The sequence below is a fragment of the Ursus arctos genome, unplaced genomic scaffold (assembly GCF_023065955.2).
Source record: "Ursus arctos isolate Adak ecotype North America unplaced genomic scaffold, UrsArc2.0 scaffold_1, whole genome shotgun sequence".
Taxonomy (NCBI): domain Eukaryota; kingdom Metazoa; phylum Chordata; class Mammalia; order Carnivora; family Ursidae; genus Ursus; species Ursus arctos.
The window spans coordinates 42,206,747-42,350,925 of NW_026622763.1; the positions used below are offsets into that span (position 1 = coordinate 42,206,747).

Consider the following 144,179-nt stretch of genomic DNA (forward strand, 5'->3'; position numbering starts at 1 on the left):
ATTTACTTATGGTTGTTTATAATACCCCTATTCTGACAACATGTCATTTTAGTTAACAAAGACCTGCCCCTCACCCCTCATACCATCTACAATATAAATACACAGAAATCTCTAATTAAATATAAGAAAAATGTTTCTTGAATACATAACTGTGCTTGAAAGAAAAAAGCAATAATAAATGTGGCATGAAAGATATACAAAATGCTAACAATTAGTGTATAGAACTGAGTCTTCATAGCTTAAAAAAAAGAAAGAACTGTAATATAATATTTGTATATAATATAATATTTCTTCTTAGCAATCAGTGAAGGACGGGGAGAGATAGAAGCATCCCTTAAACTTAAGTACCAGTAACTAGAAATGGATTTGATGTGAGGATAAATACGAGAATTTATTATAGGACAGGGCAACATTGCAAGTCAGTAGGATAAAGACAAATTACTTAATAAACAGAGGAACAATTAGATAGTAATCTTGAGAAATATGATTTTGGAGACCCACCTTACTTCTTACAGAAAAATAAAATCCAGATAGAGCAAAGATTTATTTATTTATTTATTTATGATTTCATTTATTTATTTGAGAGAGAGAGCACAAGAGGGGTAGAGGGAGAGAATCTTCAAGCAGACTCCGCACTGAGCATGGAGCCCAATGTGGGGTTCGATCTCACAACCCACGAGATCATGACCTGCACCAAAACCAAGAGTTGGGTGCTCAACTGACTGAGCCACCCAGGTGCCCCCAGATAGATCAAGGATTTAAATGTAAAGTCTTCCTTAAAGAAGGAAAATATGATTGTTTACAGATATTTATGCTGTGAAACCTTTTTTTTTTTTAAGATTTTATTTGTTTATTTGACAGAGACAGAGACAGCCAGCGAGAGAGGGAACACAAGCAGGGGGAGTGGGAGAGGAAGAAGCAGGCTCCCAGCGGAGGAGCCTGATGTGGGGCTCGATCCCACAATGCCGGGATCACACCCTGAGCTGAAGGCAGACGCCCAACCACTGTGCCACCCAGGCGCCCCTATGCTGTGAAATCTTCTGATTGTGTACAACCCAGAAGGAAAAGCAAAGTCATCAAACTTTTTTTGAAACTTTTATACGGCAGAAAATAGCGTAAACCAATCTGCAGAGAGCTCCAGGTGTTCCCCTCCACCACCTGCACAGAGCAGTTCTGCGTGTATGTGTTTTATGTACTGGTGTTCCATGGTAAGATTCCATTTAACAAAATGCTCTATTGCTAGAATAAGAAAAAGAAGAGAAAGAGGAAGAAGTTGAAAAACACTCTCTCCTCATGCACGCTGAGGCCCAGAGCCATTAATTGATCCAAAGTCACAGAGTTAGCGACGCAGTCTGGTCCAAACTTGGGCTATTTTGTTTTGTTTTTTTCTTTTCACTAACCCTTTGTTAAGATTAAGTGAAACACTATAGAGCCCTTGAAATAAATCCTCTTTTGAGGATTTGAATAAATAGCCTGTTGACTTTTTCTGTTTCTTTAGTTCTCAGTAGTTTTGATGATTTTAAATCTTTTTCACATGTCCCATTATTGATTATTTAATTTCTTATTATAGCACTACAGAGTCTAAAAATGTGCAGGTCAGAAAAAAATAGAATAGACTTTTTAAAGAAATATACAGTGTGTGTGTGTGGTTTTGGGTTTAAAAATTACTCCAAACAATAAACAATTCATTAGAAACGTTTTATAACCCAATCCAAAATATCTTATTATAAGGAGGTGTCACCTTTGAGGTAATTCTGTAGCACAGATACTATGGTTATTATTACAACTCCAGAAAGCCTTTTTGCATGCTCACCTTAGGAAGTTACTTCATGAAAAAAAACCTACTTATATATAAAAAATGTATAAAAAAGGTTATACATGGGGCACCTGGGTGGCACAGTTGTTAAGCGCCTGCCTTCTGCTCAGGGCGTGATCCCTGCGTTCTGGGATGGAGCCCCACATCAGGCTCCTCCGCTGGGAGCCTGCTTCTTCCTCTCCCACTCCCCCTGCATGTGTTCCCTCTCTCGCTGGCTGTCTTTGTCAAATAAATAAATAAAATCTTTAAAAAAAAAAGGTTATACATATACATTCATATGGGTATATAAATATATGATTTGACGTTTTGTATGTGAATATTATTTTTTTTAAGATTCTTATTTCTTTATTTGAGAAAGAGACAGAGAGTGAGTGAGAGCATGAGTTGGGGGGTGGAGGGGAGGCAGAGGGAGAGGGAGAAGCAGGACCCCAGGATCATGACCTGAGCTGAAGGCAGACTCTTAGCAGACTGAACCACCTAGGCGCCCTGTAAATATTATTTTAAAATGTTTTTTGGTCAGAACGATTAATAGTTTAATTGCTCTTGTTAAGCATTAATAGCCCGATTATATTTTGAAAAATAAAATAAAAAATTACCTCCTGGTAAGGAAAAATAATCTGGTCTTTATTTAATCCTTAATCAAGTTATTTCTAGTCTCAGATTACCACTTTCAAACTTTTCACTCAATGACTGAGATTTATTTAAAATGCTACCACCTATGGGGCGCCTGGGTGGCACAGCGGTTAAGCATCTGCCTTCGGCTCAGGGCGTGATCCCGGTGTTATGGGATCGAGCCCCACATCAGGCTCCTCTGCTATGAGCCTGCTTCTTCCTCTCCCACTCCCCCTGCTTGTGTTCCCTCTCTCGCTGGCTGTCTCTATCTCTGTCGAATAAATAAATAAAATCTTTAAAAAAAAAATGCTACCACCTATCTGTAAAGAATTCTTGTCATTTTGTGGGTGAATATAAAATCCTCTCCATGAATGAGCTTACTTTCACCCAAATTGTTAGGAAATTCATCTATTACACTAACATTTTAAAGCATTAAGGTTATTGCTTAATTTATCATGCACAATAATTATAGAAAGAAATCACAAAGTGCCAGGAAAACTAATACAAAGATTAAAGGAGTTTTATAGTGAACTAATCTACAAATCGAATAAGTTTATTATAAAAATAGTTATACTCTAATAATAGAACTCTTTATAGACCCAATTAATAACAACCAACAAGGATGATCCTGTTTAAACTACCTCATTAGAGGCTAAGAAGGCTTTTGAAGTTTAACTAGAGCAACATTTTCTGATACTTCACACATTTTGATTTAATTCTCATATTTGTAAGAGGGTCGGTTTTATTTTATAAAATGTTCAGAGCTTTACATTAAGTCCTAATCAATGAGTCACTAGTATTTTTACTTTAAAAATAGAAGGGGCACCCAGGTGGCTCTGTTGGTTAAGCATCTGCCTTTGGGTCATGATCCTGGAGTCCTGGGATCGAATCCTGGGATTGAGCCCTGCATCAGGCCCCTGCTCAGTAGGGAGCCTCTTTCTCCCTATCCCTCTCCCTCTGTGTGCACTCTCTCCCTTTCTCTCAAATAAATACATAAAATCGGGGCACCTGGGTGGCTCAGTAGTTGGGTATCTGCCTTCGGCTCAGGTCATGATCCCAGCGTTCTGGGATGGAGCCCCACATCGGGCTCCCTGCTTGGCGGGAGGCCTGCTTCTCCCTCTCCTACTCCCCCTGCTTGTGTTCCCTCTCTCGCTGCCTCTCTCTTTGTCAAATAAATAAAATCTTTAAAAAAATAAATAAATAAATAAAATCTTTAAAAAAAATAGAAGCTACATGTCAGTTTGAAGATTTTATGAAATTAAGAAAAATGTCTTACTCTAATTCTTAAGAGGAGAGTAAAATTTTATCCAAACAGTATTCTACGTATTGAAATAAATAGTAAATGACAGTACTATACTTTTCTGAATCCTGGAATAAAAAAAATTTAGGAATTTTCAATAGTGATCTGATATAGGCAATTTCCTTAAGCCAGAATACACCCAGCGTCTCTAAATGATCACTTAAGCTAGTTCAAAAAAAAAAAAAAGGAAATCAGTGTTGAGTCACTATATTGTACACCTGAAAATAATATAACACTGTATATTAACTATACTGGAATTAAAACTTTTAGAAAAGGAAAAAAATTATAGTGTAGAAATACTGAGCCACTAGGTCTTCACTCTTCTACTTTTTTTGGCTAGTCTGCACCCTAACAATTTTAGGGGAGGTACTTCAGCTTCTTTTATCTACAAACTCTCCAAGTAGTAAATGAAAGATAGGACATTATCACTCAAAAAAGTGGGTACTTCCCTGTACCTCTTATTTTAAAGCTATTAAGAACAGAAATGCTTTATACTATCCTTACAGTTGATAAAGTCTTCTTTATTTATTGTTAATAAAGCTCTTCAAAATTGTCATTCAGTGTCTTACATGGAATAGAGGAGATTCAGTATTTTTCCTGAAATAATTTAGCATTTGTTTGAATTCATCCCTTAGTTTTTTTTTCTAGGTTAAAAAAAAACCAAATTATTCTCATCTCTATTCATGTTTTCTATTATTAAAACAATTATTAGTTTTGCCTTTTCTTTTTCTTAAAATGTGGTGATAAGTGTTAGATGTTGGATTCCAAAAGGGGCCTTGTCAATGCCAAAAATAGGAAGAGATTACTTTCTTGCACGTGCTTATTAGAACAAGAATGGGAGGGTTTTAGGAATTATCCAAATGGAAAAGGTGGAGATTTTGGTGAGACACAATGATCGTTAGGTGTAAGTGGAGGAAAATACATCCTGAACACCAAATCTAACCATGAAAATGGCCAGAAGTAGGACATTGTATGGAAAGGGGCAACTCTTTGGAATGAGCAGAGAAAATATGATGGAGATTAAATGGAAATTGGACTTTCTTTAAAGATTAAAATTAAATTTATTGTTTATCAACCATTATTCGTAACAAGTCAGTCTCTAACTGTGGATCACCACAGTCATTTTTCTCCGTACACCAAGAGAATGATACTACGTGCTAGTTTCAACGTCATTGGGAAAAAAAGTCAGAATTTGGGAATAGTTCTGCAAAATTAATAATATGAAACAGAACATGCATATTTTGAAGTAAAAAAATAGTGGGGAGATTTAAAAAATTGACCCGAGTCAATTGACCCCTAAAAAGGGGTCAAAAGGCTTTGGTAGTGGTTTTAAGGGTTTGTGCTGGAATTTAAAGGATGATAAGCAGAATTCTTTTTTTTTTTTTTTTAAATAAGCTCTATGCCCAACATGGGGCTTGAACTCACCACCCTGAAATTAAGAGTCTCATTCCCTACCAACTGAGCCAGCCTGATGCCCTACAGTTTCAATTTTCTTTTTTCTTTTCTTTTCTTTTTTTTTTTACTGCAAAGTGAAAGGGGTAGATTCTGGAGATGTTATGAAATACTAGTTGTCAGACATTCTAATCTGAAATTCTTATAAACAAAATTTTATGCAAGATGACCCAATATCATGCTAAGTTTTAAAACAATAGCATTTGCTTACGCATTTTTTTGTTTTTGTTTTTGTTTTTAAGGGAGGATAGGGAGGAAGGGATGGGGGAGAGGGAAAGAGGGAGAGAGAGAATCTTAAGCAGAGCCCTACATGGACTCAATGTCACAACCCTGAGATCATGACCTTGAGCCCAAATCAAGAGTCTGACGCTTAACCACTGAGCCACGCAGGCGCCCCTGCTTACACTTTTATATTCAGCTTTATAGGCCACCGGGGTAATTCAAAATATATTATTCTGAAATTAAAGATTTGTCTTATAATTAATACTCTCTATGCCTTGAACTTGGAGTTACTAGAAGTAAAGCTTATTTATTTTTAAAAATTTTATTTATTTACTTGACAGAAAGAGAGAGCACAAGTGGGGGGAGCAGCAGAGGGAGAGGGAGAAACAGGCTTCCTGCTTGATCCAGGGACCCTAAAATCATAACCGGAGACACAGGCAGCTGCTCAACCTACTGAACCACCCGGGGGCCCTAGAAGTAAAGTTTAAATCTTTGGATAAATTCTATCCATCACACTATACTTTTTATTTTTTAGTATTTTAAAATATTTTCATTTCATATTTTTCATGCTGAATATGCTTTAATACTATCCTAGGCAAAATTATACAGATCCGTGTTAAGATTTTCCATAAATAAACATTAAACTGGGGTGCCTGGGTGGCTCAGTCAGTTGAGTGTCTGCCTTCAGCTCAGGTCATAATCTCTGGGTCCTCAAATTGAGCCCCGTATGGGGCTCCCTGCTCATCGGGGAGTCTGTTTTTTTCTCTCTCTCCCTCTACCCTTCCCTTTACTTGTTCTCTCTCTCTCTTTCTCTCTTAACTAAATAAATAGATAAAATCTTTTTTTTCAATTTAAGTATTCCTAAGCCAAAGTGTTTGAGAATAAGAGAGAAAGTTGTGAATCACTAGAAAACAATGAACTGGGCTTGAGACCTGAGTTTTCTAAGGCACTAAGGATACAGGAATAATCAAGACAGATACAGTTCCTACCTGTGCAGTGGAGCCTGGGGTTGAATGGGTGAGAAAAGGTGACGTTCTTTATACAGGTCCAGTACTGTGCTAAGTGCATTATATACACTATTTCATTTAGTCACATAATTCTATGAGGTTGTTAATTTTATTATTTTGATTTAACTGATGCTTAAAAAAAAAAAAAAGAAAACTGATGCTTACAGAGATGAGGTGACTTGCCCAATATAAGTAAGAGATGGAACTGGGATTTGATTCTAGAACTGTCAAATACCATTATCTGGATTATTACAGTTGTATACTAAGACTTGAAGTCAGGTGATATAAGTTCTTCAGCTTTGTTCCTCTTTTTCAGAGTTATTTTGGTTATTCTAAGTCCTTTGCATTTCCATATGAGTTTTAGAATTAGCTTGGAGAGAATCGATATCTTAATATTGAATCTGGTTCAGTTATGTAGAAACACTTTGATCCTTTGGGGTTTTGCTTTTAAGCTTTTTAAGCAGGACCAGACCTGCAATTAGTCTAGGGCTAATTATTCCCCACGAAGAAGCATACCCTTCTTGGGGCTCTAACTGATGCTGTTTGAATTATGAAGTTTTTTACTGTGTCTAGCTGTTGGGATAGGTATTATTCCTAGTGCCTACAAACCAGTCGCTGTTCTCTCTAATCCTTTCACATGATTTTTTACCCAGCCACACACATATACCGATTAACACTCAACTGATTACTGAAGGCCAGCTCTCTGCAGATCTCTGGTGTTCTCACTGTGATCTCTCCTCTCTGGTACACAGCCCGGTGAACTCTAGCAACCTGGGTTCCTCACACTCCTGTCTCTATCTCCTTAACTCAGGTAGACACTTGGGTTCTGACTAAGTTCTTCCTTCCTGTACTGAGGCTTGGAAACTTTCTCCAGAGAGTAAGCTGGAACAACTGGGGGGACTAGAGAGCTCCACTCCTTTGTTTTCCATCTCTCAAGGTTCATTCTCCTTTGTTGCTTAACATCCCATGTCTTAAATTCCATTGTGTCCTTCCATCCCACTAGAGATGATAGTCTCTTTTGTAGTTTGTTATTAGAATGTAAACAAAAGTGATATGTGTAAATTCTAGTTCATGCTCCTAATAAAAAGCTGTTCGCCCCATACTTTCTCTTTTCCCCTTCCCACATTGTTGTAGTGTGGGGGTGATGGAGCAGCTGGGGGGAAGGACCCCAGGCTTCCAGACAACTTCATGGAGCAGTGCCACCCTGACTCCCATACCACCTTGAACTTTCATGTGAGATAGAAAAAAATGATATAACTTGTTTAAGCCATTACTATTTTGGTCTTTGCTAGAGTAACTATATATACGAACCAATATAGCCAAGGAAAGTAAATAACTTTCCAAGTTCATGCAAATAGAAAGTGATGGAGACTATTTATATTTTTAAAGATTTATTTATTTGATGGGGCGCCTGGGTGGCTCAGTCGTTAAGCGTCTGCCTTCGGCTCAGGGCGTGATCCCAGAGTTCTGGGATTGAGCCCCACATCAGGCTCCTCAGCTGGGAACCTGCTTCTCCCTCTCCCACTCCCCTTGCTTGTGTTCCCTCTCTCGCTGGCTGTCTCTCTCTCTGTCGAATAAATAAATAAAATCTTTAAATTAAAAAAAAGATATATTTACTTGAGAGAGAGAGATGCAGACTCCCCATGGAGTGTGGAGAACGATGAGGGGCTCAATGTGGCACTCGACCCCACAACCCTGAGATCATGACCTGAGCTGAGTCAAGAGTTGGATGCTTAACCAACTGAGCCACCCAGGCACCCCTGGAGTCAATTTATAAACTCAGATTTACCTATGACCAAGATCACTGTCCAGTGTTTTGGAATTTTTGTCATTTATTCACTATTTCACAATTTTTCCCACCCATGTCCTATTTGTGTTATTGTTTACTTAATATTTTTCTTTAATAGATGACTTTAAAAGAAATTGAGTGTCATTTTAAGCAATAACCATTAAATCACAGATCCAATATCTTTTATATATTTTTCTAGTATGCATCAAGGTAAATACATATCTATTAATGTGAAAAATGTCCACGGACTATCTAAAATTATCTTGTGTACTACCTGTGGAACTCATGATAAACAAGAAGAAATACACTGCATTTTGATTTTGCCTCTCAATCACTTTAGATAATGAGTAGATAGATCACAATGAATAGAAAGATCAGACTCCTCAGTGGGTCTTTACCGCACAACATATTTCCCTCACTCCATCTGCCAAATTTGAGTTTCCAGGACAGCTGTTATTGAATTTCCTGTGTTATTTACAAATATAATGGACAAACCTATGACTGTTACTGTTTACTATTGGGTGTAGTGTCCCTGGAGCAGCATTCTAATCTCAGTGGACTGCTAAGTCCATATACCTGCCTGGTTCATAAAGGAGGTGATCAAATGCAATCTATAGTTTAGAATGCAATCTAAATTGTCATGGAAATTTAATATTATATTTCTTTCCACTTAAGAAAAATAAATTATAACTTAGAAGGAAATGACATTAGTTGTGCATGAGTTGTTATTCCACCAAAAAAAAAAAAAATCAGTGGTTACTGTGAATTTTGACTCTGCTACTAACAACATGACCTTTCCCATGTGATGTGTTCTCCTTGGGCTTCATTTTACTGACATGCAAAATTAAGAGTTTGAAAGTATGCAAAAAGGACACATAACACCTTAGTAAAGAATGTGCCAAAGTCATGAATTGACATTTCAGAAAAGAGAAAATGTAAATGGCCAACAAACATATGATAGATGTTAGCGATCAGGAACATGCAAATTAAAGCAAAACAATATATTGCTTTTTCCCATTAGATTGGTAAAAATTAAGAAGCCTAACAAAATTATATGTTGGTGGTAATGTAAAGCAATGAGAAAGTTTGAAGATTATATTGGAATACAATTTGGTATTATTCATTGAAACTGACAACATGCATGCCTTAGAACCCAGCCATTTTACTTCTAGGTATATATCGTTGAGAACCTTTTGGTCAAATAGGCATGGAAAACATAGAATATTTATAGCAGCATTGTTTGTAATAACAAAAAAACTGGAAACAAACCAAATGTCCCTCAACTAGAGAATGGATAAATAGTAATATAGCCATACAACCATGAAAAACCTGGAGAAGAGATAGGCACAGATATTAGAAATTTGCAAGTCTTCAGAATGGACAAAGTAATTAAAACTTTATATTTTAAAAAGGGTTATTTATTTTAGAGGGGGGAAGGGCAGGAGGAAAGGGAGAGAGAGTGAGAGAGAGAGAGAGAGAGAGAGAAGGAAGCAGACTCCTTGCTGAGCATGGAGCCTGATGTGGCTCAATCCTATAACCCCAAGACCAGGATCTGAGCCGAAATCAAGAGTTGGATGCCTAACTGACTGAGCCATTCAGGCGCTCCAATAATTCAAACTTTAAGCCTGAATAAAATCATACATAAAGCCCTGTAGAGTGAAAAGAGAAATGGGTGGAAAATGGCAAGTAAGAGGGACCAAGAAATTCCCTTTTCAAAAAAAGAGAGGAAACAAAGGTATACAAACCTTTAATAATCATCTAGTATCAATTTCCTTTTTCCATTAGAGACTGAATCTATTTTTGGTCTTCTGTAAAGTGTCTTTCATTAGAAACCCTTTTGTAATGTGCAAAATTATTTTGTAATATAAATAATCATCATCTTTTTTTCCTGTAAGATTATATTGGGTTTCTAAATTGAGAGCACATCAACTTGGAAACATTTGATTTATTCTTTTTATTTTATTTATTTTGCTTGAATACAGTAAATTAAATATTAGAGGTTTCTTGAAAACAAAGGTTATGCTTTTTACCCAGTAGTAACCTGAGTATAAACTCTGGATTCTGATTTATCCCCTTTATGGTGTCCTTTCTTCATAGATGCTAAGAAAATTCTTTGTTGAATTATTCACTCAAACAGTCAAAGAGAAATATGGAAATTACTTGAGAAGATTAAATTTTATTGACACCAAGGATACTTAGGCCACATCACCAAAAAAATTTATGGCAACATCAGTAGTGCCTTTTAAATTAAATGACAAATTGGAAGTGTTTAACAACATATGGTCGCTTTTCCTTGACATATATGATTAAGAATATATCTTTTTATCAAAATGTAAAATACCATCTGGCAGAAGTAACAATTATTTTATTGGCCTTATACATTAAATTAATTCACTGTACTTTAAAGAGTAAATATTTTCCTATTTTTCCTTTTTCTTGTGCTAGATCTATATTTATTTATAATACTCAAAAGCTGCATAATTCAAAAACTATAATTAGGTTTAACAATTAAAACGGATCTTAAATTTTGAACAGAAAACAATGTGTTTCTTAAATTCTTTCCAAATATTTCTTTGAAATTCAGATGGCAACAGCCCTTTTCGGATATTCATAATTGCAAAGCTGGGTTATCTGAAAATTTACTGTTACAATTCCTTATTAGACACATGGTCAGACTTTGTATATGAAAGGAGTTATATGTATATGTACATAGTGCTCTTTACAAATAGGAAGAAATTTTTATAATAAGGATGATGCATTTTGAACAGTTATGTAGTACCACTACTAGCCAGAGTTATTCATTCATTTATCAAACCTTTCAGGTTCAGGAGATACCAAATGAGCAGGAAAGTTTCTCTCTGACACAATGTACATTAAATATTTAATAATGTGAACTTTTGGCAATTTATCATTTTAGGAAACATATCAAACATTTAACAATTCTATGCACTGTAGTGTTCTCCAAAGCCACACTGGGACTAACACAAACAATGAATGCTTTAAACATTAGCATGTAGTGTTTGTATCAGATATGTGGCTATTTAAATTCCGTAGATTTGGTTGCTAATTTTTAAAGAATTCATTATTTCAAGAGGAGCTGTATCTGGATTTAAAATGTTTCTGATCCTTTTGAGTATAGTCAGGAAGCAAAGTACTTGGACAAGTAATACTTCAATAGTTAACAATAATTTTTAGTACCAATTTATGGCCAGACCATGTTCTCTGCTCTGAAGAAGTTTAAAGTTTAGATGAGAAGGCAGACAAGTAAAAAAAAGAGATTGTAGAGTAGGATTGTAGGGTAAGATACATAACTAGTATTAACCAACCACTCTCCAAAAAGATGGGGTGGACTGTGGGTATAGGAGATGGGACAAAGGACATTTCAGATAGGAGAAACAATACGTTTGAAAATTCTGAGGCATAAAACAACACGATTCAGCTACAAAATACCTTGTTATAACCAAGAAAGGGATACAATAACAAATTGAGATTTTTTTCTTCTTTTAAATCAACTTCATGGTAGTATAAATAATATACAATAAAATGTATCCATTTTAAGTGTACTATTTGATGAGTTTTGACAAACCACCATCACACACAAAAAATAGAACATTTCTAACAACCTAGAAAGTTCTTTTGCTCCATACAATCAGTTCTTCCACCTAACTCCACCGCATGCCCCCAAGATAACCACTGATCTGCTTTCTGTCACTATATATTTGATGTCATTTGTTTAGAGTTTCATTAAAATGATGTTACACAGCATGTACACTTTTGTGTCTCACTTCTTTTCCTCAGCATGATGTTTTTGAAGGTAACCAATGTTGTTGCACATATCATTAGTTTCCTTTTTATTGCTGAGTGTTATTGCACTATAAGGACATATCACACTTTATCCATTTACCAGTTGGGAAACATTTGGATTATTTCCAGTTTAGGGCTATGATTAATAAAACTGCTATAAACTCTCACATTCAAATCTTGGTGTGGACATATGTTTTGATTTATTTTTGGTAAATATATACAGTGTAGTTGCTAGGTCAAATGGTAGTTGTATTTTTTACATTATTTAACAAATAGAAGAACAAAAAAAAATAAAAAATAAAAAATAGAACAATGTCCAAAGTGGTTGTACCATTTTAGTTACTGTTTGCATAACATATATGTTTTTCATCTTTTTAGTTTCAATATTTTTTGTGTCTTTGAGTCTAAAGTGTGTCTCTTGTGGGAGGTGCTTGGGTGGCTCAGTTGGTTAAGTGGCTGCCTTTGGCTCGGGTCGTGATCCCAGGGTCCTGAGATAGAGCCCCACATCAGGCTCCTTGATCAGCGGGGAGCCTGCTTCTCCCCTGCCTGCCTCTCCCCTTGCTTGTGCTTGCTGTCTCCCTCTCTCTCTGTCAAATAAATAAGAAATCTTTAAAGTGTGTCTCTGTGAACTGTAGATAGTTGTATTTTTTAACCCATTCTGCAGATCTTTGTCTTTTAATCAGAATGTTTAATCCATTTATATTTAATGTAATTACTGATAAGGTAGTATTTACACCTGACATTTTGCTCTTTGTTTTCTTTATGTCATATGTTGTGGCTTGCTGTTGTTGTTCTATTCCTTTATTACTGTTGCCTTTTAAGTTAAATACATATTTTCTAGTGTACCATTTTAATTCCCTTGTCATTTCTTTTATTATATATCTTTTGATTATTTTCTTAGTAGTTTCTCCAGGGATTACAATTACTAAATTATAACACTATAGTTCAGATTAATACCAACTTAACTTTAGTAGTGTACAAAAACTTTCTCTGTAGCTTCATTCCCTCCCCTCTCCCTTGTGCTGTTATTGTGATACAAATTACATCTTTACACATAATATGCCAACACAGAATTATTATTACTGCTTTATGAATTGTCTTTTAAGTTAAATAGAAAAAAAATGAATTACAAATAAAAATACATTTATACTATCTTTTATATTTACTTATGCAGTTATTTCTACAAGTGTCCTCTATTTCTTCATGTGGATTTGCCTTATGGTCTAGTGTCTTTTTATTTCAACCTGAAGGACTCCCTTTAGTATCTCTTGCAGGGCATATTTCCTCTGATGAATTTTCTCTATTTTTTGTTTATACATATATTTTGGAAATATATTAATTTTTCCTTCATTTTTGAAGGATAGTTTCCCTGGATATAGAATTCTTGGTTGATGGTTTTTTCCTTCAGTATTTTGAATATGTCATGCTACTGCTTTCTGCTTCCATAGCCTTGGTTGTAAATTTTATTGAGAATTATGTAATGAGTGGCTTTTCTCTTGACACCTTCAAGATTCTCTCTTTGCTTTTGGCTTTCAACAGGTTGATTATAATGTGTCCAGGTGTGGATTTCTTTGAGTTTATTCAATTTGGAATTTATTAATATTCTTGGATGTGTAGATTAATGTTTTTCATCAAATTTGGAAGTTTTTGACCATTATTTCCTCAAATATTTCTTCCCTTTTCTCTTTCTCCTCCCTTTCTGAGACTCCCATTACACATATGTTGCTATGCCTGATTGTATTCCACAGACTTCCGTGACTCTATACATGTTTCTTTATTTTCTTTTGTATTTGTTCCCCAAACTTGATCATCTCAACTAATCTGTATTTAAATTTGCTGATTCTTTCTTCCATCTGCTCAAATCTGCTATTGAGCCCCTCTAATGAATTTTTCACTTCAGTTATACTTTTCTACTCTAGAATTTTTGTTGTTTTTTAAATAATTTCTATCTATTTATTGATTTTATCTATTTGGTGAAACATTCATACTTTCCTCTAGTTGTTTAGACATGGTTTCCTTTGTGAATATATGTAAAATATATAAAGTCTTTATGTAGTAAGTTCAACATACGGGCTTCCCCAGGGAGAGTTTCTATTAATTGCTTTTTCCGCTATATATGGGCCATACATTGTTATTTCTTTGCATGTATTGTGCTTTTAAAAAACTTTTTTATTTGTAAAACTGGACATTTCAAATAATACAATGTGGCAACTCTGGAAATCAGACTCTACTCCCTCCCCAGGGTTTTTATTATTTCCGTTTGTTATAGTGGATGTTGGTTTAGTGACTTTTTGAATCATTCCTCAAAGTCTATATTTTTTGTTGAGTGACCAGTGAAGTCTTTACTCAGTTAGCTTAGCAGTCATCTGATGACTAGACAGAGATTTCCTTAAATGTCTTCAACCAGTGATTCTCCTACTCTTTGCTGAGAGGCTTAGCATGTGTATTGGGGCATGCCTTCAACACTCAGGCAGCAAGTTTACACCTCTATATTAGTTTTCACTTCTTGCTTGTGTAGAGCCTTAAGGTCAGACAGAGGTGAGAGCTTAGGGCCTTCTCAGGTCTTTCCTGAGCATTCACACAGCCCTAGGTATGCATCTGCCCCTAAGCATGCATATTACCTTCTAGAGTCCCAGGAATGTCTCCATTTTTCAAAGTCCCTAAGGACATCTCATTCCCTAGCTAAATAACTTTAGTGTGGCTGGTAGCAAGGGTGTTCTATACAAACTTAAGAGAGTTTTGACCTTTCTATTGATTGTTAGGAGTCACTGGTGAAATTTTTAGCAAAGAAGGAGCATGACTGTATTTGTGTAGCTGAAAAAAAATCTTTGCTAATAAAGGAGAATGGAATGGGGGACAAACTGGAGGCAGGGAGATTAAGATTATTGCAGCATTCTAGGAAAAGAAGTGAGGAAGGCTTGAGTTAAGGTTGGAGTAGAGGGAATGGAGAAAGGGGAGTAATGGGTTGGAAAAGCTCTTTTACAGATTAGACACTTCATGATTTATAGGGTGATTAATTGGGAGGTCAGTAGGAATAGGTGAATAGGAGAGGATATGTCTATTCTCAGGACTGATTAGGGACACTAGCTGTAGGATGGGGTCATTCACCGAAAAAAGCAAATAGAAGAGGCACAGGTTTGGGTGGACACATAAAGATGCTGATCCAAATATAGTATTACCTATGGTTAAAATAATCCATGTATTTTTTAAAGACAGAAATGGAGTATCTTTTAGAGGGAAATTCTGTGTAATTATGCCCACTCAAATAGCTTTGGATTCAGATGCTGTAATCCTTAATCCTTCCTTCCCCTCCATCCAGAAGATTCATCACCATTCTTTTTTTTTTTTTTTTTTTTTTAAGATTTTCTTTATTCTTATTCGACAGAGATAGAGACAGCCAGCGAGAAAGGGAACACAAGCAGGGGGGTGGGAGAGGAAGAAGCAGGCTCATAGCGGAGGAGCCTGATGTGGGGCTCGATTCCATAACCCCGGGATCACGCCCTGAGCCGAAGGCAGACGCTTAACCGCTGTGCCACCCAGGCGCCCCTCATCACCATTCTTGATTTAGGAATGCTTTAAAGATGCTTATTATTTGGAACATATTTGACAAAGTGAGAGGGACTTGTTGAACAGGCCCTAACAGGCCCTAAACAGAGCCTGTGTCTAAATATGATATAAATTTGTTGATAATCAGGTATTTCTTGGGTGGTTTTGCTCTCTGAAAACCTAGCAAAAAACAGATAATGGGTAAAATGTTGTTGATGCTAATTATTTGGAGAAACGTGAGTAATGATCTTTTTAAGCCCTGTAAATTAAATTGGGCTTAAAAATGGGTGGTTTTAACATTTGGGAAAGGTTGATTTTCCTTGAAATCCAATTCCTGGAAAGCGGAGAAGACAAGGAGGTGGGTAGACTGCGCTGTGGAAGAGAACCTCTGACCTATTTCCCCTCTTTTTACACCTCTTCCTCTTCTCTGCTTCTCAGACGACCAAGTTGAGTTCATCCGAACCTTGCAGTTTTTGAGTAGGACCGTGGTGAACACCCAAACGAACGCGCTTCTGGTTTCTGCAAGCCCGCAGTTCCATCTCCTAGCCCGTCACCTCCAGGGCCCAGCAGGCCGGCGTCCCGGATCTCGACTGCGGCCCGGATTCGCAGAGGAGGGGAGAAAAAGGTGGGGGTAGAAAAGGGAGGATGTTGGAGGGGCGGGAGCGGCCCCGGCGCTAACTTCCGTCCCGCCCTCCCAGCCTTGACTGGAGAAGCGGGGCGGCCCGTGCCGACCGTCTGGCACACTCCTCCCGGGACGCCCGCCGGACTCCCGAGCCGTCTCCAATTGGCCGTCGGGGGAACGGAAGCCGAGGCAGAGCAGTGAACCCGGAAGTGCTTCGCGGCGGAGGCCCGGGCGACTCTTTTGAATGGAATCGGGCTGATTCATCGCCGGTTCGCGGAGCCAGAGCCCCGTGGAGTCTGAGCCGCCGCCGCCGCTGCTGCCGCCTCCGCCGCCTTCGCGTCACCGCAGGTGGGAGACGAGAGCCCAGACCGCGGCTTCCCGACCCCGCCGGCCTTCAGGTAGGACAGGGAAGGCAGGCCCCGGAGGTCCGCGGAGGCAGCCGCGCTAGGCCGCCGCCAGCCCCGTGCTTTCCTGAGTCACGTTGCCCAGCCGAGTTGCCACTGGAGGCCTGGGCCCTGAGGGAGGAGCTCAGGCTCCCGCGTCCTCCTCGCCGGTTACTCGGGTCTCTTGTAAGTTAGGTCTGGATGTGGTCTCTTCCAGGCGTTTCTGCTTCGCTGAATTAAACACATCTTGGGAGCCGTCTTCTCCCTATACCGGGAAAACCCTTGTGTGTGGCCTCTGTTTGTGTCTGTTTATTGATAGTTACTCCCGTGTTGAAAAACTTCAAAGCAGGCAGAGGAGACAAGGGAGAGAGAATAAAATTAACTTTCCCATTGAAGGCATGCTTGTTTTCTCACTTGTCCTTCCTATGGGCCTTGACCCTTTTTCTCTTAGTGTTAGGATTTCAGTTCCCTTTAAAAACCAAACAAAAATCCCAGAGATGCACTGGTTTTAACCTAGAAACTCTTCAAAACAAAGTGTGGTTTTTCTGCTGTGCCTTTTAACTTACTTTCAGTTTGTTTTAATTGAGCAGTTGTTGTGAATAGATAACATTTCCTGTTTTCAATAAAGTAGTAATCTGCTACTCTGTGTTACCTCTTGGAACTTAGTTTTCCTGGGGACTTACTTTGTGTCTGTCAAAAGAAGGAAAAAATGTAAACTTTTCCGGAGAGTTTGAATATAAATCTAGTGACCGAATGAAAAATTCTTGAAATTAAAAATGGTAACTCAAAGTTGATAAAGATTCATGGGAAAGGCCGGGAAGAAGCCTTAAAAATCAGAATAGAAATGCAGTTCTAGGGTGAAAAAAATTTTTTTTATTGCTCACAAAAGTATGTTTTTGGTGCTGCTAAGTTGTTCACTATATGTAAAGCCAGAAGACAGTCACTGATAATGTTGAAAGAACGAAAAAGAACTGAGTACAGTTTTAGTGCTGATGATTAACACAGTGGTGGTTTTCTTGTTTTGTCAGGTAAAGCTAGCAAGTGGCTCATTTAAAGTTTATATGTTTTAAACAAATTTAAATTTAACGAGTTACTGTGCATTTGGAGAGATTAAGATACAGTAGTTCAGAATTAACTACAGTTGTGTTTAGTGAAATGGTGTTTAGTGAAAGGCCTGAATATTGTCTTGAATTTGTCCCAGAACAAAATTACTTCTGGCCCACAGAAGAAAGTTTTGAAATCATCTTTCAGTGAAGCCTCACCTGTTGACTTTGGGATATTATTCTTCCCCCCCATGGTGTTTGGTAAATAAATGATATTTTGCTGTTCTAATTGTAAAGCTGTATTTAACCTGTCATGGGTTTTATTGTTATGCTTGTCATGTAAACCTTGTGTTTAGTATGTACATTTAGAACACATGTTTGAATATCAGGAAAGAGAGGCAGTTGTGTTTTTGTTTTTCATTTTATAGCTGTTCATTTCATAATTCAGTGCCCACTTCTGAAAGTCTTACGTGAATATTCATGAGATTTATTACTCATGAACTTGTCATATACCCAGTTTGTTGCACTCATTCGGCATTCGTATCCTGCTTTGTGATATTTTGGCATCTCCATCTATAAAATGAGAATGAGATTAAATAATAGATTCTGGTTCTAAGATGATGATAACAATAACAGTAACAACAGTTATTGAGTACCTTATAAATGTTCCAGGCACTGTATTAGGTGCTTTGTATTTTATCTTACCACTGACTTGCAAGGTAGGTATTATTCCCATTTTATAGATGAAATCTAGATTCTAGAAGAAGGTCACTTTTTCCAGATCATACAGAGAGTAGGTTTGCCTGTTTTTTAAAGATTGTTATTTATTTGAGAGAGCTCGAACAGGGTAGGGGGGTGTAGAGGGAGAGGGAGAAGCAAACTCCCTACTGAGGAGGAGCCCAATGGAGGGCTTGATCCCAGGATCCTAAGATCATGACCTGAGCTGAAGTCAGACGCTTAACTGACTGAGCGACCCAGGCGCCCCTGGAGAGCACATTTTGAAGCTCGGATTCCAGTCGAGGTCTGATTGCCTTCACAGCCTTTCTGGCTCTACCTTGCTTCCTTTCGCTTCATGTATTTTTCATGGGTTTATATCATGCCTCTCCAAATAGATGATAAATTCTTTCAGTGGAAGTCAGTGAGTTTCTTAGTGGCTCTATTTCTGTATCACCTTATGTACAACGTAGTACAGGTTTCTCCTACTGTCTGAAAGTTAGCTTTACCCCACTTTTACAGAAGGCCTACATTATACCCGTTTTTTGCTAACAGAAAGAAATCCGAAGAGGATTTTCGCTTTTGCAAAATGTAAATTGTTTCTTTGATTTATGCCATTTCAACTTAGGAAAGTTTTAATAGGAACACTGCTTTTGGATAGAGGGGGGAAATTGTATTTAATGAATGTTTAATTGAATGTTGTAATTAGGAAACAGCACAAGAAAAGATATTGTGGTAGTTCCATATTCACTATTCTAAACTGGAAAAATCTTGCTTTCAAAATCCTATTTATATAATTAAGGTAATATCGACTCTTTCTATTTCTTCCATTGAAGAATGACCTTAAGAAAGTCAAAGAAGTTCCTAATTACTTTCCATAAATTGGAAAGCAGAGGAATTAGAAATACAGTAAGATCTGGAGGAAAGAAAGGATTTAGCATCAGTCTGAGAAGTAATATGTAACTGCAGCATGGGTTGGGGAGTACAAAATGAACTAAGAAAAACAATGATAAACTCAAACAGCTAAGAGCTTCATGATCTTGTTTGAATTTTATGAATTACTGGTATAACAGTGTCCCTTGTAAAAAGGTTGAAAAGTTAAAAAAAAAAAAAATTGCCACATTCCAAATCCAGATTAAGTTAATTTTTAAAGGATCTATTTTTTTAAGTTACAGTTCCATACATTTTCTGTAAATGTTTGAGAATTGATTTATTTTAGTGCCAGCACGAACACAATCTAAGTGTATCAGATTCTAATCAGATAATAACTAAGTAGGGAGATGAAAAAGTGGAAAATCATCAACTTTTTGATGTACAACCTTTTGAAAGTACCAATGCTTGTTTCGTACTGTTTTTTACCAGTTAGGATTCTAAAGATTATGATATGTATGACATATTAGTTACAGCTAAACACTTCATTCATATTATCTGATAATTTTTTTTTAAGATTTTATTTTCTTGAGAGAGAGAATGTGTGCCTCTGAGAGAGAGAGCACGCGCGTGTGCGCGCACAAACGGGGAAGGGCAGAGGGAGAGGCATACTCCCCGCTGAGCAGGGAGCCTGATCTGAGACCTGATCCAAAGGCAGACGCTTAATGGACTGAGCCACCCAGGTGCCTCTATCTGATAATGTTTTAAGTAAAGTTAATGATATGATAAGCTCTTGAGTCCTCTGTTTTTTGATAGGTGTAAAAACTTGCTTTAGATCTACAGGTGTTATGTATGGCTTTTATTTCTAAGAATTGAAAGTATTGTCTTTCATATTAGAGTGTAACACTTTAATTTTATGACCCCTTTTGCTGAATTCTGCAAAATCCAAGTCCCTCCTCTTCAATATATTTCATTTAGTCCTGCAAAATGTGCCTATAGTTTTGAAATTCACTAAGTGGCAAACTATGTAGGAAGACAAATCTGTGTTGTATGAGCTGTAGCCCTTCTAAGGAGGCGGTGCTGATAGCAGATAGCACTCATTGTTTGCTTACTATACAAACAGTATGTTAAATGTTGTTTATGTCTGTTGTCTTCTTTAATTTTCTAAATAACCATATAAGGCGGATGCTGTCATTATCCCCATTTTGCAGAGGAGGAAACAGGCTCAGGGAGGTAACTGACCCAAGGACACATAGTTAATAAGTATTAGAGATAGGATTTGTATCCTGGCACTTATACTGCAGAGTTACAGCTCTTAATCCGCACATAAAATGTGCATAACAAAATTTACCATTTTAACCATTTTTAGACGTACAGTTCAGTGGCTTTAAGTACACTCATATTGTGCAACCATTACCACCATCCATCTCTGGAACTTTTTCATTTCCCAGTTGCAATACTTTTGAAAACATAGATAGCTCATAATTTTCTTGAAGAGATGATGGCTATCATCTCTACTTGCAAAAGATTTTTTTTCTTTTAGATTTATAAACACCAGTTAAAGTTAGTCCACTGATTTTTTTCACTTTTACATTATCTATTTCTTTTTGCTCATCTTTGTGGACACTTTAGCATTTGTCCACATATGAACTTTATCAACATAAAAGTTAAAAGAATATGTCACGTATCTCTTTAGCAAAACAAGTTTTTGTTGTAAAATAGTGTGTAATGAAATCCTTCTTGTTGAATACCTAACTGGATGAGAACATATTTCTTTTTTAGTCTTAGAAATATATTATTCACTCACTGATCCACTTAACAAACAATTTTTGTGGTGAAATTCAGGTAACAGAATTAACCATTTTAAAGTAATAGTTCAGGGGTGCCTGGGTGGCTCAGTTGGTTAAGCATCCCACTCTTGGTTTCAGCTCAGGTCATGATCTCAGGGCCGTGAGATCAAGCTGAGAGTCAATCTCTATGCTCAGCTTAAGTCTGCTTGAGATTCTGTCTCTCCTCCTCTGCTCCTCTCCTCTCTCACACAAGCGTGTGTGTGCTTTCTCTCTCTTTCTCTCAAATAATTTTTTTAAAAAAATGAACACTTTATTGTCATTTCGTACATTCACAGTGTTTTGCAACCACCTAGTTCCAAAACATTTCCATTATTCTGAAGTAAAATCCCTTTCCCATTAAGTAGTTTCTTCATATTACTCCTTCCTGGTAACTTCTGGCAATTACTAATCTGCGTTTTTTTCTGTGGATTCAGGCATTTGGGATACTTAATATAAATGGAATCATGTAGTTTGTGACCTTTTGTGCATGTCTTCTTTTACATAGCATAATGTTTTGAGGTTCATCCACATTATCACGTGTGTCAGTACTACATTCCTTTTTATAGCTGAATGATATTCCACATGTTCCATTGTATGTATATTCATACTAGAATTTGTTTATCCTTTCACCTTCTGGTGGACATTTGGGCTGTTTCCACCTTTGGGCTGTTGTGAATAATGATGCTCTAAACATGCATGTACCTGTGTTTGTTTTGAATATCTATTTTTAATTCTTTTGGATATATACCTAGGAATGGAATTGTTGGGTCATATGGTAATTCTTTGTTGAATTTTTTGAAGAGCTTCCAAACTCTTTCCAGCACTCCTTGGTTCTTAAGTTTGAGAAAAATTAGTTTAGGGTATTGTCATCTGAAAATGTGTAGTCTGAAATTGTGTTTATACCGGTGGTTCTGAACTGGGAGTGGTTTTGCCCTTCCGGGGACATTTGGCAATGTCTGGGGACATTTTTGATTATCACGACTGGGTAGGTGCTACCAGCATCTAATGAGTAAAGACCAGGGCTTCTGCCAAACATCCCAGAATGCACAAGACAGTTCCCTAGAACAAAAAATTTGGTTCTGAATGTCAACAGTGCTGAAGAAACCCTGGCTTATACCATCAATTTTATTATTACCGTTAGAGACAAGAGTGCTGTTACCTGTTTCTTTACATTCCCCTTATGATTCTCTAATCATTGTGAAACTCTTTTTCTCTGTCAGTTCTCTGTTTGATATTTGGATATAATATGAAAAATTCTGATTTTTCAACTGTGTTTAAATGAAAGCTAAAAAAAAAAAGACTACAAAGATTGTGTCTCCCATCTTTTATATCTTTTTGAAAGATGGTGAAACGCTTTGGGCAGTACAATAAAAACTGAAGGATGAAGCAATAGCAATAATGTATTTCACTATTGCATCATTTCGAGTAATTCTTATTCTTCCATTTTCTTGTTATTTTAGTCTTTTTGGCATAGTTGGGAATAATTGATTAAGAAATGATGAACTAATTCCTATGATAATGAAATAGCAAACTTTCAAATACAGGAAAAATAACATCACTAAGGTTCCAATATATCATGGATTTGTAATAAATGGAACTGTAATTGCAAAATAGAATGTTCTGTTTAAAAATATGAGTAAGTTTTCTCTTTGTTCTTGGAAACACCTCTAGAAAGACTAAAAGTCATAAAATGTCAATTCTTACATATAATTAGAATTGCTCAAAAAAGAAACTTAAAAACAAAATTTGTATATGGGGTAATCCTCTGTTCTATAGCTCCCTGGGATGCTATTTCTTTCCATATTCTTCTGGAAATGGTGATTAAAATCAGTTTTGATTTCTATTCCGCTTTTAGGAATTTTGCTTCATTTAAAGCTTGTGGTAAATCTTCCTCCATAGTTCTCAAAGTAACTGTATCTTATTTTGTTTACTTTTTTTTAGGAGAGAGAGAAAAAAAATACTTGGGAAAAGTTATACCTGCCAGTATTAGCAAGAGCTTGAGTTGAGAAGAAATTTGTCAAACTCAACGAATTGAAGCTTAACACCTCAAGAGTTGTAGTTACTGACCAGGTGAGAATTAAGAATGTACATAACTTTCACCTATTCTTTCAGGATATGATATAAAGATGTTATGAAAATGTATCATTTTTTAAACACATACAAATTATAAATATGTGATAGATATCCAGATTTAAGAGCTCATGAAAGTCATTTAGATAACTAGCACTTTTGTTCTTATTTGCTTTCTGTAAACTTTTAAAAAAAGTAGTGTGATATAGAACATTTATTGATATATTTCATTTCCAAATGTTAGTATTTTTATTAAATCTCATTATGTTATCTAAAATCTTTTAGTTTGTTAAATATTTTTTCCTGTTTGCTGAGATATCTAATTTTACTAAAAACACAAATTTGACCTGCCAGATTTTCTTTCCCTCTGCTCCCCACATTGCTCATGTATATTCACAGCATCTGGAGTCTGTGTAAAATCATAAGAAACAACACTGAGGGAATAGATGAACTGAACACAGCTGGGAATCGACTTTGGCCTGGAATATATATATAATTTCTAAAGTATACTGTATGTTTTTAGTTTTTTTCTATTCGTTCTTTAAGTTTATAAGCTTGAAATGGTCCAAAAGAATTTTTTTTCCTTTGGTAATACATTCTAGAGAAATGTCTTCAATATTTTAAACTATTCAGGTTTTGCCCCTCTGCTTCTAGCCATTAAAAAGTGCCATGTATTGAATGGTATATTTGAGTTGAGGAATTTTAATGAGAATTTGATGGAGATTATGTTTGTAAATGCTGCTATTAGCGTGTGTGAAGGTTATAAAGTAGAAACTTTTTCTGGACTAGCAAGTTTTCTTATGTACCTTTCACATTTTAAAATGAATTTATCCATTGTGAATCTCACGGACTTGTTGATATAAAGTTGTTTATAAATTGTAGTTTATATAAAATTCAAAAATAGCAGAACTAATCTATGCCATTAAAAGTTGAAATTCTATCTTTGCACGGTGGTAGGGACCGGAAAGGGGGCATGAGAAGTGTTCTTCGGTGCCCATAGTGTTGTTTCATCTAGGTCGTGGTTATGGGAGTGTGTTCACTTTTTGAAGATTCCATGGCTGTGTCATTTGTGCATTTTTCTATTTGTGGACTTGGACAAAGGTTGCGATATTAACAGTGTTAAATATAAGAGTAAATTGTTAGCAGGATCCAACAAACATGATTAGGCTGTAATGTAATGATCATGAGTACATTATTTTTAGTTTGTGTAGCAGTTCTAACTAGTAAAACAGTATGAACAAATGACTAATTCATTAGCATTTAATTTAGAATTTATAAATTGTAGTAATACCATTTTCTAAAGCATACACGTAGAAAAGGAATTTTAAGGCACAGTAGCAATTTTCAAGTAGAAGAAATGCTTCATTGTCACTCTTATTTAGTTGTACTGATAGTAATTTTTTAGAATTTGATTACACTTTTTTGTGTAGTTGAGGTCATATTGATACCCTTGCTATTTCTTTCCTTTGATTTCTTCTGAGTTTTTCAAGCTTATAGAATGTCTTCTATAGTTATTCTAGACATAAAAACCAAATCAGATTGATACTTTAAAGTTAATCTTCTTTGTATTGATTAACTCTAAAATTATCATTGAGAAGAACAGCTGAATTTCCTTAATGAAAAAGGTGTATATCTCCATAACATCTGAAATAAGGCAAAATATCTGTGTAGGTTCTAGAACACTATCTTAATGCATTTAATGTTTACTTTATAATATTTCTTTTAGTATAATGAGTTCATTTTAAAAAAGCCTTTGATGCTAATTCAGAGATCCATAATCTGCTCACAATGTCTTTCACATGTAGTTTTGATGATAACTGACAAGCTGTAAGTTAATTAGCGCAGAACTTACTAATGAGGATGTTAAAATTTAATTTAAAAGTGAGGATTTTTATTTGTACACTCTGAACAAATTGAAGGAAATTCAATCATACATATAAGCATTTCAGGCACTTTTTCCTCATTCAGGTACTTTATTAGATAACAATGAGAAAATATAATTAACTTAATGATAGCAAAGTTTTGAAAGTATGCTGAGATTGCTTGTCTTTAAAACCGGGGATAACCCAAAACCAAAGCAGTAAAGTAAGGTCTGTTAATTAGCATGGAAGACAGCTTCTTGAATTAATATGTGGTGTTAATTAACAGGAAGTCTGATGTTGTGTTGTAATTACCACCAATATTTTTGACATACTGAGTGACTGAAGGTGAATTATATAGATAGCAATTGAGTAAACACTTTTGTGCTTAGGAACGTTTTCCTTTGTTTCTGTTTTCTAGAAATATGGACAGACTTCTTAGACTTGGAGGAGGTATGCCTGGACTGGGCCAGGTTAGTATATAGACTTTCAGTATTTCTTTGTTTGTAAACTACATGTCTTTCTCTAGTTATCCAAAGAGAAAGAAATCACTCCCAAGAAAATCATCTCACAGATAATCTTATGGTAAGAAGCTTACCTTATTGCTGGTTGTTGTATTGCAACACTAAATAACATGTGGGGAACATTTTCTATTATTTTATTTCACTTTCTCCTAGGAATAAGAATTTTCTCTATTTTTTTTTATTTAAAATTTGGGGATACGTAAGATTCTCAAACTTGCCTTTTAATTTAAAAAAAAAGGACTCAAAATATCTTATTTCTGGGTTTACAATATAGATCTTAGAAGTAACACATGAGGGGCACCTGGGTAGCACAGCGGTTAAGCACCTGCCTTCGGCTCAGGGCGTGATCCCGGCGTTCTGGGATCGAGCCCCACATCAGGCTCCTCCGCTATGAGCCTGCTTCTTCCTCTCCCACTCCCCCTGCTTGTGTTCCCTCTCTCGCTGGCTGTCTCTATCTCTGTCAAATAAATAAATAAAATCTTTAAAAAAAAAAAAAAGTAACACATGAAAAAGTAAACATGGCATATTCTTGGCAAGATCCAGAAAACTGACCCACAGAATGTTTGTATGTACAGTTTTAATACTGATGAATTCCTTCTGGTAGTTATGATACATGGCTGAAATGATATGTAATATCTCTTTTTTTCTTTAAATTTGGTTTGTATGGTTTCTTTTATATTCTTATTAAGATTAAATTTGTTTTCAGTTTTAATATTATCATCTATCTTATTTTTTGCTGTTGGGCAGATGGCTTATAGATAGATTTTTTTGATCTCAGAGTATTTATTCTGCTTTAGGTGAAGCAGAAATTTTTGCCTTTTTTGAGTTCTACACTGATTATCTTTCCGGTCCTCCATTTACGAAAGTGATATCTATGTGTTGTTCCTTTCCTGAGACTTTTATTTAACAATGTTTTATGACCAAATTTGGGAATATTTTTATAACCTACTTTTATAACCCTTTTAGCTACCAGTTTTCCCTCATTTTCATATCGTGGTCAGTTTGTTTTCCTTCATTTAAATTAGTGTATATTTTGTGAAAGAGACGGTTTTGTTGGTGATTTTATGGTATTTTCAATGTGGAGGCACTTTCATAAGGATTTCTTAAGTATGTCTGTCTCATGGCTTCTACTAATAAACCTTTTCCTTTTAGAAAGTTGGAATCATTTCGTGATTCTGTGTTGCATCCTTGTATAGACTTCAGTTATTTTTCCTTTTTTTTTTCAGTTATTTTTACTTTTGTTAGTGTTGACTATTTCTCATGTTCCTTTACTATCAGCCTATTTCTTTATGATTCTTTTTTTTTGTAAGATCTGTGTAATCCATTCTCTTAAGAAACCTAATTAGCCTTGGGGCGCCTGGGTGGCTCAGTCGGTTAAGTGTCCAGCTTTTAATTTTGGATGAGATCATGATCTCAGGGGCTTGAGACTGAGCTGTGCATCGGGCTCTGAGCTGTGTGCGGAGTTTGCTTGAGATTTTCTCTCTCCCTCTGCCCTTGCCCCACATGTGCGCATGCTGTCTCGCTCTTGCTTGCTCTCTCTATAAAAAAAATCTTAAAAAAAAAAAAAGGGGCTTAAGCCTCTCAGAACTTGACCTTTCCAAAGCTGTTTCCATACTTTCGTAAGGCTTCTAGATAGGTTCTAGAATTCCCTCATTTATTTTGAAGTTAGCAATAACAATGTTAAGGCATATCAAAACGTTAGAAGTGAGCTGAGGTGGTATGTAGGTGCTGCAAATTTACCTGCAAAATATAGGCAGTGATATTGTCTTATTGGAATTCTTAAAGAAAATTGCATCAAATTTAAAAACCAGAGTACCTTTTCTTAAGCATTAGATGCAATAAATTATATAACCATGCTAGAAATCCATGCTGGGAAATTGCTGGATGTGAAATATAGTTTTACTGACCGTAAATTGAGCTACATCATATCTCAGTGACCACAGCAAACCTTTGTAGTAAGTGAAAAACTTAAGTTTGGTTCAGTAACCTCTTCTTGGCTTCTGGTAGTTTAATCACCTCATGTATCCTCTGTATTCTTATTTGAAGTTAAAAATATGTTGTTTGAGAATCTGTTATTTCAAGTATGTGTTTCATCTTCCCAATTAGATGGCAGACTCAATGTGATAATTTGTGGGGTGCTTATTTCTGTCGTATCTCCTTTGTCAAATACTAGTGTTCAGTGATTAATTTTTTTTCTTAAAATTTTATTTTACTATTGGGGTGCCTGGGTGGCTCAGTCTGTTAAGCATCTGACTCTTGGTTTTGGCTCAGGTCATGATCTCATGGTCATGGGATCAAGCCCTGCATTGGGCTCTGCGCTCAGTGCAGAGTCTGCTTGTCCTTTTCCCTCTGCTCTTCCCCCAACTCACACTCGTGCTCTGTCTCTCCAAAAATAAATAAATGAAAATCTTTTAAAAAATTTTTATTTTTCTTTTGTTCTAGATTTAAGATGCTACTTTTGCAACAAATGTTAAATGTATTTTTTAATATACAGGAATAAAGTGTTGTGTATTGTTTATTTTTAATAAAGTAAAAAATATTTGAGTTAATAGCTACTCTTTCCATTCACTAATGCATAGCAGCCAGTAAAAGTGGAAAAGGAGACACAAGCTATTTTATCCCTCCAAAAATAAATGGATAATGTTACTATCTTACCATTTAATGGAAAAGTTAGAATGTCCTTATATATAGGGGTTAGGATACTTGCTGGTAAGTTTGCAGATGGTCCTTTGAAAGCATGAGGATACAAACAGAACAGGGGTCTTTATTCTAATAACTCTGAACTTTCTCTGAAATAAAGTGATTTCTTTCTTCTCCATGGCTAATCCTTCCACTTATTCTCTGATCCCATCCTCTCTTGAAACCTTGCTCATCTGCACTGACCCCTTTCTCTGCATACAAAAATGTTTGTCTGTATCCAAAAAACAACAAAACTTCACTGTACCCTGCCACTAAGCCTTTCTTCTATTTATTTCTAGAATTCTTGAAATAATAGCTTATACTCACGGATTACACTTCCTTATCTTTGACTCTTGTGAGGTTATATACTGGCCTCCTCTTCCATAACTTTTGCTCAAATTGCCAAATCTATTGGCTTACCTATGGTTCCCTTTTCACTGGACTTTAATATATTTCTTTGAAGATTTTATTTATTTGTCAGAGATAGAGAGCGAGCACAAGCAGGGGAAGCAGCAGGCAGAGGGAGAAGCAGACTCTCTGCTGAGCAGGTGGCCCAATGCAGGACTCGATCCCAGGACCCTGAGATCATGACCTGAGCCGAAGGCAGATGCTTAACCAACTAAACCACCCAAGTATCCTGGACTTTGATATTTTAATACTGTTCACAATGTCATGATTAAAACTTTTCTCTTCCATTAGCTTTACCGTGGTACTTTTTTCCTAGTTCTTCATTATTGTGTCTATACCTACAAAAATAATTTGAAGATTTATTTTTTTAAACATTACATTTTTAAATGTTAATTCTTGAACAGGATAGGCTAACATCATTAAATCTATCCACAATCCCATGCTTCATTATAAACTCTTTTTTTAAGATTTTATGTATTTATTCATTCATCAGAGAGAGAGAGACACCACAAGCAGGGGGAGCAGCCAGCAGAGGAAGAAGCAGGCTCTCCTCTGATCAAGGAGCCCGATGTGGGACTCAATCCCAGGGTCCTGGGATCCTGACCTGAGCCAAAGGCAGATGCTTAACTGACTGAGCCACCCGGGCATCCCCACTATAAACTTATTAGTAGTTTGAAGTAGAAACAAACAGATTTTTTAAAAAGATTTATTTATTTATTTATTTTTCTGAGAGAGAGAGAGTGCGCACAGGTGTGCACACACAGGGAGAGGGAAAAACAGACTCCCCGCTGAGCAGGAAGCCTGATATGGGGCTCAATCCCAGGATCCTGAGATCATGACCTGAGCTGAAGGCAGATGCTTAACAGACTGAGCCACCCAGGAGCCCCACAAACAGATGTTTTATTACGAGTATTAAAATTTGTTAACTAGTAGCTTTAAATTTCAAATTATTTTTTTATTTGCTAAAGTGTTTGTGAACTTGAAATTACTATAAGACATGAGATGATATATTAAAAGCATTTACTGCTGTGGTTTGGCTACTTGATTATTTTTATAACTATCCCAACTTAGGTCTTGGCAACTAAACTTTCCAAAATCTGTGAAGATAAAACCCAAGAGATGGGCATAGCCAAGACATAATGTCCAGCCTCTAGAAGTTTTAGTTTAAGTCTCTGGGTGCATTTTAGCTTTAGAAACAGCCAAGGTAAGCTTTTAAGGTAAGCTTAAAAAATAAATGAATTCTCACAGTGCCTGAGTGGCTCAATCTTCTAAGCGTCTGACTCTTGGTTTCCGCTCAGATCGTGATCTCATTGGTGGAGATCTCATGGGTCAAGAGGTGGAGCCCTGCCTCCTGCTCCATGCTCAGTGAGGAGTCGGCTTGAGATTCTCTCCCTCTGCCCTTCCCTGTGCATGTGCTCTTTCTTTCCGGAATAAATAAATCTTAAAAAAAGGAGAAGAAGAAGAAGAAGAAAAGTAAATGAATTCTTAAATGAAATGTCAGTAGCATCTGTTGGCTTGTATTGTATTTGAATTTGGTAGGCCAGTATTTTGATTTTCTAAGAACATTGTTACTTAACCTAGGTATGTTACATTCTACTCTGTATTGTTCCGATTTTAGTATATGTGCTGCAAGGGAGCACAGTATGTTATATTCTAGTAGAAACACACCAATTTTGAGTGGATACTAATGTTCATTATAAATAGTGTGATTTGAAAGTATAGTGGATGTAGGGTTTCTTTTTCCACAATAAAAGTAAATAAGACTGGATTGAGGAGATGATGTTTGAGCTAAATTTTGGAATATGTGGTAAGACATTTTCAAAAGGTTGGAGAATAGGTGATGTAAGGGAAAATAACAAAGAAAGAAGCTGGTGGATGAATTTGGAGTAGATTGTCAAAGGACTGAATGCCATTCCTAGTGATTTTTACTTTTTTTCCCCCATAGGCATTATAGTTTCATGAAGTTTTTTTTTTTAACAGTTATGAGATAATTCAATCTGTGTGCCTTTAAAAAAAAATATTTGAGAGAGAGAGAATGCATGCGTGTGCAGGGAGGGTGGCAGAGGGGGAGGGAGAGAGAATCTTGAGCAGATTCTGTACTGAGCACAGAACCCAACGTGGGCTTGATCTCATAATCTTGAGATCATGACTTGAGCCGAAACCAAGATACCCTTAACTGACTGAGCCACCCAGGCGCCCTGATTCAATCCGTATTTTTGTAAACTAATTCTAGTGGTAGTTTGCAGAATAGATAGAAGGAAAAAGATTGAAGGCAGAGTCATCAATTATATGAAATAACTTCTGATTTACAACCTTTCAGGCACATAGTAGGATTTTATTTCTCTATCATTTTTTAAGTTAGCTTGACCATGATTTTACTTTGACCAGTGGAATGTGAGTTGGAAATTAATAGGTCATTTTTATGTGAAAGCTTTAAAAATCAGTATGATATGCCTGCCCTGATAATCAAGAAAGCGTGGAGATAGAATTTTTGTTAGCTGGGTCCCTGAGAGAGAATGACATAGCTTCAAGTCAGAGATTCTGTGATTTTTGTGTGAAATGTCCTAATTGTTTTTGTCTCTGGTTTTTGTTTTAATAAACATGATGTAAACCAAACTAAGCACATATGCAGATCTGTGTTGCATATAAGTTATCAGTTTGTATCTTTCTGATACAAACATAGTAATTTCCAGGTGCAAAAAAAGGGGAAAATACTATAGATGAATGATCAGAGGAGGCTTTCTGAAAGTGGTGAGATGTAAGCTACATTTTGAGGGAGTATTTCAGGTGGCTTGATTAAAAAATAATAATAATAACTTCCTGAATTGGATGTGTTCTGTTTTATTGTTATAACTCCCAAATCCCTACAGTATGTGGATTTTGTATACATAACTAATAATCATTTTTCTGTTTCCCTGGGTCTTTGAGTAGAAATGTTCTCTCAGTTATTTGTCTTTTGGGTTTTGGTCTGATGTTTTATAGAAAGGATTCACTTAACATAGGAATGGAAAAAAAACGCCTGGAGTAAATGAGGAAATAATACCATTTTCAGAGATGAGGAGTCTTAATATCAAATGCCAGTTCTCCAATTTAATCATAAATTCAGTGGAGTTCCAGTAAAAACATCAACTGGAATTTTCACGGAATTAGAAAATTGATTCTAAAATTCATGTAAGAAAAAATAATCCAAGAATAGCAAAGAAATTCTTAGAAAGGAAAAAGAAACTTGCTCTACCAATTATCAAAATAAATTTTAATGTCATATGACTCAAGTAGTGTAATATTGGTATATAGATAGATCAGTGTAATCAAGTAGGAAGCCCAGAAATAGACTCATGCATATATGGGAACTTGATTTGTGAGATTGTATTAGAAATTAGCGAGGAAGGAGAGAGCTGAGCTGTTCATTAGATGATGCTGGAACAAGTGGCTTTCTATATGAAGGGAAAACTAATACTAGATTCCTGCCTTATTTTATATACAAAAATACATAGCACATGGATTGAAGGTGTGACTGTGAAAATCAAACTTTATAATTTTGGAAAGCACACCAATTAGGATGACTATTCAAAAAAAAAACTAGGAAATCACAGTTGATTAGGATATAGAGAAATTAGAACCCTGTGCATTGCTGGTAGGAATGTAAAATTATGTAACCTCTGTGGAAAACAGTATGGTGGTTCCTCAAAAAATTAAGCATAAAAGTACCACATGATGTAGTAATTCTATTTCTCATTGTATATATCCCCCAAAATTGAAAGCTGGGACTGAAATAGATATTTGTACACCAATGTTCATAGCAGCATTATTCACAATAGCCAAAAAGTAGAAGCAACTTGTGTTATACTGATAGATGAATGGATAAACAATGTGATATGTACATGCTATGGAATATTATTTAACCTTAAAATAGAAGGAAAAACCTGACATCTGATACAACCTGGATGAACCTTGAAGACTTGATGCTAAGTGAAATGAGCCAGTCACAAAAGGACAAATATTGAATGATTGCGCTTATATGAAGTACTAGAGTAGTCAGATTCATAGAGACAGAAAGTAGAATGGTTGTTGCCACGGGTTGGAGGAAGTAGTGGAGTGGGTTAGTGTTTAATGGTTACAGGGTTTCAATTTAGGAAGACAAAAAATTCTGGAAATGGATAATGGTATTTGTTGCACAACAATGTGAATGCGTAAATGTACTTAATGCCACAGAACTGTATACTTAAAAATGGTTCAATGATAAATTTTACGTTGTGTATATTTTACTACAATAAAAATTTCAATTACCGTATCTTTAAAATGAGATTAATACTTACCTTAGATGTTTCTTAAAAGGATTAAATAAACTAACCTGTGAATGTATCAGGCACACAGAAGATTGCCCCCCAAATTTTTTTTTTTAATTTTGTCTGTATGACCTCAAAATAGGAAAGCAAAACTAAAAAAATTGCTAATTTGACGGCTTCAGTATATTACTAACTCTTGTCCCAACAAAGACAGTAGAAACAAATTTAACAGACAAGCAATAGAAGGAGAGAAGATGTTTGTAACACAGTCATCTGCAACACATTTAGCAGAACCACAAATCAATCAGACAAAAAAAGACAACCACATAGAAGAAAGAACATGAAATGGCAGTTCGTAGAAAAACTGCCAGCAAGTGTAGGAAGAGATACTCAACCTCGATATCTGTCAGAGAAGGAAAATTAAAACAAGTATTAGATTTTTTTTCTAAAACAAAAGCCTGTTTTTTTAAGTGTTAATGAAGATTTTGGAAAGCAAAAATTTTCACATAAGCTTTTTTTCTGTAGGCTGGGTGTGGGTGTGGAAAATGGGTGTGGGAATTGGTTAAGGATTATATCTCGGTGCTTAGAACATTACCTGGCAAATAGAAGACCATAAATATATGTTGAATGAACACACTGTGTATGGAATAGAAATGATTGTAGTCACTTTGGAAATGAATTTGACAATATCTAGTAAAGTTGAAAATGCCCTAACTTCTGTGACTCAACAATTCCATTTATTCACTTTAGAGAAATTCTTACACATGTGTATCAGGACACATGTTTAAGGATACTTATTATGACATTATTTACACGATCGAAAAATTGTGGAATACTTAAATGTCTATCTGTGGCGAAAATGTGTAATGATGGAATATTATACTGCAGTTAAAATGGACCAGATTCTTAGGCTTTTAAACATATTAAGAGAAAAATTCAGGTTGTAGAGAGATATACAATATGAAAGCATTAATGTTAATTCTAAAAACATGACACTTTTTAAAGGGTATATAACTCTTGAGTAAAAGTATTAACAAGTTCTGCAGCAGCACTGTCCAATAGAACTTTCTGCAGTGATGGAAATACTCTATATTGATTCCAACACAGTAGCCGCTAGCCGTATGTGGTTGGCTAGTAAGCACTTGAAATGTGAGTAGAACAACTGAAGAATTGAATTTTAAATTTTATTTAATTTTAACTTCTATTAATTTAAATTTAAAAGCCACATGTAGCTGTTGAGTCCATGGATTGTGTCTACCTTGTGTGACTGAGGAACTGAATTTTTAATTTTATTTAAATTTATTGTTATATGTAGCTAGTGACTACCATAGGCCTAGATAAACACACACAAATTCATGAGAAGGGAGGGAGGCAAAAGGAACTTTTACTTCACATATAATGTTCTCTCTTTTTAATAAACAAATGGACAAACAACTAAGCAAAAGAACAAGTCCGTGAGTACCATTAAATAACATTTTCCTTTAGTACTTTTTAAAAAAGTCACCAAGTAAAACAAAATCAGAAATGCATTTTAATTTATTTTTCAGTACTTTTTTTTCATGCTTTAGTTAGGTATTTCATAAAACTCTAGAGAGGTTGCCAGAGGCTAAACTATGTAGGGCCTTATAGAAGATTCTCTTCCAAGTGAGTTGGGAATCATTATAGATTTTTGAGCAAAGGAGTTGTGCTTAGCAAACATTTCTAAAGAATTTCGTACTCTGGAGATGAGACGTAAGATGGAAAGAATGGAAGCAGAGACAAGAAGCTACTACAATACTGTTTTAAGATAAGTTACAGATTATAATGTTTTCTTTTTACTGTATATTTATCTGCCAGAGAGATTCTGGTGTAGCTTGAGCCAACACAGGTTAATGTGTACAATTAATCTTTACACCTGTCACATTTGAAATACGACCTTTATTTACTAAAAGGTGCAGTAGCATGAAAATGAGCAGGCATTTACAAAAGGCTTTTTATGATTATGTTCCTTGAGCACTTTAATGTGTTTGTATTGACAATTTTTATATACCGATGAATGCTTCTGGTTACCTTTTTTCTCTTTGATTCTTTGAGTTATCTATCCTTATGTGATCCTCTGAACATTTACAAAGAGCCTTTCTAAACATTGGTAGATTAATTTGGCCCTTTTTCTGCCTATTAAGAGTAGGGAAGGGTCAAGAAATTGTAATTGTTTTATTTCTTTGCTTAACTACAAATAAATAGTGATTTTGCTTTAGAAACAAAGCAAAAATACAAGATGCCTTTAATTTTTTTCATTTGCTACACTTGTCATGTAATAATTTTATTATTTTTAAAAGTATAGTTCCTAATTATTCTATTCATGTACTTGAGCTGATGTTTCTACTGTAGAAAATTAAGAAAGGTCAGGTCAATAGCAAGCTAATTAGAGCACACTCTTTCTAGTTGTCATTGTAATGTAATTCTTCTGAATAGATATTAAACTCCATGAAAAACGTGGTGCTCTGGAGAGGTCTGAAATCTACTCTTGAGAGTTCTCAAGTGAAAGGAAAACAAATTCCTGGTGGATGCATATAGTTACTCTCTGTCATTTTGTTTGAACATTCTAGTGAGTGGTCTTTCAAGGGGAAAGATCTTTGACACTTGTGAATGTTAAATTTCTATTTTGATATGAAATTACCATAAATGGTTTTGTTTGAATTCTTTAGAATATAAGGGGAGCAGTTATTTTCAATTACAGTGAGATTATCTTCCAGAATTAATCACATTCTGATGAAATAGAAGATCAAAATTATGAGGAAAAATGAAACATTAAGATTTTAAATTTGAAGTCAAGTGTATGATGGATCTATGACATTTGATACTGGTTTTGGTAGAAAAGATATATGGGATGAGAAAGAAGATACCTCTATCTAGTAAAGAAACTGAGGTATTGTAATATAATCTCAATATGCCAAATGTGTGGGATATTACAATCTTGAAAATCCAGTCTGTGTCTTTCCTTCCTTACCTTCTACATTGTATTACGAATTTGGTTTACTGGCTACATTGCTTATTTGGTACATTGATCTTTGGGTTTCCTGTCTTAAACTTTTGTAACGTAACTTATAATTTTTCATATCATATTATCATTTGGACAGTACTCTAGATATCATACTTATCTAAAATCTGAGCAGACGTGGTCAGTGTTCTCTCCCACAACACATAGTCAAGGTGGTTCTTTGTGGGATATTATCTGGGTTGAGTGCCCCGGAAGCTTGCCACCAGAACAGGGCAACGGTCTCCCCTGAGCAGCCTCCCAGTGCTGCTTTTCAAACTGTTGCTGGTGATTTCTCAGGCTCTTCCTGCCAGGACACTGCGTGCCTGTATGGAGCACCATGGGAAGGCTTAGGGACAATAAAGAATAAATTAATGATTTTGGTAGTTCTACTTTTCTCTTATTCCTATGTATATTTTCCTTCTTTTTACCCGTGTACATTCTTACCTGCCTGTGGTAGCTCTCTGTTGATTAGTTCTTTATTCTCTTAGTGTTCTAAACACCAGAGCCTAAGTAATCGAAAGCAAAATGCTTATCAGAAGTAGATGAAACAACAAAACCTGATTTTGGAAAAGCACCCCTTTCTGTTTTATAGAAAAGGTCTTCTTTTACTAAATGGGAATGGCTTATTTTATTATCTAGTAGAATACATTTTTGTTACCATTAAATAGCCATATCACTATAGGGAGATAATTTTGATTTTACTTTAGTTTGAACCTGGTTCCACAGTTTCTGGCTACTATTTCCTTCCCATTTCCCCCCCTAATTTCTGTTTTAGAGCCTAGATGAGATCTTTGAGTATTTTATAGTTCAGTCTTTCAAGAAGACTCTTCCTTAGGGGTTTCCTGGAGGGCTGTGAACATTGTAGGAGTATTGTAGCATTTTTGTAGCAGTATAGGGAGATAGTCTGAATAGGGAGTATAATTTGTTAGTGGGATCTGGGGCAAATGCCTGGGTCCATAAAGAGAACCCACATATTTTGACAGTTGTACCAGGATTCCCCTAGAATTCATAGGAGTTGGGTGGGGGAGAGGATGAGAGCCCAATGGACTAATGCTGAGTGCCTCCCATGTTTTGAGGTGTTCTATGAACTTAATCTCATTTAATCCTCACAACAATCCTATGTGAGTAGGGATAATTACTCCTGTATTGTAGGCTTGAGTCACAGAACTAAAAAGTGAAGCTATAGTTGGAACAGAGTTTTTCTGATGCCAAGGGCTATTCTACATCAACATTTTCTCAGGTAGATGATCTTACAGTGTTGTCACTGGCTACTTCATAAATTAAAAAACCTTAAATAGTCTGGAAATTTTTATCGCAAAATGTAGGTAAAGAGTAAGAAGCTTGCTTTTTATTTTTAAAAATTATTTATTAATTTTTGAGCGAGAGAGAATGCATCCGTGTTCTTGCATGTGGTGGTGGGAAGGGATGGAGGGAGAGGGAGAGAGAGAATCTCAAGCAGACTCCCCGCTGAGCGCAGAGCCCACACGGGGCTCCATCCCACCATCCTGAGATCATGACCTGAGCTGAAATCAACAGTCGGATGCTTAACTGACTGAGCCACCCAGCCACCCCAGATGCTTGCTTTTTAAATTTTTAAGAAACATAAAAATATTTGAGAGGGTTTTTCTTTGTTGTGATATATCATTCTAGTTTCATGTTTTAAGAATATTTAACGAATGAGTGAATATTTCATTTTATTCTCTATGATAACATGTAATATATACCTTGATATATTGATAAAAGTAGAGGATAGAAATAGTACAACTTTTTAAAGAAGGTTTATGTACCTTAGTCCTTCAGTTTATAAAATATTTTCCTTACTATTCAGAAATTGTAACTGCCAAAATAAATTGTTTCATTTAAAAAATTAGTTTTGGAAAGAGGCTTCTCTTATTAAGCTAATTTGAATGACCAGTCTTGTTGTACCTTGACTTGTAATAATGAAGGAAGTGGTACAGAGAGCTGTTCTATTTGAATAATAGACTTGCCAATTAGCCATCAAGTGCTTCCATCTGTGAAATTGTTGATCAGATGGGTTAGCTGGGATGTTTCCAGACTAGGGCATCATAAATGGCACTTGAAAACTGTCACTTTGATGATGAGGTTTCAAGTATTACACGGCTTGATGCTGTGGAACCTTTTTTTCCTTTTGCAGTACCATGTTTTTTTAGAACATACTGATCCCACTTATGAATTCTGTGGCATCAAGAGAACTTGGAAGACCTACCACTGATGTAAAGTTCTGCTTAATCTGCTGCTCTGGCCTGTGCTGAGATTGGTTTTAAACCAGAGTATTAACGGCTTCTTTAATGGCCTGCACGGTATCGTTGGTTGGTGATCTGACTGGCACAGACAGGCGATACTCATTGCCCATGGGCTGTGGAGCTGGCATACACTGGCAAGTTTCTTTGCACTTTCCCATTAATAATAAACTCATTTCCCATTAATATAAACTCATTGTCTCCCTCCCTTAAATAAATGCATGGTAGTCTAAGGTCACATAGATTTCTACATGTAGCAATTGTATGAAATGATTTTAACATCTGCCCTATAATTTTTTTAGGATTTAAATTACTTATTGGTAATTCTTGCATTCTAAAATTTGTTTAGTAATTTGGAGATACACATTTCTGGAAAGAAATGTCATACGTTTCGCCTCACTATGCCACATCTTCCTTGCTTGGTCTTATGTTTTGCAGGATATTTTCTTTACTAAGTTTACTTCTTTGAGTGGCGCCTCGGTGACTCAGTCAGTTAAGCGTCTGCCTTCAGTTCAGGTCATGATCCCAGGGTCCTGGAATCGAGTCCTGCCTCGGGCTCCTTGCTCAGTGGGGAGCCTGCCACTCCCCCTGCTCATGCTCTCTTTCTCTCTCTCTCTCTCTCAAATAAATAAAATCTTTAAAAAAAAAGTTGACTTCTTTGAATGCTTGTGGATATGATTAGATTATGGAGTCCCTCTCTGGTCCCCAATTTGTGTGGGGACAAATTCATGCCTTTGTCGCTTTGTGGACACCGGCATGGCTTTCCCACTGCCCTTGGTACAGATATCTAATCCAAACTCATTGAAGAAACGTGGTATATATAGGGCAACGATGACAGGCCGCATTCTGGGACTAGACTAGATCTGAATGGTGGCTGAGATCCATGGAAGAGGAAAAGAGAATGACAATGCAGTGTCAATGTGTAAGAAAGTGGATGTTTGGGATCTTGTTCCTGTTCTATTTTTCTTCCAGGGTATATTTTCATACATTAGCATTATCCCGAGGCCCTTCAACCTTCCTGAGCTATCTCCCAATGAGAAAAAAGTATCAATTCAAGTGTTTTGTTGTTTGTTATTTAGGATTACCTGATGATTGCCTTTTTTATTCTCAGGTTTGACTGTTATTCCTCTCCTAGGCAAAAATGTCCAGTAGTTAGTAATAGTAGTAGTAGTAGTTAGTAAATAACATGGATTAAGCAACAGGTTTCCATCTCACAGGTGAAAAGATTGAGGCATATAGTAATTAACTTACAGCTTTTGAAGGAAAAAAATACGATTTCAGAGTAGAACTGAAAGACTCGCTTTCAAGTGATCCTCTGTAGAGCATTAAACAGCAGTGTGAAAAAGGGAGACGAGAAATAGATGTGACAGTGTGACCTGTACCTTCCTTCCCAAAAGAATTGAGTTTTCCCCTGGGCCTTTTGACCACAGCCTCTCTTTAATGTTCTGTAATACTTTTCTTTCTGATTTTTTTTCTGTCCCTGTTTCTTTAATTCCTCTGAAATAGGAACTCTGCAGTTTTTTGGGTGGTATCCCAAATAGTATTATGAATAGACAAATGCTTAATGAAGTTAAGGTAGTGGTCAGGAGTATTTCTAGGAAATCTTGGAGAGATGTTTTCTGTCCCTTAATCTCTATAGGTTATGCCTCAGAACTTCTGAGCCTTTTATGCTTCTAATTAGCATAAATCAAGGAGTTTGAGAACAAAACAAGGTATTTTTAAATAGGTATAGTATGACATGTTAACAGAACTGTGTATATATGTTGAATAAGTGTCCTTACCATTTCTGTCTCCTTCTCTGGAAACAACCACTGTTACCAGTTTCTGTCCTTCCAGAGATATTCTGTATTGGTGCTGTCCAGTAGAACTTTCTGTGAACAAAGAAATATGTTGTATTCAGGTGCCCACTATGGTAGCCACTAGCCACATGTGGCTGTTGAGCCCTTGAAATATGGGTGGTATGACGTAAGAACTAAATTTTTAATTTAATTTTAATAATTTTAGTTTAAACAGCTGCATGTAGCCAATGGCTACCATATTGGACAGTGGAATGTACATACTTAATAGTATTTCCTGGATATCGTCCCATCCCATATTTAGTACATAAAAAGCTACCTCATTTTTCTTTAAGGATTGTTTGCTATTCCCTTTTACGGATGAACCATGACTTACTTAACCAGTCCTCTAATGATATACACTTAGGTCATTTCCTTTATTAATGTTTTCAAAAAGATATTTACTACAAATTGGCAACTTTAAATTTAGGCTTCACCAATTACCTTGATTGCCGTGGGCACAATGGTTAACTTCTTTGAGCCTCAGCTTCCTCACTTACACTGTAGGCGCAGTAGTACTTTCTTTGGAGGATTATGTGATTATTTGAAGTAATGTTAGGTAACAGACCTCCAAAATGGTGTTAGGAGTAGTAGATAATGACAGCCTTATTGTGAACTTATTATATGAGACCAAAACAAGCCCAGAGGCCTATTTTAATGTTGAATTATGGTAGAACATTCAAAAGGCTTTGCTTAGCTCAATTTAGGTTTGTAAGTACAGATAGTTTTCACCTTTTATTCACTTGACTTCTCTGAATTGTACATAGCCATCTGTAGATTACTTTTCATATGCTAATTTAGGACTTTTTTTTTTTAAGATTTTTTATTTATTTATTCGACAGAGATAGAGACAGCCAGCGAGAGAGAGAGAGAGAGAGAGAGAGAGAGAGAGAACACAAGCAGGGGGAGTGGGAGAGGAAGAAGCAGGCTCACAGCAGAAGAGCCTGATGTGGGGCTCGATCCCATAACGCCGGGATCACGCCCTGAGCCGAAGGCAGACGCCTAACCGCTGTGCCACCCAAGCGCCCCTAATTTAGGACTTTTTTATATCAGCTGGCAAAATTGTACGTTTTAAGTTCTTCCATAGTGCCTTCCTTGTCAGACAATGGTTAAATTTAAGCAGGGTCATGGCTTTTTTTTTTTTGTAGTCGACATACAACATTATATTAATTTCAGATGTACAACATAGCGATTTAACATTTCTTTACGTTATGACATGATCTAGTTACCATCTGTCACCAAAGTTGTCATGCTGTTATTAGCTGTATTCACTGTGCTGTACATTGCATCCCTACATCTTATTTTATAACTGGAAGTTTGTACCTTTTAATCTCCTTCAACTATTTTGCCCATTCTCCCTCTACCTCTCTTCCCTAGAAACCACCAGATTGTTCTCTAGGAGTCTGTTTCTGTTTTGTTTTATTTGTTTTGTTTTTAGATTCCACGTGTAAGTGAGATGTGTGGTATTTGTCTTTCTCTGACTTATTTCACTTAGCATAATACCCTCTAGCTCCATCCATGTTGTTGCAAATGGCAAGATTTGATTCTTTTTTTATGGTTGAGTAATATTCCATCGTATTTATACCACATCTTTATCCATTCATCTGTCAGTGGATGCTTAGCTTGATATCCGTATCTTGGCTATTGTAAATAATGCTGCAGTGAACATTAGGATGCATATATCTTTTTTAATTAGTGTTTTTGTTTTCTTCGGATACATACTCAAAAGTGGAATGGCTGGATCATATGGTAATTGTATTTTTAATTTTTTGAGGAACTCCATACTGTTTTTCATACTAGCCGTACCAGTTTACATTCCCACCAACAATACATAAGGGTACTCTTTCCTCCACATCCTTGCCAATGTGTTATTTATTGTCTTTTTCATCATAGCCATTCTGACACGTGTGAGATGGTTTTGATTTACATTTCCCTAATGATTAGTGATGTTGAGCATCTTTTCATGTGTCTATTGGCCATCTGTATGTTTTCTTTGGAAAAATGTCTATTCATGACCTCTGCCCATTTTTTTAAAACATATTTGTTTATTTGAGAGAGAGAGAATGCACAAGCAGCAAGGAGGGGCAGAGGGAGAAGGAGAAGCAGACTCCATGCTGAGCAGGGAGCCCTATGTGGGGTTTGATCCCAGAACCCCAGGATCATGACCTGTGCCAAAGGCAGACTTTTAACCAACTGAGCCACCCAAGTGCCCCTGCCCATTTTTTAAATTAGATTGTTTTTTGATATTGAGTTGTGTGCATTCTTTATATATTTTGGATATTAACCCCTTTTCATTTATATCATTTGTAAATATCTTCTCCCAATCAGTAGGTTGCCTTTTTGTTTTTGATGGTTTCCTTTGCGGTGCAAAAGCTTTTTATTTTGATGTAATCCCATTTGTTTATTTTTGCTTTTGTTGCCCTTGCCTGAGGAGACATCCAAAAAAAAATACTGCTTATATGGATGTTCAAAAGCTTACCGCCTGTGTTTTCTTATAGGAGCTTTACGGTTTGTGATCTTTAATCTATTTTGAGTTTATTTTTGCATATGGTGTAAAAAAAGTGGTCTTGTTTCATTCTTCTGTATGTAGTTGTCCACTTTCCCCAGTACCATTTATTGAAGAGACTGAACTTTTTCCATTGTATATTCTTGCCTTCTTTGTTGTAGATTGATTGTATAACTGTGGGTTTATTTCTGGGCTCTTTGTTCTATTCCATTGATCTTTGTGTCTCTTTTAGTGCCAGTACCATACTCTTTTGACTATTATAGCTTTGTAGTATTGTTTGCACTCAGGTTGCCTGATCCCTCCATCTTTTTTGTTCTTTCTCAAGATTGCTGTGGCTATTCAGGGTTTGTGTGGTTCCCTACAAATTTCAGGATTATGTGTTCCAGTTCTATGAAAAATACCATTGGCATTTTGATAGGGATTGCATTGAATCTGTAGATTGCTTTGGATACTATGGACTTTTTAACAGTATTAATTCTTCCAGTCCATAAACATGGAATATCTTCCCATTTCCATGTGTCATCTTCAGTTTCTTTTATCAGTGTCTTATAGTTTTTAGAGTACTGGTTTTTCATTTCCTTGGTTAAATTTATTTTTAGGCATTTTATTCTTTTGGTGCAATTGTAAGTGGGATTCTTAATTTCTCTTTCTGACAGATCATTAACGCTATATAGAAATGGAACAGGTTAATTTTGTATCTTGCAGCTTTATTGAATTTATTTATTGTAATAATTTTTTGATGGAGTCTTTAAGTTTTTACATATATAGTATCATGTCATCTGCAAATAGTGACAGCTTTACTTCTTTTCCAATTTGGGTGCCTTTTATTTTTCTTGTCTGATTGCTGCAGCTAGGACTTATAATAAATACTATGTTGAATTAAAGCAGGTCACTGTTGTTAATATAACATTGTTTGTATTTGAATATTTTATGGAATATTGGAATATTGATGAAAAACAGGAATGTAAAAAGGCTGTGATACTATTTAGAAGCAGCTGTAGGTCCTAAAATTATATGGATTATGGAAGCATATTACAAGTTTAGGTGTAATTTTTTTTCTTTAGTATTTTCAGTGACATTGCTTATTTGAAATAAAACCCTTAGAATTATAGTGAAGAAGTAAACTTCTTTGAAACTTTATTTCGTGATCACAGGTGATTTTTACATATTTAGTACGATGGAAACAATAAGCTCATTTTAAGTTTATCTTGACTTAATTTTTTATAAACATTAAGATCTGTTACCAACACTGTGTACTGTCATATGAATGATTTACTTATTCAAAGTTATTTAAAGAAAATTAGATTAGTTTTTAAAAACCAGTAGCCAGAATTTTTGCAAGTGTACAGATTCAGAACCAGTTTCAGGCATGCTGTATGTCTGTATATACTGTGAAGAAAATGTGCTGACTTTGTTGTTGTTGTTTTTTAAACTGCATACCTAACAGGCATGCTTATAAGTGAAACTCAAGGAAAGACAAAGTATTATCCTTTTTATATCTAAATTTAGTGTTTCTTTCTAAAGCATATATATATATGTATATATATATATATGTATATATTAGTGATGTTAGAATTACTGTTTTTTTGACAGACATCAAAAACTTAAATGTAAAAAGTGTATTGTTAAAAGTAGTAGGAAGAGTAGTAGCAGCTGTGTGCCAGGCACTGTACTAAGTGCAGTATCTAATGTTCTGTCATTTAAATACTCACAGTAATCAGTACCATGGATATAAGAAGCCCCAATTCACAAGAGTCTTAGCTTTGTGCAGTAAGGCAGTGATATAACCTCATATTTATTCTTCTGATTCCAGAATACCTATTGCCCTTACCAGTATTTTAATTTAGGGGAGGGGTTTTTATCAGATTGTTGATAGGCATTGTCATTTTTTTTATATACTGAATTTATAGGAATGACCAGTACAGATGGTCAATTTTTGTTCATGGTGGTGGGCTCAGGGCTGCCTGTGCAGATGACTTTGAGCAGTAAGTCATAATAATTTTCACTGCGTAGGCAGGTAGCATTTGTGATAATTGAAAAGATGCACTATAGCAGAAAGTGGATTGGACCTGAATGTGCCTCCTGACTTGTAGCTTGCACAATTATTTAAATGATCTGTGTTTATTTGCCTATCTGTTCAGTAGAAATACGATTATACCTCTCTAACTACTTCATTGTTTTAAGGTTCAATAAAAAATGAGAGGATTTAAAAGTGTTTTGTAAAATCATATAGCACTTAAGTATTTTAATCTGAAAGATTAAAACTTAGTCTCTAAATTCATAAAGTTACGGTGAGTTTTTGAGTCTTGATGAAGCATCCCTAAGCTAGATTTGTGTCCTTTGACCAGAATATTTCTCTAACAACTTTTAGAATTAATTATCTTTGAAACTGCAAATTATGAGATATGAAGTTTGCAAACTGCAGTGTGTGTGTGTGTGTGTGTGTGTGTGTGTGTGTAAACACAGGTGCTATAATGCAATCACATTGTAGGTGGAGTCAGATTTTTTTTTTTGAAAGATAGGAAAGCTGCTCTTAAAACATTTTAATTAACGTTAAAAATTTAATTTAAAACGTTTCTGAATGAATGCTGTTTTTGATTCTGATACATGAGTTTGCTGAGCTGCTACACCAAATCATATTATCTATACTATTTGTAAGCCTTTTTCTATTTTATGCTTACAATAGAGTTTTATTTTGTAGTCACTGTATTTGAAAATTATCACAAGAGACAGTACATGGTCACAGAAGGCATCAAGTAACTTTACAATATTCTTTGAGTTATAAGAATTTAGAATAGGAATATTTATAAGCTTTTTCTTTTGCTTTTATTAGCTTTATTGAGATGTAAGTGGCATGCATTAAACTATACATACATAAAATACGTAATTTGATAAGTTTTGACATGTATACGCTTGCAGAACTAGCACTACAATCATGATGGTGAACATCCATCACTTCCCAAGTTTATTTAGGCCCCTTGGTAGTCCCTCTTTTTTTTATTCTTCCCCATTCTCCAAGCAACCACTGGTGTGCTGCCATTATACATTAGTTTTTATTTTCTAGAATGTTTAATGAATGGAATCATACAGTCGTAGTCTTTTTTGTCTGGCTTTAATACTGTAAGTATTTTGAGATTCTTCTAAGTGTGTATCAATAGTTCATTCCCTTTTATTGCTCAGTAGTATTTCATTGGATCGATATACCACACTTCATTTATCTATTTGCCTGTTTACAGCTATTTTGGTGTTTTCTAGTTTGGGGCTATTATAAATAAAGCAGCAGTGAACATTATGTACATGTTTCATTTCTTTTGGGAAAACACCTAAGAGTGGAATGGCTGGATCATAGAGTAGATATATGTTTAACTTTCTAAAAAAAACTGTCAAACTGTTTTCCAAAGTGGTTGTACCATTTTACACTCCTACCAGTGTATGAGAGTTCAAGTTCCTCCACATCCCTGCCAACACTTGGTATGGTTAATCTTTTTAATTTTAGCCATTTTAATAGGTAGTAGTATCTGATTGTGGTTCTAGTTCACACACTTCCTTAGTGACTAACGATGTTAAACATCATTTCATGTGCGTATTTGCCATCCATATATCTCTTTTAGTGAGGTCTTTATTCACATCTGTTGTCCAGTTTTTTACTGGGCTGTTTTATTTAAGAGTTCTTTATATCATCTAGGTGCAACTCCTTTATCAAGTATGTAATTTGCAGATATTAATTTTTTTTACTGTTAGTGTTTTTTGAAAAGCAGAGTTTTAAATTTTGAAGTCTAATTTACAAAATTTTTGTTATAAATTATACTTTGGTGTGATATCTAAGAAATCTCTGCCAACCCAAGATCACAAAGATATTCTCTTATGTTTTCCTCTAGATTTTCTTCTTGAAGTTTTATAGTTTTAAGTTTTACATTTATGTCTGTGAACCATTTTGAATTTTTTATATATGATGTAAGGTGTGAATCCTGTTCAGATTTTAAAACATTCTTTCCATGTGGATATCCAACTCTTGCAGCAACATGTATTGAAAAGATTATTTATTCTCTACCTTTGCATTTGCACCTTTATTGAAAATCCATTGTCCTTATATATATGACTGTATTTCCAGAATCTATTCTGTTTCATCATCTATTTGTCTATCTTTCAAAGCCAATATGTTGTCTTGAATAGTGTAGCTCCATAATGTGTTGAAATTAAGGTTGTGTTAGTCCTCCAGTTGTTCTTTTTAACAACATTGTTTTGGCCAGTCTAGGTCTTTTGCATCTTCATACAGATTTTAAAATCAAGTATGTTGATTTATAGAAATAAAAACCTGTTGGTATTTTAATTGCTGGTATAAGATCTATACATCAGTTTGGGGAGAACTGATACCTTAACAGTATTGAGTCTTCCAACCCACGAATACAGCATATATCTCTTTATTAAGGTTTTAACTTGTTCTCAATGATTTTTTGTAGTTGTTCATTATGGAATTTTTACGTTCTGTCATATTTATGTCTGTTTCATATTTTTGATGCTATTATAGCAGTATTTTATTTCAGTGATTATGTTGTCTGTGAAAGAGACAGTTTTACTTCTTTTTTTCTGATCTGGATGCCTTTTATTTCTTTTTTTGCTGAATTTATAGGAACCTTCAGTAAAATGTTGAATAGATGGTAAAGTGGACTTTTCTGTCTTGTTCCTGATCTTAGGGGGAAAGCATTCATTCCTTCATCATCAAGCATATTAGTTACGTGTTTTTAAATAGATGGCCTTTATCAGGTTACAGAAGGTTTTTTTTACTTTTTTTTTTTTTTTACCATAGTTTTCATCTGGAGTGGATATTAGACTTCGTTATTCTTTTTTTTTTTTTTTTTTTTGCTTTTGTTGAGATGATCATATTGAATATAATGAGCTTCTTTAACACTTGTAATACTCTTTGCTCCGAAATTGTTTGATACTGATATAGACACTCCAGCTTTCTTTTTGACTAGTGTTAATGTGATATATATTTTCCAGTAAACTTATTTGGTTCTTTATTTAACCTACTTGTAGTACCTTTCTTGTAGGTAGCATACAGGTAGGTCTTGTTTGTCTTTAATTCAGTTGGATAATCATGGCTTTTTAATTGTGATATTTAGGTCATTTGCATTTATTGCAATTATTGATTTGATTACATTTAAATCTGTCATATTACTGTTTACCTATTTTTCTCACTTGTTCTTTTGTGGGTTTTTTTTCCTTTTCTGGCTCTTTTTAGATTGAGTTTTTAAATCTATTACATCACCTTTGTTGGATTTCTAGCTATAACTTTCTTGTTAGTTTAGTATTTGTTTTAGGATTTATAGTATAGATCTTTTTTTTTTTTTTAAGATTTATTTATTTATTTGAGAGAGAGTGTTTCTGTTCACAAGTTGGGGGAGGGGCAGAGGGAAAGAATCTTCAAGCAGACTCCCCACCAAGCACAGAGCCCAGTGTGAGGCTTGATCCCTCAACCCATGAGATCACGACCTGAGCTGAAATCAAGAGTTGGACACTCACCTGACTGAATCACCCAGGCATCCCTATAGTATATATCTTTAACTTATCAATTTGCCTTCTAGTATTGTACACTACTTATATGAATGTTAAAATAGTATACTTTGTATCTTTCCTCTTAACATTTGTATCATTGTTGTTACACATTTTAGTTTTACCCATGTTATAAACTTCATGGTATGTTTTTATTATTTTTGCCTAAGTAGTCTATTTTTTTATTGTTATAAAATATATCTAACATAAAATTTACCACTTTAGCTGTTCTTAAGGGTATAGCTCAGTGGCATTAAGTATATTCTCACTGTTATGTAACCATCCATCTCCGGAACTTCTTCATCTTCCCAGACAGAAATTCTGTACCTGTGAAACAATAATTCTTCATTCCCTTCTCCTCCCAGCCCTAGGCAATCACCATTCTATTTTTTATCTGTATGAACTGACTACTTTAGGTACCTCATATGAGTGGAATCATATTTGTCCTTTTGTGACTGACTTATTTCACTTAGCATTATATCTTCAGTATCTTCTTATCCATGTTGTAGCATGTGTCAGAATTTCCTTCCTTCTTAAGGTGAATAATATTTCACCTTGTATGATAAATTACATTTTGTTTATTCATCTCTTGATGGACATTTGTGATGTTCCACATTTAGCTATTATAAATAATGCTGCTGTGAACATTGTTGTATAAATATCTGCTCTAATCTCAGTGTTCAGTTCTTTTGGGTATATGCCCAGAGGTAGAATGCTGGGTCATATGTTAATTCTGTTTTTAAGTTTTTGAGGAACTACCATACTCTTTTACACAGCAGTCTATTGTCTTTTAAAGAAATTTATATAATAAAAAATAGTATTTACCTATGTAGTTATTATTTTCTGTGTTCTTTCCTTTGTGTAGGTCTGTATTTAGTTACAATGTGCAATGATGTGGTTTTCTTTGTGTTTCTTGTGCTTGTGGTTCTTTGAGATTCCTATATCTGTAGGTTTATTATTTTCATCAAGTTTCAGCAAATTTTTATATTCTTTAAATATTTTTCTATTCTCCTATCACCCATCCACCCTTTCAAGTATCCCAAAGATACATACTTTTTTCTCATTGTAGTTGTCCCATAGTTCATTTATGGCTCTGTTAATTTTTTTCCTATCATTTTGGCCTCTGTGTTTCATTTTCTATTCCTGTGTTTTCAGGTTAACTCATTTTTTCTCGTGCAAGATTTAATCTTCCATTAATCCCATCCAGTATATTTTTCATCTTACAATATTTTTCACCTTTCGCCACCCATGAACACGGTAGAGTTAAAGCTCTACCAAGCCTCTCTAAATTTACCCCCACTTCATCCCATTGCCACTGACTCATTGCACTTTTCACCTCAAGAACTTTGATTTGGGTCATTTTTTGTCTTCCATGTCTCCACTTTTTAGCAATTATAATAACATTTTAGTGTCTTGTCTGCTAATTTTAACATCTTTTTCAAAAGTCTTGGATTGGTTTCAGTTGATTGATTGATCTCTTCATTGTGGGTCATATTTTCTTCTTGCATGCCTGGTAATTTTTTCACCAGTGCCTGACTGAATTTTGCCTTATGCTGGCTGTTTTTTACTCTTATAAAGATTTTTGATATTTGTTATGAGATACAGTAAGTTACTTGGAATCTGTTTGATTCTTTCTAGTTTTGCTTTTAAAAATTATTAGGTGAATCTGGAGTAGTGCTTAGACCCTTCTGTCTAATCGATGCCTTTGCATTTGGAGGTTTTTCAGTTTGGTTGGTGGAACAGACACTATTTTCAGTGCTGTGTGAGAGGTAGGTATTCTTCTCTCTAATCCTTTCCCCAGCCTTTGGTAGTTTCTTTACACACATGCACTTACTAGTACTCAGCTGAATACTCAAGGAGGACCCTCAAGATCTCCAGTGTTTTCTCTCTTAACAGCTATGTTCTTAGCTATTATCAGTACTCCATCCTGATAGCTCTAGCTGCTTTAGTTTCCCAGTAATCTCAGCTCCATCACCTCAATTCAAGGAGTCCACTAGACTGCCTCATTTCCTTCCTCCTGCACTGTAGTCTGGAAACTTAAGGCAATAAGCTTGGGTGGTAGTAGGGCTTACCTCTGTGTTTCATAGTCTTCAGATATCACTGTTCTTTGTGGCCTGATCAGCCCTGTCCTACAAACTGTTGTTTTATTTAGTTTTATCCATTTTTTATTTCTTTTTGTGGGACTGTAAATTTAGTCTCTGTTACTGTATCTTGGACATCAGCAGATCTCTCTTTTATTTACTTTTAATGGGAAGAACTAGTGTTGGACTAGATATTCTAGATGAGTTTCTATTTTCTACTTGAACTTAAAATTGTACTGAAGAAAATGTGCTGAAACTGAATAGTTAATTGAAACCATGTTAATTGAAAGTGTTGTTCTTTCTTAGCATTCAGAAGTAGTAAATAAACAAGATAGATTGAGCTGTGTATTGCTTAATGGACACATAAAATTGAATGTGTAGGGTTGGATTTCTTAAGCAAGATAACACAAATACTAATGGGATAGATAAGTTAATTTACATTGAAATTTAAAATTCATTTTCCTGCAAAAAACACCACTGTAGAATAAATAGTTAGCATTTGTGGAGCACTTACCTGTGCAAGACACTGTTCTAAGTACTTTGAATATATTAACTCATGTACTCTTTACAACAACTGAATGAAGTTGCATTATAATCTTCATTTTTCAGATGCAGCTGACACATGAAGGTAAAAAGCAAAATGGTGAGCCACAGATTGGGAAGGAGATATCTAACATAGTGAACAAAGCAGTGGTTATCTAGCTAGCTAGCTAGCTTCTACAAATCAGAAAGAAAGCTGTCCATTTTTAAATGGGCAAAAGATAGAAACATTAGAAGAACCAAGAATGGTCTATAAAAGTATATAACCAACCACCTTTGAAAAATAGTTTGGTAATATCTAGTAATGATAAAGATTGGCCAACCTAGCACATCTTTTCCTAATGATGTTCCCTAGCGAAAGTCTCCCACACGGATAAGGGAACATTCATAACAGCATTGTTACTAACAGGGGTTGGTATCCTTTCCTTAAAGGGCCAGATAATAAATATTTTAGGTTTGTGGACCAAATGGTCTCTGTTGCAATTACGCCGTTCAGCTCTGCCACTGTAGTGTTAAAGCAACCATACGTTAAAAAAAAAAAAAAAAAAAGAATGGGCCTGGCTGCGTTCCAATAAAACTTCATTTTCAAAAACAGTCAGCTGGCTCACCCACAGGCTGCAGTTTGCTGATCTCTATTTTGTAATATCAAGAAATTGAAAACAACGTAATTGTCCATCAGTAGGAGAATGTGTATGTAATTTTGCTTAACAGTGGAATTTTATAAAGTAGGTGATCTTCACATGCCAACATGATTAATCCACACTAATATAATGAATAAAGCAATGGAGGAATAGTATATTATATATGAAATTTTTATATAGAATTTAAAACATGCAAATACTATAATACTTTATCTGTGTATATTTTTATAGTAAAAGTATTAAAGAAATGTATGATAATCACCAAAATTAGAGTAGTGGCTACAACTAGGAGTGGATGCAGTCAGTCAGAGAGGATGACAAAGGAACTTCAGCCCAACTGTTTTAATAATGTTCTGTTTTGTAAGCTGGGTAATGAGTATATTGCATTAATATTAGATCTTTTTGTACCTCTTAAATATATTATAAGTTTTAAAAGAAACAAAGTTTGAAAGTACAAACTGACAGTGACTAGAAAAAACATTAGTTCATGCTGTGGGTAGTTGTCACTTGGCCCTCCCTCTCTTCCTCTCAACTGCAGACGTAGATGCCTCATTGGCCTCTGGAAAGCAACTTTCTACACTTAGGCCTGAGACAGATCAGTTCTCTAAATGAATTACCCTTGTGCCCAGTCTGCTACCTACTTGGTTTACTGTCTTAGTTTCTTGTTCTCTTTCTAATATGCTTCAAGCATATTAATTTCCTTTTCTGTAGCCTCTCATTTATTCTGCCTTTTGAATATATTTATCCTTCTGGGAGAAGGGATCTAAAGTTCTTAATGGAGACCACACAAGCAAAGGATTGCCTTTGGCATTTTCATGTATGCTTGGCTCACAGAGGCATCAGAATGCCTGCTGCTGGCATGTTTGTGGGTGAGATAGTGATCAAAAATAAAAGCTAAAACTGCATTTATTTATAAAGAGATTGAAGAGTTATTTATTGAGCATCTTTTGTGTGGGTGTTGGGTAATCTTTATCTAGTGTGGAATTCTTTCAGTTATGTCCATAGCCTTCTCTTAACTTTTTGACTTTTCTATTAAGACATTCTAACAGAAAGCTGTAGTAAAATGCAGAGCACTCCTCAGACACTGTGGTGAATTACAAACAAGTGAATACTTACAGAGTATTTTACTAAGTGGAGACTTAATGACATAATAAGGAGAAGAGTTTGTAGCAGAGAAAATCTAGGGGACCTAAGGAGCACTGCTCAGGGCCTGCATGGAGAATCTACTGGCAGCTGGACTTGGAACAGAGGTTGGAGAGACAAGCAGAACGTAGTATAACGTGAACTATGAATGTTTTGTTGCCTAAAGTAAAAGACACATTTGTTGATTAATGAATGATTATTTTAGGATTTGGTAGGAGAAGACATTTCAAAGTAGATGCTGATTTCTAACAAGAATAGGAATATGTGTATATCAGTAAGATGATAATTTCATTTGTATTCTTTTTATTAGAGGGAACTGAGTGACCTTTTGGTCAGGGTGCATTAGTCTTAAAATTATTACTTATTTAAAGATAAAGAAGTAGCATTAAGTTTTTTTTTTTTTTTTTAAGATTTATTTATTTATTGGGTGGGGGGAGGATAGTGCACTCCGGAGCCTGGGGGAGGGCAGGAAGAGAGGGGGAGAGAGAATCCTCAAGCAGACTCCTGGCTGAGCGGGGAGCCCAAAGCTGGGTTCAATCTCAGGACCCCAAGATCCTGACCTGAGCCAAAATGAAGAGTCAGCTGCTTAACCGACTGAGCCACCCAGGTGCCCCAAGAAGTAGCATTAGGTTTTGAAAAAGTTACTGGTATGTATAGTAATATAAAGTTGCCTCTGGCTTAAGCTTGGCAGAATACAAATAAATAAATAATGGGAAAGAGACTTACAATACGGACAAATAAAATGGCAAAGAGACTTACAATATGGACTTAGATTAGAAAGTACTTAATAGAGCACCTGGGTGGTTCAGTTGTTTGAGAAACGACTCTTGGTTTTTGGCTTAGATCAAGCCCTGTGTTGGGCTCTGCACTGAGTGGGAAGTCTGCTTGAGATTCTCTCTCTCCCTCTCTCTGTGCCTCTCTACCCCTGTTCCCACTCGCGTGTGCACGCCTGCGTGCTCTTTCGAATCAAGCAATCAAACAGTCTTTTTTTAAAAAGTACTTAATAGTTACTTGGGAATAGGGTTGCTGTATTTAGCAAAATAAAATATGGGATGTCCAATTAAATTTGAATTCCATATGAACAATATTGCATGGAATGTACATATTAAAAATATTCGTTTATTTGAAATTCAAATTCAACTGAGAATTATGTATTTTTTTATTCATCAACTCTGCTTAGGGATAAAGAACTTCAGTGGTTTATATTGAGAAGGAATAATACTAGTCCTACTAAGAATAGATGTTACTGTGTTTAATTTTGAATGAATAACTGATTGCTATCATGGTTTTTGATAGTCTTAAATTGTTCCTCTTTAGGCAGGCCTAAACCACTATTTGCAGATATATACTAGATATAATATTATTAAAGTTGCATGAGATTAAATTTGAACTTTATAATGTCAGGTCCTGCTTAATCAAGGTAATAGGAAAGAAAGGAGATCACAGATCATTTCTAATAAGAGGAAAAACAAAATCAGGTAAAATGAGATAAAGATGGATTTCATGTCCCTGTAACAATTATGGTTATCATCAGAGAGCTGTGGTGGTAAGCAGTAAGATTCTGGTGGTAAGAAACAGATTCTGGAAATTTTGGGTATGGCTTGAAGCTATTTCCTATCTTGATTAATGGTATTAATATTTACCCAGCTTCCCCAGGAAAAACATGCAATCCCAGTGTGCTGTTCCATTTCCTTTATATAGTTAGTCCTCAAGAACTGTAGTATGGGATCTGTTTTCTAAGTTTCTTGAATGTATTTCTTCTATCATTGCCTCTGCTAAATTCACGCCTTTACATAATCTTTATCTGTGCCCTTCTTGTCACAGTATCACTTAGTAGATCTTTCTACCACCAGAAATGCAAGTCCTTTTTAAAATGCAGAACTAATTATTTTATTCATTTGTTAAACATCTTTAATAAGGTCTCAGTCATTTTCACTGTAGGATAAATATAGTCCTCAAGCCAAATTGTAGTGTTTCTTGAGGGGACAGGGAAGGGAGAGGGCCATCTCTCCTAAAAGTGGATCAGAATCAACTGGAGCTTTCTAAAATGATATGTATAATAGTATGCCATCGTTACTGGTGAAAATGGGTCTTCTCACTTAGGTGTAAGACGGCAAAAGAATATTGAGGACTAGTTTGTGAACTGTTTTGTGGAATGACTGCTTTGACCTTTTTGTCAGTTCATCTCTTGTCTAGATCTTTAGTCCTTCATGAGTTTGTCTTTTTCCAGCTTTATCTCTTGCTCCAACCTTCTCCTATCCTAAACTAGCCATATTATACTATTTTATAATTCTTCAAGTGTCCCATGTCATTCTGCTTATTCATTCATGATTTTGTATAAGGTAGTCTCTGAAAACAAATGCTCTTTGCCCCCGTTGTTTGTCTAATGAATTGTACTTATTTTTTTCTTTATTTTTTTAAGTAATTTCTTTTTTTTTTTTTTAAGATTTTATTTATTTATTGGACAGAGATAGAGACAGCCAGTGAGAGAGGGAACACAAGCAGGGGGAGTGGGAGAGAAAGAAGCAGGCTCATAGCAGGAGAGCCTGATATGGGGCTCGATCCCATAACGCCGGGATCACGCCCTGAGCCGAAGGCAGACGCTTAACCGCTGTGCCACCCAGGCGCCCCTATTTTTTAAAGTAATTTCTATACCGACTGTGGGGCTCAAACTCATGACCCTGAGATCAAGAGTCGCATGCTCTTCTCACTGAGCCAGTCAGGTGCCCCTGAATTGTACTTCTTAACTTTCCTTCTGGACTGTTTAATCTTCTTCCTCTGGAAGTCTATGGTGTGTCAGTCAGGAAGGGTGGGTCATGCTTCAAGAACAACCCCTAAATCTCAGTGGCTTAAAACTACAAAGCTTTCTTTTTTACTGCTGCTATATAGCTGGGCGCCATTCTGTATGTCATCCTTACTCTGGGACTCAGGCTGACAAAATGTTATCATTGAATTCTGATTCTTAAAAAGCCGTGACTGGAAATGACAGGTCACCTCTATATTTCATTGGCTACCAAAGCAAGTCATATGCTCATGTCTAACTTTAAGAGGTCAAGGAGGTGCACTCCTGTTATGTGCTGGAGAGAAGGACCAGAAATATTTGGTGGATAACAGTAATTACCAAACATGGTATCTTCAAACCTGATTAATCTCTTCTTCATACTTCTGCCATACTTTGTAAAACCTTTGCATTTCATTGAATTGAGATTGTAATAAAACCTTGTTGTTATGTTGAATGCGATTTGTTTGGCGATTGGCTCTAGATCTCTCAAATTCCTAGCCAGTTAATTATTGGGTAAGGCAAACTTACCCCAATAATTTCATTAACCTCAAAATAATGAAATCCTTTATATCCATGGTTTTCTACCTTGGCTGTATGTTAGAATCACTTGGAGTGTTAAAAAGGAAGAGATTCCTCAGCCTTACCCCAGAGCAATTTAAATCTGAATCTCTGAGGGTGGGCCCAGGCATCAGAATTTTTTAAGCCCTCCAGGGGATTCTGAGGAATAAGCAAGGTTAGGAATCACTGGCTTACATGTTCATTGCTTATTTGCTTTCTGGGGAAGGCTCTTTGAAAATAGGCCTTGTTTTTATTACATCTCCAAAGCTTGTTCTCTTTCCTATTATTTTGACCAAACTCAAGTTACAATTACACACTCATTTTTATATTTACTTGTGTATTATCTGTCTCCAACATACATCTTAAGGACTAGCACCACATCTAATTCATTCATCATATACCTAGGGCATGTCATTGTGTGTTGCAGACAGAGCTTGCCTGTCTTTTTATTTTCTCCTAACCATGCCTACATTCACCCATTTTTTTTGGATTCCCTCTCCTGTGTAGGATTCTTTCATATATTGTTCCTGGTTTTTCTCTTCTTTCATTAGGTGATATAAATAACATACTTGAAAAACACAAAGTAAGATGCAAATGTAACATATTTGAAAACTGTAAAGCAAGATACACCCAGACGGGCAAGGTTATTAGTATTCTGTGTTAACACCTCTAGGGCCTGGTTTTTATGGCTGTTCAGTGGCTGTAACAGCTGATCATAGTAGCATCCACTTATTCTTCCACTTCTTTGATTAGTGATCCAGCTAATCCTAGCCTTGAACTCTGTGTCTTCTTTTCCGTTGGTATCCATTGCTTGAATGTCAGGTAATCAGCTTTTTTAAATACTGTTTATTAAAAGAATATTTTATTCTGAGAACTATATGTTAAAGAGAAATAGTCCTTGGCCTCAAATATAATATTTGTACAAAATCTGTAAACCAAAAAGACACTGCTTATTACTATAAGATAACATTTTGTTTTGTTTTGTTTTGTTTTATTTTAGAGAGAGTGTGTGTGTGCGAGTGGGGGGGGTGGAGGGGTTGAGGGAGAGGGACAGAGAATCTTGAGCGGGCTTGATCTCTTGACCCTGAGATCATGACCTGAACCAAAATCAAAAGTTGGGTGCTTAACCCACTGAGCCACTTAGGTGTCCCTAAGATAACATTTTGCATGGAAAAAAACGTGTTTTCCTTTACTGTCTTATAACTGTATATATTTTTTAAAGCATGTCAGAATTCCAGACTGATATATATTCTAAAGTGCTAAATATTTTTTGTAAAGGGAAAAGTGTGGATAAGAAAAAGCACTTCTTTTAAAGATGGCCTTTTTAAAAAAGTCATGTTCTCAGAAAAACACCCATTGAAATAGAGCAATATTAACTTATATTTAATTTTAAGAACCCATGTTTTAGTCAACACATTTTATTGTTTAAAAGCTTGGAACAGTAATGTGCAGGATGATTTCTGTTTTGTGTCTCTGTGCCTTTAAATGTGTCATTTAAAAATAAATCATTTTTTTTTTCTTGGAATGCCTTTTCCCAACACTCCCCTCTCCCTTCTTTTGCTTGGAAAAATTCTGCATATTCTTTAATTCTTAGCCTATGGAAAGATTTTCTCAAATAGATTGCTCGACTTCTGTGCTCCTTATACATTGTGCCCCTTATACATGTGTCTATTTTTGTACTTAATCTACCATATTGCATTTATGGTTTTTTTCTCTTTCTTGCTTACTTTCTAGTTTATAAACCTTTAAGGGCAAGGGCCTATCTGCCTTTGTTTAGCTAGCAAGTGGGCTCTGTGGTTGTTGAGTGAATAAATAAAAACATACATTCTCTGTGTGTGTGTGTGTGTGTGTGTGTGTGTGTGTGTGTGTGTGTGTGTAACATTTCATACTTGGCATTATGTAGCATATAATTCAGAAGGTGGGCTAATGGATTATGAATTCTTCCCAAAATAACCAGATTGTAGCTGATTTATATTTTGCATGTTTTGTAATTTAAGTTCATAAATAAATGGTACTGTAGTTGAATATTGTAAAAGAAGAAAGGGGCACCCATGACTATAAACACTTTAAAGTCAAAGCTTGTTGTATTGTCTATTGTGCAACAGTTTTGATAAAACTTAATGGTCTGTTGTAGGACATCCGAAGTTTTGCTTGATTCTGGGAATTAATTTCCAGTTATAAAAGACAGCATGTTTTTAGCCACTCCTAAACATTTGTTGTTGTTGTTGTTGTTATTGTTTTAAGATTTTATTTATTTATTTGACACAGAGAGAGAGAACAAGCACAAGCAAGGGGAGCGGCAACCAGAGGGAGAGGGAGAAGCAGGCTCCCGGCTGAGCAGGGAGCCTGATGCGGGCTCGATTCCAGGATCCTGGGATCATGACCTGAACTGAAGGCAGATGCTTAACTGACTGAGCCACCCAGGCGCCCCATAAACATTTGTAGTTATCTTCTGGTTTCTGAAGTTTGACTAACTGATCTGTGAATGATTTTTCTGTATAACAAAGGAAGTCAAGCATTGTACTTGCTCCTTCCTCATTGCTACAGAGCAGAGTGAAAGTCACCCAGAGTGGGAGACAGTAGATCCCTATTCCTATGAGATGGGTTTCATAGATGTCTAAAGTGATTGGTGCTTACAGCATATGGCACACACGCACTTTTAAGTAGGTAAGAATTATTTTAAAATGAGTATCTTAAAGAGAAAGAAATGTCACACTGGGCAATATGCATTAGGCTTCCAAATCCTATATTACTTTGATCAGTTGTCTTCATAACCAGATGATGTTGTAAATGTCATCTTACCCTCTCCCTTACTATTATGTAGTCTCACCCCACTGCCTTTTCTCCCACTGAAATTTTTATATTGGTTTATAAATTTTAATTTATAAATTTATAAATTTAAATACTTGTTCCAGAGAGACTATGGACTCTGGGAAACAAACTGAGGGCTTTAGAGGGGAGGGGTGGGGGATTGGGATAGGCCGGTGATGGGTATTAAGGAGGGCACGTATTGCATGGTGCACTGGGTGTTATACGCAAGTAGTGAATCATGGAACTTTACATCAAAAACTTGGGATGTACTGTATGGTGACTAACATAATAAAAAATTATTATAATAAAAAAAATAAGTACTGATTCCAGGGCAGCTACTTAGGTTTGTTGTATTGGAGGAGGTCAGTAGGCCTAGGGAAAGAAAGTCCGTTTTCATAGAAGCAAGAACCGAGTTTGTCAAATAATTGTAAGACTTGGAAGAAGAGTGGGTGAGGTAGGAAAGGAATATAGAATTGGGTTTAGTATAATTTCTGTTTTTTGATATCCTCGAACCATTATATTGCCCATTATTGTCTAAGATCTTGCTGACCAAGTTTCTAATAAGCATATTTTTAGTTTTATTACTCAAGAGCCCAGCTATGTTACAACAGTGGATGAGATTATGTCTATATTTTCATGTTAGTAATTTTTTATTGATTTATCACAAAGTACATAGTGTAAGCTATTACACATTTTCTAATGTTTAGTTCTCACTCTGATACTATTTTCATTAAAGGAAATATTTTCAGGGTTACACAGAGATGAAAGATATAGCATAAGTATGTTAATTTTTTAATTGTAATATTTATAATTTATATAATTGAATTTTATTTAAAATGCCTGTAATGCTTAAAATATATAAGAATATTAGTATTTATAAATATGGCATTTTGAAAGCAGTGCATCATTATTTTGACATTTTCATTCTTATTTTTCTTTCCTTCTTTTTGTATTTTTTTTTCCTAAGAATTAATGTGCCATCTGGAAACCTCTGAGATCATGCCATAAAAGGAATTTAGGCTTTTTGGCAACCAGTCATTAGGATATGCTGTGACTATGCACCTTATCAGAATAATAAAACATAATTAGAAAGGTGTTTAGCTCACATATATTTCAAAACGTTTTTAAATTGAAGATTCTTGTATGGACATTATGGGAATAAAAAAATTAATATTGCCCTGTCCCAAGGTTAAGATGATTAAGTTATCATAGGATAGTTGGATCCTTAAACAGAAAGGAAATTCAAAACCCTATATGACTAAATGGTTCCAAGCTATTTCTAAACACTATATCCTATATCTTCTTTACAGTGTTAAAACAAGCAAATATAACTAGTTTCTATGTTTTTCAGAAGGGAGAGTTGCAATATTACATTGCAATTAACTCGCTCTATTCTTCTCTTCTGAATAATATAGTCATTGGAACTGTCAGCCAGAGGACCTTTTTTTGGGAACATTTTTTTTTTTTAACTCTAAAAAGTAACAAGTTTTTTAAATTAATTGAGAGAAAACAGCTGAAATCATGCATTGAAGGGGTTAAGTCGACATGAAAGAATTCATTTCCACTTTAATGACCTAGCCTTGCTGGGTTAGGACGATGGGGAGCATGCTTCTGACTTGTACTCCTATTGCCAATTAACACCTCCTATAACAGGTTGCCTCAGCTAGTCATTGAAGCTCAGGCAGTAGAAATAGTTTACATGCAGCTTGTTTTTCACACTAGTTGTTTAATACTCACAAAATTAAAGTATTAAAAGGTGGTTTCTTACCTTGCTGGATAGGAGATAAACAATACCATGGTAGTTATTTGTATATGTTTGGATTCACCTATTTTGTGTTCATTTGGTTTTTTTCAGGGTTATTTTAATTGCAGAAACTGAAGGTGGTATTTTTAAAATTTTTAAATTTTTTTACAGAATTTGTCAAATTTGGTGATATTGGATACCATAAATTAAAAATTTTGTCAACTATTCAGTACATGTTTAGGTTTTATTTTGTTTTTTAAAAATATAGTCACCTTCATTTGTTAATAAAATTTACTTTCTCTTTGTTGAAAAATACGTATTTTAAAGACCTTTAAAAATAATACTGTCATGCAGGACCGAATATATACCTTTAAAAAGCTATTATAAAAATAAAGCCTGTGTAGTATTTTAATCCTAGAACAACTTTTAACAAATTTTGAAATGTTTTATGTTGTTTCCCAAGATAACTTTATATTTTTAGGTAGTTTTAGAGTGTTGCAGTTCAGTGATACTATTTATTTTACATTTCTTTTAAGTGACACTTTGGTTCATGTTTAATCAGCAGGTATTTTAATAACATAATAAAATTGGCTAAATAATTGATACCAGTTCACACTAAGAGAAAGGTGGAGTAATATAACTAATAGTGTTAACAAATTTGTTAAAAGGCCTGAGTAGGTAACACTTAGAGGCGTTAGTTTTATCCTGTTATAATGGCAAATGCCTTTTTTTTTTTATAACACTTAGTCAACAAGGGCTGCCCAAGTAAAAGTCACAGCTTTTTATGCTGGATAAGATTTTAACCTTCTAAATGGGGGTGGGGTGCGGGGAACCATGTCTCATTTAAGTTAACCACACTTAAAATTTGTGGATCTGGATGTTAATTTCTGTTTTACCAAACATGGCAGATCAAAACTCATTGTACAGAGATAAGTTTAATGCCTTCATGGAGTCATAATAGGTATTACAACACCAGTTGGGTAGCTTTTCATGGTATGCATAAAGGTTGCTTGCACTGCTCATGCCTTGGCTCGCCAGTGTACCTTACAGTTCTATTAAGTGGCTGATTTTATACTCTTAGTTTAAAAGTGTGGATTTTTCTCCCCTTTTAAAATAAACTTATTTTTGAAGAATCAGACTTAGCTAAGTGATTTTAAAGTTGCCTGTTGAATATTGAGGAGTTATGTAGCAAATGTGATTAGTGTATTTTAGTTTCTTTTTTATAAGAGGATTATATGTAAATATTTTAGTTACATGTTTTTTACAGCAGTATATAACTAAATCATTCCAATTTTTAAATTGTAACATTAATTTAAATTTTTAACAATAGACTAAAAAGTTTAAGAACATTTAGTTTAGTTTTTTTTTTTTTTTTTTTAAGAACGCTACCACCAATATGGGGCTGACTCATGACCCCAAGATCAAGAGTCTCATGCTCTACCAACTGAGCCAGCCAGGCGCCCTATAGATGTTTCTTTCTTTCTTTTTTTTTTTTTTTTAAAGATTTTATTTATTTATTCTACAGAGATAGAGACAGCCAGCGAGAGAGGGAACACAAGCAGGGTGAGTGGGAGAGGAAGAAGCAGGCTCACAGCGGAGGAGCCTGATGTGGGGCTCGATCCCATAACACCAGGATCACTCCCTGAGCAGAAGGCAGACGCTTAACCGCTGTGCCACCCAGGCGCCCCCACCTGTAGATGTTTCTTATTTTACTTATCTGTTATCAGTGATATGTGTGTTTCTGTTTTATAGTGGCATTGTGTGAAATACAGGCCAGTTTTCTTTAGTTTTTTATTTTAGTTTTGCTTAATACCATATTAGTTATACCAGTGCTTTCAGGTACAATTAATGGTTGTTGTTTTTAAGATTTTATTCACTTATATGAAAGAGAGGGAGAGCCAGAGAGAGCACGAGGAGTGGTAAGGAGAAGTAGACTCCTCACTGAGCAGGGAGACTGACCACAGGGATTGATCCCTGGACTCTGGAATCATGACCTGAGCCAAAGGCAGCCGCTCAACCAACGAGCCACCCAGGCGCCCTCTAACAGTTGTTTTTAAAGGACCTTGAAATTTAATTTGCATCATGTTCAATTTCCAAAAAAATGACTTTCTATACTTTTTTATTATGGTGGTGGTAGAATTGTTACAAGGTCAGCAGAGAGCTTGAATAGTTCACACACTGTATAAGCTGGTAACTTTAGAACTATGCTGTTTGATTAAGCACCAGAAATAACCATTTTCTCCATTACTTACTGTTTTTTAAAGATTTTACTTATTTATTTGACAGCAGGAGAGCACAAGGAGGGGGAGCGGCAGAGGGAGAGGGAGAAGCAGGCTTCCCGCTGATCAGGGAGCCCAAAGTGGTGTTTGATCCCAGGACGCTGGGATCATGACCTAAGCTGAAGGCAGCCACTTAACCAACTGAGCCACCCGGGCGCCCCTCCATTACTTACTTTTTTATAGTAGTAATAGCCAAGTGTAAAAATTCAAAAATATTTGGGTCCAGGTTTTCATTTGATTTAATCATTGTGTAGTTTTTCACTTTCGTTTACCCAGCATTTAGCTTAGTTTCTTAAACATAATAAGTTCTCAAAAAGTGAAAGATGATTGAAGTAATTCAAATTCTGTGCATTTATTCAGATGTTTTTCATTGTACAAATGGGACACGTATAATTTGCTGTTATTTGTGATCACGACAGGTCCATTTTAGTTGAATGTAAACCTAGCCTAACAATGGTTACCTTAAGTCTAACTTAAAACCGTTTGTATCAGTATCTATTTGTGAAATCGTTTGTTTCTTATTAAAGTCATAGGATTGCATATATGAGACATGAGGGCAGGGCTAGTTAAAAGCACTTGGAAACTTTCAGTGGGTGAGGAATAAAAACCATCATGTCTGCTTTGCTGGGTAGTGCCTCACAGCCCTGGGATTCTCGTTACTACCTCATTACCCTGACCACTGCTGCTCTCCCCTTCTCGAATTTTCTGACTCATACTTCTTTTTCTTAAGTTATTTGAAATAGAGCTATACCTCGTTATCTTTGCCTACGATATAGCCATCTAGCACCTGAAGTATCTTGAGATCTCAGCATAAGGAACTTTTCTTTTTTAAAAATTTGTATTGAAGTATAATGAACATACAGTGTTATATTAGTTTCAGGTGGACAATACAATGATTCGACAATTCTTTACATTTTTCACTGGTCATCAGAATAAGTATTCTCTTCATCCCCTTTATCTATTTCACCCATCCCCCGACCCACCTCCTCTCTGGCAATCACCAGTTTGTTCTATTTAAGAGACTGTTTTGTCTCTTTTTTTTTCTTTGTTCATGTTTTGTTTCTTAAATTCCACATATTAGTGAAGTCATATGGTATTTGTCTTTCAGAGAAAGGAACATTTAACAGTATTCTTTAATTATTGGTTGTTATTTTATTCCTTGATTTATTTGCGTTATTAAAAGAAGCATCATGAACATTCTGGTTCATGCAAACATCTCTGCTTATTTACTTAAATAATTTCTAGGAGTGCAAAAGTAGGGTCAGAAAGTTTGTGCAATTGTAAGGCTCTTGATATTGCTCAGTTGCTTTTCTGGTAGATTATACCAGTTCATATTCTCACTAACAGGGCTCAGAGTGTTTCTTTTATAATACCCTTTCCAAAATTAGGCATTGTAAAGCTCGTGTGATAGAAAACAACAACAACGTCTTAATGTGTTAATTGGCATTTCTTAATTAAAGAAGGTCAACTAGTGAGGTTGAACATTTTCATATTTATTTCATCATGTATTTATGTAATTACTTGCTTTATATTCTTTGCCCATGTTTCCATTACAGTTTTAGTGTTTTGTTAATTTATATATTGACTTTTTGTCATAAATGGGGCAACTCTTTTTTTTCAGGGTTTTTAAAAAAAATTTTTTAATATTCAGAAATTTTTGATTGTCAGTTTTATATTTTATATGTGCAAATTAGAATGTGTTTCCTCATCCAGATCAGATATATATTCATATATGTAAATATACATATTATATATATTATATTTATATATGTGCAATAACTCTCCCCACTCCTCTCCCCAGCCTCTGACAATCACCATTATACTTTGTTTCTCTTTGATTTTGACTACTCTAAGTTCCTTATCATGTAAGGGGAATAATACAGTATTTGTCTTTTTATGATGGGCTTATTTCACTTAGCATGATATTTAGTTCATCCATGTTGCACTATATTGCAGGATTTCCTTCTTTTTAAAGGCTGAATAATATTCCGCTGTATGTATATACCACATTTTGCTTATCTTTTAATTTCTTGATGTATATTTGGGTTGTTTTTACAATTTAGCTATTGTAAATAACATTGCTGTGAACATTGGTGTACAAATATTTCTTTGAGAGCCTGCTTTCAATTCTTTTGGGTGTATACCTAAAAGTAGAATTGCTAGGGGCGCCTGGGTGGCACAGCAGTTAAGCGTCTGCCTTCGGCTCAGGGCGTGATCCCGGCGTTGTGGGATCGAGCCCCACATCGGGCTCTTCCACTATGAGCCTGCTGCTTCTTCTCCCACTCCCCCTGCTTGTGTTCCCTCTCTCGCTGGCTGTCTCTATCTCTGTCGAATAAATAAATAAAATCTTAAAAAAATAAATAAATAAATAAATAAAAGTAGAATTGCTAGATCTTACGGTATTCTATTTTTAATTATTTGAGGAACTGCCGTAACTATTTTCTACAGTGGCTTTACTGTTTTACATTCCTGTCAGCAGTACACAAGCATTCCAATTTCTCCACGTCCATGTTGATTCTGTTGTTGTTGTTGTTTTATAGTAGCCAGCCTAGCCATGGGTATAAGATGGTATATCATTGTTGTTTTGATTTACATTTCCCTTATGATTAGTGATGTTGAGCATCTATTCATGTGCTTATTGGCCATTTGTATATCTTTGGATAAATGTCTGTCAAGTTCTTTGTCCATTTTTGAATCATGTTTTTTAGTTGCCGCGTTTTAGTTCTCTATATATTCTGGATATTAATCCCTTGTCAGATATATAATTTGCAGATGTTTTCTCCCATTCTGTGGGTTTCTTTTAACACTGTTGATAGTATCTTTTGATGCACAGATTTCTAAAATTTTCATGAAGTCCACTGTATCTGTTTTTTCTTTTGTTACCTGTGCCTTTGGTGTCATATCCAAGAAATCATTGCCAAATCAACATTATGAAGCTTTTGTCCTTTGTTTTCTTCTCTTATTGATTAGGTCTTAAATTTAGGTCCTTGATCCATTTTGAGTTAAATTTTTAAGGTGTGCGGTAAGGTTCCAACTTCATTCATTCGCATGTCGATATCCAGTTTTTCTAGCACCATTTGTTGAAAAGGTTGTCCTTTCCCATTGAATTGTCTTGACAACCTTGTTAAAAATTATTTGACCATATATGCAAGGGTTTATTTCTGGGCAGTCTGTGCTTTTCATTGGTCTGTATGTCTGGTTTTATGCCAATACCACACTGTTTTGACTACTGTAGCTTTGTAGTTAGTTTTGAGATCAGCAAGTTTGAGGCCTCTGGTTTTGTTCTTTTTCCAGATTGTCTTGGCTATTTAGGGTCCATTGAGATTCCATATGAATTTAAGGATGGGTTTTCTGTTTATGCAGAAAGCAGCGTTAGAATTTTGATAGAGATTACATTGAATTTGTAGGTCATTTTGGGTAGTCTTGACTTTTTAATATGAAGCTTTGTGATCCATGAACATGGGATATGTTTGCCCTTTCATGTTATTTATTTATGTTCTTTAATTTCTTACAACAGTGTTTTATAGTTTTCTTTGTACAACTCTTTTACCTCCTTGGTTAAGTTAATTCTTAAGTATTTTATTCTGTTTAATGTTACTGTAAATGGAATTGCTTTTGTAATTACTTTTTATTTTTTTTTCCTTAAGTAGGCTCCATATCCAGTGTGGGGCTTGAACTCACAACCTGAGATCAAGAGTCCCACGCTCTGCTGACTGAGCCAGACAGGCACCCTGCTTTTGTGATTTCTTTTTCAGATTGTTCATTGTTCACAATAGAAATGCAACTGATTTTTCTGTTGACTTTGTAACCTGCTATTTTGCTAAATTTGTTTATTAATTCTAATAGTTTGTGTGTAATCTTTAGAGTTTTCTACATGTAAGAGCATATTGTCTGCAAACAGAGACAATTTTACTTCTTCCTTTCCAGTTTGGATGCATTTTACTTCTTTTTCTTGTCTAATTGCTTTGGCTAGAACTTCTAGTACTGTGTTGAATAGAAGTAGTAAAAACAGGCATACTTGCCTAGTTCCTGATTTTAGAGGAAGCACTTTTTGTCTTCACTGTGGGCTTTCAGATATGGTTTTTATTTTATTATTATTTTTTAAGATTTATTTATTTATTTTAGTGGGAGGGAGAGAATGTGAGCTGGGGAAAGGATAGAGGGAGAGAGAGAATCTCAAGTAGACTCCCTTCTGAGCATAGAGCCTGCAGTGGGGCTTGATTTCACGACCCTGAGACATGACCTGAACCAAAATCAAGATTTGACATTAACTGACTGAGCCACCCATGTGCGGCCAGATATGGCTTTATTATGTTGAGGTAGTTTCCTTCTACCCCTACTTTGTTCAGTGTTTTTATTATGAAAGGGTGTTGAATTTGGTTAGATGCTTTTTCTTCATCAGTTGAAATGATCATGTGGGGTTTTTTCCCTTCATGCTGTTCATGAGGTGTATTACATTGGTCAGTTTTCATATGTTGAGCCATCCTTGCTGTTGAGTTTTGTTTTGCTATTTTGCGGAGGATTTTTACACCAGTGTTTGTAAGAGATATTGGTCTGTAGTTTTCTTTAGTGTCTTTGTCTGGCTTTGACATCAGGGTAATATTGGCCTCATAGAATAAATTAGAAGTTTCACTAATATTTTTAGTCAAGTTTTGTTATAATTTGATTTTTTGTAAATGTAAATTATTAATCTATCTGGACGGTGATATAATGTGATATAGAGAAACATATTTAGTTTTAAATGTTTTCAGTATTAAACAATTAAAAATTAAAATATGTTCAATTCTATGATCATAACTTTGTAATCTACTAAAACGAAACTTTCTGGGACAATATAATAGTATGAAGACATAAATAACCTGAATTTATTAATAACACTGAAAAAGTTACAATAATCAACTCCAAAATCAGCTTTAGAGCCAAATATTTAATATTGAACTCTTCCAAATTTTTAAGACATAGATAATTTAGTATATACAGTTGATCATTGAACAGCACAGGTTTGAACTACATTGGTCATTATTTATATGCAATTTTTTTTCAATAAATACATTTTGGTACTATTAATGTATTTTCTCTTCTGTGTTTCTTAATAACCTTTTCTTTATCTTTATTATAAGAATACAGTATATAATACATGTAAGATACAAAATGTTAATTATTTAAATTATTTATGTTATCAATAAAGCTTCTGGTCAACAGTGGGCTATTAGTAGTTAAGTTTTGAGGGAGTCAAAAGTTATATGTGGAGGGGTGCCTGGGTGGCTCAGTCTGTTAAGCGTCTGCCTTCGGCTCAGGGCGTGATCCCAGCGTTCTGGGATTAAGCCCCACATCAGGCTCCTCCGCTGGAAGTCTGCTTCTTCCTCTCCCACTCCCCCTGCTTGTGTTCCCTTTCTCGCTGGCTGTCTCTGTCTAATAAATAAAGAAAATCTTAAAAAAAAAAAGTTATATGTGGATTTTTGACTGGGTGGGGGGTAGGTGCCCTTAACCCCTATGTTGTTCAAGGGTTAACTGTATTAATATTAGTAGAACGCAGAAAATGGTAAAGTGTAAAATTTCACAATAATTTTTAAATCTAGCGTAATGATATAAAAACCTGACAAATTTAACACACACACACCAAATATGCCAGACCAGTCTCACTTGTAACAGGGAAACAAAACCCTAAAGAAAAAAAAAAAAAGTAAATCATGTCAGCAGTTTCATCCCAAGAGTAAAAAGGTGGTTTAATACTGGGAAAACTATTACTGTAACGTATCACTGGACAAAGGCAAGGTGAGTAAAATGTAGTAGCCATCATGGCTGTGTTTACAAAAAGAAATGTAAGTATGTCACTGAGTGACAAATCTCACCAAGCCTTTTATTTTGTTTTAATTTTTTTTTTGTAAGCAGTATATGCATGAATTTCCATTTTAAACCTATTATGATAGGCTTTTAACAAGGGACTTTAATTCGTTTATATTTCTCCATTACTAGGATATTTGATCTTACCTTGTATTTGCTGTTTCTGTTTTGATCCCTTCTCGGTTCTCTACTGGTGTTTGGATTTTTTTTTTTTAATTATCAGTGTTGTGTTTGCTTTTCTTTCTCCAGTGATTTTGTAAGGTGTACATTCAGTTTTAATGTTTATTGTGGTTATTTTAAGTTGTTTAAGAAGACTTTTTAATCCATATTTCTGTAGTAGTTAAATTAGAGTTCTTTTTTTTCCCCCCTACTGTATGTAAAATAAAATTTTGTTTACTTCATTTCTTTCCACTGCCCTGTATTACTTGGACAATATCTGTGGTTTTGAACCCTGTTTATTTGTATTATTTAGATCTATATCTGTTTTTAACTGCTTTCAATAATCAGATGGCTTTTCCATTTTTCAGGTTTTAATTTTGATTTGTGGGGGCACAACTGGTTTGAGTTATTCAAGAAGTTTTTTTTTTTTTTTTTAAGATTTTATTTATTTATTTGACAGAGAGACAGCCAGCAAGAGAGGGAACACGAGCAGGGGGAGTGGGAGAGGAAGAAGCAGGCTCCTAGCAGAGGAGCCTGATGTGGGACTTGATCCCAGAACGCTGGGATCACGTCCTGAGCCGAAGGCAGACGCTTAACGATTGCGCCACCCAGGCGCCCCTCAAGAAGTTCTTTGAAGGAGGATACATGGAATCATATTTTCTGAGTCCTTGTTTACTTAGTAACATGTTTATGGGCCTTCAGACATTTTTTAAATTGAGTATAAAATTTCTGACTCACAGGGTTTCTCTCTTAAAACTTGGAAACTTTCTTTCATTGTTTTCTGCCATTTAATGTTGCAAAGAAGTCCAAAGTCCACCTGAGTTGCATTTTTTTTCATCAGGTTAGTTTTTCTGCTTTCATGTTTTTAGAGATTTTGCTTTATCTGTGTAATTAAGATTTACCTGGGGTGCTTGGGTGTCTAAGTTAAGCGTCCAACTCTAGATTTCGGCTCAGGTCATGATCTCAGGGATGTGAGATCAAGCCCTGCATCAGGCTCCAGGCTGGGCATGGAGCCTGCTTAAGATTCTCTCTCTTCCTCTGCATCTGCCCCTCACCTCCTTCGCTCCCCTTCTTAAAAAAAAAAAAAAAATTGCCCAAGATTTTTCAAGGTATAATACTTTCTTTACTGATTATTGCCTGACATTTAGTGATCCGAAAGTTGGGGGGAAGTTTTTTTTCATTCACGAAAGTTTTCTTCAGCTTTATCTTTACTTATTGATTCTATTTCTTATTTTGTCCTTAGGAACAACTGTTTCTTAGCTTATAGCTCCTTTGTCCTCTAGTATCATTATATTTTAGTAGTTTTCATCTCTGACTTTAAGTCTACATTCTGAGACATCTTCTTTGTGTTCTGTATCAGTGAATTAAACTTGTCATAATCTTATTTTTACCTTTGTTTCCTCCCGTGTGATTTTAGTTCTTAATTATTTTTCATCTTTTCATCTTGGTCCGTCCTTGAACTTTCTATTTCAAACTTGGGAAAGCGTATATTGTACTGATGCCAAATCGTTTTCTAAAATTTTGTTTATGAGTCCTATTTTAGATTTCTTTCCTCTCTTTGAATCATCAGGATGCTATTGCTCAGGAGCATTTGCCAAAAGACAATGTAGGTACATTGTCCATAGCCCCACATTTTTCTTAACTTGGCTTAAGTTAAGCTCAGTTTCCAGGGTCTTTAATGGAGTTTTCTTTTTCTTCTTTGCCTGATTGTATGATATTCTGGACAGGTGAGCATTTGAAAAATGATAGTCTCAAATATTTACAACTACCCGAGGTCCTTAACATCTCTCCTATAGACAGTATTTTACGTGGATTACTCTTTTTATTTTTATTTCTTTTAAGAATACATTTCGGGGGCACCTGGCTGGCTCAGTCAGAAGAGCATGTGATTCTTGATCTCTACTCTTGATCTCAGGGTCGTGAGTTTGAACCCCATATTGGGTGTAGAGATTACTTTTTAAAAAATGCACTTCACCACTACAAACTCTTCTGAACTTCTTGCCAAGTTTTTTTCCTGAGGAATGTAGTCTCTGACTAGATCAAGAAACAAAATAGTCATGGAGTGAGAGGAGCAACAGGAAATATCACTGGCTGCTCTCTCAAAAAACAGCACCCATCTAGTAGAGAAACAGCTGCATGGCTTTCTCTTAGTATGTTTCTGAACCAGAAGAAAATAGTGAAAGAGGAGGTAGTGATCTTTATATCTACTTACATATGGCTTGTTCTCTCTCACAGAGTAACTGGTGGGTATTTTTCATTTCTGTTCCATTGGCTTATAGTACCTCAATTTATTCATTTCATTTTTTTTCAGCCAGTACTTACTAAGTTCTTGCTATGTGCCAGGCACTTTGCTAGGTACTAGTTATATATAATGTTGAACAAAACAGACTGTTTCTTCTTTAATTGATGGCAGGGGTAGTTTCTTGACTTTGTCAGTAATACATTTTCCTGATGGTATGATGTTTTATTTCCCTGTTCCTTTTTTTAGTATTTTCTGGCAAGTTAAGAAGGGCAGTATTTAAAAAAAAAAAAGAAAGAAAGGCTGTATTAATAACTACAGTCTAGATACCAGTTTAAATTCTTTCTCCATATGGAATTTTTAAGTTGCTCTGGATTCAGGAAATAATCTCTATGAATAAATACAGTGTTCATTATCCTGATTTAAAGTAGTACTATCCTAAGACCTCTCATCACAGCTAACTTACTACTGTCCTCACCTTTTTTCTTAAACTTTCTTTACTTTCTTAGTTAGATGAATAAAATGATCATAGCAACAAAATTACTGTGTTTTAGGGGCACCTGGGTGGCTCAGTTGGTTGAGCAGCCACTCTTGACTTTGTCTCAGGTCATGATCTCAGGGTCATGAGATTGAGCCCCACGTTGGGCTCCGTGCTCAGTATAGAGTCTGCTAGTCCCTCTCTGTCCCTCTCCCTGTCTGCACTCCCACACTCTCTCTAAAATAAAATCTTTAAAAAGTATTTTGTTGTTGTTGTTGTTGTTGTTGTTGTTTTTTACAGATTTTATTTATTTATTTGACAGAGAGAGACAGCCAGTGAGAGAGGGAACACAGGCAGGGGGAGTGGGAGAGGAAGAAGCAGGCTCCTAGCGGAGAAGCCTAATGTGGGGCTCGATCCCAGAACGTTGGGATCACGCCCTGAGCAGAAGGTAGACACTTAACGACTGCGCCACCCAGGTGCCCCTAAAAAGTATTATGTTTTATATGATGATCCCAACAAATGTTTTGGCATGATAGCACTTTAGCCTATCTTAGAGTTTTCATTCTGAAAGCGACTTATACTGGGGCACTTGGGTGGCTCAGGAAATCAAGTGTGCAACTCGTGATTTCGGCTCAGGTCATGATCTCAAGGTCCTGTGATCAAACCCCTCATGGGGCTCTGTGCTCAGTGGGGGTCTGCTTGAGGATTCTCTCCTTCTTCCTCTCCCCTCTACCCCAGCTTGATTGCACCATGCATTCCCTCTCTCTCTCTCCCCCTCTCTCAAGTAAATAAATAAATAAACCTTTGAAAGAGACTCATCTCTATTTGAAAGGTAAGCAGTAAAGCTGCATTAGGCACTAATAAATGGAGAATTACTGTTGGTTTTTAAATTTATTATCTGACATTTATTATTAAAAATAAAATTAGGCATTTGATTTTTCTTACCCCTTTGTACATAAGGAAACAAATAATTTCTATTAGAAAAAAAAGAATTTTGTATTCTTGTATTTAGAAAAAACTTATTGTAGAACTTTTTATATTTAATGCTGCCAGCAAATATTAAGAATTTTTAAACAAAAAATTAAAATTAAAAAAATCACAGAATTTAGCATTTAAATAGACAAGAAGAAGCACAAAATACACATAGACCTACACATCTGAAATGTAATGAGTAAAGTGATTGATTAATTTTAGTAAGTAAACCTATAAAGCATGATAGAATATTGCTTTATAATTTGGATAACTAACATTTCTTTTGTAATTTGTAATAGAGTTATTGTCAAGGAAAGGGAACTTCGAGCAAAACAGAACCTGGCAATTATAGGACACATCACATTTTAATTTCCCAGACTGTTGAATATTGAAAAACAAGAAAGCTTTCATGTGTGCAGAATTACATGTATAAGATTGTAGTCACCTAGAGGGTAAGGACCCTATGTAAATTACCTTGTGCCTCTGAATGTTATAGTCAAAAGAGGCTTGTTGCTTTTGATGAAGAAGACACAGTCCTTAGGGGGAATATAGTGTCTGCCTTAACCTGTAGTAAGATAAATAGTAACGTTTGTTTTAAAGGTGCTAGTCAGAATTTGAAAGTATTTTCATGTTGGCTACGCCAGTTTGTTCACGTCTGGTGCACTTGTGTTAAATTTGTTGTATTGGGGAGGGGAACAACTTTATCAGGTGAGTGCATAGTATGTTGTTCACAGCTCTTTTACTTAGGGATTAGAAATCTTCTGTCCCCTCCCCCCAGCTATATCTGTGCACCTGCAGAGATCCCATAGCCCTAGTGTACAAACTGTCTGAAAATCCATCCCAGATTGAGAAGAAGAACCATGACTAATTGGTGCATTGTAGTTATTTTGTAGCAGAGGTAGATTAGCAGTGCTGAAAGATGTAAGCTTTATGTCCGCTGGACACTTGCCTGAGCACTAAATTTGATTTGTTTTCCACAGGTTTGATATTTACAAAGTTGTTTTGATTATTTGTATTGTGCCTGAATAAAGGGATACTTGAGAATAAAAGGACAATTGATGGGTTTTCCCAAAACTCTTAAAAACAATCAAGTTTATATAACATATACCTTTAATTTTAAACTCATAAACTGTGTGTTTATAATAATTGATGTGCTTATTTCTAGGGGCCACCGACAGATGCTCCTGCGGTGGACACAGCAGAACAAGTCTATATTTCTTCCCTTGCACTGTTAAAAGTAAGTATTGAATAGAGTTACTTGCTTTAGAGAACTCTGTTGCTTTCACTTTCTTTTACTTGGGAGTATTTGTCATGTTAACCCTCAAACTTAAGCCATTGCTCTAGGTGCATCTGTAAAATAAGAGTGTTTTATTTCCACTGAAACAAACTTAGGTTATTTAAAAAAAAAATACCAAAGATATTAAAGCTTTATATGCTTGTATCTTCCTCTTTACAGATGTTAAAGCATGGTCGGGCTGGAGTTCCCATGGAAGTTATGGGTCTGATGCTCGGAGAATTTGTTGATGATTACACCGTCAGAGTGATTGATGTGTTTGCTATGCCACAGTCAGGAACAGTGAGTACTTTTTATGGTTGCCTGCTGTAAGTAAATGTGTTTCTTTTCTCTTTCCTTTTCCTATGCAAAATAATTTTGATCACATTATATTTTCTCTTCCTGATAGGAAAAATCCATCGTAAGATTAATGATAGAAATTTCTACCCTGTATGGAATTAAATCATTCATCCTTTTTTTTTAAATCATTCATCTTTTAAATGCATCAAGAATTCTCTATAGGTCCACAAATTGAATGATGTTAGCATTAAATCCCTTAACTCATACTTTCAGCTCTAACTAGTGTAGCATACTAGATTTATAAGTTAGTTACCCTAAAATAGTAAGGCTTTTAATTTGAACACTCCATTCAGAAGATTTTAGAGACTCTTTTAATTAGACTTCTAATTCACATACGTTATCTAGTCCTCACATTTTATTCCTTTTGATTTGAAATCTAGTCTCCCCCCCCCCGTTTTTTTATAAATGGTGATAAATGACTCTTAAGTTTAAAGTATTCAAAATGTTAAGTTTAAAGAAACCAAAAAACTATGGCAAACTTTAGTTCTTTTGCCCAGGCGTGTTAATTTCTCTAGAGAGGAAGTATTCTACGTACAAATTTGGAAGTCATCTACTTTACTTATTTAGAATGCATTATTCTTTAGAAGGTTTTGTTTTGCTCTTTTGTTTAATGCATTGGACTTGTGTAAAAAGGTATGCATTTAGATCTAAAGAAAATGGCCAAAAAATAACAACCATTCTGCCTTTCTTATAAAAAACTACACACAGGGGCGCCTGGGTGGCTTAGTCGTTAAGCGTCTGCCTTTGGCTCAGGGCGTGATCCTGGCGTTCTGGGATCGAGTCCCACGTCAGGCTCTTCCGCTGGGAGGCTGCTTCTTCCTCTCCTGCTCCCCCTGCTTGCGTTCCCTCTCTCGCTGGCTGTCTCTCTCTCTGTCGAATGAATAAATAAAATCTTAAAAAAAAAAAAAACTACACACATATCCTTCTCATCTGTTTGCCTAGAAAAACGTAACATGTATATTTTTCTGATGGTTCTTTCCCTACTATGCAACATTTCTCTTACTGAGCCTTATAAAATAACTGGATTAAAGAAATTGTCATAAAGCTGTTTGCTTTGTTTGAGGCTCTTAACTGTAAGTATACCTTGATAAAGTAGATAATAGAATAAAACAAGTTATATTTTTATTATTTATTTATTTATTTATTTATAGAGAGAGATCACACACTGAGGGGTGGAGTGCAGAGGGAGAGGGAAAGAATCCTAAGCAGACTCCATACTTGGCGGAGCCCTACGTGGGGCTTAATCTCATGACCCTGAGACCATGACCTACACTGAAATCTAGAGTCGGCCGCTTAACCAACTTAGCCACTCAGATGCCCAAGCATTTTAAAGATTTATGTATTATTGTTTATTTGAGTGAGTGAGAGTGTGTGTGAGTTGGGGTGGGGGCAGAAGGAGAGGGAGAGAGAGAATCTCAAGCAGACTCCCTGATAAGTGTGGAGCCCATTGTGGGCTCGATCCCAAGACCCATGAGATCATGACTTGAGCCTAAATCACCAGTCAGATGCTTAACTGACTAAGCTACCCAAGCACCCCATTTTTTTAAAGATTTATGTATTTGTTGTTACTTATTTTAGAGAGAGGTCCCAGCATTTTAAACAGAGTAGTTACTACAGATTGCAGTGTATTTGTAAATAATGCAAAATATAGAAAAATACACAAATTTTTCTCCAAATGGACTAGTTTGTTGAGGTAAACTAATTTAGATCTACTAATTTTGTCCACCTGGGTATAGGGAAATATGCTATGTATTAACTAAAGATTTAGATTTATATCTTAGGCTATTTTTATATCTTAGGCTATTTTTATCTATATTTACCTTTTCATTTCAGAATATGAAAAACTAATAAAGTTAACTAGTATTTCTGTTACATGTGGTCCTTATCAATTATAATAAAAAGTTCTTAAGCTTTAGTATCATTATTTCCTCGTAAATGCTTGTTTGACAATATGAAATAGAAGATTTTGATCTTTGTGTTCATTCTGTGTAGTAGATTAGAAAGGTTTTCTTCTGGCCCAAGAGTTAGCTAACTTTCTGTAAAGATGTAAGTTCCTGTCGCATATTCTTGTGGTTTTTGTTTTTTTCAAATACCCTTTTAAAAAAATGTAAAAAACCTATAGGCAACAGATTGTATACCCCTATTCTTGAGGATGCTTCCTCAATTGGAATTCAAATATTGTTTGTTTTGGTAGGAAGGAAGTGCTTACGTTGTTAACGATTTATTGGGATAGATTAGAATTAAATTCCTAATGTTAGAAGAAAGGCTTGTAGGAGTTAAAACGGCAGTGAGCTATCACTGGAAAGATGACATGAATGCCTTTAATTCTTCCATGTTCTAAAATTTTTTGGTTGACCTAGCAAGATAACACAGCATTTAAAAGACTTGGTTATAGATTGTCTCGAATGGGGAATTGTGGGGGAGGGAGAGGGGGATAGAGAATCTTTTTTTTAAAGATTTTATTTATTTATTTATTTATTTTATTTATTTATTTGAGAGAGAGTGAGTGAGAGATAGAGCATGAGCAGGGGGAGGAGCCGAGGGAAAGAGAGAAGCAGACTTCACGCTGATCAGGGAGCCTGATGCAGGGCTCGATCCTGGAACTCCAGGATCATGACCTGAGCCGAAGGTAGACACTTAACCAACTGAGCCCGGTTGAGAGAGAATCTTAAGCAGGCTCCACACCCAGTGCGGAGCCCAGTGGGGGCTCAGTCTTAAAACCCTGAGATCAACCCTGAGGTTTGGGGGTAGCTTTTTGTTCAGTTAGAGTGAATAAATGTTTGTGGCTCTTTTTTCATAGTTCTAAAACTAATGATGTTTCTTTCTATCTTAACCAGGGTGTCAGCGTGGAAGCAGTTGATCCAGTGTTCCAAGCCAAAATGTTAGATATGTTGAAGCAGACAGGAAGGTAAGTATTTTAACTGATTATATAAAGGAATAATGGGAAATATTTTTAGAGATGTATTTCGAAAATCTGGATGTTTATGAATATACCTAGGGGAAAAAAGCCATGTAGTTCATGTAAAGGTATTACTCTCAATGCTATGTATCACCTACCTAGTATCTCTTCTTCTAGAGTCAAAGAAATTTGCCAATGAGAAAACTGCCTCATGTTAAATTTCGCAACCATCACATAGTAAGCTTGGGCTGTAGCTTCCCTGTTTAACAGCATATGGAGTTACTGCCTAGTAACTTATAATTGAAAGAGCTTGTATGTTCCATGTATTGAAACTGAATGACTCTGATTTTTAATTATATTAAGCATATGCTTTTTAAAGAGAGAGAAAGTAGAATGCAAATATTCTTCAAGTTCCCCCCCCCCAGATTAAATCTCAATAGTTGTCATTCTCTTGCTCAAATTCTTCTACTGTGGAAGAAACTTCAAAATTAATGTTAGCAAAAGGCTCAGCAGCTGAGCAGAACAGTGCAAATTGGTTTTTGACTGAGTTCCTAGTTCTACTGCTGGTTTAATTGATATTTAATCCTTTCACAACAGTGGATCCTGGTGTCCATTGTTAAAAATGTACTCTGCCTGGAAAATCCAACTCCCAACCTAAGGAGTTAAAGAGTAGATATTTACTTGAATGCTGAAAGGGTAAAACTGGCTCAGAGAAAGTGTGGTAACAAGGTGAAAAACTGAAAGCCTTATCTACCACTGCTAATGTGCATCTCTTAATGATAGCACTCCTTTGTCATGCTTATTCATTTCCATGTTTTCTGGATAATACGGTGTATGATTTCAGTGTTTCTAATGGTGCTTTTTTCACACCTGTGCGTTTTTCATCTCTTCTTAATTTATACCCTGTTAGTGTGTTGTTTCTTTTCATATCATAAATGTGTATTACTTGTTCTGTTCTGAACCGCTGAATGCCCTCTTTGTTTCAGGCCTGAGATGGTTGTTGGTTGGTATCACAGTCACCCTGGCTTTGGTTGTTGGCTTTCTGGTGTGGATATCAACACTCAGCAGAGCTTTGAAGCCTTGTCGGAGAGAGCTGTGGCAGTGGTTGTGGATCCCATTCAGAGTGTAAAAGGAAAGGTAGAGTAGATTCTATCTTTATTAGCATCTACTGCCACGTTGCTTCCAGATACATTAAATTAAAATTTCTTTTGTTTAAAGCAGGATTCTTACACAAAAAAAACCCTGTCTGTGTACTTAAAAAAACAAACAAAAAAATCTGTACAAGTTGAAAAATATGTCGTCTTGGTATTATTAGCAATATAACTACTTAGAGATTTGTTTCTACTTTAATCAGCTATTGTCTAATCATAAGTGTTTATTTTTAAAATTGTTTGTATTTCATAGATTTAGGAATGTTAGACCATACTAAAAGCCTGCTGTATACATTTTATTAATATACACATGTTATTAATAAACATTGTTCTACCTTCCTTTATTTTAAAATAGCAAATTTGGGATTGGCACAACATTTTATGTATCTAGTTAAAGACACTCTGTTTTGCAGGCAATGTGCAGGACATATTCTGGAGTTGGATGTTCCAAATATTTTAGACGATGAAAACTTGACCCAAGACTTAGAATCAGCCATTCGCATTTTTGGAGTGAGGACACAGATGAATGATTTAAATATGCTAAATGATTAGGAAAAGAGATTAACTTGCAAAGCATATTGGGTTATAGTTGTTCTTTGTTGAAATCTTTTGTTCTTGTTTAGTTCTTTTTTTCCCCTTCGTTCTCTCTCTCTCTCTTTCTTTTTTTTATTTCTTTCTTTCTAGCCCCATATGCCATTTTCCTATTTCCTGCCTCATGACAGCAGGGAGCAGCTCTATTATCACCTTCACAGAGCTGTCTGCAAATGTGAGAGGCAATTCGATTTTGCTCAACCACAGGGAGAGTGGATTAGAAAAACTACAGAACATACAGAAATTGGCTAGGTGGTTACTGCTTTAAAATACTGCTGAGGTGTCTTGTTTGAGCATGTACTTCCATTGTAGTGGAGAATAATTGTTAAAATAAAATCACAATACATTTATGGAATCCTTTTTATGCAGCTTTTACAAATAATTTTTAGAGCACTTAAAAATAAATATTAGCTTGCTATCTATCAGACCTGGAGTTTGCTAGTATTGCAGATTACATTTACATCTGCTCACCAGCTCAAACAAACTAAATGAGGCTGTTAAACATGGAGTTTTTATCTGTCATGATTTGAAGTTGTACACTTTCTGACATCATATTATTATGATGAATAAAAATTGAGGCCTTCTCTAAATCATGATCCTATTAGATGTGATTTAGCTTTTCAGAGGTGGAATCTAGCCACAAAAACAATAATAATAGAAACCGATACACTAGACAATTCAGAATGGATTACTTCTGATGCTTGCTGTGTACCTATATTTCAATTTACTTTTTTAACTAAGTATATTGTTACTTAACTGTACAGATAAAAAGAGTTGAAAATCCTTGACATTTGTTAGTTTTATGAATTAAAGTATAGTATAGTACTTCTTAAGTTTAATTCCTAATTAAGGTATCTTTTTAATAATTCAGATTAACTCATTTAAGTAATAATTATCATTTTAGAAATATAACAGAATTATCTGATTAAGTCTCTCCACCACAATATTTACAAAAAATCACTGAAGCTTAATGTTAAATATAATTAGAGTTCTATTTTGTAGTATTAGTGTATCTGACTTTTTATACTTGATTCATGAGTTGGTGGCCACTTTGAAAAGGAAAATATAAACTTAAATACGATGAAGGAAGACATTCGGAAAACAATATAAATATGTATTTTTAGTTATCTTGTTTATATATCTTAAATGGCAGTTTTATAACTGGAATTTGCATTAATTTCTAATTAATCATAATTCATGTTAAAAGAATGAATTTCATTTAAAAATATACTAGTATGACATAACTGTTGTCATATGGTAAAATGTAGTAATTTTTTCAAAATAATATATCTAAAATTACTTTATAAAATCATAGGTAGCACTGTCTAGGTTTATATGTTGTGAAAAAATATTTTTTAAAAAATTTAGTATAAATATCTATCAGTGATGATTCACATCACTTCTTGTACCTAACATGTAGACTCATACAATTTCACGACCTAAAATAAGGATCCAGTCTTTCTCAATAATGTAACTTCATCTATAGGATGTCTGAGTTTGGTTGTAATTTGTGGTTCTTTTAGTGTCAAGACCTCTCAAAACTATGAGCCAAATTAAATGCTAGTAAATCCATGGCCAGAGTGTTCCAGGTAAAATATTAAACCCAAGAATATAAGCTTACAAAAACTGAAGAATAGCATAGTATTCTCCTTCCCCTTCCCTGCATGTGATTTATCAAAGCTGTCAAAATATTTAGTAAGACAATGATTAGATCAAGAGTTAAAATGACAATCTATATGTAAATTATTCAAGTTGAGACTCTGTTCACTTAATACCTCTTTCCTGTAAATTTTATATTTTCATTTTTATAAATCCCAGTATTACCTATTTTTGAGCAATTAGGTAAGCACTGAATCTTTGTAATCTCATTAATTCATGATGTTTGATTTCCTTTTATAGTGACTTGATTGTATCTTTATGGAATTATTGCTGGGTGCCAGGTATGATAAATATTTCAACTTGTCTCATATATTCTTTAGTAATTCTGGAGATACCATTATTACTCCATTTTATCAATGAAAGGGTAAAAAAATTAAGGTCAAAGAGATTACTTTGCCCAAAATTATAGTATTATTAAGCAGCAGAACAAGGATACCAATCAGGTCTATAAAACTTCAGAGCTCAAGCTGTTTTACTGGGTCTTTAATATTAGACAATTATGAACTATGTAATTAGAGTAACTCAGGATTGGAAAGTGAGAAAGTACCAGAGGTTATTGCAAGACTTTTTCTTAACTTATATGGATAGATACCACTCCCTTCAGTGTAAGTCAGGGTAAGGGGCTACACATTTCTCAGTAGTTCACTGTACTATTTATAGTAGTTACTATGTATTAATTGATTTTCCTCATATAGTATTTGTTGTATTAATTTTAAAAAACAATTTAGACAGACTCATTCCTGTCAGCTTTTGCAACGTCCCTAGGACCAAACATTGAGACCTACATAAATAATAAAATATACTATATGATAAAGAATCCGTAGCACTCTGTATATTATGTAATCCTGTAAATATTTTAAAATGTTTAAAAATGTCCTGTAAATGTAAAAAATGTTTAAAAGGTGGAAAATGATAACATGTATAATTTAAATGGAGAGTAAGCTATAGAAATTACTGATGAGCTTGACCCTAAACTTAACAGTGAAATCGTTTTTAAAATTTTGTTTTAGTTTATTTGTAAAATACACATATTCAAATATTTTAAGCTTCAGTTCTCAAGTAGTAAAGTGGCAGCCTCTTGCTTAAAGTTTTGTTATCTTCTATGTTCAGCCCACAACTGGACTTGATCCAGCAGCAGATTTAGAAGTTAATTTAGCTTATAATATGATTATACTTCTTTAGGGCAAAAAGAATGATGACTTTGTGCAAAGTCATAAAACTACCATACAACTATTACTACTTTTGAGAACCTATTTTCTTATCACAATTCCTGTCAGCAAAATGTTCATATGTTACCTGGTAACTGATAACAATCTTCATGTTCTCTATTTTGAAAACATTAAAAGAAAAAAAACACTAATAACCCTTTAGTCCCTATAAATGTTCATACTGGCTGAATTTTCTTGAGAAATTTTTATTCCAACTGATCAGAAATAACTAACTTATCAGCAGGTATTTCTTAAGTGCATCTGATGTGCCTGTGTGCTAATGATTCTGGTATATAAAATAGATAAAAAACCAGTCTTTGTCATTTTGAGAAGGTAAGTCATACACATTTAGTGTATGCCAGATAACATACATCCAGTGAGCCAAATAGTATTCTGCCATTTATGTGCTGATAATCCTACATTGCATACTGATAGAATACAAATTACACTGATACTGCTTTGTTCTATAACTAAGTATTAAATTGGTTGCTAGAGAGAGAAATAATTCAATGAATACTTATTCAGAACCTTGTATGTGCCAAAATGGAATAAAGTAGTACTTGTATAGCAAACATAGTAAATACAAATTAGAAGAAAAAAGAAATTAGTATGGCTGCACAAAGTAAGTGAAGCTTGGACTGAGCTTTGATAGGCGGGCAGGACATCACTCAGAAAAGAGAAGTTTGTCCTTCTGGAGAAGAATGTAGAAATAATTCTATTCCAGGTGGTATACTTACCTCTTTGTTCACGCTTTTTTCACAGATATATTAGAATGTAAAATGAATAGTTTTTGATGTTGTTATTGTTGTCTTTATTCAGCATTTTATAAAAAAAGATGGGGCTTTGAAAAGTAAATGCAAATATAGGAAGAAAGAATTAGGGAATGAATATTATGAGAGTTTACCTTTTATTTTCAGAGATTTATAAGGTTTTATCTTTTTCACGGTAAGGATGGGGCAAGCATTTTACTTATCCAAAAGTTTTGTATTAGAAGCTTTAAGGTGGTGGAGAATTTTAAACTATAAAACAATAGTTTGTTTTAGCTTTTTCTTATTATTGTTCAGAAATACTTATCATAAAGGCAGGGCATAGAGTAATGAAGAGCACAGGCTTTGGGATCAGGGCTGCAGTCAAATTCCATTTTTATCTCTATCTCTTCTTTATGGTATGACTTTGAGCAAGTTATCTATCTTGAGCTTCAGTTTTCGTGTCTATAAAACAGGGATTTTAATACCTATCTCCTAGTATTATGAAGCCATATGTCTTGAGTAGAGATTAAATTAATTGCTACTTAAATAGATTAACAAGTAGCATATTTTAAAATATAGAATATGAATATTTCTGAGAATTTTTTTAAGAACAAGTCTTTAACTATGTTGCTCACTTTAAGAAGGTAAGGGTAATGACTACAAAAGAAATGAAAACTTTCCCTTGTATTTTGTACCTCCTAATTTAAGAAAATCTGAATCAGCTGATTTTTTTATTGAGCACTTACTATTTTTCTGACATATTTCTCTAGGACATGCAGGTGGAAAGAAAAATAAATATATTAAAATTCTAGCCTTTGAAGTGATTAATTTCTCCCATCCAAATACTAACCAGGCCTGACCCTCCTTAGCTTCCGAGATCAATGAGATCGGGTGTGTTCAGGGTGGTATGGCCATAGACTAAAGGTAGTGAAAGATATTTAGAATACGTGTTATTCATAAGATTTCTTTTGGTCAGTATCCCATAAGGGTCAGTTAGGGCTGGATAGTCCTACTCTCGAATTGTATACACATATACACACCTTTTCTTCATCTAGTTTTCCAGATTGCAAGAGAAAAATAGAAAATAGGACACATAAAAATTCTATTTCCACTCCTAATATAGCTCTGTGAGCATACCCATCCAACTCTTGGAACAAGTTTAGTTACTATATTATCTTTTGTTTGCTTCCTGTTTTACACTCTTATTATCAGAAATTGTCAGCTAGGAATGTTAAAGCAATTTTATGTTTAAAGTTCTAAGAAACATAAATCTTATATGGAACTAATACTTCTTAGTATAGTTCTTTTAATTTATAGTTTCTGTGTTAATAATATAGTCTTTGCGCTACTTTATTATTGTTTAGTACTTACTATGTATTTTGAGTGGTATAAATCTGTTTCAAATTAGTTCAAATTAAGCTGTTTCAGTAAAGATAAAGGAAAACCTTTAAAACTCTTTCCATTACCTGTAAGAATATTATTTATTGACTTTTGATTCTGAAATACTTTCCTTTTCCCAATCTGAGGATGCTTGGTCATTCACCAGATACTTACTGATCACTACTGTGTCACAGGCATACACTGGGACATAAAGAACAAGATCTACTCCCTGTTGTTAATGCCAGTATTGTACCAGCAAATGCAAACTATGACTTTGTATAAGAAGCCTTTCCATAGCGCATATATTTTAATAAGCTTAATATGTTCTAATCATTGTAATTTCCTAAAGAATTTAGGATTGATTATGGTGCTAGATAGTCTTGTAGGTCATAGTTGATTCCTCAGTGATTATTCTTAGACAACTAGTAAGCTGATTAATAGATACTCACTGCCACTTTTTTACATTCCAAATTGCTTTACTGGGTGCAGTTTTTATTCCAAATTAAACACAGGTCAGTGCTTTGATGTTTGGATTTTTCAGTTCACTATGCCATGGGAGAGTATTTTATGAATTCAAAACTGATCATTGATAAGGAAATGGGAAGTATATATTTTGTAAAGCTAGTAATTAGATTTTTATAGAAAACAAATGCCCCCTTTTTTTTGAAGGAGAAATAAACATGAATGGTAAAACTATGTAAAATGCTTTCTTTGGAGCTCTTGATTTCAATAGATATTTATTCTATAGCGTATTGTGTGTGCAAGGTACTCTGCTGGGGAATGGGTATTTGATGGCGAATAAGACACAAACCTTGCTGTCAAGTAACTGAATCTAATAGTAGTCTTTTCTTGCTTTTGTGTTAGGAGAAAGTGTTACATCAAATAGCTTGGTGATGAAGAGTACTAGCTTTGGCATGCTGTATAGGTACAAATCATGGTGGTAGCACTTTGCTGGTTGTGTCATCTCATTTAATTTATCCAAGTTCTCTGAGCCTCCATTTTCTCATCCATAAATTGTGAATATTAATGCCTACCTCTTGGTTGTTCAGAGGCTTACCCAAGATAATTTCTGTGTGATATTTAATTAATAAGCTCAATAAAAATATATAAAAGTGTACACATCCAGGTATTAACTTTTACGTATTTTTCTTGCAAAAATGACCTTGCCTAGTGAGAGATGGTAGTTTGAGGGTTATATTTGCACTGCTTCTTTGAAGATGATGTTGAAGCACAAGCAATGTGTGTGAGTCCTTTATTCCCCTTATCCACCTGCCTTACCACCTTGTTAATTAACATGGTTGAGCTCTAACTTCTAGTCTCTAAAACTTCTTATTTCTTTCCTTTTTGGGGAACTATCAATAAGCATACCAACTGTATTGCTTTAGTTTGTGTACCAGAAAGGAATCTGAAGTCACTTTTCCATTTTATGTAGGCTGGGTGAGTAGCCACCAGATAGAATTGGTATTCTAAGTTGGTATCAGGCCAGTGACCCAGAAATGATAGTCTCTTATAGCTCATAAATAGTCTAGTTCAGTTTTTAAGTTTAGTGTTTATTTGTCATAGCCTAGAAATATCTGTTATACAGGAGTGTCAAGATTCTAGGGATATTGTTACTTTTAAAAAGAGATAATATTTGGCATAACTATACTTCAAAAAAAAACTTTAATTAGGAATTTTTCTAAGGAAATAGATGTCTTTAAATGTTTCTTCCTAATTTTCTTTTCTTTTTAAAATATTTATTTAAGTAATCTCTACCTGCAGTGTGGGGCTTGAACTCACGACCCCAAGATTAAGAGTCGCATGGTCTTTGACTGAGCCAGCCAGGTGCCCCCTCTCTACTTTTCTACTGGTGTTTTCATATGTCAAGTGTCTGTGGATGCCAAATTTATAATTCTGATGTGGTTTTGGGAGTAGCTTTTTTCTAACTTTAACACTCTGTTGCAATAACAGTACTCTGCTCTGTTTACCAGGTCATTTGGGGTGCTGCAAGAAGCACGTTCCAAAAGGGGAATTAGCTATGCAAGAGATTTATTAGGGTAAATACCTGTGATGGATAAAGGGGACAGCAGTACAGGTGTGACCCTGTGTAAGGAGAAAGGGAAGGTAGAGTTGGGAATTGGGTAGAATTGGGAAGGTAGGAACAGCATCAGACTATATGGCATGTTTCTAAGAAAGTTTCAACCAGACTGATGGGGAGTCCTTGAGACAAAGTTGCCCGTTAGAGGAATCCGTTCTCTTTATTTGGCAGGAATGGCTGGTTTCTAGTACCCCCACATTGCTCAGTTATTGGCTGGGCGTAGCCCGAGGGAAACATGACCTGGGGTGAACTCCCAGAAGATCCAGAGGTGTATAGCATGTGGCGGTGGTGAGTTAGCTGTGCTCTCTGCAGCAGCTTCTGTTGAACGGAGGTCTGAGCTGGGCAACTCTGTGACTGCCACAGTTAATAACACTAAGAACTACAGTGGCAGGTATACATTTATTTTATTTAATCTAATCACCAACTCTGTGAGGTGTCATTCATGAGCAAATGGAGACATTGAGAGCGTAAATAACTTATCCTGGATTGCTGAGCTAGCCAGTGGTAGAACCAGAATTGTAACTTAGGCAGGATTCTGCCTCCAGTTTCTCAAGCATTTAAGTACCTATACAAGACTGACTACATGCATACCCTAAAAAATTCTGCTGAACTTTATGATTTAACTATGTTCTTTTTATAAAGTTTTATGAATCTAAAAATGTCTAATTACCTTTTGCTGTTTCTAGTTTCTAAAGATCCATTTGTTTTCATTAAGGCATACATGTTCAGAACTTGTGGCTTTACCGTTTGAATTTTGATGCATGTCTTCACTTGTCAAAAAAAGTACATTATGCTAGTTACACCCCATCCCCCATCTCTCCCAGTATATTGAAGTTGTACTACAGATCTCTAGCTACAGTAAGCAGTTCTCCAAGGATGGAGAAAGAAAATGTACATACACATAGGAATTTCTTTTCCAGAGCTAAAATTGACATTTTATAAATAATTTCCGTGTTGCAAACTTGAGACTAAGAAATCACAGCAATTCAGTGATATGCATTTGGCATGAGTCAGTTTTAGTTCTTAGTGCTTTTCATTGGAAATGGCATAGAAAGTAAGATTTCTTTGAATTTTTTATGCTGTGGGCTTACAAGAGACAGAAGATGTTTTTCTCTTATAGATGCTTGGCAGTGCATGGCAGCAGAAGTAACAAAAGGGTCACAAACCCCAGCAGTACTTCCCAGGTCACATGCACCCTTAATTTTTAAAGAATCTGGAAACAACCTAAGCAGTTGATAATAGGTCATTTCTAGGTGATAAAGGGTATTTGATATGGAGTGCTGCTTTTCTTTCTACACCTAGCATTTTTTATAGTCATTTAGAGACTTTATGTTTTTAAGTATGTAACAACTGGTAACTGAATTACAACTTTTTTCTTTTCTTTTCTTTTTTTTTTTTTTTGATATTTGACATTGATTTTGAGGTCTTAAAATTTTTCTTTCAAGCTTTGTTAAAAAAATTACTTCAGTTCATTTTATTTCTAAGCACTTTCCATAGTCGTTGACTTCAATATAAGTGGAATTGGAAATGCCAAAGGCAGCTACTGTTAAGAGACAGAGATGGAGAGATTATAATTATAGTAACTACTGCCAAAAGTATTTATGCATTTTTCTTTCAGACACCTTTGTATTAAAGTAATTTTAGGAGCTTTACAATATAGCCTCCTTTGAATGTAAAAATTGGGAAGCATGGATTGATGCTTTAGAAATTTAGTCTAGTCTCTCAGTGACCTAGCAGTTGATATGAAAATATGAATTTGAAAATAAATAGCATATTGGGTAAACTGTACTATACTCATGAAAGAAGCCAAAAAATTATGGATTAAACTGAATTTGAAAATAATTACAGTTTTGAGTCCTAAACCAGATTCATTATTAAAATGAAATGATAGGTTCTTGACCCTTGGGTGTGCTTGGAATAAATATGGAACACAGTATTGTTTTTAAAACTATTTTGCTTTTATAAGCTAAGACAGATGTACAAAAAAGATGCAGTTTTTATTTTGTATTGGCAGCTTCCAAATATTTAGTATCTATTTCCAAGAGTTGCAATTAGTAAAGCAACCATGGTACTGAAATCTGCACATCCCACAAGCTAATTATATTTGCAAGGTCAGAGTGAATACATATTTTCAGAAAAATAAAGGGTTATATAAATATGTGTCTTCTACTTGGCTGTTATATCACAGTTTGTTGATCTGGAGTATAATGTGTACAATTCACAAATTTGTCTGATAACAGAAAGTGGTGTGTGATTGTGTTTATTTTACTAACCAGTATATTCACAGCAATCACTTCCAAATATCTCTCCAGTAAAGATGTGTTAATTACAAAACAGACAAGGTCTTCTATTATATTAAAGCTACTAACAAGAAGACAGCAGGAATCACACATGTAAATAGCATCATCAACCCCTATTTTAGTCCTCTGTTTTGATCTGTGAGTTGCGCATAGACCAAAGGTGCTATTAAAGACTGAGTGTATGAAATAGGCAGCATTATATGAACAAAATTTATTCAACAAGAAAACAGACCTTTAACATGAATTTAACAAGCCTGAGAAATTATAAACTATCATATGCTGCAGATTCATGCAGTGATAATAAACAAAAAAGGAAAGTAAGAGGTTTCCCTAAGCTAGCCAAACTGCTAATGGTTTTGTTATAAGCTGTCTACTGTTGCAGTGACCTCTGAAAAGTCTCAAGGCACTTGTACCAGAAAAAAATTAAATGGTCAGGCTGGTGAATAGAGATTCAGTGTGGTATATAGGACTTCAGCATGGAAAGGAATTTTAAAAGTCTAGCATCACATTCCTGAAAATATTCTTTATACTTTTATTTGGAAGTTTTTGTTATTACATATTAATGAGGTAATTTTTGTGCGAAGTTTTTGGCTAAATTACTCTTTGTATTTATAAGCTATAAACTGGACTGGATTAATGTATGTATACTTTAAAACAGACTGTTTAGAAAATTCATATAGCTCCAAAAATGGATTCTTTCCACTGTCCCCTTCCCTATACTTAATTAATCTTTGGGGGTTCTTTGTGTAGTGTATTGTATCTAAGATTTCCTTTCTTATCCATGGAGTGACCACTTTGCTATCATTCTGTTGCATCATGCTGTAAATACATAAACATGGAGAAACGCCTTCAGCTTATACACACCTCCAAGTGCTCACCAGGGCTTTTTTTTGAATCTTACTGTGGCATAATTAACACCTTCTTCACCCATTGCTCATTAGTGCACTGGACATTAATGAGTCTATTTTGATAGGTTGCTCTAAAGGAGGAACCCACTTATTCTCACAGTGCAAAAGGCAATTATAAAATTGTACAGAAATTAAAATGTAGACTATATTGCCATATTTATATTTTTATTGCGTACTAAATCTAATTTTGGTCTGCAGGTTGTTGAACATGTTAGTTTCCTTAAGACAGTTGCTATAGCAATGGCAGCAAATTCCTTTAATCTTGGTGTACTTAAAGTATTCTTTTCTATTGGCTCTCCTATTGCTGCTCAGGATTTGTCAATCTAAGCATGTCATTTCACATAGGCCATCATTCATTAGTTGAACAGTATATTACTTTTTAATTTTTTTCTCATTTTTTAATAGAATTTAATTTTTTTGTTTTAGGTTTGTTTCTAACTGATCGTAATACCTACTTAGCTGGTATTTTCATTCCCTTTTTATGAAGTTTCACACCTGCTTATAATATTTCAGAGAAATATTACAGAGATTTTTGCATGTAAAATAGCTGCCTGCTGTTTTAGTTTGAAAGTGTTCAGTATAAAACAACATAGAGGCATTTTGTTGTGATATATGATGGAATTTTCATAGTTTTGTAGGATTAGTTTTTTCCTACAAATGATTTTACTGAAATCTTAAAATGGAATCAAAGTATTTTAAGAACAATTGGGCCAAAATGATGCTTTGCTCTTAAATGGTGACAGTTTTTAATCCTGCATTTATTTAAGTACATCTATTAAAATGGTCACTTCTCCTTTTGCTTACATTTTAATTTTATCTTATGTGATTTTTAGTAGACAATTTTACTTCTGTATTTTTTAAACAAGTGTTTGAAATTATTTATAATATTTGATTAAAGCATGTCTGATATTAGTACCTATTTTTATTATTGTTTTATGAAAATAAATGATAAAATATGTAAGTATAAGCAAGAATTATAAACCCAGGCCATATTTATTTATATGTAAATGTGAAAGTTAAGTCTGAATTATAGTTATTGTATAAAAAGAAAAAGGAGTTTTCACAGACTATTAAATCATGTATGTTCTGGGGATACTTGGTTTTATTTTGAGGCAAGAGGACTCTGGGGAAATTCAAACTGTTAGAAATAAAAGCAAAATTTCAAAGTTGATTTTTTTTTTTTTTTTTTTTTGGTGGCCTGCCAGCGTGGACACTTGTAATGCTTTGGTCTAAGTTTGTATCCTTTGTACTGTTTGTTGACCCTTTGTGGTAGCCTTTTAGAAAGGGTGACTTCTTTCTTTAGATCTTGTTCTTTAGTATACAGCATGTATACATACTTACTACAAACAGACTTTTCAGACTTGATTAGATTTCATTTGGCTTATCTTAAAAGTAAATTTGATTTTCTACCTCTTACTCAACTATACTTACTCAGCTATACTAAAACTATGTAGAAATGGGAAACAGTCTAGTTGATGATAGCTCTTATAATGTTAATAAATCTCAGGTAAAGCACTTTTAAGACAAATCTAGAAAAAGGTATTATCCTGTTTTAAGATTTTTTTTATGTGACAGAAGTATTGAGTTTATACTCTAGGTAATTGATTTAAATTCCCAGAAAGAAGCATCGGTCTTAAAGTCCGAGCGCTTTACATAAAACTTCACAACATTTAAAAGCTTTAACGAGTTCTTTCAAAACCATGATAATGAACAGAAAAAAGTGTTCAGATAATATGTGGTTCTTGTTAAATCTCTTAATATATAAGAGCTAACATGATACAATATCATGTAAGAATTTGAACTCTTTTTATACAGAAATATTGAATACACTTAGAAAAAGATGATACCTATCGTTACTTCTTTACTATGAACTTACGGCCATCTCAGTCTGTACTATGTTCCTGGCTTTAAAGCACAGGTGACCTTGGTTTTCTTGTATTTGCCTCCTATGCTTGACAGTGGCTTGGATATTTAAGGCCATCAGACAAGGTATAAAGTCTTTTATAGTCACAAGAAGTAAAAGGTATCTGACTAGAAGAGAATACGTGGAGCAAGTGCCTTGCTGGCTGTAATTTTGTTGTCATTTCAAGTACTGTGGTAGTATAATTGATGTGACAGGGCTGGGCTTTACATGTGGTCCCTTAGCTTGTGCTCACTTTCAGTTGTAGTTTCTCTTTGTCATGCATTTTGATTAGGTAAAATTTAGGTGACAAACATATGCACACCAGTGGAGGCTGTTTGGTGTGTAAGTTTAGTAATGATGTGTTTCAATAATAAAGATGCAAAGTTAATATTTTTCTTTACTGCTTCATGAAAATTGCAATAATTGGTGTCACCTTACATTACAAGATAGAGGGTGGTGTGCTGATGGCACAGTCAGCAGGAGGTTCTTTTTTATTAATATTATAATTAAATGATTTTCTGGAAATAGGCCAGAAACAGATGCAAGTTGATCATGCCTGTCCACTGTTGCTTGGCATCATCACTTGCTTTTTAAAAAGAATTGACCTGACACCTTATTTTTACAGGTTGTTATTGATGCCTTCAGATTGATCAATGCTAATATGATGGTCTTAGGACATGAACCAAGACAAACAACCTCCAATCTGGGTCATTTAAACAAGCCATCTATCCAGGTAATGTCTGTATTTGATAATGTGTTAAAACTCTGTTTTATATTTTAAAATCCTATTACAGATGGCCATTTTAAGATCTAATACCTTAGCATTTTAATTTGTTTGCAATTAATTTTTCTTGTGCTTGAGAAGAAGATTATGAAAACACTTGCAAAAATTAGGTTTACTCATCTATGAGTCCGTTTTTAGTGGAGTCTTTAAACTTACCTGACATAGTTTGAGGATACTCTTTTTGGAAGCATAGTAGAATTTGTATCTTGAGAGTACCTTATGGCTTTGCATGGTTAACATTGTAGTAAAGGACTGATACAAGTTTTGGGTGGAGTGCACTAGGGGTATCATTATTGATTGGTTAGTAGACATTTCTCATAGTATTAATAATGGGAAAATTGATATACTTTAAGAGACAGAAACTGTTCCTTTTAAATGGTACTTAAAACTTTCTGCCTTTTTTTGTTTACTCTCCACATTTAAAACAAATCCTACAAAACAGATCTATATTATTACTTTTGATTCATTTATATTTTGTTCTAATAATGTCAGCCACCATTATTACAGTTATGCAGGCATTTAATATCCTCCCGAGTGATTAATGTGTTTTTTTTGTATCATTCACATGTCTCATTGTTTTTACACAAATCTTTATTGTCTGCAAAGATTATTTTAAATGTGTTTTTAAATGCACCACAACCTGTGTCTATATAGTTAATTGCTTCTCTGAAGATTAATTAAATAGACAGAAATACCATGTTTGGTTAAATAGAACACATAGGACAAAGACACTATAGTAGCTATTGCTTCTCGCCTTCTGAAACCTGGCTCTGTCATATGATTGTCTTTGGGGAGTTGTGGCTTTGACAGTTAACCATGGTTAAGCCTGAGTTACACTCTGATAACTTTACACCTTTAGACACTTACTTTTGCAGCAGTCACTCATCTGAAATCTTCGTCAAAGTGAAACGTTTTGTTTCAAAGGATTGAGGTGTGTTGCTTTTAAATAAAATTGTTTTACAAGTCAGGGAAAACTGCAAAGTTTAATGAGTATGAAATAAGCTACCAGTGTTTTTGATTGGGTACAGACAAGCCCATGCTTGTATGTTCCAGGAGAATATATTATTGGACCTGTTTAGTCTGTGATAATGACCTTTCTTATAAACCCCCATAGTATCATACTGCTTCATTATTTTTTTTTTTTTTTTTTGCCAAAGATTAAGTAGCATCTCATAATCCAAGATCATTGTGATTACTACATGGTATATTTCTGCCAGAAGTTTTTACTAATTGCAAGTCAACAGCCACCTGTTGCCAGTTTCATCTTTTAAGTGTAAACCCTGCTTTTTACCTTTATAAATTGAGTAAAATCAATATTAAAATCTGGTGGTTTTTTTTCCCTACAGTAGTCCAGTTTGTATTTTTTAGCCCTAATTTATAGTCTGTCACTTAAGGTGGAACTTATAAAGCAAGTTCCAAACCCAAGTTAAAAGGACCTGTGTGTGTAATAGCTACAGCATCATTGTTTTTCCTTTCATTTTAGTTTGTTTTGCTTTCTAATTAAAATCCGTAAATATATTTATTTCACAGTTTACATAGTGCCCGTTAGAATGACATCTATCTGGGTGCTTTACAGTTTTAAGACAATTTGAATACTGAAACACTCAAATAGGACCAAGCCAACAAGTAACAGAACAAAGCCACACCTTAAAACTATTTCTTAGTTTTCTAAGACAAGCTAGAAAGAAAGCAACCCGGAAGAACCTGAAGTGAATGGTAATATTTATGATGGAATTTTAATATATGTTAGTAAAATCTTTGACTCAGGGATAAGAAGCCTCTCTGAAGGGGTTTTATTTTGGAGGAAAATTAGTTTGTATTAAGAGGAGCCTTGCACCTAAACCAACTTTCTAGTAGTAGGGGTAGAATCCTGACAGCAACCATCAGCATTTACGCTGGTGGTGACTAATGCTTTTCTAACACTGACTTTTTACTATTATACTTATAGTAGTGGGGGAAATTATGATTATATTACAGACTACTGTTTAATAATTTGAGGAAGGTTTAGAATGTGTTAAGAAAAAGATTATAAAATAGGATTTACAAGTTCTCCTCTTTGCAAATACATATGTTATAAACTGTGCCTATCTATTTGTACAAAGATGTTAGTAATTTTTACCTTTGGTGGATTATGGAATTTTTTTTTCTTGTTTTTCTTTTCCATATATTTTTTTTAAGATTTTATTTATTTATTTGACAGACAGCCGGCGAGAGAGGAAACACAAGCAGGGGGAGTGGGAGAGGAAGAAGCAGGCTCCCAGCAGAGAAGCCTGATGTGGGGCTCGAACCCAGAACGCTGGGATCACGCCCTGAGCCGAAGGCAGATGCTTAATGACTGTGCTACCCAGGCGCCCCTCTTTTCCATATTTCTTAAACCTTCTACAGTGAAACATGTATTACTTACAGAAGACGTTATTTTTAAAACACTAAAACAATGTTGGAAATATCTACAAGACAAAACTAATAGATGAAGTTTATGTTAACTTTCATGTTTTAAATAAGGGAAGCCATTAATAATCCTGATAGGGAGGCAGAAGTATAATGCTTACATTCTAGACTTCTGTTTTGATATACGAGACTTTGTATTATTTTGTACTTGGAATATTTACCATTATTGTCAAATGTATAGGATTGAGGGTTAACAAGCATTTATTTTAGTAACTAAACATTTTAAACTATTCCACTTAAAAACTGTTCAAAGCATTTTAGATCCTTAAGAGCCATAGTATATGTGAAGATTGGGTTGTCAACTGCTTCGAAATTTAGTAACTATTGATGCATGGATACATTGTGCAAGGACTGTGAGCCTTTAAGTGTAGCCCTGGGTACGATTGCATTGTCTAACAGAGTTAAGCTATTTGAAAAACCCTGTTTTCAGTACTTGTTAAAGTTATAAAACAGTTGCCCTGGAAAGAACCATTGTGGTCATTTTGTAGGGGAGGGAACTGAGGCCCAGAAAGTTCATAATTTGCACAGGCTTTGTTGTAGTGAATTAACATAGGAACTGGTATTCATAACCTGGGCTCCTGGTTCTTTATACTATACTTGGAACTTAATTAATTAAATAATTAATTTTAGCATAGATAATATATTTATACAGTTAAAAATTCAAAAGGTACAAAAAGGTATTTAACAGAAACTTTCTTCTACGTTTGCCTTTTGCAACCCAGTTCTCCACTCTCGAGGGAACAAAAAACACATTTTGTTTCTTTTCAGAGTTATATTTATATGAAGAAAGCTTCATTCATTTAAAAATATGATCTAATTGATATTATTTAGCTCCACATTTTCACTTTATCAGTGTAAAATAATTTAAGGCAAACAAACTTATCTTTGGATCTGAATGAATACGGCTTACTTTTTTAAGAGCATGGAACTTTTTTGACTTACCAAGAACCTCTAAAAAGGTTGTTATTATTATTATATGGTTCGTAAGCTGTGTATTTTATAATATGCCTGCTTTTCCATAGCAGTGAGTATATGGAGAGATAACTTTAACCTTTTCTCAATAGTCTGGGCAGTGTCAGTGAGGTATGATAAGGGTTGGTTTTAGTTGTTTGTAGTTATTTGACACAGGCATTATATAGGAAGCCATTTAAGTAAAGGATCTTATTTTAAGATCTGTGTCAACAATCCCTTTACATAAAATACCATCTTACACAGTTCATTCCAACCTGATAGTTGGCTTCCTCTCATAAACTGCTTATATTTTTATTCCATAGTTTCTGCCACCTTTGATCATATATCACTACAGTTCTAAGTTTATTACTTTTCCTTCTCACTATTATTTATGCTGTAGTGGTTTAGACAGCCTTGAACATTCTTTGGGATTAGGTATCTAGTCTCCCAAAGATATTTGTAATACTTAAGTTTAATAAATCACATGAATGAACAAATACAGAAATATAAATAATTCAAAAGGTGATTGATTTTGAAGTTGATTTCACTGTAATGATTGTGTATTTGTTTTGTATATTTGTCATATTAACAAAGTTATGAATCTCTACTCTAAAGATTAAGGGGCACCTGGGTGGCTCAGTCATTAAGCGTTTGCATTCAGTTCAGGTCATGATCCCAGTATTCTGGGATTGAGCCCCACATCGGGCTTCCTGCTCAGCAGGAAGCCTGCTTCTCCCTCTCCCACTCCCCCTGCTTGTGTTCCCTCTCTTGCTGCCTCTCTCTGTCAAATAAATAAATAAAATATTTTTTTAAAAAATCCTTTAAATAAAAAAAAATAAAGATTAACTAAAGCAGCATAGAAATAACCAGGAAGTTAATCAGTGGGATCTCAAAACTCCCCTTTGTCTATGGTCCTTCGAACAATTCTTTATCTAAAATAGGTAGCCCCTTAGACTGGTTAGAGTACGAACCTAGGCAGAACTTGCTTCTTGAAAAGTTGGCAAGGTTTGAGCAAAGAAAACAAGGGTCAGGATATACAAGAAGCAATTAAATAAGCTCACCACTGTTAGTAAATTCAAAACGTTTTCTCCTAGAAACAGTGCTTTAAAAGGTGACTGATTGGGGCGCCTGGGTTGCTCAGTCGTTAAGCGTCTGCCTTCGGTTCAAGTCATGATCCCAGGGTCCCAGGATCGAGCCCCGCATTGAGCTCCCTGCTCAGCGGGAAGCCTGCTTCTCCCTCTCCCACTCCCCTTGCTTGTGTTCCCTCTCTTGCTGTGTCTCTGTGTCAAATAAATTAAAATCTTAAAAATTAAAATAAAATAAAAAATAAATAAAATAAAAGGTGACTGATTTCCCAGATCAGCCACTAAAAGGTTAAAATAGCCCACAGTATAGAGAATCAAACTATAAGAATGCTTCTATGAGAAACTCTTGTGGATTTTAGCTAATTAATGAATGAGTTTGGGGAACATACCTGTTTTAATGAAGAATTGCCTAAATTTTCTTAAGTCCATCATATGGTTGTTAAGTGTAAATTAAAAAGTAAAGTAATGATGTTTTAAGAAATTTCCTAGCTATAAAACTTTCTCCTTTATCTGCCTGACATACTATGGCATTTGCTAGTATATTCTGTTTAATTTGCAATTTAACCCCTCTGAGGGGTCAGTTCTCCCTCTTGATAAAACTAATCTTCTGTTTGGCATATGCTGTCTCAACTTGTTGACTAAATTGATTAATTTGAGAGAATTTATTATTCACTGAGGCTGTGTTTTTGGGACTCATGTGGAAGGCATACTGTACATCGCCAGTTTACTTGTGATTTGGCGTGTACTGGGGGTACACAGCTGGTGAGTAAGTGAAATTGGAAGACTCCTTGAGGATATCATTTTATTTAAACTTACGTATTTTTTAATCATAATACCTGCTAATCTTTCATGCTGCCTGTGTTAGTTTTACTGCTTTTATTAATGTCATTAAAAATCAAGTACGTAGTACCTTCAAATACCAAACTGTATATTTAAGCAGTATAGTTAATCTCCAAAAGTGGGACTGTAGGCCCACTGGCCTATTTCTTTCTTTATTGGCCATAGCTGTTACTAGCTTTATGGCTCCTGTGTAGAATTATGTAGTCAGGGCATTGCACAAAGGTGGTTCGATGAGGGGGCAATTGGCAACTGAAATCTAGTGTAAGTTCCGCTCTCCAGTCAGCCTTTATCCACTGGGAAGACTAGGTACCTTTTTCTAATTCTTCCACCCAAGGGATACACTTCCTAATTTACATAAATATGAGTACATATTAAAGAAGGCCCTGATTAATTCTACTTGTTGATCTGCACAGAGTTTCTGAGCACTGAAATTTAATTCGCTACTCTTGATGATGATTAAGATGGATAAGGATTTAATAGATACACCTTAGTACTTTAGTTTTGTACATCAACCATTTTATTATAGCAGATGTTAGGATAAGAATGGATTGTTATAGTACATATGTAAAATGTTTTAGTACTTGGTGGAGTGATCTTTTGCTGGCATTGTTTTAAAATAAGCTGACCATGCTTTGTTTTTATCCTGATCCTTTAAAGTATAAATACTTAATCCAAGAATTTCCTAAGACACATTGTGGCACACTATGGTAAAACAAACATGGGCTTTGGAGTCAGAAATACTTGGGTTCAGATCTCACCTTTGCCTTGCTGTAAAACTGGGACAGATTAAGATTTGTGTCATATTCTCTTCGTCTGTCAAAATACAAATAGAACCAACCTTACTGGGTTGTTACGAAGATTAGAAGACCTCGTGTACAAAGCAGATGCTGGGTACTCACTAAACGTGTTATTTCTAGCCCTTCTACCTCAACACTTTAATGCCTTCACTGTAAAAATTCAGTAATTAGAGAGTGCAGTGGTGGTTTGGGTTAGCTTTATCTTTATATCTGAGCTAACCCTAAAGCCCCTTTTGTTTTTATACTTGTTGAAAATAAGTCCAAGGTGTATTTCTGTACTTGCATGTCTTACTAGGCTGATAGAGGATCCCCCAGAATACCATTCTGAACCCCATTTGAACATCTGTTGTTAGAGTTCAATATTTGAGCAGTTGTGAATGGATTACATCATAGGCAGGGTTATCATTTCTTAATAAAGGCATGTCATTAGCTTAAATTTTTATTATGATCTGCCTGTTTGTCTTAGAGAAGTCAAGTGCAGTGGAAAAAATTCTGGTTAGTGAAATTGCCTGTCACTGGATAAGATCATGAGGCAAATATAAGTAGACCCAGTAAAGAACAAACTCCACTTTGTTAATTTGGAGACATGTGTGGACACCCATTATTTGAATCTGTTAGAGCTGACTTAAGAAAAAGAGAAACCCCAGATTAATGTCATGGGTGGAAAAATAGGTGTATTATTATGATTGAATGTTAGACTTTTCTTTTGAAATAACAAAAAGACCCCTAGATATCATAAAATCAGATTATGTATTTTTATAAATTATGTATTATTTATAAATTATGAATAATTAATTTATAACTTAGATTATGATGGAGTCAGACCCTATCTCTGACTCTGAGCGAGGCTACTGAAACTTTTGAATTTGTGCTGCTGTGTATGATATTTTAAAGAATGTGTGACCCATACCCCTAAACCTCACTTCTAAACTTGTAGCTGAGGAAAAGTATATTTTCTTTTAATTTTTATTTAGGTTACAGCCTTATTTTAGAAGAGAGTAAAGGTGTTGTCTACAGCATATGTCAGTGGTTTCAAACTAATTTTTTACATGCAAAACATTAATTTGTCTTTGGGGCGCCTGGGTGGCACAGCGGTTAAGCGTCTGCCTTCGGCTCAGGGCGTGATCCCGGCGTTACGGGATCGAGCCCCACGTCAGGCTCCTCAGCTGTGAGCCTGCTTCTTCCTCTCCCACTCCCCCTGCTTGTGTTCCCTCTCTCGCTGGCTGTCTCTATCTCTGTCGAATAAATAAATAAAATCTTTAAAAAAAAAAAAAAAAACATTAATTTGTCTTTTATCTAATCTTTTATCTATATAGGCGTTAATTCATGGACTAAACAGACACTATTACTCCATTACTATTAACTACCGGAAAAATGAACTGGAACAGAAGGTAAGTTAATCTTAGAGAGGGGGAAAAAAGTCTTTTTCAGACCGTTTAAACTATTACCTAATATATTTGAATCTGAATTGTTGACCTTGTTCATTGATGTGTTCAAAGATTTTTTCATTCCTGATGAATTACAGGAACATAAAATAAAGGAATATTTTATTGGACATATTGAAAGACGTTTTACCTTTTTGGTAGATGCTAAAACAAGAGAATAAGTAGGAAACAAACATTTCTGTTTGATTTTATGATTAATTAGAAAAATCTTTCTCCTTGTTCTGTGATTTTTCTGATTAATTTATCTTTTTCCAATAAAATGACCTTTTGAAACTTTTTCCACATTTAAAAGGAATAAATTAGATTATAACTGTGTAGTACTTAAAAAAATACTCTATTCACATAGGGTAAATGAAAGGTGAGTCAAAAGGGAAATGCAGTAGGGTTTTCAGATATTTAAAGCTAGATTCTTACCCTTTTTTATACGAGGCAATTTTTTAAATTTGGTTACCGTAAAAAGGACCTAACATCTTGGTGGGTTAGCGTTCTTTTGTTTCTACTATTTTAGGATTATTTCAAATAATACCAAATATATAAGTCTTCCTATTACTTATTGAAATTACAGTCTGAACTGCTTTTCTATTTTTTTTTTTTTACTATTACAATTAGTCATCTTCCAAATTAGCTTCTTGTATATCTCCCTGAGAAAGACTTAAAATAATTTTTAAGAACCCCGAGTACTATTGGTAGCCATAAATTTTGGCTCTATGTGACTCTCAAGTCCAAACATGGTAAGTAATCAGGAGTAAATAAGACCTTACTTAACTGATCGAAACTATTCCTCACAAAGGTACCTTAGAAGGTAATTCTAGTGCATGAGGTGAATGGGAAGTGGGATAAGTTGGGCTGTCCATATTGCCTCTTCTTACTACCAAATGACCTCCATTTTTAATGTCATTTATATATTGTGGGGGAAGATGTGCTGTTTAAGATTTTAATTAAAAGAAGAATTCTGTTTTGTTAAGTTTTATAAACCACTGTTTTCAAAGGTCAAAGCTACCAGTAAACTCACCCAAAGGTCCTGTGTGCTTGAGCATGACGATGAGTGAGGGGCTGCAGGGGCCAGTTCTTCTCTGGCCCAACAGAAGACACGGAGCCATACATCTTTCTTGCAGCTGTTTGCCTATGTTCCAAAGTTTTTATGTGCTAGATTTAGTTGATAGCTTGAAGGATATTTTCAACACTTAATTTTTAATTTTTATAGAATAGGTACAGACTATGAAAAAGAGCACCAGTCAGGTACAAACTGAAAGATTTATTCACATATGTAAATATTTTATCAGTCTGATATCTGACACCCAACTGTTTGGAAATATCCAGCTAATTACATCGACTTTTCCCCTTTTTTGATGCCTCAGAACTTACCACTATTCTTGGCATAAAAGATGACACACATAAATACCTACATAAGTTAATTAATGTTATGTTTATGCTCCTAGTCGCTCAGTTTAGGAGCTTTTATAGTACTAGAAGCCCTGCCTTTACTCTTATCCCACCAACCTGTATGTTTACCTTCAAACATACTCAAGGGTCACAGTGGAATCCCTGTTTAGGCACGGTAGGGATATCCTCATGCTCTGTGGGAACTTTGCTTTTGAAGTGGTAGGAAAAATCCAGTTCTCAACACTTAACTATAGGTAGCTTTGTAACATATATAGTTGCAGCTGCACCAAAATTTTCTGAAGTTGTATTTTCTAGAACACTTTTCAGTGGAGAAGATGAGAAGCAGTCAAAGAAATTGGAGTTACTTGTGCAGAATTTTCTCAGTTTTTTTGCACACTGCTCTTACCTCCATGGGCCCTTGAATGGGAATGGAGGAATTTGGAGCTTTGTGTCTTGCAAAGTCTCATAGGTGATTTTTGACATGCAGCTTATTCTCCAGCATTAAAAAAAAAAACAAAAATCTTTGTACCACATATAACTGCAAAACTCTAAGCAAGTAGAATAGTTTTCTAAACTAAACCCAACACTTGAGGTATATCTCCAGATCATGGCTCATGGATCTCACAAGATAGACTGGTCCTAATGGTAAAAGAACAACCACCATTTTTTTTTCCCACAAAGATTTTATCAGTCATTTTAAAAAGTTAATTGTAAGTTCAACTAAAGAACATTTATAGAGTAATAAGACTAAGAAAAACTGTCTTAGGACTCTAACCTTGAAAACTTAGGAAGTTTGAAGAATATGTACTCAGAACGAGGAGTCTAGCTTGAGAAGCAAGGAACTAAGGTGTTTAGTTCATGATCACTAATAGGGTCTGATCCTAGTTTGCTGCTTTGATTGTAGACTGGACAAATCTGTGGTTTCCTGGCCAGTTTCATGACTTTTCATTCTGATAGGAAGTTTCCATTTTAAAAATTATGAATGGAATATTAGAATTAAAAAGAAACTTAGAGAGTTATGAGACCTTAGCTCATAGATATATAAACTGAGGCTCAGAAAGATTTACATGAAGTCATTCAGTGAATGGGACATTTACTTGCTTACCGTGGCCTTTGAAAGTTGGGCTATATGAACTATTAGAGACCTTGTGTGTAATGTTAGTAGTTTTACTGATTCATTCATTCGTTTATGCATTCAGCAAATGTTTATTGAATGTCTGCTATGATTAGATTAGATATTGTTCTAGAATCTAGATCTTGGTGATCTTGAAATCAGCAGATCAATAATAAGGCAAGATAAGGGAAGACAGATGTTTAAGAGTGTGTGAGGTGACTTTTTTATATAGTGTAGTGAGGTGAGGCGTCGATCTCTAAGGAAATGAGAAATGTAAGCCATGCAAAGATAAGGAAAATAGCCTTTGAGGCAGAAGGACAGCAAGTACAAAGGCCGTGGCATTGGAATACTCCTGAGGTTATATTAATATAAATTTAGGAGAATTTTTATTCAAGTTTAAGTTAATAAAATTAAGTTTTAAATTCATTCATTAATTCCGAAGTTTTTTTGTGAAATTGTTTCTCAATTCAAGTGAAGGAAATACCCTCGGTATAGGAAAATAATTACTTTTTCTTTATATTTTTTAGATGTTGCTAAATTTGCATAAGAAGAGTTGGATGGAAGGTTTGACACTTCAGGACTACAGTGAACACTGTAAACACAATGAATCAGTGGTAAAAGAGATGTTGGAATTAGCCAAGAATTATAATAAGGTGAAAGTTACTTCTAACGATTATTTCTTTCTTATAATCTTTGAAATATGTATGATTAGATGGCAAACATGGTATAAATATATACATAGTTAAAAATAGAGTGGCCTGTTTTCTAGATCAGACAGTGAATATTTGGGACTTTGCAGGCCATCCAGTCTGTTGGCAGCTACTCAACTCTGCTGTCGTAGTATAAACGTAGCCACAGACAATACATAAAGGAGTGAGTGAGGCCGTGTTTCAGTACAGCTTTATTTTATTTTATTTTTTTTAATTTTTTAAACATTTTATTTATTTATCTGACAGAGAACAAGAGAGCACAAGCAGGGGAAGCCGGCAGAGGGAGAGGGAGAAGCAGTCTCTCCACTGAGCAGGGAGCCCAATGTGGGGTTTGATCCCAGGATCCAGGGATCATGACCTGAGCCAAAGGCAGTCGTTTAACTGACTGAGCCACCCAGGCACGCCAGTACAACTTTATTTAATAAAACAGGCAGCTGGCTAGATCTTGGCCCATGGGCTATAGTTTGCCAACCCTATTTTAGACCATATAAAATAGTTTTACATTTGAGATTTCTCGATTATCCAGAGGGCTTTTTCTTGGAAGGAAAGGGGAAACAAGGAGATGTAGGATAATAACAACAGCATTTAGTACTTCTGCACATAGTTTAGTTTATGAACTTTTCTTTTTTTCATCTAATAAGTGTCTGTTGAAAACCTGCTGTGTGCCAGGCACTGGGGATATTGTAAGAAGCAAGACTTGTCCTCACAGTGCTTATTTTCTGGTAGGGGAAACAAAGTAAACAGAGAAACGACATAATGATATATTGTGATTGGTGATATGAAGATGTTTAAAAAGTTATATTTTTTGGAATCCCCTGAAAATATTTATTGTGTGCTAAAATACATGTGGCCATAATATTTTCGTTCATAAATTTATATTATTTTACAATCCTGAAATTAAAAAAATACTTGAACTATGACTTAAAATGTATCTTCTTGGGGCGCCTGGGTGGCTCAGTCGTTAAGCGTCTGCCTTTGGCTCAGGGCGTGATCCCAGCGTTCTGGGATCAAGCCCCACATCAGGCTCCTCTGCTGGAAGCCTGCTTCTTCCTCTCCCACTCCCCCTGCTTGTGTTCCCTCTCTCGCTGCCTGTCTCTCTCTGTCAAATAAATAAAATAAAATCTTTAAAAAAAAAAAGTATCTTCTGTGTTGTATTAGTTTCCAAGGGCTGCCTTAACAAACTACAATAAACTGAGTATTTTAAAACAAATATATTCCCTCATGATTATGGAGGCTAAAAGTCTAAAATCAAGGTATTGGCAGCCTCCAGGGAAAGATATTTCCTTTCCTTTTCCAGATCCTTTAGTCCAAGGCTTTCTTTAGCTTGTGACAACTCCAATCTCTAACCAGAGTTAGGATTTCAACATATTTGGTGGAGAGGTGGGACAGATTCAGCCTAACATGTATTTTCCTGCTTTCTTGACCAAAAACCCACATAGAGTAGTTTTTACATTTTGACCCAGAATATGCAAATATATATGTGTGTATATAAAGTTCCAACAAAAGTTTTGCAAAATAATATTTACCCTTATTACATGTGATATATCGTTTTTTGTTATTTTACTCAATTTTATTGTTTCAATTATATATATATACATATTATATACATATACATATAGCTTGCAACCCATTAATGTATTGAAAACCTGCAATTTGTAAAACATACAAATTATACAGTGTTTTGTCTACAGTATTTATTGAATATCTCCTGTACAAGTTGCAGTGGAAAATAGGGATCCTTCCTTCATTTATAGGAAAACAGAGGCAGTAAAAAAAATTCACCAATGATCAGAATAGTAGGCCAAAATTGGTGTGTTTCTTAACACCTTAGTATTCAGTTTGTCCACAGACCAGCTATCAGTATCACCTAGGATCTTGTTAGAAATGCAGACTCTCAGGCCTACTGAATGAGAATCTACATTTGATCAAGATTTTCAGAGATTTGTAAACTCATTTGTATACAAGTTAGAAGTTAGAACTGCCCTAGAGAAGTCCATAGTGAAGTCCCGTAGAGATTCAGAGCCTTTTGCTTTCAGTTGTGGGAGACCCAGGATGCTGTCTTAGAGAATAACAGTATTTGAACTAGACCTTAAAGCTTGAATAAGATTGGACATACAGAGAAATGTTACACTAGGCAAAATAAACATTATGGGCAAAGGCTAAGAGAAAAGGCAAAGACACCTTTAGGAGTGTCGAGTTTGGCTCGAGTGTATAATATATGAGGGTGAATAGGGGAGGGTAGTTTTTTTAGAAGTCAAGTAACAGAGCTTGGAATATCAGGATAGAGTTATTTTTGACCAGGAGCATGATATACCCAGAACCTGACTCTAAAAATGTAATTTGACAAGAGTATAAAAGGAGTGTGCTGTAAGAGGAGATTTGGAATGGACGCTCTGTTTAGGAGGAGCTTGCTATTATCTAAACAAAAGGTACTAAGTATCAGCTTTACTGCAGTGACATTGGGAACAGAGACATCAGTAGACAAATAAAACATGGCACCCGTTGGATGGATGAAGTGAAAGAAGAAGGGGGAGTCAAGGATGAATTCAGGGTTTCCTGCCTAGGTGACTTGAAGTATGTTAGTACTATTAAAATTTTCCAATTTAGAAGTAGAAGGATTGAGAAAGGAGATAGAGTTCTATTTTAAACAAGCAGTGGAAATATAGGACTAAAATTTAATGGTAAGAGCTAGAGCTTAAAATTTTGGAGACAATTAAAATTGATACTGGTTGTTGCACCAAAAAGTAATATTTCTCTTTTTACATTAACCACATCTTACCAAAATAAATATTAGCCAAGAGACAGTATATAAAATTTGCCACGTATAGCAAGACGTCTTTGGAGAGAGTTTAGCTTTGAGAAAAAGTTGATGGGCCCATACAAACTAAATTCCAGCAGAATTCGGTCTGACTTTGAGATCATGCCCTGATTTATATATAGTGTTCCAGCTGGAAATCTCCATTGATTCTAGATACAGCGAAAAAAAAATTTTTTTCTTTCTAGTATATGTTTTCATGTTGTGATATTAAAGAGAAAGAAGTAGTTTGTCATACTTAAAATAGCTATTAACCTTTTATACATTAGTGACTTAAGTAATATTATTCAGCAGACTGTAGGAATGGTTTTCATTTCTCTGTAACATTGCAAGTTTAAGTAAATTCATATTGGTACCACTGCCAGGAAATAACCTATTTATGGTTACTGCTGCCCATCCACAGAAGTTTTTCCTATTTTACAGTTTTAAAAAATCTCTGTAGTACTCAAAAACTTGTAAGGTTTGGTTATAAAATGAAAACAATGTGTAAGCTGTGATATGAAGGAGTCCAAATTTGAGAATGTAATTCCCTCTGTGATTGAAAGAGAATGTGGTGGAGTTTTTAGTAACACTTAAAATATAAAAAGAAAGGCCCATGCTACCAATTCTTCATAGTATTCTTTTTAATTGGTTGGTGTCTTAAACTAAGGTAATTACCGTTAGGTGCCAGTTAGCTCCTAAAGTGAAGAAAGATTAGAAAATAATTAAATTCCTTTGTCCCAACTTTTCTATTTCAAGTCCGAATTCCACACAAAGATTCTGCTTGATTACTAGTCATTGATTTCTCTGATTACTGAACTACAACACCTACATTCTCTTATTCCAGATCTCCTAATTTATTCATGCTAAGATGCATCAAAATATAAAATATTGATAATATTTGATTGGTTATTTGTAAGTGAATGTGCAAGTGAAAAATGAATTGTAGAAGAGTATTTTAAGAATAACAGAGACATAAAAATTTGCCTTGTTTTCAAATGCGTAGCCCCTATAAATCTGAGATCTGACAGTTTACCTTTCAGGTAGAAATAGTACTTGTTCTGTAACCTGAAAGAAAATTCAGTTATGGAGTGCCTGGGTGGTTCAGTTGGTTAAGTGTCTGCCTTTGGCTCAAGTCATGATCTCGGGGTCCTGGGATTGAGCCCCACATCGGGCTCCCTGCTTCTCCCTCTTCCTCTGCTGCTCCCCCTGCTTGTGTGCGCACTCTCTCTCTCTCTAATAATTAAATTTAAAAAAAACTTAGAAAATTCATGTATATTTTTTATATATGAATATATATATTTTTTACATATAAAACATAATTATATGACTACATTTGGCTTACTACAGTAGCTATTTTAAGTAGGAAAATGGTTTTTTGCTAGTGTAATAAGATAAGAAAAACAAAATAATATGTAAATAGTGGGAAAACCAGGCCAGATTATCATTATTTAAGTATGATAGGATATGTTTGCAATCAAACAGAAATCTAAGAGACTAAACTAGCAAATTGTTAAAACTCTTACAATAGAGAATTACGTAGATGGTAACCAAGCAGTTACAGAGGCTGAAACCAGTTGAAAAATATAATAGGCAGCAGATCAGTTCATAGCATCCAAAATTACAAAATACTTAGAAATAATTACCATAAGAAATAAATGTATATGACATATTTGAATAATACTAAAAACATTTTCAGATAGATTCCCTTGTTTCCAAATAGGAAGATTCAGTATTGTAAAGCTGCTGTCAAGCTTCCCAAAGATTACTTTAATGCCAGTAAGAATATCAATGAGGTTTTAAAGTTTTGATAACTTGACAGTAAAGTTTATCTGCAATAAAAATAACTAACATTTATTGAATGCTTGTTAGGAGTCAGACTGGGAGAAAATATTTGTACTGGTAATACAGAAAGGGCTAGTATCCAAAAAATGCATATAATATCCAAAGAATCCCTATAAAATAGTTTTAAAAAACAATCATTTAGACAAAAGAGCTAGAAAACTCACTGAAGACAAATGGCATATAAACATGAAAAGTTCAACCTTATTAAGTGGTCAAAGAGAAAAATTAAAATTATAAATAGAATTTTTTTCTTTTCAAATATAAAAAACAATTTGGGAAAATGCATCACTAGTGGGTTAGTAAAGTCACATAACATTTTTGGAGGCCATCTTTCAATTTTAAATGCATATAACTCTTAAAACTAATGTGTTCTCTTTTAAGGGTTTATTATGAAGAATAAAATTCTGTAAGTACTGACTTAGAGAAGTATTTACAACCTGCTATTATCTAAAAAATTAAATTACAGAACAATATGAAAAGTTTCTACTATGTTACCTTCCCTTTTCTTTTCAAAGATACCTGTCTTGGGGCACCTGGGTGGCTCAGTCAGTTAAGCATCTGCCTTGTGTCTGCCTTCTGCTCAGGTCATGATCCTGGGGTCCTGGGATTGAGCACTGCATTAGGCTCCCTGCTCAGTGGGGAGTCTGCTTCTCCCTCTGCCTCTGCCCTCCACCTGTGCTCTCTCTCTCAAACAAATGAATAAAAAGCTTAAAAAAAAAAAAGTACCTATCTCCCATTTATCTCAACATATTATGTTGTTAACGCTGTCACTTCAAAGGTGGAAAGCAGGGAAATGATATACTTTATGTAAATCCTGCCTTATTTTCAGTTTTTGCATTAACCAAATGTTACTTATATCTAAGATTGTGTTAGCTCAAAGTGGCAATGGCTTCAACAAGATAGAAATGTAGGTCTCAGGGGTGCCTGGGTGGCACAGTGGTTAAGCGTCTGCCTTCGGCTCAGGGCGTGATCCCGGCGTTATGGGATCGAGCCCCACATCAGGCTCCTCCGCTGTGAGCCTGCTCTTCCTCTCCCACTCCCCCTGCTTGTGTTCCCTCTCTCGCTGGCTGTCTCTATCTCTGTCAAATAAATAAATAAAATCTTTAAAAAAAAAAAAAAAGAAAGAAATGTAGGTCTCAAAAAAAAGAAATGCAGGTTTCTGGCAACTCAAGGCCAGTAGGAAACTTTGAAGTCATCATGAACCCAGATTCCTTCTGTGTCGGGGCGGGGGGGTGTTAAGATTTACTTATTTATTTGAGAGAGAGAGAGTGTGTGTTTGCGGGGGTGGTGGGGCAGAGGGAGAGAGAATCTCAAGCAGACTCCCCACTCATCGTGGAGCCTGACTTAGGGCTCAGTCTCACAACCCTGAGATCATGACCTGAGCGAAACCAAGAGTTGGGATGTTCAACCAACCGAGCCATGCAGGGGCCCCAAACCCAGATTCCTTCTGTCTTTTGCTCCACTTCCCTTGTATTGGCTTCCAACCTGTAGATATCCTCCTGATTCATGGTGATTGCTAGAGCTTTAGCCATCCCATCGGAGTTACCAGCAACAGGTAAAAAAGGAAGGGCAAAGGGGGGTGACTTCCCAGCTAAATCAGTTCCCTGTCACAATCCTTTTCTTAAGTCCTACCCAGCAGCACTTCTGATTATATTTCATTAGCAGAACTCAAGTGGACACACCTTGCTTTGTCTTTTACCTGGTCTTTTACCTGGGACCATCACTGTCTTTACTAAAATCAGGGTTATATTACAAACGAAGGGGAAAATATATGTTGGGTAGGCATCAAATAGATTCTGCCATAGGAATTTTTTCAACAAGCTGAACTACAATTTCTATTATGTATGCACACACATACACACATGATCTTTATTGTATATCTCTATTTTGTGTAATTACACTTCAAAATTGGATTCCCTGTAATATTTTTAGAAAGAATTTATGCTGTTCAACAGCCACTTATTAAATCATGAACTTGGCTTTGTTATTATTCAGGATGTGTCATTAAAAACTAATCATTTCCTGAATTGTCATGAATGTCGCTTCAAGGTCTTTGGAGATAGATAGTACTGTTGAAGTCACAATTGCATTGCTTATTGGCTGTATGGCTCTGTGTGTCCCTGTTGTTCTCCATGCACACTCCATTTTTGTATATTTCATACTGCATTGCAACTTGAGATTTATAGGCAAGTAAAGCCCAAATGGGAGCTCCTTGAAGAGCAAGAACTATCTTATTCAGAATGAGTGCTTATTGAATATGTAAGATGAAAATTCTGTTGAGGACATGTATAGAATGTACTGGAGTGTTATAAGCTATTCCAAAAGGAGAGTTAGAAGTATGTTTTTTATAATAGAGCATTGCTCGGATTAGCATATAGTTTCTCAAAGGAGGTGGTGCCTAATTTCTTCATATGTAAAATGTAGATTAACTACTTCACTGGGATGTTTTAAGGATTCGGTAAATTAATATTTGTAAAAGCATATATATGGTAATATTTAATTACTGATAGTGGTAGGAAAACCAATTTTATGCTCTCCAAACTCACGCCTCTTATCCTGTCTTAGATTTCTAATTGTTTCATCTTTGTTGATTTTGCTTTCCCAAGTATGTTTTATAAAAGCCACTTCTTTAAACTCATTCTCTACTGCCTTAATCCAGTAATGTGATTTTCAGTTACACAGTCAATACATTGACCTCACATAAAATCAAGAAAGAAGTAAAATACATTATTTTAAAATTCACTAGCAGTTACTCAGAGCTTGTTCAATGGTGAGAAAAAATTGCCATGTATGTGATTTTAGAAAGCATGTGCTTAAATGGGAGTATGGCATGTTGTAGAGTGAAGAAGGTTAACATTTCAAAGGGAAAAGAAGAAGCCCAAGGACTAGAGAAGTATGAAGTAAAATAAGAGACACGGTGTCATAAAAGCAGAGAGGTTAAAAGACTAGAAGGGAAAACAGGTATTGGAGAAGCTCTTAAAGGTGTTTAGAAAGTTCAAGAAAACTGAGTTCGTTGGAATTTACCTGGTGGAGATCCTTAAAAGAGTGTTAATGAAGTGCAAAGAATCCAGTCCATATTTATTAAAGGGTAAATTAAATGGTAGAATCTAAGATACAGGTTTTCCATTTAAGAAATTTGACCATTATCAGAAAAAAGAGAATGAAGTTAATGGGTTCATAAAAGCCTCTTTAAGATGGGGGTACATCTGAGGGGATTATGATAACATAACAGACCAAATTCTAGGAATTTCTTAGAACTCTGCAGACCGTGCATGATGGGATAGCCATCTGGGGGTCTTTGTTGATAAACTGTTAAAAACGTTTCTAGTGTGAATAGCCACAAACATTTTCAGTGCTTTTTTGTTGGTTGAGTAAACCGAAGAGCATGAATGCAAAAGCAAAATTTGATGCCAAATCACAGAAGTTGCCATAAACACAGAAGTTCCCCTAGTGAGGACACTGCCTGTGCCTGAATTTCATTTGTTTCTGCTGCTACCATTTCTTAATTTTTCCTGGTGACTAGCCAGATTAGAACTATGAATGAAGACAAACTGGTCTTGCCCAGATGGTAGATGAGATATAGGTGACTTAGGTAAGTGGAGAAAATATTTATGGGTTTGATGTGATGATCTGGTCTGATCTGGTCTTAGAATGAAAAAGATGTGCTTATTCTTTGTCATGGGGGTTTGCAACCTTAGTATATGCCTAAATCTACAGCTGCTCCTCATTTTCCAGATGGCATCTATGGCTGGGAGTACTTTTTACCATCTGCACTTCTCAAAGAGTTTGTGAACTCTCTCTTTTAATTATTGGAAATGGAAAAACTAATTGGTAAAGTGGTTAAATGATGTAAAAGATAAAGTTGGAGCTTTTCACATTCTGTTTAACCTTTTAAATAAGATCAGTGCTTTAAATGCTTTTTGACTTTCATCTTTGCATACCTGCCATCTTTGATATTTGCAGTACTCCAAAATACTTTGTAATAACTATTTGTACATTGACTGGTATTTTGAGCCAAATTCCAAAACTCGTACCTCCTTCCAGTACTGTACTGTTTTTGACATGTGCATAGAGCAACTAACACTGAATGAATGCAGAGTACAAACTTATGTGAATTGTTCCATTCATCCAATAATGTTTTCAAGTTGGTAAGGTGTAGTTTCATGATTTGTAAAAGTAATTGAGAAAAACAAACTTTTTATGTGTTGCTCATGTTTCTATATATGTAAAACATGGAGATAGTGGGAGAAGCAATTTCCTGCTTAGGTAATACTTTTTTAACTAGCTGAGCATAATAGGAGTGACATCTGACTCTGAAAATGAACATATTCTCTATCTAGGGAATTCTAGATTTGGAGTGTTATTAGGTTTTAGTTTTTCTTCTTCCAGTTTTATGAGATGTATTTTCTTAATGATGTGTTGTAAATAAGTATCCCCTAATAATCAGTAGATACAGTACTTACTCACCATCTTTTCTCTTTAGGCAGGTTCTACTGGGGAAAATTCTCTAGATAGTTTGTCCATTTATAAAATTAGACACTTGCCATCTTTGCTCATTTTCAAGTTCTCTGTTTACAAAACTATTAAGAAGGTGTGAAATGCAGCCAAACTTCCCAGTTTATGGGAAATGTCTGATGATTGCATTTCCTACATGTTCATTGTTCACACATGAAGAAATTTGGCAGCTGCGAGATTATTAAGTTTAGAGTATCCAAATCTAACCCTCACTGGGATTTTGGTTTCCTGCTTTCCACCCCCACCATCTCACCCCTTTTGTAATCATATTTGTGGTAAGTGCTATGGTATTATTTCTTAAGGTTGACGATCCTTCAGTTTTCTTTGTTTGCCATTTATCAGACGCTATGAATAAATCATAGACCAGGAGCTCACCTGATACAGAGTCCTGGCTTCACACAGAAACATCCCCCAACTCTTAAGGAGGTTCCTTCTCAGTAAAGAGTTTTTATGGTGGTGCCATTATTGAGAGAGGGACAGTGATGGTAGCTAATCTACATGCTGTAATTATTTCGTTATTACTTGCTAGAAAATTTATGGTCATACACATGAGTTTGTAACTAACTGAAAATAATAGAAAATGGTTTGTGTATATTGTTTTGGTTGATTTAATTTTTACTTGATTTGGCTTTTAATTCTAGTAAGCTTTTCCTGTTGAAAACTTCAAATTACTCTGTTTCTTCATGATTACTAAAGATCAGTCGTGGAAAAGTGAGATGTTTTTTCTGAATACATGTACTACTTTTAGAGATTTAAATATGTAGAGTTATGAAGGGAGAAAACTATATGATTTGTTAAGTGGATCAAAAGGCAGCAGCTCCTTTGATCCTAAGAGCTGCCGATAGTTAAATAGATCCTGGGTGTGCATGTGTTCAGTTGACAAGAAAAAGGAGACAAAGAAATGGGAAGTTGGGGCAGAGGTGTAATGAAAGTAGGACAAGGAAAAGAAGATAGACTAGGACTAGTTAGCACCATGATGCCATAAGCAACTGCCTCAGGTACTTGTCTCCTCCACTTTAGCCATCCCTCAAGAATGCTGTAATGTCCAGATGGTGAACACTACCATGTGGAGGTCAAGTTTGACATATTCAGTGTCTTTTATGTATTTCTTAAGTCTGTTTTCAAAATGATGGTGGTGGGGTGCCTCGGTGGCTCAGTCAGTTAAGTGTCTGCCTTTGGCTTGGTTCGTGATCCTGGGGTCCTGGGATGGAGCTCTGCATGGAGTTGGGCTCCCTGCTCAGTGGGGAGCCTGCCTCTCCCTTTGCCACTCCCCCTGCTCGTGCTCTCTCTCGCTCACTCGCTCTCAGATTAAATAAATAAATTTTTTTTAAAAAGTAAAAATAAATGATGGTGGTAATAGTTATTATTACACTGAAGGTTATTCTGAAGATTAGCAAACTTGCTTTTTTGTTTAGTAAGTCACTTGAATAAAAGGTTCTGTGAATGAAAATTATGATCACCATTGTCTTCAGTGAGTATTCTGCAGTGGGAAAAGTAAATTTAGAATTTGAAACTCTGTCCTTTGTGTTTCATTCACAGGCTGTAGAAGAAGAAGATAAGATGACACCTGAACAGCTGGCAATAAAGAATGTTGGCAAGCAGGTGAGGTATACACCGTAGTAGGTTATGCAGTCGCGCGATAACGCGCTCTTGTAGAGTTCAAACTGTTTTAGGGCCTGTGTATGATTTTTTTTCCCTTGTTTGTTCACTCTACATTTTTCTTTTGTCATGTAAATATGCTAATTTTTAAAGGTCACTGAATTATTTGATGTCAGATTCTCTTTGCCACGTATAGTGAAGTCACAAATATATCTGTGAGATACTATAGTGAAAATAACTCACTAGAAATAAATGAGGAAACTTACATCCTGAGTTAATTTTTCAAGTATTATTTTTACTTGAAATAATATTATCATCGAGGATAATAGAATGGTTTATTTCATATGTAACAGTTTTTTAAATGATACAGTTTGTCAATATGTAGGCTTCGGTATATAGGTAATGTTCCTGAGAAGGCTGAGAGCCCCATTGGATTATAGTGAGTGAGGAGAAAAGGTTTTAAGTATTTGCTCTTTCACATTTCCAAGACGAAATATATATTTTAGTTCCTATTTTCTGAGGGTTGGGGGAACACACCAACCAATTAAAAGAATCTACAGATTAATTAGACTGTTTTTTAAAGAATGTTGATTACATTTTTTTTCATTTCATGGAACATGGTTATCATATTGCTGATGTTGGCAGAATCTTGATATTTCAGATGCAAGACACTAAGCTGTCTTTGCTTTCAGCCATCCTACCATATGCTCTGATCCCATCACATCTCACAAGCTATGTAGGTTTGGGCCAGGACCATTCTTGGATGGGAAATCTCTAAGAATCACCCAGCTGCCACAAGAAGTAATGTAGATAACTGAGGGAAGTGTGTTACCAATTCACTACAAAACCAGTTACTCCAATAGAGCAGTAGGGGCAAAGGTCTGACTTAAATGTCATAATTAGTGAAATTAAATCTCACTACATTCTGAATATTATAATTTAAAAACAGCTAGAACCCTCCCCAAACAAAATGAAATACAGTTCATCTTCTTCTCTCATCCTGTGTGATCTAGTTAGTTACCTTGTCTTTTCCCACTACTTATTGGAGTCTAATATATATTATTAGATCACCAACTTGGAGTCTTGCACTTTATAGAACCACTAACTGCTTTTTGAATAAATGACTCTGAGGGTATGATGTAGATTTTATTTTCACAGTTAGCAACAACTAAAAGGTCTAAATTAAAATAAGGCTGAAAAATATGTCATGGGCAAAGTTGAATAATCACCAGAATCATTTTTTTTAATCTAGCACTTCACTGGTTTAGCCTATTGCGTGGCAAAAGCAAAACTGTCTGTAATGGAATCAGATCACTATCTTTTTCTCCTGCCAGTCTTTCTCAGACACTTTCACCTAAAATGTCCTAAGGCTGATTTCTGAAATAAGGAAAATTTAATATGTGGTCTAATTACTTGAAATTATTTGTAGCATGTAATATTTCTGTGTTGTTTAAGGAACTCAAGCATATATTAAAATTGTAATTTAGAAAAGAACAGCCAAGAAATAATTCCAGTGATGAGCATTTGTTTAAAGTTAGGAGTCTTGGGTATTTTAGCAATACCCATACAAAAAAAATGCTTTAATTGAGAGGTTTTTATTGTGTGCAATATATATATTTTAAAGCTTTCACATTTAGCTGAAATACTTCATTCAGCTCAGCCTTAAACATAAATATCAATTAAGCATTTTAATTTAACTTCATTTATTACAGTGTTATTTTAAGCCTCATTTTTAACTCCGATGTTTCCAATGTAGATTTGATCAGGTTTCAGTTAAAAGATTGTATCTAGGTACTTTCTGTGATACTTTATTTTTTCAAAATAGCTGCAGAAAATATTTATTCTTACCATTATTTTATACATATTATATACATGTAAAATATGTGTATCTTAACATTGTATTTAAATTTTTAAACAACAGTGGCTTTTGATCCAAGAATATTTCCTGAATCATTTAAAGCACTTTTTCCTGAAATATTAAACATTAAAATTATACAGGAATTAAATCTAAATTAAAATTACAGAGGAAATGATGAGAGAGAATTCACATTGAACTCTTACCTATTGGTACATCTGTGAGTAAAGAACCCACTCAGACAGTCAATAAATATGAATGGCAGAAAATGTGCACCCATACTGGGGCTTCTGCACACTTACAAATGCTTATACTTTGTTTTTAAAAAATCAGATGCGGCGGCTATATAGAATTCCTTGTTACTCTTTGTAATTTCTGATACAGAGTCATGGCACTGATTGTGTAAAGCAGTTTTTCATTGTGCAAACTATTATTTTATCAGGTACTTAATTGTTTAATACATTTAGTAATCCTAGAATATAACAACATATTAGGAAAATTAAATTATAAAATATATATAAATTTAGGTTTGGCTTTCTTTACCAGTTTCATGAACTACTTAAACTAAGTAATAATGTGGTTCCTTTTTTTTCTTTCCTTATTTTTTTATTTAGGACCCCAAACGTCATTTGGAGGAACATGTGGATGTACTTATGACTTCAAATATTGTCCAGTGTTTAGCAGCTATGTTGGATACTGTCGTATTTAAATAAAACAATGCAAAAAGCTATTGGTGATACTTTTCAGCGTATATTCCTCTATTGTTCCTAATGCTCAAAATCAAGGGACCTCTGAAGGTGTGTTTGGTTAAATGTAAGACATCTGGCATCATTTGCAGCACTGTAACACCTTCAGTCTCAGTTGTGCAATTACTTCTGTTTCTTTAGTCAGGGTCTTTGCAGATTCCAAAGTTGTATAAGAATACATCAAAGTGGACAAATTTTGTTAAGATCCCATTTAATATTTGAAGAAATCAGTAACACAAATATATTTTGATTGTTGCTTACAAAATAAAATACATTTACAATCTATGTCTCCTGAGGTTTTTTGGCACTGGGTGGAATTGACAGAATAACATTTGACAGTGCTCTCGAAATCTCACACAAAGCTATGTTTCTCTTTGCAATTTAAGATCTTATAACACATAAAACATCGACGTGATAACAAAACTTCACAAATGTAGAATGATTGCCATTAAGGAGTTGCTACCCCATTAGTGCGTAACCCAGAAAAAAAATGTTGACATATTTTATTAAAAGTATCTGTCACAAATTAACATTGTATAGTCAATATCTTAACATATACTTTCCAGGATTTCAGAGGAATACATTTAAGAAGAAAAAGGGGACAATGTTAATTTAGGCATTATTATTTTTTTAAGGAGTACATTCTACCAACGTTGAGATTATCTGGGAGTTGCCTGCTGCAAACTCCACTAGACTTTTTGTTAAGACAGCCATAGAAGGTATATAATCTCTTCAAAGCAAATTGAGAAAAGTCCCCATATGTGAGTTTAATATCATAAGCACATAAGAAATAATTTTGTTATTGTTTTCTCTCACCTTTCCCAAATTAAAAGTACTCCGTTTTCTGATAAAGACAAAAATTTGACTAATGGCAGGTTTTATAGATGATCTTATCCCTCAACATGTTTCTAACCCAATATACATAAATAACTGCCCCCATTAATACTCATGGCATAGCACCATTCTGGGTACACCAAGGAGTATGGGAAAACATACGGAGACAGATTTAATTCTTGTCTGTACCCTTTGTGAAAATATGGTAAAAATGTTTGTTTCTAAGGCTTCATTAAAAGAGGGTTTTACTTGGGGACTTGGAATTTAGGCTTAACCCCTACTAGAGGTGATGGGAATGTGGTGGACCAAATTACTGTCCTATTTGAACAATTCTAGGCTCTTATTGGTTGCCTAATGAACAGTTACCAGAAACTAAAAGTAGAAATGGCTTAAATTCCCACTGTGTTTCACAGTCTCTTTTTTGGTGGAATAAGAGGTATTCCGAGCGTTTGCTTATCTTGTGGCTTTTTCTCATATATAGTCATAGTATGTTTTATGTAGGACATGTAATATGTATTAATTTAATTGTTGAGATTACAACAGCTAACCATTTACAATTAAAATATAAGTGGAAGTTAGCAGAAGTTTTCCTTTTGCCTAATTTAATCTTGTGCAGACTTTTTTGGATACATGGTTTTTCCCCTTACATAAATAGGGTTCTATGATTTATTTCATGGACACTCATTAGAGCTAGTCAATATTTTTTTCATACAGTATGCCCTTAGAAGAAGGCCTCAATAATCCAGAGGCTGTTCTCAACATTCCATTTGAAATGCTTGGTTTTTCATTTTAGTCTCCTGAAAACATCTCCTGAGAAGGCTTACCCAATGCCTGCCTTTTGCTCTTATTTGATCACCTCATTGCCGTGGATTCCCCACAACCAGTACCACTTTCTACTACTTGGTCCATGTTGGAAAAACTCCCAATTTCAAAACCTTACCAGGATCCCTCCTGGCAAAAACCTGCATTTTCTTTCGAGATTTGGAATGGATCAAAATTAGGATGCCCTGAGTCTCAATGAACATTTTGTCCTGGAATGTCCAGCTATTTTAGCAGCGGCCTGATGGCTCAGGTCCAGTTAGGCATTGAAACGACTTACTTAATCACAAGCTCAATAAGGTGTGTATGTGCTTAAGTGAGCATCTTTACCCATCTACTATCCAGCGTTAAAGCAGCACAAGAACCAAAGCTCCTGCTTGCCTCTAGTATAGAGATGTCCCTGCTTTCCTCTTTGACTAACATGGGGCCATTGGAAGCTCCAACCTCACTATACAGTGCGATCTGCCTGGACCACGAGCACCTGGCTCTTCTGGGAGCTCATTATATATACAGAATCCAGACCCCCCACTTCAGGACCTGAATCAAGAATCAAGAATTCTGGCATGGTTCATATGCACTTTAAAGTCTGAGAATCCCTGCTGCACACAAGTATGGCTCAAGAGCAGGTGTGCTGATCTTGAGGAAAGTGAGTTTTCCCTTTTGAGCATATGTAAGTTCAAGACATAGCCTGTAATGAGGAATACTGAATTTAGTACTGGTAATCTTAAATCAGAATGCACATTTATCTCCTATTCCAATTCCTTAAAAACTGAGGAAGGTGCCCTCTATTCCTTTTCTATACTTTAACATTTCATTTTTGCATTCTACATTCTTTAAAAAGTTAATTCAGGATGCCACGAATGAGAAAGCCTCAAGAGCCCAGGTGCAGTCTCGCCTTTTTGGCTACCTACTTAAAGGCTCTTGTCCCAATGAGAAAGGGGCGGAGGGTAACCTTGGAAGCAGGGGACAGAGAGGCGCTCAGAGACAAAGAAGTTAATGATCTAAGAAAGGAGAAAACTCGAATAGCTAAAATTGGGCAAAAACCTCTCAGGAGAAATGGTGGTGGAAGGCAAAGGGCATAAAAAACAAGTGTCAAATAGTGGCATAGCTACCGCCCCCTCCCCCGCACCCCGACGCCTCAACAGCCAAGGCCCAGCTTGTCGATGACGCTTCATGGCCAGGAGCTGAGATTTGCTTCTGAAAGGAAAAATGGGTCTGGCTGTATTTTTCTCTCAGAAAACCGTCTCGGCTTCATTCGGACATCTGGTCACCCACTTGTCCAGCCCAGGGCGGTCCGCGCTGGGCCTGGCTCGCGGCGCCCCGCTGGAGGCCACAGCTGGTGCCCTCTGCAGCCAAGGCGCCCAGCCCGCCTCGGGGACTCAGGCTGGGCTCCGCGCTGACCGTTCGGCCCACTGAGGCAGCGCTCTTTAAAAAGGCGCCCGCCTAGGCGGAAGTAGAGTCTGGTTAACCCCTCTCTGCCCAAGTCCAGGACCCACCCTATGTCCCCAGCGCCGCTTTCCGTCAGGGAGGTGCCGAGGCCCGAGGAGGGCTGACGCGTGCTCTCGAAGGCTTCGGCTGCACCGGCCGGAGGTTCCCGGGCCGTGCCTCTGCCCCTGGAAGAGTGTGTGCCCCTGGTGTCTGCGCCAGCGCGGCTCTGCCCAGGCTCCCTGAGTCTCCCGGGCGGCGGCTGCCTCTGGGGACCGCCGGGGAGCTGGGCAGCCTAAGCTCAGGCCGCTCGGGGACGTTAGACAATGCACCAGAGCCGGGCGGATGGCCGGGCGGATGGCCGGGCGCGGGGAGGGCCATTCAGGCTGCCAGCCCTAGCAGTGCTCGGCGCGGAGCCCGCCCGCCTGTCGGCCAGCCTGCGGGGCCCAACTGAGCTCCCGCCGCGCGCCTCCTCCTCCTTCCCGCGCGGCTCGGCGTCCCGGGGAAAGCCGCAGGAGGGCAGATTGGCGGGTGCCGCCACCGGAAGCAACTTGGGGCGGATGAAGCCTCTGTGCTCTTGGCCCTCAGGTCCAGGCGCAGGGCTGGGCTCCTCTCTAGACCCAGTACTGGGAGATTTCTGCCGACATCGCAGGGTCGCTTTGGGCCTCGTGCTATTTATTTGTGCCAACATCTTTTTAAATTGGTTATTTTCTCTATTCCTCCGTTGATTCTTCCTCATTTTAAACTTACTGGCACGGGTTTGTTTTTTTTTTCCCCTCCCCTCCAGATTATATAAACGTTGCACACACACACACACACGCACACACACACGCACACGTCTTCGGTATCGATCACTGCGTTGACACCACTTCCACTCTGTCTCCCCAGATCAGCGCTTCCAGCGAACCCATTTGCACGAGGACTCGGCCCTTTCTTTTCCTGGCGAGGCTTTTGAACCTTGTCGCCAAGCCAGTACCTCAGAGAGAAGGAAGTGCAGTGGGACGCGCGGCATGCATGGCGCCTGCCCCCAGTTAGATGCTCTTCAGATAATCTGCAACCAAGCTCGCTGATAAAATATTTAGTAAAGACCTCGTAAACATCACTGCAAATACATTAAGGCACTTCAGCCCGACAGCTTATGATTATTTCAAAACTTAAAAAGGTGATCATGGATTGTCACTGTTTCAGTGCTCGAGCAAGAAACCGAACCTTCCCGAGGTGGGCGGATGGGTGGGTGAGTTGCAGCTTTTCGCCCCCACTTCTCCCCCCTCCCGCTCACTTTCATCGCTGTGGCTCTCAGCAGCAGTGATTTATTTATTTATGTATGTAGTTAAAAAGGTGTGCGTGGGGGGGGGGCGGTTCGTCGAGGACACGCAGGACCTGCTCACAAAGGACTGGCTCAGGTGTTATGTGCTTCCGTATTAACTGGAAAAGACAGACTCTGGAACTTTTACAGGGCGAGAAGAGGCCACCGGCTCGCGCTTTGTATACTTTGCACTTGAAATCGTTACATTCAACTGAATATTTGGCTCATTCAGATCCGAAAAGTCTCCTAGCATCATCGAATTCCCTCCTCCGCCCCTCGGCTCGAGAGGAGGGAGGTGGGGGGAAGGTAGGAAAATGTTTAGTAAATTGCACATCTTTGAATCTTCCTAAAGCAGTGGTCACAAAGCTTAAAGGTGACACAACAGTGCTCACGTAAAGCCAACACACATTCCCCACCCCCCAAGCCAACAATAAAATCATCCCCTTCAATTTGCCATGATCGTCGCGACCAGGAGCCAGGTGATTATCCTAATTAATGTCTATCTAATTAAATTACTGTCAGCAGTTAACCAATGGCAGGAGCCGTTTCATCGGCTGCACAAGCAGCAAGATCAAAAGTGAGCCTTTTCTGATTGCTGCATAGTGTCAATTGGCCAATCTCTTCTCCCAGGGAAAAAAAAAAGTAAATCAAACCTTTGAGAAGCATTTGCTGGTTGAAGTGCTTTCTGTCTAGTGAGGGGGTCTGTGGATTTCTAGTTTATGATAAATAGGACTTTAAAAACCAGGGACAGGAGGGCGAGTGTTCAGGTTCTAGAGCTATGCAGCTGGAGCACTGCCTTTCTCCTTCTATCATGCTCTCCAAGAAATTTCTCAATGTGAGCAGCAGCTACCCACATTCAGGCGGATCTGAGCTTGTCTTGCACGATCATCCCATTATCTCGACCACTGACAACCTGGAGAGAAGTTCACCTTTGAAAAAAATTACCAGGGGGATGACGAATCAGTCAGATACAGACAATTTTCCTGACTCCAAGGACTCACCAGGGGACGTCCAGAGAAGTAAACTCTCTCCTGTCTTGGACGGGGTCTCTGAGCTTCGTCACAGTTTCGATGGCTCTGCTGCAGATCGCTACCTCCTCTCTCAGTCCAGCCAGCCACAGTCTGCGGCCACTGCTCCCAGTGCCATGTTCCCGTACCCCGGCCAGCACGGACCGGCGCACCCCGCCTTCTCCATCGGCAGTCCCAGCCGCTACATGGCCCACCACCCGGTCATCACCAACGGAGCCTACAACAGCCTCCTGTCCAACTCCTCACCGCAGGGCTACCCCGCGGCCGGCTACCCCTACCCACAGCAGTACAGCCACTCCTACCAAGGAGCCCCGTTCTACCAGTTCTCTTCCACGCAGCCCGGACTGGTACCCGGCAAAGCGCAGGTGTACCTGTGCAACAGGCCCCTCTGGCTGAAATTTCACCGCCACCAAACGGAGATGATCATCACCAAGCAGGGAAGGTAACGCTGCATTCTCGGCAGTCGCTGCTCCAGGCACGGCCCGGGGGCAAGTGCGCCGGGTGTGACTAACCCCGGTAGCGATCTTTTGGGGTCGGGAGCGGAGTGGAAGGCGCTCTGGTGCGCCCTGGAGTTGGCTGGTTTTGGAAAAAGGGAAAGTGGAAGGTGTAAGCGCCGTGGTGATGTTGGTAAGGGGGTTCCCGCTCTAGAAATGTGGTCAGAGAGCCAGGCAGGGGGCCGGAGAAAGGCGAAAGAGAGGGAGAGTCCCGGCCTGCGGCTGGGAAATTGTAGGGACGCATCAACGCCCGGAACCAAGGGCAGGTGGAGGTGCGGGTCGCCAACCTCACTCTCCACCTGGGCAGTGACACCTGCCGACTCCGCACTCCAGCTCACTCGCCGATCTCCCCGACTTCAGCCTCACTTCTTTTCCTCCCCCACCACCCCTTCTCTAACCCAGCAAACATTGCTCATCGACGCTGGAAGAACAAGTTTTGCTTTGCTATCTGGCGCCGCGCTTCTTCCATTTAATCTTTAACATTTATGTGTTTTTTCTCTTGTTTTCTCCCCCCCCCCTTAATTTAAATAGGCGCATGTTTCCTTTTTTAAGTTTTAACATTTCTGGTCTCGATCCCACGGCTCATTACAATATTTTTGTGGATGTGATTTTGGCGGATCCCAATCACTGGAGGTTTCAAGGAGGCAAATGGGTTCCTTGCGGCAAAGCGGACACCAATGTGCAAGGCAAGTCCTTCCAATTAACACATTTTCCTGACACTTATTTAGGTGAGAATGATTAATTAAAGCCTTTGTGGACTGGCTCGAGAGACTTTTAAAACGATCGGCCAATGACTTCTAAAAGGAAACGAGGGGGATAGGGGGACAGACTGAGCAGCGAGAAGGGGGAGGATTATGCAAAAGCTATTTTAATCATCTCCAGTTAATAGGAAGAAAGCGAGGCCTAAAAAACCCCCAGCTAATGGGCCTCACTGTGCAATAAGGTGTGTGTGTGTGTGTGTGTGTGTGTGTGTCCTACGCGGTGAGGAGTTGGGACTGGGCAGTGCCCCGGGCATATGTAAACAACGTATTTCTTTCTCTAGGAAATCGGGTCTATATGCATCCGGATTCCCCCAACACGGGGGCTCATTGGATGCGCCAAGAAATCTCTTTTGGAAAATTAAAACTTACAAACAACAAAGGAGCTTCAAACAACAATGGGCAGGTCAGTGGCTCAAGCGCTCCTCCCCCCAACTCTCTCTCTTCTCTCTCACACACACACACATGTCCCTCGCTAACATGCAGTCCATTAGTTTAAATCAGCATGAGAAACTGGACATATGTTTCTTTGGTTCATTAAAAAGACCTTTTAAAAATTCTATTTCCACCCTCCGATAAAGTTGTTCTTGCCCCCGCCCAATTCCCCGAGTTCCCGACCTTCCCAAGTACTGTACAAATACTTGGTTGATTTCGAGAAGGAAACCCACAGGATCTGGGGTTGTAAAAAATCTTTGTTCCTCCTAAAAGGAGGGCTAGGCGGATCGGGAGGCCCTGACGACAGGCAGTCGGGTTCGGTTTTCCTCCGGTACTCCGGTGATCTTTGCTCCCGGGGGAACCAGGGCTGGTCTGGCCCCAGCTAGCCAGTCACCAGCCCTGCGAGTCCCGCGGTCAGTTAGCCGGGGCGGTGGGCACCAGCCAGCCCCGGCACCGCCCGCGGCCCCGGCCCAGAGCACACTGACCGCGCTAACGCGCCGCCCCGCGCTCCCCTTTCTCTCCGCCGGACAGATGGTGGTTTTACAATCCTTGCACAAGTACCAGCCCCGCCTGCATGTGGTGGAAGTGAACGAGGACGGCACGGAGGACACCAGCCAGCCTGGCCGCGTGCAGACATTCACTTTCCCCGAGACACAGTTCATCGCCGTCACCGCCTACCAGAACACCGATGTAAGGAGGCCTGGGGGCTGGGCGCGCGGCGGGCGGCTCCGGCTTTTCCCGGCCTTTCCCGGCCCAGCCCGCAGCCCCGGCCTTTCCGGGCTCGGGCACTAACAAACAGCAGCAACAGCTGGCTCTGCTGCGCCTTTTAGGCGGAGGGCTAGGGGCCTGCTGGGCACCTTCCCTGAATACCTTGCCGGTGGGAAAACGCTTCCTAGTCGTCCCCATCGCGGGTCACACGGGCCACCTTTGAGGGGCCCAGGATTTCTAGGGCCTCTTCTTTTGGGAATTTTAATTTAGTTCTCAAACTAGAATAGATTTAAATCTCCTCTCTCTCGCTTTCAATTTTTTTTTTTTGAGTTCTTCTTCCATTTAGAAAACAAGCAGATTTCCCCCTGCATTTTATTATTGGCAAGCTTTGGCTTTATCTAAAAATAAATAAATAAATAAAAAATTAAAGTCTCAGAACTGATGGCTGAAATAAACATCACTTTTTGGGTGATCAAAAGAACAGACACATTCACATATCTAAAAAGTACAATAAATCAAATTACTGGAAGCTGTGGAACGAGGTTTTTTTTTCTTTTAAGCACTTGAACCTCTTCAACATTTGCAAGTTTGCCAAAACTTATTTTACTTCTGTTGATTTGACTACTAGGAGTGACGGTGGTTTTTTTTTAAAAAAACTTAAATGAAATTATCAAAAATGAAAATATGCATTTATTTTAAATTAAAGCTGATTTTAAGATGCAGTTATGGGTTCTTGAGGTTGTGAATCAGAAGTGACTAACTTTTAAAAATGTGGTGAAACACTTAAAATAGACAATATTTGGGGATGAATTCAAGTGCCCCTTAAAGATTTCTGTCTTTTTGTAAAAAATGTGCATTTGAACTGACTTGGAACATGTGGGAGAACTAATTGAAAGCAATCCTTCAGTGTTAGGCATCATTAATTTAAACGTGTTCCTCATAACTTCATGACACTTTCTCTCTTTTCCCGTTCTATTCATTCCCTCAAATTTTTCAGGTAGGGAAACCTTGCTACTTAATGAACTTGTGGGCCTTAAGCCCCTGTAAAGAGTGGTGATACATTCGTAAACACCTAACCCACCTCCATAGAAGGTGAGATCGTATTAATCTTTTTTAAAAATCTTTTTTAGATTACACAATTGAAAATAGATCACAACCCCTTTGCAAAAGGATTTCGGGATAATTATGACACGTAAGTAATTTTGCACTTTCCTTCTCAAGTAGTTGTGGAATTGGGCTTTAGGTCAAAGGTGGATTGTTGTGTACAAGGCTTTTGGAAGCTCGAGTGTGTGAAGACAAGGTTGTTTCCAAGGTTTTCCTTTGCCTTTTTATGGGCTTCCCTTCTTTCTGGTGACTTTCTGGCTTGGTGCTTTTGTGATTTTGGTCAAAGATTTCCTCCACTTATTTTTATCTTTCTTATGAATTTCAAAGTTGTTGGCGGGCCTCTGGGGCTGGCTGGCTGGGGAAGCTGCCCTGGTTCCTGGGTGCGGGAGCTGTATGTGGTGCTGCAGATGCTCCGCTCAGATTGTCTGTGTCTGAAACCGCCCGATTCTGCCGGAAAGTGCATGTGGCTCTGGCAGTTGTTACATTCTCCTTGGCATATGTGACTTTTATTTACCCATTTCCAAGTTTTGTGTAATAGCTTTTCCTGTGCGAGTTTACTATGGACTGAATAAAAATGTGAACCCACCATAGGCAAGGTCACGAGCAGAGCCGCTGTTACAGTTATTTCAGGCTTTGGGAAGGACCCAGGTGCTGCTGCTGTGTATTATTTATAAGCTTCAAAAGAAAAATATTTCCTTTTATCTTTTGCATCTAGGCGTGTTTTAATTAAATGTGTTGGTACCCTGTTCTCCAGGCCTGCCTTACTCATCTTTTCTATCAAAATGATGTTCTCTGGGGGTAATAGGAGATATAAACTTAGTGCTTTCTGAGCTTGTTCTAGCATTCCTGCTCGGAGTTCAGACATAGTGCCCAAGAGTTCAGAGCGTGATATAGCAAAATCGAAATCTGGGTTGTCAGAATCCCCCCACTTTTATTCCGACCATAAAAGGGAAGTCGACATACATTGTAATTTCATGGCTTGCATCGAGTGCCTGGGATAGAGCTACAAAGTTGAAGTTGTCTTTGACCAGAAATAGATTAATTTTGTGGAGAAATAGACAAGTGGCTGCTTCTAGTCCATCTTCAGGTAGATACCAAACTTCCCTCCTGATATTTTTTATTACAAATTGAAAAGAGAGTCGTTGATATTTCCGCCTATGACTGTCATGTGCGTCCCTTAAGAGTAGTTTTGAGGAAGCAAGGCTCATCAAAATGATTTCCCAGAATAAAAACTCAGCTATTCTAGTCCTCACAATGTAAAAACGTGGGCCGGCACTGTGGAAAGTGTGTGGCCCAGGAGACCAGACATACTGGTCTCTGTACTAGGGGGTCTTGTAGGTTCTGAGCTTTTAATTCTGTTGTGAACATCTGTTCCAAAGCATTTTATTTTGCACAAATCAGTTCGGTAATCCCAGGTGGATTGGGACCTGGATGGGCATCTAAACTGTATCTTTTGCAGGCTGCTTTTTTCTTTTTAAAATATTGTGGTGGTAAACAGAGAAGATATTTGCACCTTGCTGGTTATGTTCCCTTCCTGCCTCCCTCTCCTTATTTGAAACGGGCATTAAATTTCAGGAGGGAAATTTTGTGTGGTAAGCAGAATGGACCTGGGCAGCAGCATCACCCTCACCTGCCCTCCTCTGGCTGACTTCTGCAGGAAAAGCCACTTCCTTTTGATTCTTAAACTGTATATTTTCCATAAAAGCTTCTTTATCTATACAAATGGAGACCTTAGTTTTTAGGGGATGGGGGAAAGCAGAATGGCTTATGCCACCCACCCTTTCCCCTTTTATGTTGATATCTTGGGCATGGCTCACTTTTGGAGAAACAGGGTGAGCAATAAAAGTTCAGGGGGACTAGAAGGTTGCTTGGCCACTCACCAGGGAATCTCCTCCCCAAAGGATTAAGCTCTGACAAGACTGAGGCTCTCTCTCAAAACAGTGTGTTGATTAAAGATTAAAACATTTATGTGTGAGCTAAATAAAAAGGGAGGCATGTGTCTATGTGTAGGAGAAAACACTTCTACCAATCTTGATCCAGTCTCCGGTTCTCTCTCAATTCTAACGGGATTTTTCTAGGCCCAGGGCCTAGAGTTAATTTTTATTTCACCTAAGGTGATTCCCAGTAACACAATTACTATCTGTGGGCAAGTTATTTAACTTCTCTTTGCCTCAGTTTTCTCATCTGTAAGGTGGGATAATAATGCTACATAACTGGGAGGATCGTTGTGATGGTTAACTAAATTACTGTCTGTACAGTCCTAGACAACTGTGCCTGGCACATGGTCAAATTGTATAAGGGTTAGCTATTACCGGTGGGAGACTGCTTGGAGGAGGTTGATAATCACTCTAAGAGTTAGCCCCAAAGGTGGTTTTTGGTGTTTTGTTGTTTTGTTTTTTTGTCTTTTTTTAAATTTTAATTTTTATTTACTTATTTTTTAAGTTATTATTATTTTTTTTACTAGTAACGGTTCAAAAGCTAGGAAAAGGTCAGAGTAAAGAACACTTTTTCTTGGAGCACCTGGCTGGCTCAGTCAGTAGAGCAGGCAACTCTTGATCCTGGGGGTGACTCTTGATCTCATGTGGTCAGTTCAAGCCCCACATTGGGCATAGAGCTTACTTTACAAAAAAACAAAAAAAGAAAAGAAAGAAAAAGAAAGAAGGAAAGAAAAAGTATACCTTTTTTTTGTAAAAGAATTCTATTGATCCACGACTTCGTTTCCAAGTAGTAAATCTTGTTAGTACTGGTAGAGGCGGGGGTTAAAGGATCACACGGGGGAAACAGTGGACAGTAAGCACTGTGGAGGCTTCCAGCAGCAGTCCTCAAGGCTCGGAAGACTGGTGAAGGCCAGTCTTTGGTGATTCATACCTGGATAGCCTGCGTGTGTATCAAATGGAAGAAAGTGTTCTTCAAAGAGTGAAGAAATGGGTATCTTGTATACAAATTTTGCTCAGAAACTCTCACTACACAGGAAAGGCCCACTGGACAAGTAAAGCTTTAGTCCCTGGGCAAATCTGCCCGAATGTTTATACAGACACTGGAGAAGTGGGATGAGAATCCCCTGCTGTGCTCCCCTCTCTGATCCCCTGTACAGTTGGCGAGAGAGCGCGAGGGAACAGAGAAACCTTCCTCTTTGCCTAGGTCCCTGAATAGACAAATCGACCTCTTTACCATTTCACGATTTATTTTATTTTGGGGAGGACGCAGGTCTGTGACCTTTCGTCCGTCTCCACCCTGGACCTCAAGTTACAGACGGAGAGTGTGGGGGTGGGCGAAAAGTGGAGGTGGCCTTCCCTTCTGCCTCCCGAGGGGACCTCTCTGCCACCCCTCGGTTCTCTCTCTCTCTCCTTCCCTCGCAGGATCTACACTGGCTGCGACATGGACCGCCTGACCCCCTCGCCCAACGATTCCCCGCGCTCGCAGATCGTGCCCGGGGCCCGTTACGCTATGGCCGGCTCTTTCCTGCAGGACCAGTTCGTGAGCAACTACGCCAAGGCCCGCTTCCACCCGGGTGCGGGCGCGGGCCCCGGGCCGGGCACGGACCGCAGTGTGCCCCACACCAACGGGCTGCTGTCGCCGCAGCAGGCCGAGGACCCGGGCGCGCCGTCGCCGCAGCGCTGGTTTGTCACACCCGCCAACAACCGGCTGGACTTCGCCGCCTCGGCCTACGACACGGCCACGGACTTCGCGGGCAACGCGGCCACGCTGCTCTCCTACGCGGCGGCGGGCGTGAAGGCGCTGCCGCTGCAGGCGGCGGGCTGCACCGGCCGCCCGCTCGGCTACTACGCCGACCCGTCGGGCTGGGGCGCGCGCAGCCCCCCGCAGTACTGCGGCGCCAAGTCGGGCTCGGTGCTGCCCTGCTGGCCCAACAGCGCCGCGGCCGCCGCGCGCATGGCCGGCGCCAACCCCTATTTGGGCGAGGAGGCCGAGGGCCTGGCCGCCGAGCGCTCGCCGCTCCCGCCCGGCGCCGCCGAGGACGCCAAGCCCAAGGACCTGTCCGACTCCAGCTGGATCGAGACACCCTCCTCCATCAAGTCCATCGACTCGAGCGACTCGGGGATTTACGAGCAGGCCAAGCGGAGGCGGATCTCACCCGCCGACACGCCGGTGTCCGAGAGCTCGTCGCCGCTCAAGAGCGAGGTGCTGGCCCAGCGGGACTGCGAGAAGAACTGCGCCAAGGACATAGGCGGCTACTACGGCTTCTACTCGCACAGCTAGGCCGGCCCTGCCCGCCCGGCCCCGCGCCCCGCCGCCGCCCGGCCCCCCAGCCAGCCCCTCGCAGCTCTCCCCAGCTCTTCCTCCCCACGGCCCACCTCGCGCACCCCCTCATGTTATCTGGCCCTCGAATACCGTCTGCAACGAATAAGCACAGGTCTCCGAGTGCGATTTTAACCTTTTTTTGCACAGCAGTTTCTGCAGTTAGCACACCGACCTTCAACTTTGCTGTAAACCTTTTGGTTTTCCTCCTTACTCTCCTTCTATGAAGTTATACTCCTAACAAGCCTCCTCCCTCTCGTCTTTTTCTCACCCTCTCCTTCTCTTTCTTGTAATGAAACTCTTCACCTTTAGGAGACCTGGGCAGTCCTGTCAGGCAGCAGCGATTCCGACCCTCCAAGTCTCGGCCTCCCCATTAACCGTAGGATGTTGACTCTAGAACCTGGACCCACCCAGCGCGTCCTTTCTTATCCCCGAGTGGATGGATGGATGGATGGTAGGGATGTTAATAATTTTAGTGGAACAAAGCCTGTGAAATGACTGTATATAGTGTTAATTTATTGTAACGAATGGCTAGTTTTTATTTTCATCGTCAAGGCACAAAACCAGTTCACGCTTAATCTTTCCATTCTTTTCCTTTCTTTGCCATTTTCTCCACCCCCTCCACTTTAAAAAATTGCCTTGTGAGATAACTAACAATATTCTTAGAGGCTCTGGAAACATGAATTACTTGATAGATAATGATGGGTTTCTCACTTCTCCTCAATCCGTTGCATGAAATAATTACTCTGTGCCCTAATGCACACAAATAGCTAAGGAGAATCCGACCAAACACCTGTAAAGGATAGGTGTCTGTTCATAGGCAAGTCCATTAAGTGGCATGATGCCTGCAAAGCAAAGTTAACTGGAGTTGTATGTCCCACCCCAACACCCCCCTCCCCCCAATAGAATAGCTCGACATCAGCAATATTATTTTGCCTTATTTGTTTTTCCCCAAAGTGCCAAATCCATTACTGGTCTGTGCAGGTGCCAAATATGCTGACAAACTGTTTCTGAATATCTTTTCAGTCCCCCCTCCACCTTTATATGCTGTAAATCTTTGTAATGAATATTCTACTAATGATATAGATGACTGAATTGTTGGTAACTATAGTGTAGTCTAGTGAAGATCAATTGTGTGAGTTGTATATTTTACTGCATTTTAGTTTTGAAAATGATTTCCCTGCCACCTAGAAACAGCTGAAATTTGACTTCCTTGGGAAAACACTAGCATTAATGCAAGTAAGACTGGTTTTTCCCCCCTCTAAGTCTTGTTATATTTGATAAGGAGCATTAATCCCCCTGGAAATAGATTAGTAGGATTTCTAATGTTGTGTAGCAAGCCTATACTTTTTTTGTATTTTAAAATTAATGTGAAATATGCATCATACACAATATTCAATCTAGATTCCAGTCCATGGGGGGATTTTTCCTAATAGGAATTCAGGGTCTAAACGTGTGTATATTTTGGCTCTTCTGTAAATCTAATGTTGTGATTTTTATATTTGTTTCGTTTTGTCTGTGAACTGAATAATTTATACAAGTACACACTCCATTGAGAAACGTTTTGTTTTTTGCTCGTTTGTATCGTCTGTGTATAACAAGTAAATAAATCTGGTAAAACACTATGGTGTTTGAAAGCAGTTTACAGTTTGAAAATAATTTATTATAGGTGATTACTTTTAAGGGTTAAGGAAGAATGGCCCATCCCCACTGGAATATGGGGCAGTCTGTGTAATGGGAATCACCTCCCATTTCCCACTTAAATTTGCCTTATAGCACTACCAGTAATTACTTTTTCCTTCCTATTTACAAGTAACTTAGTTCCCTATGAGACAAGTTTCACTGTTGCACTTTTTTTTCCCCAGGAAAACGTAGGCACTTCCTCATCATAGCTATCTGATTTTCTCTGAAGTAGGAAATAATGCGAGCAGGAAAAGGAGGGTGTTAAATAAGGAATTAAGATTTTCTTTAAATTTCACAGGCGGGAGGCTTTGGGCAAGAGTAGGATGTAATTGAAATGCGTGTCAGAATAGGCTGTTGACCACAGCTTTAGGCAGATGTCGAAAATCCCGGTCTTTAAATACGAGGCCTTGGAGATGAGTGGCCAATCTGTAAATGCAAACACAGACCGGCCTACATTTCTTGAGCGGGATGTTTCAGGGGGATTGGTCGGGGTTGGAGTGGGGTAAGGCCTCATAGAACAAACTCGGAACGGTCGGTATTTAAGCTCTGAGCTTAAAACTTGCTTTGGGAGGTATCTGGGGGGTACCACTCCATCTCTTCTACCGTGGAATTCCTGTGCCAGTCCTGCCCAGGCCAGATTCCCATCCCTTGAGAACAAATGCAGAAATGTGGATACCCCAGCTGGGGCGGGGGGGGGGGGGGGGAGAGGCGGGCGTCGTCGCTGCGTCTTAGTCGAGGAGCCCGCAGAGCTCAGACTTTACCTCGTGGAGAAGCGATTTTTGTACTTTTGTCTCCAGAGAAAGGAGATCCAGGAAAGAGGTGGAAAATGGTTCAACGTTCTTGCTTAGTCTGGGTCAGTTTCAGGTTATGGGACTAAATGTGCCACCACGTAGAGATTGGCTCGTAACCTCTTGGCAATTTGAGAGATGCAAAGAGGCTTCAAAGTTTCAATTAAAATGAGAATTCAGAGTGGGGGGAACAAAACCTATTTGTTGTCCCTGGACAATTTCACCACTAGACGGCGTTCCGCGGAGTTTTGTCTGCCACACAGAAAGGCGATGGCTGATTTTCCTTTGTGTTTCTTTCACCCTTCCCACACCTAAGACCCGAACGAGGGGACGGAAAGTACAAAACACGGTGCCTTGTGTAGCCAGAGAAGTTGAGCAGTGTTTTCCTGCATCCCCCCCCTCCGGGTCTGCGCTCCTGCGAGCGGGCCGCGCAGGGCGGCGGGGGAGGAGGCGCACGTGCGGCCCCGAGGGCGCCGAGGCCCGAGGGCGCGGGGTGCGGGGGCCGCGCTCGGCCCGCAGCCCTCGGGCCCCAGGCACGGCGAGCCAACGAGCTGCTGTCATGTGCGGAAACCAAGCTCTCAGCCGCCGAGGATAGATTTCACAGGAACGTAGTGCCTTGTACCGAAAGACGCACTTTAGCTGCTATTAGGAAGTACTTTAAAAAATTGGGGAGGTCGTTTCCCTTGCAGCTCTGCCACCATCTCCACCATCTGCTGTGTGGACTGAGTCAGCGTGAGGTAAATTTGCAGCTCCGCGCTCCTCTCGGAGGCAGTGTGCTTTCCTGTCCCTTTCAAGCATGATCATTTCTGCTCGCTTTCCATGTCTTGGGTGTCTCGTGAAGTGACACTGTCGCTGTGTCTGAGAAGCTGCGGCTGTTCCAAGGAAATCAGGGTTTGGGTTTGGGAGGGCCTGTGGGAACCAAAGTTCGCGTTCCGGCTTAGATTTGCCTTCTTGCCTCCGTGAGGGTAGGGGTCAGGCGAGGACGGAATCCTCCCCGCAACCTGCTGATACCCGCAGTTTTCAAAAGTGTGTTTGCAACAGTGTCTTTTCTCAAAGAGACGGGAAGAAAAAAGGCGAGCGTGCGGCGAGCTCTGCATTCTGGCTCACGCCTTCCCGCCACTCGCACTCCGCGCCATCTTAACTCACTTGCAACAACCCGTTTGGGGCTGAGTGCGGCCGCCGGCCGGCGCTGCTCCAGCCAGAGGTGCCGTGCCCTCGGTTCCTAACCTTCGGGGCAGACGCCGTGGGTCAGTGTAGACGCGAGGCGGAGCCAGAGCGCGCTGCGGCGGCGGGCTGCGGGGCCCTGCGGCTCCGCGGGGCGAGGCTGCCCTCGGCCTGGGCCTAGCGCGGTGCGGCCGGGCGTCCTCGAGCCCAGGCCGGCGGGGGCGGGCGCCTGCCGGAGCTCGGCCGGGAGTGAGGCCGTGCGGAAGGCCTGCTCCCCGACGTGGAGCCTGGGCCGAGGCTCCCCTGCTTCGCCGGTGGGCGGGCGGCGGTGCTCTGGCTGTCTTGGCCCAGTCCAGACAGCGATTCTGGGTGCGCGCGGGTCTAGACTGGCAACCCGGACCCAGGTCCAGGCCCGGAGTCCAAGAGACTCTCTCTGCGTCTTCGGAGTCCGGTCCGGCGGGGCCGCGACCTTGGCTGTGCCCGAGGGCGCCCTTTCCAGCCTGTAGTTTCTCGAGAGACCCACTAGGATTTAGGATCTGACGGCCTTTTTAGGCCCTGCAGAAGCTTACTGATGAGTTTGCTTCCAAAGCCAGGTTGTTTCTGCCTCTTTAGGACTGACGACATAACCCGAGCTCTTAAAATGTAGTAATTTAGGGTATGTAGAGAACTTTCTGAACCCTCTGACCTCCTGCAGTTGTATTTTCTTGTAAATCCTACTGCTAGAATCTTCGACCCACCGTTTTATCTTCTTGGCACTGAAGCTTTCAGGGATGTTCTACTTTCTCTTGAGGGTGCAGGCTAGGAACAAAAGCCTTGTTGCATAGAGACCATCTATATTCCTCCAGAACTTCAAACTCTCTATAGCAATATTTGGGCAGCGTGTTTGTGTTCGTAAGTGATTCTATAAAATGTTTGGCCTGTACTCAGGTGCGGCACCTTTTTTGTGTATTAGTTATTTTATCATGTAGGCTTTTTACCCGTGGGGATAGGAAAAAAGTAGAACTTATGATCCTGTGTGAAAACAAACCAATCTAGATTCCCCAAAGAAAAAGCAACTGTTATTTACACAAACTTAGGAAGAAGGCAGCATCTTTTTCTTTTCTTTTCAAGATTTTATTTTTAAGTAGTCTCTACATCCATCGTGGGGCTCGAACTTACAACCCAGAGATTAAGAGTCACATGCTCCACGGACTGAGCAAGCCAGTGGCCACAGAAGTCAGCATCTTTAAAGACCAGTGATAAGCATTCGATTTAAACAATAATTTACTCTGTATGTGGGCAATTCCTTGGCTAATTTTAATATTTGAAAGAATAAATTTTTCATGAAGTAGCAGTCAAATCAGGTTTTTAGAAGGTCAGCTGAGACTCTTTAAGCAAGTTGAGTCTATATGATTTATTGAAGTTACAATCTGAGTGCAAGATTTACATTTGGACAATCAGATTTTCTTTTGCCAAAACAACAAGATAAGACAGACTAGGCAAGATTTCAGGCATTGCGTTAGACTTGGTTTAATTCAGTTGCCTTGAGATTTGTGGGCCTTCCTGGTTCCTGTCTTCAGCTTGTAAGTTAGGTTGCAACATATTTAAAAATACATTCATTTGAAAGAAAACCCCACTGCTTTCACAATAAAGTAAACTTGATGGTGTACAAGTCACTGGTCTCATCTGAGCTGATTATATCTGCCTCGCATGTATTTTACACCCACAGTATGGTTTGCAGCGGTGTTCAAGGCATGGCGTGAAAAATTTGATTTGAATAGTTCCATTAAAGCAATGAAAAAAAAACATGGCTTAATAGACCTTCTGGTGATAGCTCCCCCTCTTACTATGCTAACTCTGAAATAAATATGTAATCTAGTGTTAGGAACATGGCATTTAGAAGACCCTTGCTGGTAATATTTAATTTAATAAACATACTAACTGTGACATTATTAATGCAATGAAGCTTGTACCACAAGCTGATTCTTTCAGGTTGTTTGACCTATTACTTATCACTAGATTCCTTAAAACATGTCCTGTGATTTATAACTGGAATTTTATATTAAAATTATTTTGGATTTCAACTCTTTAAAAATATCTGCATGATGGCACTCATTTTATATACAAAGCATTTTATACTTGGGTATCTTGGCGTATCTTTTATGAGGAGGAAGAGGGAATTTAGGAGGGGAGAGCATCTCTAGAGGTATGCCTCTTGTCATTTTAGCCAATACAGTTATTTTGTTCCAATACTAGCAAGAAAAAAAAAAGAATATAAGATTAAGTTTGGGGGCAAGGATTATACTGATTTCGTATATTGGTAGTACATATGTTTTATCATATATATATGATCATACTAAGTTTTAAGAAATGGCAAATTAATTAAACTTTCTGGTTGAAAAATATAACAAAACAAATCTTGCTTATATGAGGTTTAGTGCTTATATTAGATTTATTTAGGTTTCAGTTTAGTACATATCTTCACGTTAGCAAAAGTGTACTGTATGGGAAAAAGCCTTTTCATTACGATCTTATTTCAGGTTCCTAAAAAAGAAAAAGTCAACAATGTTGTTCTCAAACCACAGGATCTTCCTAGCTCACATTTCAACTTTCAAGATGTATTTGTCTTTTATTTTGTCATTCCTAGTATGAAAGGGAAGGCATTTTTCAATCTTAGGATAATTCAGAAGCAATTTTTTGGTTCTCAGTTAATTCAGTTTCATCTTAAAAGTTCAAATTTAGCAAAGCACATGTTCCCTTGTTCATGCCAAGTGTGATAAAAACTAGTCGAAAAATAAAACCATTGCAAACAAGTAGAGCACTGCACTTCACTGCATACTACACAGGCCATATCATTTCTAGGTCTGATGTCACTGCCTGCTGGGCTGCCATTTGTGGGCACAAGTAAGGCTGCCTTTGAAAATTGATAGAAGGCACGACCATTTCAGATACGTGTGCTTAAACTGTGTGTGTGTTTGAAATGTCCTCTTTGAGTAGTGATATGCATACCTGGGAGCTCTCAAACATTTGCTCTCTTCTATGAACGAAAGGTTATTTTGTTTAGTCCCAGAGGTGTTTCTCTCCCTCTGCCTGAGGAGATAGCTTCTTGATTGTATCTAAAACATGAAATAGCAAAGTCATCTCTCCCCGTTTGTAATATAGTCAAATTATAGACTACTGCGTGGAATTATAACTTTCTTAATAGTTTCATCTTTGTATTTACAATATTCAGCGATCACATTTATATTTTTAAACTTCAACCTCCTTGAACTTCAGTTAATAAAATATGCATACATGTCATGTAGATTCAGTTCAGGCCATCTGCAGTCAACAATGACATTTTATGAGAACTTTTCAGATATCACAGTGATTTCTATTTTGAATGGCTTGCTCAAGTGGAAATTTACTAAAGGCCAAACCATTATTTCCAATTACAAGTGTTTCAAAGGTGGTTAGTACTTTTATAACCTGATGTGTTTTTTAATTAAAAATTTATGATTTTACCAAATAATAGCAATGTTTACTGCTCAGCACCTTCCTTTGAAAGGCTATGATGAGGACTTATTCCTTCCACAGTTTACTTACCATTGAATGCTATATATTTTGTTCAAATAAAATCTTTTTTTTCTACCTCTGTCTTAATTTGCTATATATATATTTTTAAATTGACTGCGTTCTAAATAATCCTTAGAGCTCACTCACCTTTGGGATTCACTCTCTTAATTTATGCTCACATTCTGCTTTGTTCCTGTGGAGAAAGTCAAAGAAACATACTGACTTCCTCCTCAACAAATTTGTTCTTTCCTCCTCCAACTCTGCTGTCTTTCTGACACTCATTTTGCCCTTGTTGACTCTCTTGCCAACAACTTTTTTTTAACCTCCTCTTTTTTTTCTCACGCTACCACACTGAACCTGAATCTTTATAAAATCTATGCCTGATTCATCAGTTTGTTTATTTTAGGTCAGAATTTTTATGCTTTTCCCAAAAGCAATTGTACAATTTTCAGGACAAACATCAGACAGTATGTCTTCTTATTTAGCTTCTCCCACATTGTTTTGTGCTTCCCCCCTCCCATATACTTCTATAATCACTTCATCTCTCAATATTCACTTTTCTATTATCTTTTTTATTTTTTTTTGTATTTGTGAAAGGACATATTAGTATTTTTTGTCTCTTACTGGTGTTTCTGTGTTCTTCTTTACCCCTAACATTTTTAGCTCTGGGAGACACTCACTCCGTTTACCCCTGCTCTCTTTTGTACTGAGGACCCATCTTTCAATGCTTTCTTTGATCCTTTTCAGTTCAGCTTCCTCATTTGCACAGACATTAAAATCTTTCTTATTACATTTGTCAGTGTGCTCCTGACTGAGTGTAATGGCCTTATTACAGACTAATCTTCATTCTCTTAGCTATTTAAAATCATAATTAGCCCTTGGGGTGATTCAGAATCACTGATTCTGCAACTCCTTCACTTTCCCTTCCTTCTTGCAGCTTTTCATGGGTCTCTCCGTTTGCTGGCTTATTTATTTATGCGTTTATAGGTTTCTATAGGATTTCTTTGCCCAGGGTGTGTCCTCATACACTTCTCCTAAGAAAACTTGCTATACATGTATTAGGGAAGAATGGGGTGGGAGAAGGAAGGCCTGGTACTAGTTTTCTTGATATATACCTTCCACCCATTGCCTAGGAGCCTTTACCTGTTTGATGGTTTCTTATTTTTTGTAGCCTGGTACATTTTAATTGACATTCCGAATTTTTCTATTATCCTTCCTTGAACTTTCTGATACCAACCCATGTTCTCCTTGCCCTTAAGTTTAGCATGATGAAGACTAAAATGAATTTTTAAAAAGTGAATTTTTCTTAGTTAATATTAATTAATTTAACCCCTTAAGGAGATTGCAGTATGAAGTGTGTATGCCAGCAACATGAAAAAGGAAGGGTTTTTTTTTGAATGGCTATACAAGTGTGTGTACTATACTTTATTAGTGACATCATCATCAGCCCTTTCTCTACATAGCTTCAAAAAATAAAGTTCCAAACCTACGAGATTCAGGCCTTATGGATCATGAGAAACAGTTTTACTTGCAGTACCATTTCTTTAGGAAACTCTTTGTTCCTGAGATTAAAGTTACACCGATCTTTAATTTCATTTTTAATTCTTTCTGCTCTACAGCAAATGTATAATACATTCATGTGCGTGTGTGTGTGGTGTGTGTACACAACACCGTGATGCGATGGGAGAATAAGAACATGAACTCAAGCAAAGCAAGCGGAGAATTTCTCACACTTCTTGCACAGTGCTGCCCTAGGTACTGTCATGATCGTGTGCTTTTTGAGGACCTCCTATCGGAGCCTGAAGAAATACCCTTTTGGCAATCTCTTATCTATGAAAATAATTCTCTACTTCTGAGCACTAGAATCAAGAGCTTTTACATTTATCACTTAATTTGCACATGGTATAATTTCCACTTGAGTAAGAAATTGGTGAAAATGCCACCATGTCAAAGAAATGTTCACATAATATGACTGAAAACTTGTGGTTGGTGCCACGGCAATTTAGTACGTGAGGTACCTGCATTCAATTTATTTTGAAAATATAGTCTTAAAGGAACCTGATTCCTAAGGTACAGCAGAAAACACCGAACACAAATAAGACAGTTTATTTCTATGATTTTCAATACAATCATTTGTAAAACGAAATTATAAATCAAATGTTTCAGGTATTTTTCAGCTTTAAAGAACTTTGCTTTTTGTGGACCTCTGAGTTTCTCTGCACCTTGAATTCCAATGGTCTGAGTTAGAGTAGAACAACCTCGAGAGCAGGGGCTTTCAAAGTTTTTAACAGAGACTCACAGTGAAACACACACACACACACACACACACACACACACACAGGTTTCACAAAATACTTACCTTTACCGCGTTTGATACACTCTGATATTTTTTTATTTTATGTTTAATTTCATTCTGGTTATGACCTAGTAAATTTATTTCATGATTCTCTGATGGACAGTGCCTCAAAGTGAGAAACGTTGTCACAGTGGTGATGTTAATTAGACTAGCATAGAATGTCCTCAGTGTCCTGTTGTATCTTTGTATTCTAATCTTTCTTTTCTAGAATGGCGGACTACAAGTATTAGCAAAATAGAGTGACTTGCTTCTTGTTTGATAACCTACTTGAATGTATTGCATAAAGGATGCTTGGGTGAAGGCTTGAGAGACTGTCCTTTACAATGTTCTTTCCATTATGAAACGCACGTTAAAAAAAATAACTTTAAATGCTGTCTCTTTGAGATTGCTAGATTTTATTTAAGATTTAACCTAACTTATTTGTCCTTAGGCATTTCACATTCTTCTCTCTTTTTAAAAAGTTTTTAAAAGATTTTATTTTTAAGTAATCTCTACACCCAACGTGGGGCTCAAACTTATAACCCCAAAATCAAGAGTCTCAGGCCCTACCAACTAAGCCACTCATGCACCCCTCATTCTTTTCTCTTTCATGCACACGCACATACTAACTCCGAGCATACTGATTTATTGAAATTGGGGTCACTTCTAGTCTTGGGGATAAGCAGGCCCATACTTGTTGGTGTGGTTCTTTGCATGAATCGCCTCTTTCCCTTTCTTGACACTAAGGCACAGCTGGAAGAGGGCAAGAGGATAGCAGCAGCTCTTACATCCTTTAGGTCAGTGACTTCATGTTAGAATCAGCAAGGGAGCTTTTAAAAATTAAAAGTTTTTAATGCTCAGATTCACACTCCATCCCAGATGAATCAGAATGTGAGTGTTTAGTAGTGAGAGCCAGGCATCAAGTACTTTTTAAAGATTTCTAGGTGATTGCAACGTGCAGCAAAATCTGGGAACCGCTCCCCTAGGTTTTTTGTTTGCTTGAGGTTTTTTTGTTGATGTTTTTGTAATGAAAGAAAAGGTAGAGAGTTTGTTTGTTTTTTCAATTTTACAGCTGTTAACCATGGTGGCAAACTACCTATTCATTGTAATTTCATGCCTAAGGATTTGGGTAATGGCAACTTTCTTAAAAATAAAAATAAGCACATAGATTTAAAAATAACTATTTTCAAATAGCTTTCTATTTTCTTTTTTTTAAACACTGTGACAGTATGGCCATGTTTTAGAACAGGCAGTTTATGCCCTTAACTATAAGAGAAAAGTGGCCTGAAGAGCTCTGTCTTCCTACTTTCTGTATAGAAGCAGAATTTGTATTCCTCCTCCAGCTTTATCATGATTAAAACATGGTGATTAGTACTGTCTCTGGAAACTCTATAGTCATCCATAAGGTAGCCTTTATCTAGAAAGACTGAAATTGGAAGATCATCCGGAAGTATTGCATGTTTGACATCTGATATCATTCTCGAAACAATAAATGCCAGAGTGTTCAGAATAGTCCTAATCCACGGAACAAATACAGAATTATAGGGTGGGAATTCAGTATAGCAATGCCAGCCATATATCATATTTCAGTTCAGTTATGGAGGGATTACCTCCAAAATGTATCAGATGGAAAGATTTCTTCCCCTTAATATAGGCCAGATATAAGCAGCTTACTTACTCAGAGAGTCCATGGCAATCTCCCAAGTCATTCATTTTTAAGTGGTTGCATCCATTTGAGTCATGATATGAACATCACCCATCAAACTGAGTCACAGGTTAATTTATGTATTTGAGAATTTGTTGTATTCAGCATATTGCAATAGAAATACCATAGAAACTTTATATTTTGTTTCATTTAGATTCAGAATTCAGTAAAGTGTGGAGAGTTATTATTTGCTATTATTATCCCTAGGAATAATAAGTCAGTATAAATTGATCTGGGCTTGTGTTTTACATAATATTTACATATAGAAGTGTTCTACCATAACTAGAGGATAAGATGAAATGAGATCTGTTTATTCGTTGAGAAATATCACTTAGAATACAAAAATTCACCAGCCCTAGGAATCAAAATGGTTAAAGCGTGAAAGGTTAAAAGGAAAAACCTTGGTTAAATGTATTTGGGGATTTGCTGAGCTTAAAATATTAGAAAAGTCATAGAGTATTTGTCACATAGAAACAGTTCAGTTTGTCCAGTCTTTAGAAATCTCCAAGTCCTGGGATTTAAAAATGAAAGAGAATCAAGAAGAAGAAAAATTAAAGTTATTGATTCTCCTTATTTTTACACTGCCTACTACCCACCTCTCCAAATGCAATATTTCATCTGTGCTGGAATTAAGTATTTATTAATGTTCAAGAAACTAGGCAGTCATCTGACCATGGCTTAATATAGCTCACTCCTAAATTTAGAAGTGTTCCCAGATTGAAAAATGGTAAAGGGAATAGAGAACAAATGCACAGTTTTTGGTTTACTACTTGTTTTAAATTTTATATATTTTTTGAAACTAGATTTCATTATCCTAATCATACTGTATTTAGCCTTTTAAGAGAGTAAAGTAGGATTGTGTTAGAATTCTCTGAGGTCTCCAAGTTTTATTTGTATAAATTATACCTCTTTTGTTTGTCCAATTAATATACTCTCTAGAATGATAGTCAATTTTTAAAAAATCAGACGTTTCCTATTTCCAAATTATCTGTGTGAATTGCTTCTCACTTGCTTCCATCTGCCAATCTTTTGATTACTTTTACTCCTTATTTTTACTAGATAATAAAAAGGGGAAGTTTATGGTAAAAATGAAATCTGTTTATCAGTGAATGCAATTTGGCAAGAAGGAGGATACAAATATTTCTAGAATGATATCTTTAGACTAATGAATTTTATTTATTCTTGCTCTTTTTGCAGTCTTAAACTACCATTAATTGAGAGGTTTTAGTTTATTTTTATTGCAAACTGAAAGCAACATTGTAATAGTTCATTTCATAGAGATCTTAGTGAGTATGGACTTAGCAAGGTGAATTCTCTAAAATAGGAATTCCTGAACCAAACCTTGGGATTTCCCTGCCATTATTTTGAAATCCTCCCTGATAATCTCAAAAGTGATTGTTTGATCCTTCTCTTTTTTCTCAACTGGATTGCCAGTTGAGAGTAGGGTAGTGATGGACAGTAGTATACCTTCATTTCATGTCTCCGTTTAGGGTTATTGTCGTTGAGATGAATTTCTTTTCTCTCTTTCTACTACTCTGTTCCGCTCACAACTTTGAGAAATGGAAAGTAGCGCCTCTTAGCAGAAAGGTTGGGGATTGTTTATCTAAGTTAAACTGATATAACAAGAACTCTCTATATTGATCTGATTATTTTAGTTTAACAAGGCTTTGTTGAGATTGCTGAGACTATGATTAAGGTTTATATAAGGCACCATGGAGATTATAGGATGAACTAAATATGGATTCTTTGTGATTTGTGAGAAGACTGTATTACAAGATAAAAAGTGGTGAGTATGAGTTCTAGAAGAGAAGCACGGGTAAAAATCCTCTGGGATGATAGGGGAGGTGTGATTACACCTAGCTGAGGGAATCATGGAAGGCTTTATGAATGTGATACTTGTTGAGCCTGGACTTGCAGAGGGGTTCTGAACGGGGGTGGGGGGGTGGGGGGGAAGGAAGCCATAAGCCAAGTCTGGGAGGTAGAGAAGCAGAGGTCTGTTGGGAAAGAGGTAATATTTTATGTTTGAGAAATAGTGTAGAGGAAGGTGGGTGCCAAGTAATAGCACACTTGAGTGGAGGGTTTATACAAACGGCCTCTGATTAAATGGAAATAACCCAATCTGATTAAATGTAACGGACTTTTACTATGAATTCCATCAGAAGAAACCATATGTACTGTTGTGCAACTTATATTTTTTATTTAACAATTTATTTAAGCTATATTTGCAACTCGGTACCTATTGATCTTATTCTTCTTAACATCTTTACTATTAGTGTTGTATGGATAAACTATTCCTATTTTAACTAGTCCTACAAACGTACATGTAGTTGTTTCTAGGTTCTCGCTATTGTAAAAAAAATGCTATATTGTACATTTCTCTCTGTATACTTGTGTTAGATGTCTATTGGATAAGTTCCTAAAAGTGGAATTTCTGGGCTAAAGGCTGTATCAATTTACAGTTACTCCATAAGTATATGAGAATTTGTTTCCTCACCCTCTTACCAGTTCCAACTATGTCAGTCTTGACATGATTAAAAATTTGATCGTATTGATGAAATTAGAAATTGGCATCTAAAATAGGAAGGTATCCACTAACTAGAAAACATATAACTTTGGAGAGTATGTTATCCTGGGGTATGGGATCGTGTGACAGTATAAGAAAACTTATAGGAATAATGTGACATGCCTTTCTAGATTGTTAAGTTTTAAAGATTTGGGAGGAATGTTATTTTCATTTTAAAATAAGCTGGAAAATTTGAAGGTAGAATGTAGAATTTATATGATTTCTTTTTTATTAAGAAAAATGAACATTTATTGTTTCATTATTAAATAATGTTTATGATAGCACTTTGCATATTGGGAAGTGCTGTACAAGTTTTATTACTGTGTAGCCAACAACCTATTATGAGACATAAAATCTCTCTTCATTGCTTAACAAAACTATCAACATATGAGAAAAAGGAATGGCAAATTACTGATTTATTCAAATGTTCTGATAGAGTTGTCACATACACAAATCCAAAAGCATTGTAAAGTAGAATTTAGTTAATACCCACTTCTCTTTCTTTTTCCCTTTCAGGTTGTAAGCAAACTATTACATTGCCTTAAACAACTTTAACTTGTTTCTTATACATTTTGCTTTTAATTAAAAAGTCACTTTTTTAAACTTACAATTTTTTTTTTTTAATTTTTATAGTCCACATAATCTATTACTACTTTCTTGACTGGTAGATGAACTGAAGGGAACAGAGGCTAATTCATATTTAAGATAACACTTTCAATAGAAAGAAGCATTAACAAAAAAATCATTACTTTTTAGTCTCTCTGTTTCCCAAGAAGGGCAGTGGTCTTCATACTTCAAAAATTTTTAGTAATTGTTTTTCAAAACGTATTGATATGCAGAATAGAAAACATGTAAAAGTAGAGGTGCTCTGTGGAAGCAGAGTGAGGCCTCTGGACTTCTGGTCACCAAGCCCCTCTCCCTTAGCCCGCCCAGTGACTCCTGAGGGGCCTCCAGCAATATCTAGGTTGTTGTGAACCCAGTGCAGGAACAATACTCTCCTCAGCGATTTTGGTCCCCAGCTTTTTAGGAAACAGCAGGTGAAAATCCCAGATTGTGCAAGTTCTTCCATATTCTGCTTTGTTCTTTGAAGACATGACGTCCAGAATTTGATATATGAAATTCTTATGGCCTGAAGATTTAGGTTCCAGGTTTCTTGGCTGAAGAAGACAGGTCTTTGAACTTCAGTTTTTCTTGTTGTTTATTGATTACCATGAGCGGGCAAGTTTAATAATAAATCAGGCTACTTCTGTGATCACAAAGAACTTCCCCATTGTGATTCATTGATTCTCTCTGGATTTCTTTTAAAACACGAGTCTTCAGGCAAAGTTTGTACTTGGGCTAGATGCTTTGGGGTCTGCTCCAGACTTCCAGGATCTCCTAAAACCAAGATAGTTACTCTGGTGGAAAAGTTAATGTTACCATTAAATTTTGTGATAACATTTCCTTTATAATAATTATGTGTTTCTGAGGTATGTTAAGTAAGCTTTGATGATTGGCTTCTTGATTCAGTCTAAAGGTAGATTTCCTCTAGAAATTCTGCCTTAAAGATTGCACTATAATAATAATACCACACTTTTATCAACATGCTGC

At 36.7% G+C, this 144,179-nt stretch overlaps 2 protein-coding genes across 3 annotated transcripts; both read left to right on the plus strand.

Moving 5' to 3' along the window:
• Nucleotides 1-16,200: 16,200 nt before the first annotated feature.
• On the plus strand, nucleotides 16,201-115,934 carry PSMD14 (proteasome 26S subunit, non-ATPase 14). Of its 2 annotated transcripts, none has more exons than XM_026492682.4 (12): nucleotides 16,201-16,568; nucleotides 22,951-23,079; nucleotides 25,360-25,411; nucleotides 73,446-73,517; nucleotides 73,737-73,856; nucleotides 76,751-76,821; nucleotides 77,799-77,949; nucleotides 91,364-91,471; nucleotides 98,960-99,034; nucleotides 102,113-102,238; nucleotides 112,989-113,051; nucleotides 115,518-115,934. In XM_026492682.4, the coding sequence occupies exons 3-12, from the start codon at nucleotides 25,364-25,366 to the stop codon at nucleotides 115,614-115,616; spliced, it is 933 nt and encodes a 310-aa protein (XP_026348467.1). In that variant the 5' UTR covers nucleotides 16,201-16,568; nucleotides 22,951-23,079; nucleotides 25,360-25,363; the 3' UTR covers nucleotides 115,617-115,934. The 2 variants fall into 2 exon arrangements, with proteins under 2 accessions (XP_026348467.1, XP_044237463.1); XM_044381528.3 differs by having other exon boundaries at nucleotides 16,280-16,739.
• Nucleotides 115,935-120,811: 4,877 nt separating this feature from the next.
• Nucleotides 120,812-128,778, plus strand: TBR1 (T-box brain transcription factor 1). The gene is made up of 6 exons (XM_026490685.1): nucleotides 120,812-121,503; nucleotides 122,087-122,241; nucleotides 122,598-122,719; nucleotides 123,280-123,438; nucleotides 124,587-124,648; nucleotides 127,920-128,778. Exons 1-6 carry the CDS (start codon nucleotides 120,812-120,814, stop codon nucleotides 128,776-128,778), a joined length of 2,049 nt encoding a protein of 682 aa, XP_026346470.1.
• The last annotated feature ends 15,401 nt before the right edge of the window (nucleotides 128,779-144,179 follow it).

Bases quoted from the DNA above. Each gene is read 5' to 3' on its own strand.
- PSMD14 (XM_026492682.4), top strand. From the start codon at position 25,364: ATGGACAGACTTCTTAGACTTGGAGGAGGTATGCCTGGACTGGGCCAG. The intron at 91,472-98,959 runs GTAATGTCTGTA...TTATCTATATAG, and splicing joins TAAACAAGCCATCTATCCAG to GCGTTAATTCATGGACTAAA. The intron at 99,035-102,112 runs GTAAGTTAATCT...TATATTTTTTAG, and splicing joins AAAATGAACTGGAACAGAAG to ATGTTGCTAAATTTGCATAA.
- TBR1 (XM_026490685.1), top strand. From the start codon at position 120,812: ATGCAGCTGGAGCACTGCCTTTCTCCTTCTATCATGCTCTCCAAGAAA. The intron at 122,242-122,597 runs GCAAGTCCTTCC...TTCTTTCTCTAG, and splicing joins AGCGGACACCAATGTGCAAG to GAAATCGGGTCTATATGCAT. The intron at 122,720-123,279 runs GTCAGTGGCTCA...TCCGCCGGACAG, and splicing joins CTTCAAACAACAATGGGCAG to ATGGTGGTTTTACAATCCTT.